The sequence below is a fragment of the Choloepus didactylus genome, chromosome 14, assembly GCF_015220235.1.
Source record: "Choloepus didactylus isolate mChoDid1 chromosome 14, mChoDid1.pri, whole genome shotgun sequence".
Classification (NCBI taxonomy): Eukaryota; Metazoa; Chordata; class Mammalia; order Pilosa; family Megalonychidae; genus Choloepus; species Choloepus didactylus.
Window position 1 is genome coordinate 29,295,815 of NC_051320.1, and position 144,179 is coordinate 29,439,993.

Genomic DNA, 144,179 nt, shown 5'->3' on the forward strand with positions numbered 1-144,179 from the left:
TAAGATTGTACAGTGATAGAGTTTTAAAATAACTTCTGCTCCCATCTGACCTATCCTATTAGGCCAGGACTTATCTTTTCTTCAGTGAAATACCGGTAAGAGAGAGGATTGCGTAAACCATGTATAGGTGAAGCAGCCCCCAAACTGAAATTTCATTGAAGATTACAATTTAATCCTAATAAAAAATATACATTTTCCATTCTACTTCATTATACATCATTGTTTTAAATATTAAAAAAAAAAAAAAAGTTTGACTTCACTAAATCTTTTAGTAAATTGATGCCACTGGAAAATGTGCTATGTTTACTTTGCAGCTTTGAATAAACTGGTTGATACACCTAAGAACAACCTGACCCACTGACCAAAGGAGCAGAGGGGACAGAAGAGGCAGAAGAAACATGCCTCCTTTAGAAGCCTGAAACTTTGAAAGTTTCAATTGGTGCTTTAGTCCTTAGTCTCATAGCCCCTATCCCTATTGCCCTGTATTGTTTGCAAACAGGATTTACTCCCCAGTGACTATCAGAGCCTGAAGGAAAGATCCCTTTTGACTGATCACCCCCTTTACCAGCAGCACAACTGTTCTAACCAAGCACTTAACTATGCACCTGGCCTCCTTCTAAGCTCTTTACACTTATCATGCACTTTTACCTTCTCAACATGCCTATGAGGAAACCATTATTACTATCCCCAATATACAGAAGAGAAAACTGAGGTGCAATTTAGCCAAGATCACACAGCTAGTGGGTATCTGGCAGGGGACATGCCAGCCTAGGCAATCTCAGTGACTATATACTATGGTGTCTCAACTATTCAATGACAAAGCTGCACTGCCTTAAAGACATTATGAAATTAAAATACATAATGATTTTGATAATGTTGGATGTTATAAGAAAGGTTTTTTTTTTTTTTTTATTAAATTCAGTTTTATTGAAATACATTCACACACCATACAATCATCCATGATATACAATCCACTGTCCACAGTATGGTAACATGGTTATGCGTTCATCACCACAATCTATCTCTGAACATTTTCCTTACATCAGAAAGAACCAGAACAAGAATAAAAAATAAAAGTGAAAAAAGAACACCCAAATCATCCCCACATTCCACCCCATTTGTCCTTTAGTTTTTATCCCCATTCCTCCACTCATCCATACACTAGATAAAGGGGGTGTGATCCACAAGGTCTTCACAATCACACTGTCACCCCTTGAAATCTACATTATTATATAATTGTCTTCAGGAGTCCAGACTGCTGGGTTGGAGTTTGGTAGTTTCAGGTATTTACTTCTAGCTATATAAGAAAGGTTTTAAAGTGAACTTTCTATTGAAGTATGATATATGTACTATTCAATTAATCTTCATAAAGTGAACACAATGATGTAACTACCACCCACACGGAGAAACAACATAACCAGCGCTCCCCTCTCCCCCCATCCCCTCTTGTGTTCCAAGGTAAGTTTCAAAATTCAAAAACATTCACTTATTATTTTTGTACAAGCAGCATTCTGTAATCTATCTCAGATCTAATCGAAATACATTTCCACAGTAATATGTTTTTTCTAGACCAGCGGTTCTCCAAGTGTGGTCCCCAGATAAGCAGCTTCAGCATCACCTGGGAATTTGCTAAACAAGCAAATTCAAAGGCACCAATCCTAGTTCTACACAACAGAATATCTGGGAGTGGAGACCAGTAATCTGCTTTAACAAGATCCCGAGCTGATTCTGATGCTCGTTAAGGTTTGAGCAGCACAGGATGGCAGCCCTTTGGAACAATTTTGGCCTCTTGATCGTTTAGTAACTGTGTTAAGACGAATACAAAGGTTTCAAATGTTACACTTAAATAGTGGTGGTAAGTTCTAATTACCTTTTTTTTCAAGTACCCTATGGGTAAAATGCGTTACTTCTTTTAACTTACCGTGTTGCTTTTACAATGTTTCATTTTAACATGAGGGTAAAAAGCAGCCCATCACCGCCTATCCTCCCCGCCCAGACAGCCGTCAGTCAGTTTACAAACAATGACCCTGCACCAGGCTGGCGGGAAAACTCCACGTCCAGAGGCGGGAGCAGATCTTGGCCAATCAGAAGTCAGGTTCGAGCCCCTCGCCGGTCCTGGGGGTCTGATTGGCGGTTTAGTGCCAGCGGAAGCCGCCCACCGTGACGCCCCGCTCCCTCCCCGCGAGCCAATCACCACCCGGCGTTCGAAGGTGTAGAACCCGCGCGAGCCATTCAACATGGCGGAGGAGGCAGCCTTAGCAGCTCCGAGCCCGCGGGGCCGTGCGGATGGGGAGGATGCGTACCCACCCGAGGAGCCGATGGTGGAAATGGGAAGAGATGACCAGGAGAAGTTCGAATGTCAGGAACTGCTCGAGTGCCAAGTGCAGGTGGGACCATCCGAGGGGGAAGAAGACGCGGGCCTAGTGGCCGAGGCCGAGGCCGTGGCTGCCGGCTGGATGCTCGACTTCCTCTGCCTCTCTCTTTGCCGGGCCTTCCGCGACGGCCGCTCCGAGGACTTCCATCGGACGCGCGACAGCGCCGAAGGTGAGTGCGGGGCGCGCCCGGGCTGAGGCAGCGTCGCGGTGCGGCAGCAGAGCCCTGGTTTCCAGCGCGGCCCCCAGCAGGGTCGGGGGAGGGGGCGCTGCTGCCGCAGAGTAGCAGCAGGAGCGGGGCTAAGGGTTGAGTGTTGGTTCAAATCCCGAGTGGGCCGATTGTCAGCTGAGAGACCCTGAGGTTTTTTCTTCTGTGAAATGAGGATAACCATACTCCGTTTGAGGTTGATACAGGGATTAATTAAGTTAAAGTATATGAAACATGCCCTAAACCCAGCGTCCAGTTCCTTTTTTCTCCTTTGGCGACTGTTATTTGTTCCTTCTACTCAGGTTAGTGGCTTGTATTCAGTAGTCACTGTGGCCTCCAGTGATCTCCAGGCGTAAATGATTTCTGATAATTTGTGACCTGTTTAAACCTCTGTCTCGGCCCAAGAGGGCTTTTGTAGCCAAAGGACTAAAGAAAGCACCTGACGAGTTCTGAGACCTGAGCTTTTATTATAGGGCTTACCTACAGGGTGGGGAAGTCGAGTCACGTTGCCCTGAAATCAGGAGCTTCTCTGAATGTATTCAGGAGCTGCTCTGAATGGTGGCATGCTCAGAGTACAATGTGGAAATAGCTCTTTGAGGGGCTGAATAAGCTGGTTATAAGGGCAGGACATTCCAATGAGTATGAGAGCATAAGGCAGGGAGTGGGGGTCGTGCAGTGTAGGGAGGGGTTGATTATAATCAACAGGGAGGAGGGGAGGATTTAGAGATAACAGTATCTCAGGGAGTCTCAAGGAGGAAGTAGTTTCGGGTATAGATTACAGTTAGCATCTGCTATTACAAGGAGAATAAGTCAAACCTCAGCTGTCCTAGGTCAGAAAAACTGCTGTGTGCAGTTTTCAAGACACTTGGGGGCCAGGCGCTCCCACAACCTCATTGGACCTACTTTGGCTTAATATAGTACTCCGAATAAAAGTAACTGTCAATACTCCTGGGGATGAATGTGGACCCGGCATCATGGGACTGAGAGTATCTTCTTGACCAAAAGGGGGATGCAGAATGAGACGAAATAGTTTCAGTGGCTGAGAGATTTCAAATGAAGTCGAGAGGTCACTCTGGTGGACATTCTTATGCACTATATAGATAACACCTCTTAGGCTTTAATGTATTGGAATAGCTAGAAGTAATAGCCTGAAACTACCAAACTCCAACCCAGCAGTCTGGACTCCTGAAGACAATTATATAATAATGTAGATTACAAGGGGTGACAGTGTGATTGTGAAGACCTTGTGGATCACACCCCCTTTATCTAGTGTATGGATGAGTAGAAAAATGGGGATAAAAGCTAAAGGACAAATGGGGTGGAATGTGGGGATGATTTGGGTGTTCTTTTTTCACTTTTATTTTTTATTCTTGTTCTGGTTCTTTCTGATGTAAGGAAAATGTTCAGAGATAGATTGTGGTGATGAACACATAACTTTGTTATCATACTATGGACAGTGGATTGTATACCATGGATGATTGTATGGTATATGAATGTATTTCAATAAAACTGAATTTAATAAAAAAAAAAAGCTAAAAAAAAAAATAACTGTCAATGAAATCTGTTGTCTGGACACCCTGTAAAATGATGGATGAAAACATAGACCCATAGGGAAGTTTAGCATATCTTTTTGACGTGTAGTAGAAAGATGCTCTGGTAGTTATTTCAGAGTTGGCAGTAAAAGTTATGACAGCTGAATGCAGCCCCAAGATGGAATTTAATAGAAAATTCTCAGAAAGCCAGATTAACATATTTCACTTCAACTCTGTGAATGAGGCAAATAATATTCCAAGTTTATGGTTTTTAGCCTCTGAGAAGCTAAAATGATCTATGTGGTAATGGATTAGAGTTAGAGATATCAGCATGAATTCGTTTAAATTACTATAGGAAAGATTGTTACATATAGAAATAATTTGTGTATCTATATAGACCTGAGTCAGTGTAGTTTCTTGCCCTGTCATGTGAAAGGGCATAGAAGGAAGAACACCACAGTAGCAGGGAACACATTTAGCACCCAGATCTTATGGTTTCTAATGCCACTCTTCAATAAAGGAACCAGGTCTCCTTAGAGAAATGGTTGATTTTAGGACTGCGGCAGAAAATATGCAAGATGACCCTGGATCATCTTGTAGTGCCAGAAAGTAAGGAAGTGCTCAAAACCAAAAAACAACTTACAGTGGTAGGGGGTAGGTCAAAGGGATGCTGGAGCCAACTGAAAGAGCTCCCAGTGGCCAAAGCTGGAACAATTTGGGCAAGAAAATAAAGAAGTGTTAGATTATAACCCAGAGTATAAAATAAATATCCATGAATCCATACTGTTAAATATAAACAATCAGATAAGTAAATAAATGGGAGAAAAGACAGTCTCCTTTGCAGAATTCCAAATAATTTACGTAGATACTCCACCTTCAAGGGGTAGAGCATAACTCCCTACTCCATTTGTCTGGGCCGCATGTAGTGACTTCCTTCCAAAGGGTACAGTGTGGAAAGGAGGGAAAAAAAGTTAACTTTACAGTGGAGAGACTTCACAAACACTAACTTTTGTCCAGGTGCTCAAAGTCAATATCAACAGTGATGTCATGTTGGTAGTATGTCCCCTAGATATGTGATGAAAATGGCACTTTATCTCTATGGTCTTGCTTCCAAAAACCCATAACTACAGAGAAAAGCATCATACAAATCCCAATTGAGGGACAGGCTACAAATACCTGACTAGTACTCCTGAAAACTGTCAGGGTCATCAAAAACAAGGAAAGTCTGAGTAACTGTAATAGCCAAGAGGAGCATAAGGAGACATGGCAACTGAATGTAATATATCCTGAATAGGATCCTGGAACATAGAAAGGACATAGGTAAAAACTAAGGAAATCTGAATAAAGTATGGACTTTAGTTAGTAATGCATCAGTATTGTTTTATTAATTGTAATGAGTGTGATATATTAATGCCAGATGCTAATAATAGGGAAAATAGGGTGTTCGATATGTGGGAATTCTACTGTCTTCATGATAATTCTGTAAATTTAAAACTTAAAAAATAAAGTTTATTTTAAAAAGAACTCTTTCAATGTTCTTAGCTCAAGAGGACCTGAGGAATAATCTAGGCCACCTCCATTATTTAAGTTTAGGGTACAGAAACCCAGAGAGAATTACTGTTTTCAAGTTACATTGCTATTAGTGGTGGAGATTCAAATTGTGAACATAGAATTATCTCTGTATCCCCATATTTAACTCTTGAGAAGTCTCTTCTTAAAATTTCTTTTTTAGAAAATTTCATTTAGTATACTTTTCAAAACTGTAAAAATAGACAACTCTTGATGCTATCTAGAAAATTCTTTACTCATTCAAACTCACTTGTTTTCGTACTTACAGTGTCTCTTCCAGACTTATTTCTAATTGTTTTTATGAGCACCCTGCGTTGATGCTCATGCCATTTTACTCTACAACCTTCTGTTTTCCTCACTGCCTTCCACTGAGCTCTTGAACAGTCCTTTATTCATTATAGGTTTTGATAGGTAACTCAGTCGATTTCTCTGTTGCAGCACCTTTCATCAGCCTAGGTGAATACAGCATCCCTGTAGGTAACCCAACTGATAATTTGGCTTCTCAGTTCATCACCTCTCATTTGTTTGTGCTGCATAGCATTACATCTGCCATCTAATTCCACAGTCATACAGTGAAACTTTGTTATTGCCAAAAACCCTCTCCAAAAATTGCAAAATCATGCAGTCAATTCTTATGTTCTTAATTTCCCATCTTTGTTGCATAACTGCTTGCACTCTGCCTGTTCTTAAAATTTATCCTGAGACCCCTGCCATGGGAAGCAGTGTGGAGTATTGGTTAAGAGCACAGACTCTGGGTTAATTGTCTGAGTTTGAGTCCTGGTTCTTCTACTTTATAGCTGTGAGACGTGAGCAAATTACTTACCCTTTTGGTGTCTCAATTTCCCCATTTGTAAAATGGTGATAATAATATCTACCTCCTAGGATTGTTGAGAGGAATACATTAAGTGGTATGTATAAAGCAAGGTTTCTCATCTTGATCACTTTTGACATTTTGGACCATGATTCTTTGTTGCATGGGGCTGCCATGTGCATTGTGAGATATTTAGCAGCATCTCTGGTCTCTTATCCACTAGACGTCAGTAGCCCCTCCCTCCCACTCGTGCTATCAAAAATGGCTCCAGACATGGCTAAATGTCCCCTGGGAAACAACATCACCTCCAGTTGAGAACCAGTAATGTAAAGTGCTTAGAGTAATGCCTGTCCTGTAGTGACAATTCAAATATAGTTGCTATTATTATTGCAAGCCTTTAGATCCTCACTAACGTGCCTTTCTGTCAGCATTCCTTGGTTACAGGTGTGGCAAAAGCAGAAAGTAAGGTTCAACGAGGGTAGAATTATGTTGTTGTTTCTGCTTTGTTTTTTTTTTTTTTTTTAATTCAGTTTTATTGAGATATATTCACATACCATACAGTCATCCATGATGTATAATCAGCTGTTCATAGTACCATCATATAGTTATGCATTCATCACCCCAATCTATTTTTGAACATTTTCCTTACATCAGAAAGAATCAGAATAAGAATAAAAAATAAAAGTAAAAAAGAACACCCAAATCATCCTCCCCATCCCACCCTATTTTTTATTTGTTTTTTGTCCCCATTTTTCTACTCATCCATCCGTACACTGGATAAAGGGAGTGCGATCCACAAGATTTCACAATCACACTGTCACCTCTTGTATCTGCTTTGTTTTTGCATGACAGTTGCAAAGAACAGATGGGCATTGGTATGCAAGCTAAGTACCCTATAGTTGACTAAATTGAAGATGGGGGAAAGTGAAGTTAGAAGGGGTCCTATTTCTTTCCTTAGAGTAGATGAGGCCTTCCTTTTGTTCCCATTCCATGCTATACTGTAATTAATCATTTTTATAATTTACAGTAGTATCTTAGAATTGAGGAAATGGGGGTGGTAAATCTCTGTCTGGTTATCTGCTTAGTGGCGGGCAGACCTGCTTTTTTGGTTTGCTAGTTAACTACACATTTTACATATACCAACCAATCATGGGTGAAATGTAATGCTAACAGTAGGCACCATCCTGTCGAAGCTGAAATAGTACTTTCTCAGAGAAGTCTTCCCTGATACTCCCTCCTCCCGAAAAAGAAACTTCAACAACTCGAGGTGCTTCCATGGCATTCTGTATTTGTATTTTTCCATTTTCACTGCCTTTTTACTTTAGTTCATACATTCTTGCTTTTGTTTCTGTGGTAATAAGCTCATTGAGGTACAGGGCCTAAGACTTGTTCACCATTGTGTATACTGCCAAGGAGAAGATACAGGTGTGGGCATTCAAATATTTGGGAGCTTAATATTAATAAATGTTTTGAAATTTAAGCTTGTAAACCAGATTTTCACTTACCTGAAATCTAACAGAAGTTAATGTAAAATATTTCCTATAGAATGTAGGATTTTAAGCTGTAAAATAAGCTTCCAACTAATGATTTGGTATATTTTGCAGTTCAGATCAAAATCTCCTTTTTCATTAGGATAGGGTGCTACCTGTGAAAGTAATTTTAAATACTTATTATTCTTCATGTGAAACATCATTTATTTTGCAAGAAAAGTGTTCATCACTGTTCTTCATTAGTCTGATTTTTAAAAATTTATCTCTAAGTAATTAAAACATACAGCTCTAAATTTATGGTAATTTTTGTTAAATGTTTATAACCTATTACTCAACAAACCACACAGTGGCACTGGTGGATTGAGTTTTTTTTATGTTAATAAAATTCATTGTTTTCTTTTTCAGCTATTATTCATGGACTGTCCAGTCTAACAACTTACCAGTTAAGAACGGTATATATTTGTCAGTTTTTGACAAGAATTGCAGCAGGAAAAACTCTTGGTAAATATGTATTTTTATCTTATATTGGAAATACTTCAATCTGTGTCTAAAGGTAAGACAATGAGAAAAAGAAACAGATGGAAGCTATCATTGTTTTTGAGTTTGCTTACATGGGTCTAGCATATATGTATCTATATGTAACTTGAATATAGAAAAAATAGAATTGAATAAAAATTAGAAAATCATGTCCTTTAGTGTGTGTGTGTGTGTGTGTGTGTGTGTATGTGTGTGTATTCAAGCATCTCTAAAGCAAGTATAAAAGAAACATAAGCCCTATCTTCTTGAAGCATAGTGTGTTAGTTTCCTAGGGCTGCCATAAGAAATTACCACAACCTGATTGGTTTAAAACATAAAGTTTTTCTTCTAAGTTCTAGAGGCTAGAAGTGTTAAATCAAGTTTGGCAGAGCCATATGTGGTAATTTGACGCTCTGTGTGTCACAGAAAAACATGTTCATAAACTTAATCCATTCCTGTGGGTGTGAACTCGTTTAAAGTAGGACCTTTTGCTAAAGTCACTTCAGTTAAGATGTGGCCCACCTCAGTCTGGATGGTTCTTTATCCTATTACTGGAGTCATTTATAAGCAGAATGAAATTAAGGCAGAGAGAGAGAAATACACAGGAAGCAAGAAGCAGAACATCAACAGAACCCAGAAGAAAAGGAGAGACCACGAGACGCAGCCATATGCCTTACCATGTGACAAGCTAAGTTCCAAGGATTGCCATAGTCAGCCCCAGAAGGCGAGTCTTTGGGAAGAAAGCATCACCTTGATGACACCTTGATTTGATCTTTCTTTTAGCCTCAAAACTGAGCAAATAAATTTCCATTGTTTAATCCAACCCATTTCATGATGTTTGCTTGAGCAATCAAGGAAACTAAAACACCATGCTTCCTCTAAAGGCTCCCAAAAGAACCTTTCCTTGCTTCAAACTTCTGGTGATTGCCAGTGGTCCTTGGCATTCATTGGCTTGCAGCTGCATCATTCCAACCTATTAGCAAGTTCTATTTGATCTCCATTCAAAATAAGTTCCAAAGCTGACCCTTACTTCCTCCAACACATCTCTAGTAGCATTGATCCCATTTGCCCATTGCTCTAGCAAGCTGGCCTTCTTTCTGCCCTATGAACATTTCAAACTTCTTATTCACTTACTATTCCATGTGGAATGTTTTTCCTCCAGATTTTTGTGTGACTGTTACTTCACATGCTGGACTCCACTCTGTCATTTCCTCAAGAGCCCTTCCCTAGCTACCTTTCTGAATGAGCCTTGCCCTCCCCCATCACTCTTGATCCCTTTTACCCTTTTTCTTTTTACTAGCACTTAGTGCTCAGATATTATATTATTTGTTAATTTGGTTATTGTCTCTCCCATTACATGTAAACGTACGAATAGGGACTTTATCTTATTCGCTGAGGGTATCTCAGTCTTTAGGTGCTTGCCTATACATACTGAGTGTTCAATACATATTTTTTATTTAATGAATGATTAATAGGTTACAGGTGCAAGACATATGAAACTTATATACTGAAGATGGATATCAGACTGAGATGTTTGGGTGTAATTTGGTAAGCAGTTGGGAACCACTGTGAGGTTGATCAGAATAATCTGATCAGAATTCTCTTTTTGGAAAGCATAGCAGTAATGCAAATATTGTCTCATTAAATATTCACATAAATCCTCTGAGATAGCAGTTGTCACCATTTTATAAGTGAGAAAACTGAGACTTAGAAAGGTGAAGACTTATTCAAGGCCACTTAGCCTATAATAAGTGGTTGAGTCTGGAAGAAACTCTCTGGTATAATAAAAACTTTGACTGGTCTTGGTTCCTGGTTCCTGGGAGGTAACCACTAATTTCTTGGAATTTCCCATGGTGGGAGTGCCTTTTGTGATTCCTGGTAGTCACCTGAGCACCCCGGAATAGCTTATGCTAATGAGAAGACAGGGCAGATCAGCCATAAAAGAAAGACCCCTCTTGTGATTCAAGTTAGAGCTTTGAGCCATCTAATAGCTGAACCTTCAGGGAGGGGAATGAAGGGGACCTAGAGATTGAGTTCATCCACTTGGATATTGATTCCATCAATCATTCCTACATAATGAAACCTTAATAAAATAAAAGCTTTTGGACACTAAAGCTCAGAGAGCTTCCATAATTGATAATTCACAATGATGTGCCAGGAGGGTGATAATTCTGACTTCACTGGGAGAGGACTTGATGAAACCCTTATTTGAGATACTCCCAGAACTAACCCTTTGCCTCTCTTATTTTGGCTTTTTATTTGTATTCTTTTTGCTGTAATAAAGCTATATTCTGAAGTATAGCACTTTCAGTGAGTTCTGCAAGGTGTTCCAGCTAATTATTGAACCCTAGGGGATGGTATGAACCCCCAGATTTGTAGCCATTTGGTCAGAAGTATGGGTCCCTGAGCCTCCAAACTTATAGTTGGCGTCTGAAGGGCTTTCTTGTAGGTGATTGCTCTTAATTTGTGGAGTTTGGCTTAACCTTGGTTATTTAGTCAGAATTGAATTGTATTTGAGTTGCTTTCTGAAATTATTGCAGTCATTTGCACTTGGTGTCAGAAGTTCTTGGCTTATTACAGTTTACACAGATTCCAAGGCTAATATATTTTTTTAATTAAATTCAGTTTTATTGAAATACATTCACACACCATACAATCATCCATGATATACAATCCACTGTCCACAGTATGATAACATAGTTATGTGTTCATCACCACAGTCTATCTCTGAACATTTTCCTTACATCAGAAAGAACCAGAACAAGAATAAAAAATAAAAGGGAAAAACACACTCAAATCATCCCCCCATCCCACCCCATTTGTCCTTTAGTTTTTATCCCCATTCCTCCACTCATCCATACACTAGATAAAGGGGGTGTGATCCACAAGGTCTTCACAATCACACTGTCACCCCTTGTAATCTACATTTTTATATAATTGTCTTCAGGAGTCCAGACTGCTGGGTTGGAGTTTGGTAGTTTCAGGTATTTACTTCTAGCTATTCCAATACATTAAAGCCTAAAAGTTGTTATCTATATAGTGCATAAGAATGTCCACCAGAGTGACCTCTTGACTCCATTTGGAATCTCTCAGCCACTGAAACTATTTCGTCTCATTTTGCATCCCCCTTTTGGTCAAGAAGATACTCTCACTCCCACGATGCCGGGTCCACATTCATCCCCGGGAGTCATACTCTGCGTTGCCAGGGAGATTTACAACCCTGGGAGTTGGGTCCCACGTAGGGGGGGAGGGCAGCGAGTTCACCTGTTGAGATGGCTCAGTTAGAGAGAGAGAGGGCCACATCTGAGCAACAAAGAGGTACTCAGGGGGAGACTCTTAGGCACCATTACATACAACTTTAGACTTTCCTTTGTGGTAATGAGCTTCATAAGGGCAAGTCCCATGCTTGAGGGCTCAGCACATCAAACTGCCAGTCCCAATGTTTGTGACAACATACGCTAGGGGATCAGCATCTTAAAGTTTAGAGATAGGCCTTACACTTCAGGGATAGAGTTAACTGCTGTAAGAGCTTACAATCTAGGGACTATTACAATTATTGTGTCCACGTTAGGCTATGTTCTAAGATTCAATTCTGAGTTTACACATTGTAGTTAGTCCATATTAGTGAGGCATCATCCCTCTCACCATGTTTTCTCCAAGACTTTTACTCCTATATATATATTTTCCTACAATTTTATAGAGTTATATTCACATACCATACATTTATCCACAGTGTACAATCAGTTGTTCATGGTATCATCATAAAGTTGTACATTTATCACCACAATCAGCATTTGAACATACTGATTACTACAAGAAAATTTTTTTTTTTTTTTTAGCAATAAGAAAAAATGATAAAAAGAAAAATAACGTGTCATAAAATACAATATACTACTAAGGACAGCAAATAACACCACTACCAAGAATCCCATATTACTCCCCTATATCCCCTCTCATATACATTTACCAAGGCTAATATTTTTAAGCCATTATATAATGTATTTCAGTAGATTGAATACCATTAAGAGAAAGAGGAGAGTAAAACAGTGATTCCCTATATTTTGGTTGGAGAAATGTTGGTAGAGAAATAACTTATTAAAACATTCTATTTCAAATGCCCACAAGGTTTCAGATATGTGCTAAAATAAATTGAATACAAGCAAACTGGTTTTGTGTTCTCTCTTAAGGTTTATTATAATGCAATTAGACTTAGGAACTAGTTAATAATTCTGTCACTGTGACATCTTATGTAAAATAGTTTATTTTTGTCCTTAAAAACAGTAGTAAAAAAAATCAAATGTTTTGTAATGTCATTACCTTTTGTGTTTCTAAAATTGATTTTAATGAGGAAGTTAACTTAGAAAATCAAATCACTTCCCTAAGTGAATATACTACAACAATGTCTGGCACATAGAATAGACTTAGTAAATATGTAAAGAAATGAATTTTTTTGAAACTAAGATTCTGTTTACCTTTCTAAGTTCCTTATTTTTGTTTGTTTTTGAGATGCACAGTTTGAAAGTGATGAACGAATTACACCCTTGGAATCAGCACTGATGATTTGGGCTTCAATTGAAAAGGAACATGACCAACTTCATGAAGAAATACAGAATTTAATTAAAATTCAGGTAGGAATATTACTTTGTGATTATTTTGCTAGGAAGTAAAGACATACTTAATATCTAAAGAAATTAAGAGGAACCCAATGGAAAGATCACCAAGCAACCTTCAAAAACCAGTGGTTTGTACTTGCCCAATTCCAATGAAAGGTTATAAATAAAAAAGTAGAATATTTTTCATTGATAATAAATTAATAGATTTTTGTGGTCAAGAGAATGTAAACTTGTAATATATGGAGAGAATTTTAGGAGTAAACTGTTAGAGTGAGAGGCCAAGAAAATCAGAGATACAGGTAAATATTCAGGGGAAAAAATATGTTTTGCTAACAAGCAAAGCAAATACTAGGGTATTTCTTAGCTTAACTTTTTCCTCTTTCAATCTTTTTATTTTTTATTTATTTTTTAATGGTTGGGTAGGAAGGAATCCATGTGCTTCCCCACATTCCCAAGAATTAATTATTCATTACTGACAGTAAGACTATCAGGAAGAATTAGAAAGAAAATGGGCAGAAGTATGACTTTTTTTTTTTTTCCAGTGGTTTTATTTAAATGTTACATTTAACTCCTGTTTGGAGTTAAGTATGTAATTATAGATCCAGTAACAATTTCTACAAAAATACAATGCCAGAATTCCTTAAAAGTAGCTAATATTGTATTCTTGTTTTGCATAAAACATGCCTTAGTATCAAATGCCTCATCATGCTCCAAATCAGTGTCTGTAAGGACAGATGGTCCAATATAGTCAACAAGAAAACTAGGTATGAATAGGTAAGAGAGGTTTTCTGATTACTGTAAAGAAAAAATAGTCCCTTTCGTAAAACAAGCCCTTCAGCACTGGGTTGACCTGGGATTATGTGCTACACAAAAGTTTGGTCCTGACCTGTGAGAGAAAATAAAGAATTTTCTGCTGGCCAAATTAAACATTTGAGAAAGTGTAAATCTTTAGGTCACAGTGATACAAAAATAGTGCAGCCTTGTAGAAGGAGATCAAAAAATCCTCAGACTTAGAAAAAAGTTCCCAAGCTGCTGATTGTAAACAATCTCAAAAACACCCTGAACTTTTTAACTCTCTCTTTTCAAGGCCAGCTTGAGGTACCTGCTCACCTCTGGAAGCTGTAGGGCTTTTGACTCCACATGTATTCATGAGGATCTGTAATTAGGAAGTTTAATACAGGAAAAATGGATTGTACCTTTTCTTTGAGATCATTATTTTTTTACTTTTTTTTTTTTAAGAATTTCAACACAGGGCAAAGTTTGTCACGTTATCCCAATCTTCTAGAATTCTAGAGAAAGCCGACCTTTGTTAGTATATTATAATAAAATTGAGTGGGTAACAATAGTGTATAAAGCAAACACTTAATGTTGTGCTTACCATTTGTCAAGCACTATTGTAAGTATGTGCCTATGTGTAGTAACATCCTCACAACAAGCCCTATAAAATAAGGACTACAGGCATATCCACTTCACAGAAATCACATTTTTTTATTTAAATTTTTTTTTTTTTTTTTTTACTAATTGAAGGTTTTTGGCAACCTTGCATTGAGCACGTCTTTTGATGACGTGTTGCAACAGCATGTGCTCGCTTCATGTCTGTGTGTCACATTTTGGTAATTCTCAACAATATGTCAAACTTTTTCATTATTATTATATCTGTTATGGTAATCTATGATCTTTGATTTATTATTGTAATTGTTTTGGGGCACCACAAACTGCACCCGTGTAAGAGAACTTAGTTGATAAATGTTGTGTGTGTCCTGACTGCTCCACAGACCAGCCGTCCTCCATCTCTCCCTGTCCTCGGGCCTCCCTATTCCTTAAGACAACAATATTAAAACCAGGCCATTTAATAACCCTACAATGGCCTCTTGAGTGTTAAAGGGAAAGGAAGAGTCTTCGTAAGGATATAGCTGCCATAGATAGTGATTCCTCTGATGGAACTGAGCAAAGTAAATTGAAAAGCTTCTGGAAAGGAAACACCATTCTATATACCATTAAGAATATTTATGATTCATGGGAGAAGGTGAAAATATCAACATTATCAGGAATTTGGAAGAAGTTGATTCCAACCCTCGTGGATGACTTGGAGGGGTTCAAGACTTCAGTGGAGAAAATAATACAGATGTGTGTGGAAATAGCAAGAGAATTAGAATTAGCAGTAGAGGCTGAAGATATGACTGAATTGCCACAATCTCATAATAAAATTTTAATGAATGAGGATTTGCTTCTTTTGGATAAGCAAAGAAAGAATTCTGGTGAAGATTGGACATTCTTGAAATGAGAAAGGATTTAGAATATTATGTCAACAAGCAGTGGCAGTGTTTGAGAGGACTGACTCCAATTTTGAAAGAAGCTCTCCTGTGGATAAAATGCTATCAACAGCTTTGCATGCTACATAGAAATCTTTTGTGAACTAAAGAGTCTATCGATGTGGCAAACTTTATTGTTGCCTTATTTATTTTAAGAAATTTTCACAGCCATCCCAACATTCAGCAACCACCGCCCTGATCATTCAGCAGCCATCAATATCAAGGCAAGATCCTCCACCAGCATAAGTTTACAACTCGCTGAAGGTGGTTTACAACTCCAATGGTGGTTAGCATTTTTTTAACAATAAAGTAATTTTAATCTAAGGTATATACCTTATTTTTTAGACTTATGCTATTGCATGCCTAAAAGACTCCAGTATAGTGTAAACATGACTTTTATATATACTGGAAAACCAAAAAATTGTGACTCACTAATTTCGTGACATTCACTTGATCGTTGCGGTCTGGAACCAAACCCACGATATCTCCGAGGTACACCTGTACAGTTATCTCCACCATTTTACACAGAAGGAAACTGAAGCACTAAGAGGTTAAATAACTTGCCGAAGTTTACATAGCTATGCAAATGTTAATGATGGTTCTGTATCTTATCACATATGCTATTAAAATAGCCAGTATGTAAAATGATTGTTGTGAAGCATCTGGCTTCCTAAATTTCTATTAGAGATTTTCCAGGTATCCTAATTAATGAGTTTTATATATCCTAATGATGACAAACATTGTCTACCTCTTTTCTCATTTCCCTTTTGTTCAAAACTCATGTTCAGGTAGCTCTGAAATTTACAGAGCGTAGCTTCTAATTAATTTATGAATGCCTGCCTTTAATTTGGCCTAAAGAAAGAGAATACTGATCATTTATTAGTAAATGTGTGCAGGCCAATGAAAATTTTTCTGGTCTTTTCAAACTAGTTATTTAATCTTTGAAAAAGTGTTTTACCATTTGTCAAAAGAAAATTATTAAACTACATTAAATATTTAAATAAATTGTTTTACTCAGAACACCAGCTGGTTACAAATTCAAGAAACTCACATCCCAGGGAATGAATCCCAGAGTTAACATTTTAAAATATTAAAATGTACAGTATGCAACAAAAGATTGCAAGATAAACAAAGAAACAGGAAATGGTGGCCCTTACCAAGGAAGAGGAAAAAATCCAGAAAATAAAGACAACCAGATTATTTGTGGACATAATACCAGACAAAGACTTTTGAAAAATGATCTTTTAGTATGCTCAAAGAGATGAAGGAAAGTGCAGAGAACAAACTAAAGGATATTAGGAAAACAGTGAGTGAACAATATGAGAATCTCAGTAAAGAAATAGAAATTTTTTAAAGGAGCCAATCAGACCACCTACACCATGGAAGAAAATATTTGGAAACCACATATCTCATAAAAGTTGAATATCTAGAATACAGAAAGAAATCCTTCAACTCAACAACAAATGACAAATAACCCAGTTAAAAATGGGCAAAAGACTTGAATAGACATTTCTCCAAAGATAATCTACAAATAGCCAAACTGCACATGAAAAGATGCTCATAATCATTAGCCATTAGGGAAATGCAAATCAAAACTAATTAGATGATTTCATACCCCTAGAATGGCTACTGTTAAAAAAAAAAAAAAAGAATCATACTCGTTGGAAAGGTTGTGGAGAAATAAGTTCACTCATTTCATTGCTGGTGGGAATATAAAATGGTGCAGCCACTTTGGAAGACTGTTTGGCAGTTCCTTAAAAAGGTAAGTTTAGAATTAACATATGACCTAGCCCTCTCACTTCTAGGTATACACCCAAAAGAATTGCAAGTAGGGACTCGAACAGATATTTCCACACCGATATTCATAACAGCTTTACAGTTGCCAAAAGGTGCAAGAAACCCAAGTGTTCATCAACCAGTGAATGGATAAACAAAATGTGGTATATGTACACTCAATGGAATATTATTCAGCCTTAAAAAGAACGAAGTTCTGATACATGTTACAACATGGATGAGCCTTGAAGATGTGTTGAATGAAAAAAGCCAGAAGCCAGACACAAAATGACAAATGATAGGAGATAATTAGAATAAACAAACTCATGGAATCAGAATCTAGAATCTAGTTTACTATAGAATGGGGAGGAGGTAGGGAATAGCGAATTGTGCCAGTTTGAATATATTATGTCCCCCAAACGCCATTATTTTTGATGTAATCTTGTGTGGGCAGACGTTATCAGTGTTGATTAGATTGTAATTCTTTGAGTGTTTCTTTGGAATGCACGCCACCCAGCTGTGGGTGATGACTCTGATTGGATAGTTTCCATGGAGGTGTTGCTCCGCCCATTTGGGGTGGGTCTAAGTTGATCAGTGGAGCCATATAAATGAGCTGACATAACAGAAGGAACTCGATGCAGCTGTGAGTGACATTTTGAAGAGGAGCTACAGTCAAGAGGGACACTTTGAAGAAAGCACAGGAGCTGCAGATGAAAGACAGTTTGAGGACAGCCATTGAAAGCAGACTCTTGCTCCAGAGAAGCTGAGAGAGGACAAATATCCCAAGTGCAACTAAGAGTGACATTTTTGAGGAACTGTAGCCTAGAGAGGAACGTCCTGGGAGAAAGCCATTTTGAAACCAGAACTTTGGAGCAGATGCCAGCCACGTGCCTTCCCAGCTAACAGGTTTTCGGGACACCATTGGCCATCCTCCAGTGAAGGTACCCGATTGCTGATGTGTTACCTTGGACACTTTATGGCCTTAAGACTGTAACTGTGTAACCAAATAAACCCCCTTTTATAAAAGCCAATCCATCTCTGGTGTTTTGCATTCCAGCAGCATTAGCAAACTAGAACAGGAGTTCAGGCTTAAATTGTACAGAGTTTCTATTTGGGTTGATTATAAAGTTTTGGTAATTTATGGTGGCAATGGTAGTACAATATTGTGAACATATTTAACAGCACTGAATTGTATTTTTGAATATGGTTGTTCTAGTTTGCTAATGCTGCAGAAAGCAAAACACCGGAGATGGATGGGCTTTTATAAAAAGGGGGTTTATTTGGCTACACAGTTACAGTCTTAAGGCCATAAAGTGCCCAAGGTAACACATCAGTAATCGGGTACCTTCACTGGAGGATGGCCAATGGCATCCGGAAAACCTCTGTTAGCTGGGAAGGCATGTGGCTGGCGTCGGCTCCAAAGTTCTGGTTTCAAAATAGCTTTCTCCCAGGATGTTCCTCTCTAGCAAGCTTGCTCCTCTTCAAAACATCACTCACAGCTGCACTGAGTTCCTTCTCTTTGAGTCAGCTCATTTATATGGCTCCACTGATCAAGGCCCACCCTCAATGGGTGGGGCGCATCTCCATGCAAACAACCTAATCCAAACGTTCCCACTTAATCCCCACTATTATGTCTGCCCCACAAGATTGCATCAAAGAATATGGCTTTTTCTGGGGAACGTAATACATTCAAACCAGCACATTCCACCCCTGGACCCCAGAAAAACATATTCTTTCCAAATACAAAATGCATTCATCCCACAATACCACAGAAACTTAAATCATTTCAGTAACAATAGTTAAGTACAAGATCCCATCAAAATCAAATACAGGCGTGGTGGGTCCTAAGGCATAATTCCCCTTTAGCTTTGGATCTGTGGACTTAGAACAAGTTATATGCTTCCAATATACAAAGGAGGGACATTCATAGGATAAACATTCCCATTGCCATAAGGAGAAAGAGTAAGGGAAACAGGGTTAACAGGACCAAAACAGTTCCTAAAACTTGCAGGACAAACTCCATTAGATTTCAAAGTCTGAGAGTCATTAACAGAATAACATTGCATCCTTGGGGCTTGAGAGAGCGAGAGTCTAACCCTTCCTAAGGGCCTTTTCGGCAGCCCTTTCCTCTCCAAATACTTAGGTGAGTGCTCCAACATATCCACACATTGGCTCCACCCTCCTCAAACATCGAAGCAGCTCCCAGATTCCCTTCCATCTCCGGGGCACATGCTCAACCCCTTCAGAACAGTGTGGTGGCAGCCAGGCTCTCCCCAATTCCCTGGGATGTGCTCCACCCTCTTTGGGACCTCAGATGGCAAAACTCTTCCAGAGCATTGAGGTGGAATGTCCAGCCTCGACCTCCGGGGCAAACTCACCCTTTCCATGCTTGTTGGCCACTCCGCTCTCCCAGCCCAAGGCCTCTTGACTCCAGACCTCAACCTCCCTGGCTCTGTCTTTGAAGAAATTTTTCCTTCAATTTGTTCCTTGTCTTTCTTCTCCAGTCCAGACTGGCAATGGCTCTGTCTATAAAGATCTCGCAAAAAGTCTGTTGGCTTCGCATGAAGCACACGGGTCAAAGCCATCAGACAATAGGACTTTCCACAAATCTTTTCTGGATAATTCCATTTCCAATCTTGGCTTGTACTGAAATGGCGGCTGGGTTCCATGTTTGGTTACATCCTCACGTTGGGCTGTAGCTTCTGGGATTCCACCCCCTGGAAGCTCATAATTTTCCAAGCCATCAGCTTCTGGTCTCTTTGAACCCAAGAGTTCAGTTCTAAGTTTATCTCTCTCCACTCGCATTTTACTATAAGCTGCAAGGAGAAGCCAGGGTACATCCTCCACACGTAGTCTGGAGATCTCCTCAGCTAAGTATTCCAGGTTGTCACTTTCAAATTCTTCCTTCCATCTGACACCAGGACTCAATTTTGCCAAATTCTCTGCCACTTTAAAACAAGGATCGCCTTTCTTCCAATTTGCAACAACACATTCATCATTTCTGTTCAAGGCCTTGTCAGAAGTATCTTTAGAGTCCAAATTTCCACAAACCGTCTCTTCAAAGCAGTTTAGGCCTTTTCTATCAAGCTCCTCACAGTTCTTCCAGAAACTCCCCATTATCCATTTAAAAAGCCATTCCAACATGTTTGGTATTTGCAAACTCAGCAGCAAAAGCACCCCACTTCTCTGGTACCAAAATCTGTTCTAGTTTGCTAATGCTGTGGAATGCAAAACACCAGAGATGGACTGGTTTTTATAAAAAGGGGGTTTATTTGGCTACACAGTTACAGTCTTAAGGCCACAAAGTGTCCAAGGCAACACATGAGTAATCGGGTACCTTCACTGGAGGATGGCCAATGGCGTCCGGAAAACCTCTGTTAGCTGGGAAGGCACGTGGCTGGCGTCAGCTCCAAAGTTCTGGTTTCAAAATGGCTTTCTCCCAGGATGTTCCTCTCTAGCAAGCTTGTTCCTCTTCAAAACATCACTCACAGCTGCACTGAGTTCCTTCTCTTTGAGTCAGCTCATTTATATGGCGCCACTGATCAAGGCCCACCCTGAATGGGTGAGGCCACACCTCCATGGAAATATCCCATCAGTTATCATCTACAGTTGGGTGGGGCGCATCACCATGCAAACAACCTAATCCAAACGTTCCAACTTAATCCCCACTATTGTGTCTGCCCCAGAAGATTGCATTAAAGAATATGGCTTTTTCTGGCAGACATAATACATTCAAACCGGCACAGTGGTTAAAAGAGGAAATGTTAGGCTGTATATATGTTACTAGAATAAATAGTTTTTAAAAAAATGTAAGGTATTGCACAGCACAGTGAACCCTTAGTTGATAGGCCTATATATAGTTAATAGTACAATTATAAAAATGTGCTTTCATCATTTGTAACAAATGTACCATACCAATGCAAGGTGTTAATAATAGGATGGTATATGGGAGCCCTGTATTTTATGCATTGCTTTTCTGTAAACCTACAACTTCTCTAATGTTAAAAAAAAAAAAAGGCGATCTAAGGTATGTATTTGTCATACTGTCTTTTAGGCTATAGCTGTTTGTATGGAAAACGGCAATTTTAAGGAAGCAGAAGAAGTCTTTGAAAGGATATTTGGTGACCCAAATTCTTATACGGTAATTGCTTAAATTATAAACTTTTAGAACTGTTTATATGGAATGAAGAAAATTGAAAGAATGGGGAAAAAAGAATGGTTTATCTTTCAAACAATATAGAATATTGCTGTCCAGTAGAAATAAAATGGAAGGTATAAATGTAGCTTTAAATTTTCTAGTAGCCACACTTAATAATATATTTTATTTAACCCAATATATCCATAAAGGTCATCATTTTTAGTATTTAATCAGTTTAAGATTATTGATGAGATATTTTATTCTTTTTTGTCCTACTAACTCTTTGAAATCCAGTGTATTGTTTTATACTTACAGTACAGCTAAATTCAGAATAGCTACATTTCAGGGACTTAATAGCCACTTGTGGCTCATGGCTACCTTGTTGGACAGCAGAGGTATAAAAGAAGGTATGATAATTTGATTATTTTTCTAGGGAGTTTCTTAAGTGTTCAGTAGTAATTTCTAGTGTGTTGAATGTTAATGAACATTAGTAGAACTCACTTTTAAAAATATTTGACCCAATATATAAGTGTTCATTCCAGTAATTCCACTTCTATAGAAACACCCTAGAATAGCTGTTTTCAGTTTAATGGAATCTTTAAAGCCATGAAGCTTTAAAAAAAAAGATACTGAGTTCCAGGCCCTACTGAGTATTTAGTTCATCTGGGAAGGAGCCTGAGAAATAGTTTTTTCCAAGCTATAGATTTTATTGTGCACCTAGCACTGAAAGAACCACTGTCCAAGAAAACATACTGTGCACAAGAAGATACGTAATAAAATGTTTTTAATAGCATTGCAGTAATGGCAATAGCGTAAGTGCCCTCAACAGGGTGGAAGAATAGATGAATAAATTATGTTTTTGTTTAACAATATACTGTACAGAACTGAAAATACAGTTACAGTCATGCTAACCAATACTATACATTGTTTGCAGGTGCATACATATGTAGTACAAGTATAAAGGAATGCATAGGAATGATAATTTCTAAGTTCAGGAAATCTTAAGGAGAAAGGAAAGGGATGTTATCAGAATATGATAGTAAGCAAGGGCTTCAGCTGCACTGATAGTGTTGTATTTCTTAAGCTGTGTTCATAATATCCTTTCTATCTTTTTGTGTGTGAAATATACAATATTCAAGAAAAAATTTTAGGGCCAAAGGAAATCATTAATAAAAAATACATGAGTGGGCTGTTTAAAACAGAGGAGAATTTTTTTGAAGCTCTTCGTTGTGTCTCTTTGAAGTTTATTTTATAAAGTTAATTTTTTCAAGTAAATATTGCATGACTAAATTTCTTATTTATTATTTTGTGTGTTTTGTGTTAATAAATTTCTTCTGTTTTCTTTAGCCTTTAAAAAGGAAGTTGCTTACGATAATCTCTCAGAAAGATACATTCCATTCTGTTTTTCAACACTTCAGCTATAACCACATGATGGAGAAAATTAAGACTTATGTGAATTTTGTACTAAGTGAAAAGTCATCAGCTTTTCTAATGAAGGTATAAATGAGATTTCAGAGCAATTCTAACAGTAGACTTGGGAGAAATTGTTACAGTTAAGGAAGATACTTGATATAGAAATCTTTAAAAACTAACTTACTATGTTGTGGTTTTGTAGAAGAATGTGGCAAAATGTTTTAAGTCCTCTAATTAAAGGGTATATGGGTGTCTAACATTTTTGCAACTTTTCAAAATAAAAATTGGGGAAATTTCTCAAAATAAAAAGTTGGGGAAACTTAGAATGAAATAAAGAATAAGTGAAAACAAATGTTTCATTTTAAATAAAATTTAAAGAAATTTTTAAACGTTTTGGTGGGGGGGAGGAAAATTGGATTGAAGTGTATTGAAAAAAATTGTAACATTTTTCTATATCTTGGCTTCAAAGGTTTTAAGTTAATGTGAAATTATAGTAGAGCATCTGGATCAATTTTGATTTAGTTTTGTTTGAAAAATATCTGGAATTTGTATTGATGATTTAATGTAGCCTTTTACCTTAAATTTTGCCTGCAAGCATTGTCTATCCAAATATATTTATAATGCTTGTGAATCCATAATGCTTGTGAATCAAGCAGGTAGCTAAAGTAGTTGCTGGCAGTATCATAGTGACTGGGTCAAATAACAAAGAAGTACCCTTTATTGGTCTCTGAACAGATATTTTAGCTAAGGCTATCTTAAAGAATTAGCAGATTTAATTTGCAGTATTTATTTTAAATGGCTTAATGCATTCCTACCTGCCCCATCCCCCCTTTTAAGGCAGCAGCAAAAGTAGTGGAAAGTAAAAGATCAAGAACAGTAACTGCTCAAGATAAACCTAATGGTAATAATAACGAAACGGAAACGGAAGCTAATTTGTATATAAGAAAAAGGTTAGTAAATTTGTTAATGTATGTTTTGTGTTATGAGTGTGTTATCTCTCTGTAAAAGCTACACTATTGAGCCATTATTAAAAATAATTATTGAGCAGTAGGTATATTATCTTAACAGTGATTAACATTTTGATATTTGGAGTATTGTGGAATTACTTCATGACTTACACAAGTTCTATATATGCTCTTTAAAAATAAAGAGGAAGTGAGAAAATATTACAGTTTAAATGTGGGTAATTTCATTTGCCATTTTCAGTAACTACATGTTCTGGGATGAGGTTGAGTTTGGAAACCTGAATTATCTGTGTGTGTCCCTTGATTGTTCTTAGATCCCACATGTCCTCACTGTGTGACTATTTTACCATACTGAGGCTTATTCTAGTATTTAGATATTTTTCATACACTTTCAGTAAGGGCAAACTAACCACTTAATCTAGTGCTCAACTGAAGATAAAGTAATTTGTTCCAATGCTGGAGGAAAACGTGTCAGTCCTACCTATTGAGAGATAGTAGTTCAGTCTCTGAAATTATTTGTTTAGAGATTTTCACGAGTGATTTTTGCAGAATTGGTTTTTACCTTTTGCCCTAGCTTTAGCAGCTAACTTTACTGAGAAAGATACAGCTCTACCATTAAAGACCTTTTTTGTTGAACCCATGGTCTATTCCCTCAATTCTTTCTACCCTTATCCCAAGTCAGATAGTGGAATCCCTGTGGTCTCTGGATAGTTGTTTCTGGTCATGGATATAATATTGTTGTTTCCTCTTAGGACCATGACTTGATAGCTAGCTGCAGGGTCACCTTCTTAGCTACTTATTTGGGGTAGAGATTGGGGTCCTAGTTGGATTTATATTGCCTTGGTCATACCTGAAGAGTGAGGGGGTTAGTCTTCTTACAGTGGTTCTGTCTATCCTAATGTTCCGGTCTACTAAGGGAACAGGAGCCTGCTCCTCACCGCCTCATCTCCCCAGTGACTGTTTTGAAGTTTTATTCTTCACTGGTTATTTTCTTCTAATTCAGTCTGAGTAGTGATTTCATTTTTTTATTGGCTCAGTTACTTCCTTTTGTTTAGTATATCAAAGTTTAATGATACCCACAACATTCTTGTGGCCAAGCCTTCCTGACCGGTATACTATTTATTACCGCCTTAAATAAAATAAAGTAAAATATAAACTTATTGTGGTTCTTGCAGATAATTAACAAATTCCATATGTATTCTTTTTTATGTAGTACCACCCACTTATTTCAAATGCTCACTTAGACACAAGTATGTCAGGTTTAATCAGTGTACTTAAAATGTAGCTCCTAATGTTCTCATCTGCCTTTCTGTATCCTGACTCTCTTTACATACCACATCCAGTTTTATCCCCAAGTCTTATGAATCCCATCTCAGAAATGCCCCTCTAATCCATTCTTATAAGTTTTTGTCTAGATTGTTACATAGCTTTTACCATATCAATCCATCTTTGACGTGGCTTACAGAGTTAGCTTCCCAAAGTGTAAATCTGTTTAAATCATTTCCCAGCTTACAGACCACTTGCTTCCTTTTTCCTACTGGATGAATCACAGTTAGCATGACTTACAAAGCCTTACATAGCCTCTTTTTAGTTTTTTTGTTGTTGTTAACAAGCTCATCCCTATGTACTACTCTCTCTGTGCACACATGCATGCTACATTCCAGCAACATAGAACTCCTCCCTGGTTTTCAGATATTTCAAGCTCTTTGGTGTCTCTTTGCTTTTGCTTGGTTCCTTCTGTTTTGAATTCCCTTCCTTCTCTTCTTTCCAAGGCAAGCTCTCACTTGTTCAAGGTGTAATTCACAGATCACCTCTGTGAAGTCTTGCTCAGCTCTCCAACTAGAGTTGATACGTCTGTGTTCCCATAGCTCCCAGTCACACTGCTATAAAATAAGAACTTTTATAGTGACTTCTCTGTTTATCTGGCTTTATCTCTCACTAGATTAAGTGTCTTAATTAGTATTGTATCCTTGTTGCTTTATATATTACCTGACATACATTAGAACTGTAGTGTGATAGCCATAGGTAGTAAAATCAAAACTAGAGACAGATCAAGAATCTAGCAAATATCAAAACCATCCTATAAGCGAATAGAAACAGGGCAAATAAAGTATTAGATTCACCCTTTCAGGACAGGAATTAACAGGATGCAAGTCAAGCAAGCATAGAATCAGAATTGTGATTGCTGAGGTCAGACAAGTGCTAGAATATATGAAACCCTCCTATGTAATCAAGACCAGATGAAATAAAGAATAAATATTTTGCTCTGATAAAGCTTATAATCTCTCAGAGGCAACAAGAATTATGGAGGTGAAACAAGTAGTAAACGTTACATAATTCATTGTTGAAGTCTATACAGATGAACGTAAATTTTGAAGGAGTTGAGGGACAGCTTCATAGAAGTGTTGGTATTTAGCAGGGCCTTGAATGGTTAAGATTTTTACACATGGGTGGAAGACACATGTCATTTCAGGAGAGAGGAATAGTACCGATGAATGCATGGAAATGTAAATGGTCATGCTGTGTTTTGGAAGCTAACTACTTCAGCAAAAGGGAGGGATTTCTTTAAAAACAAAAAAACAAAACGAAACTCAGTTGGAAAATATTGGGAAGGCTAAGAAATTAACTTGAATTCATGGGAATAAAGAACCTTGGAAGATTTCTTTTGAAAGAGTAACGTTATGAATGCTAAATTACAGCAGTAACTATGCCTAACTCACATTTGGGTGTGCTTGATATAATAACTCTTGTAAGCACATCTGGGTGAAAATTAGCCATGTTGTAATGGGTTATGTATGTCCTAATGCTACCTGGATTTCTTTCCAAGGGTGTGGTATGTTTTATAAATTGAAATATGACTTGACTATGTAGAAAGTACTATCCTTATGAAGTTTCTTTTGTTTACATTCTTACAAATTTTTTCTTCTTTTAAAGTGTTAATGACACACAGTCTGCGGTAACTGAATCCTCAGAGGGTACAGTATCCTTATTGAGGTGAAGTAAATTGATGTTTTTCTTCTCTCTTCTAAAGTCTTTGATTGAAACAGTTCATGAAGACCTAAATATGTTACAATAACTGCCATGTGAATGGTGTGATTTAAAGAATGTCTCAGGGTCCTACCTATCTCAGCATATATTTCTAGTGGCATGACACTCTGACATGTCTTGGAATTCCAAACTAGACAGACCCACCTCTGGGATCCTGGATTGTTTTCCGTGGTTTCTAGGAGGCCGTTAGTGGAATACACATATTGGTAGTCCTTAAATTTAAAACAGATGATTAGTAAACTCTTATTCTGTCATAGAAACAAGGATTTGTTGTTAAGGCAGGGAGTAGGACATGGAGGGCTCACATTTCTGACAGTGTCCCAAAATTTTGACTATTAAATTTATCTTTCTAGTAACAATGTGACAGACAATATAACATGTTCAGATGGCAGAAAGTCTGTATGAATGATTTCAGAGGTAGAGCAGTTTGGGATGCTGAATGGAATTGTGGGACAGGGTCATTAGAGATGAGAAACTGAGAGACCAGAATGTTATAGGGGTTGTCCATGAAAATGCTGAAATAATTTGTGAAGAAAGCAGCACTTGGGAGTAGAGAAAGATCTTCTGTGAATGATGAGAAGTGCTTGCAAGGATAGTGAATGACTGTGAAGAATGGCTGAAATTGTATTCTGATTGGCATAAAGCCTCAAGGGCTGAGGTTTCTGTGGAAGCAGGATCCTGAAAGTGGCATTCATTAGGAAATGGAAACTATTTAGAAAACTCTGGAGGGTAGAAGATTGTCAGCCTCTACTTGAGAGGGCTTATATATGTACTTTCATCCCCATAAATGCTCTGTGCAACCTGGGTGGTGATGTGATAGCTGCCTAAACTTAGGCAAAATACTTTGTGAGCTGTAGTTTACTTTGTTACAAAACCTAAGTAATTCAACTTTGCCAGGCTGCCAAACAGATATGCCACATCATGTATTTCCAAACAGCCTTACCTTTCAAAAAACCCCTTTTTGGGAAGCTATAAAGATGATCAAATTATAGTTGCGATCATATAAAGGAATTTTGGAATTTCTCTTTTGGTAAGTAAATTTATCAGCTATCGGAGAGAATGAAACTCAATACTTCATAGTCTTGGTCTGTCTAATTGGAAAGGCCACAAAAAATCTTGATTTCTGAATGGGTGAGATGGAGGAAATTAGTGTAAGTAATGGGGGAGAAAGAAGTCCAGCAACAGAAATCATAAGAGGCCAAAGGTCAAGATGGGCACTAAGCAAGGAAAACACCAAAGGAAGCTGGCCAAAGTAGGAGACAGTCTCGTCCTAGAACGGAGATAAAAACAAATCACCTACCTTTTGTTTCCATAGCTTTGCTAGTCTCCTGTTTTGAACCAATTACAAGCTTTCATGTTTTATTTAGGTCTCACAAGAATCTCTTCTTATCTAAGTTTAAACATGGAACCCAACAACAAGATCTTGATAAGAAAGAGGAAAGAGCAGGAACTCTTCAAAGTGAGTACTGTTGATTAAATTTTAGAAGTGTAAAATTGAATGTGTCTTTGAAAGTTGTCGAACCATTGACTTTACCACCTCCATGCACAAACACAACACTTCAGAAACTGAAGCACAAACAGGTTAAATGCTTTGACTTCATAGGGTTAATTAGAGGTGGTACTTAACTTAGAAACATTCTACCTTAGCTATATTCAGCAACTTCAAATAGTGACTTTTCTGAAACAATAGAATGTTTTGTCTGTCCTCCTTATTGCAGTTTGAATTTATTATACTTGTAAATGAAAAGTTTTTTGAATGTGTAACAATAACCAAAAAAAGGTTCTCTTTTTAAAGCAGTTCATAATTTAAATTCATAAGTTGTAATTTGATTGTAAGTTCCTTCTGTGTATGTATTCATTCACTAAATAGTTACTGAACCCACACTATGTTCCTAGGTGCTATATTAATGTAGGGAGTTTTACTCCTTATAGATTCAAGCCTAAGTGTTTATTGATCAATATAAAAATAATAGATAAAATGACTGTTTATTTCTCCATGCGTATTAGTTACCATGGAGGTAACTCCATGCACATAATAGGCCTGCACATAATAGGCCTGCAGTAAATATCAATTGAATGAATTTATTTATAGCTGATGGCTACTGAGAGGACCACTATTATTATAAAAGCTAATGTTTATAAATTAAAGTTCTAAAACCTTTACATTCATAGATATTGTCATTCTCATTTTAAAGGTAAGAAAACTAAAACTCAGTATTATTTACCTAGTATTACTGGAGTTCCAAAATGGTGTTCTTTTCCTACATCTATTGCTTCAACATGGCCAGAAATCATAATTCTAAACTAGAATAATGTAGGGATTTTCCTGGACTTTTAATTTCATGATAGAAAATTCAAAGAAAAAGAAACAGATTTTTTTATACTCTCCATAGTACGTCGATAAACTCTGATGAAGACCATAACCTCATTGCACAGTGGCTTGATAGTGAATATGGGTATTGAGCATCAAAGGTCTTGTGATAATTAGCACAATTTTTGTCATTTTGTTTGATGTCAATAATAAATACATTAAAAAAAAAAATCCAGTTTGTTTACCTACGTAGGTACCAAGGTATCCTCTATTTACAATTAGAGGATAAGCTAAACATTTTTTCAAATGTAAAGATTTCTTTTTTGGTTTTATAAAAATAACATGCGCTTTTAAAAAGCAGTTCAATACTTCAGAAAAGTTGGAAGGAAAAAATCATCCAAATCCTTCCTTCTATCCAGAAGAAACACTCCAACATTAAGTAAAATGATTAATATGTTTTATTGAAAAAAAATTTTTTTTTTTGATATAAACTCAGTTAATCCTCACAACTACCTTATAAAATCAGTGCAGCTTTTATTATGACAATCTTACAGATGAGGAAGCTGAGACAAAAAGAGGTAAGTAAAATGCCCCTGGTCGTACGAATAAAAGGTGAACAGAACTAGAGCCAGAATTTGAAATCAGACCTTCTGACTCCACAGCCCATATCTTTAATTACTGAGATAGGCTGCCTCAATAGAAGAATGGATTGATTCAGAGCAAATACAAACAGAAAAACACAATGGGTTTGCTTAAACAATGGGAAGTTATTGGCTCACAGTTTTGAGGCTAGGATAAGTCCAAAATTCCTGAAGACCCTGGCATTCTAGGGCTGGCTGCCAGTGATCCTTGGTTTTTGGGTTTTCTGTCACATGACAATGCACATAGCAGCCTTGCCTGGCTGCTCTCTCCCTCTTTTCACTCTGCCTGTAAAGAACTCCAGTAATTCGGATTAAAGGCCATCCTGATTCAGTGGTGCCACACCTTAACTGAAGAGACATCTTGAAGAGATCTTACTTGCAATGTATCCACACCCACCAGAATGCTGACCAAACCAAGAATATGTCCAAACTGTTGTATACACTTCAACCCACCACAGGTTATATGTGTTACTTTAAAATATATTTATGTTTATTTTTTTAAGGTAAAACTGAATGATTTAATGAACTTCAGACAAATGTTGTTTCAAAAGAAATATCCATAACCTATAAGATCCCTCCAAACTAGTGAATAAGGAAAATGAAATACTTTGAGAGTTTGTGTCAAGTTGTGCCTAAAACTATAAATTCAAACTATACTGTTGATTGATTTTAGCTATGGAAGGTGAGATTAGCAAAAACTCTCCCATCTCCTTTCCCACAAATCCACAATTTCTTTTTTTAGTTACAGTTTACATAATCAGCGTTTATAACATTAACATTCTGTTTTCGAGCCATAATTTCCATAGCAAATCTTCTGTGTTGGAATCAATTCATTGCTCATCACATGCCCTTTAACCTAGATTTCCCCATTCCTTTGCTCTTCATTTTGATTTCTTACTTGGCTGGATTTTTTTTCAAGAAGGGCCTATGGGTGTTATAATTTCTAAGTTCTTGCATGTCTACTCTTTGCTTAAAAGAAAATCTGGCTAAATTATAATATTCTTTGAAAGTACTTGTCCTTGTAGCTTTTCAGACATTGCTCCATAGTTTCCTGGTTCTGAGTGCTGCTGTGGAGAAGTCCGGTATCATCTTGACTTTTTTTTCCCCCTTTGGGTATGAGTTGCTTTTTCTTCTTAGATGTTCAGATTTTTCTTTTTAATATGTGCATTTAATGCCAAGTACTGCTTTAGCTGCAACCCACAAATTTTTATTTGAATATATGTTCAATTTTTTAAATTGAATTGAAATGTATATTTTTTATTTCCCTTGAAACTATATTTGACCTATTGGTTATTTAGAAGTTTGTTAATTTCCAAATATTTGAGCTTTATCCAGGTATCTTTCTGTTACTGATTTCCAGTTTGTCTGTTCCAGCCTGAGAATACACTTTGTATCATTTCTCCTCTCCCTTTTCCCCTTCCTTCTTCCTCCCCCTCATTCTTCCTACCAATTACTGAGAGAAGTCTTGAAATTCCCAATATAATTATGAATTTGTCTATTTCTTCTTTCAGATCAGTTTTTGCCTCATATATTTTGAAGGTCTCTTGTTACATGCATACAAATTATGAATGTTTATTTCTTCTTGGAGAATTGACCCCTTTATCATTATGTAATGTCCCTCTTTATCTTCCTCCTTGTTCTGAAGTTGACTTTGGTTGAAATTAACATAGCTGTAGCTTCCTTTGGGTTAGTGTTTGCATGATAAAACTTTCTTTTGAAAAATTATGTGTATCACTATTTAAAGTATATTTCTTGTGATAGCATATAGTTACATAGTTTTTTTGTTTGTTTTTAATCTGATCTGCAATCTCTGTCATTTAATGGTGTGTTTGGTCCAGGAAGTAAGCAAACTATGGCCCATGGCCAAATATGGTGGGCTGCCAGTTTTTGTTAATGAAGTTTTTTGAAACGCCATTGCATCCATTCATTTATGTATTTTCTATGGCTGCTTTCCCACTACAGTGGCAGATTTGAGTAGTTGTCACAGAGACTGAATGACTTAACAAAGCCCAAACCATTTGCTCTCTGACCCTTTATGGAAAAAGTTTACTAACCCCTGGTTGAAAACATTCACATTTAAAGTGATTATTGATAAAGTTAGATTAAAATCTGCCATTTGACTGTTTTCTATTGCAGTTATCCCCCCCACCCCTTTTCAGCCTTCTCTGGATTTAATTAAGCATCTTTTTTGTGATTTCATTTTGTTTTCTTTATTGACTCACTTATACTTTTCTATTTTTAAACTTCTTAATGGTTGCCCTAGGTTTACATGTTTCTAAATAATGCAAAGACTTCTTCAAACAGTACTATACTACCTCATGTGTAGTGTAAGGAAGGATCTTACAGATTATATTCCCAGTTCCTTATTCCCATCCTTGTGCCATTATCATACATTTCACTTTTACATATGTTATAAACACACAATGCATTATTGTCATTACTGCTTTAAACAGTTATCTTTTGGAGCAATTAAAAATAAGAAAATAGCATAGTTTACCCTAACTTGTTCCATTTCTAGCATCCTTTGTTTCTTTTTGGCAATCCAAATTTCTAAACTCTCTCATACTATTTCTTCCTAAAAAACCTCCTTTAACATTTGTTAAGTAGGTATGTTGGCAGTGAATCCCTTCAGTTTTTGTTTATCTGAGAAAGGTTTTGTTTTTTGTTCTTTGAAGTATAGTTTTGCTAGGTATGAAATTCTTGTTTGGCATTTGTTTTTGTTTTTGTTTTGTTTTTCCTCCTTCAGTCCTTTAAAGATGTCACTGTGCTAACTTGCATGCATGGTTTTCTGACAAGAAGACCACTATAAATTCTTATCCTTCCTTTGTGGGTAATATGTTTTTTCCCTCGGCTGCCTTCAAGATTTTGTCTTTGCCTTTAGTTTTCAGCAGTTTGAATATTGATATGCCTGATATGATGTCGTAATATATTTTTTTTGTTTGGGGGTTTGTTTCTTTGTTGTTATTTATCCTGTTAGTGTTCTCTGAGCTTCTTGGATCTGTGGTTTGTTCTCGAAAAGTCGCTGATTTTGGAAAATTATCAGGCAATATTTCTTCAGATATTTCCTCTCTTTTTCCTTCTCGTTCTGAGAGATGCTTGCTAGACTGTTTAATATTGTTTCACAGTTCTTGGTTGTTCAGTGTTATTTTGTTCTATAACTCTTCAGTGATCTGTTCTCCCACTCTTTTTTTCTTTGCATTTTAGTTTAGGTTATTTTCATTAACATTTTCAAGTTCATTGATTCTTTGCTTGGCTGTATTGAGTCTACCGAGGAATGTGATGAAGGCATTTTCCAGTTCTGTTACTGTATTTTCGATTAGTAGCATTTTAATTTGACTCTTTCTTATAGTTTCCTTCTCTTTGCTGAAATTCCCTGTTTGACCTAACATGTTTCTACTTTTTCCATTAGAGCCTTTAATGTATCTATCAGAGTTGTTTTTAAATTCTAAGATAGTTTTTAATGCAATTTTATTGATATATTCACCCTCTCTATAGTCATCCAAAGTATACAATTAATTGTTCACAGTATCATCATATAATTGTGCATTCATCAACACAATCAATTTTTTTCATATTTTCATTGCTTCAAAAAATAGAACTAAAAATAAGAATAAAAATAAAAAATACAATGTTTGTCTTTTCAATTCTTGTTTATTTCACTCAACATATGGTCCTCAAGGTCCATTCACCTAGTTGCATACCTTAAAATTTCATTTCTTCTTGTTGCCTCTCAGTATTCCATTGTATGTGTACACCACAGTTCACCATTTCATTTATCATTCGATGTACCCTTAGGCCTCCTCCATCCATTGTGAATCATGATAACTGCTGCCATAAATACCAGTGTGCAATGTCCACTGATGTCCCTGCTCTCAGTTCTTCCAAGTATATATCCAATAATGGGGTTGCAGGACTTAATGGCAACCCCAGTGTTAGCTTCCTGTGGAACCACCACAGTGCCCTCCAGCTGGGCTGCCTCATTCTACTTCCCCACCATCAGTGAATGTGTACATCCCTCTTTCCACATTTTCTCCAGCACTTGTACCCTTCTGTTTATTTTTTAAACAGTTTTATTCACACATCATACAATCCATCTGAAGTAAACAATCAATGATTCCCAGTATAATCACGTAATTATGCATTCACCACCACGATCTTTATGAGGACATTTCCATTTCTTCCCCAAAGAAAAAGGAAAAGGAGAAAAAAAAAAAAAAATGAAGAATGAAAATAAAAAAGAAGAAAAATAAAAATAAATTATAATGAAAAGGTCAGACAACACCCACCACCAAGAATCCCATATCACTCCCTTATATCCCCTTATAGTTGCTTAGCTTTAGTATATTGTCTTTGTTACAATTAGTGGAAGTATCGTACAATGTTACCGTTACCTATACACTCTAGTTTGCATTGATTGTATTTTTTCCCCATACCATCCAATTTTCAACACCTTATCATGTTGACATACATTTGTTCTCCCTCTTTTAAAAACATGCTTATATTTGTACATTTAATCACCATAATTGACCACTTTAGGTTTTGCTAAGTTTTACGATCTCAGTCTTTATCTTGTAGCTTTCCTTCTGGTGTCATACATGCCCTTATCCTTCCTCTTCAAACATATTCAGACTCATCTTTGTTCAGAGTACTTATAATATTGTGCTACCATCACACACTATTATGCTATCTATTCCATTTCTGGATCTATACAATCAATCCAGTTGAACCTTCTGTACTCCTTCAGCATCAAATGCCTGATCTCTAACGTTTTTCTATCTCCTGATAACCTGTGTTCTCAACTTTCAAATTTCACTTATCAATGTTAATCCCTACTAGTGTGACCATACAGTATCCTTCCTTTTGTTTCTGGCTAATTTCACTCAGCGTAATGTCTACTGTCTACCATATTGTCTTTTGGATTTTATATGTCCTATCTTATTTGATTTTTATATTTTTTCCTCTCTTTTTACCCTTACTGGTAGTCTCCAAACCTCTCTCTCCTGTCCTTTCCTACATGCCTGTAGTGCTCCCTTTAGTATTTCTTGTACAGCAGGTATCTTTTTCACAATTTCTCTCAGTGTCTGTTTGTCTGAAAATATTTTAAACTTGCCCTCATTTTTGAAGGACAGTTTTGCCGGATACAGAATTCTTGGTTGGCGGTTTTTCTCTTTCAGTATCTTAAATATGTCATACCACTGCCTTCTCGCCTCCATGGTTTCTACCGAGAAATCTGCACAGTCTTATCAAGCTTCCTTTGTATGTGATGGATCACTTTTCTCTTGCTGCTTTCAGAATTCTCTTTGTCTTTGACATTTGATAACCTTATTATTAAGAGTCAGTCTACTCGGATCTATTCTGTTTGGGGTATGCTGTGCTTCTTGGATCTGTAATTTTATGTCTTTCATAAGAGATGAGAAATTTTTGGTGATTATTTCCTTCATTATTCTTTTTGCCCTTCTCTTCTCCTGGGACACCCATGACACCTATATTCTTGCGCTTCATGTTGTTATTCAGTCCCCTGAGACCCTGCTTATGTTTTGCATTCTTTTTTCTATCCTTTTGTGTGTAGGATTGCAGAATTTCTCTCCTCTAGTTTCTGAATCCTTCTGTCTCTTCACTTCTCTGTTGTATGTCTCCATTGTGTTTTTCATCTCTTCTATTGTGCCTTTCATTCCCATAACTTCTGCCAATTGTTTTTTCAAACTTTTGAGTTCTTCCTTATGATTGCCCAGTGTCTTCTTTATATCCTTCATCCCTTTTGCCATATCCTCCCTCAACTTGTTGATTTGATTTTTGAATTGATTTAGCATATTTGTTTGAAGATCTTTAGTTGTTTCAATTCCTGTATCTCATTTGAAGTGTAAGTTTGTACTTTTGACTGGGCCATATCTTTGTTTTTCCTAGTGTGATTTGTAATTTTTTGTTGTCTAGGCATCTGGTTTCCTTGATTACCTCAATCATATTTTCCCAGACCAACAGGCCCAGTTCCAAGAGGAGGCTGTATTCAGTATTAGATTTCCCTGAAGGTGAGACCCAGCAATTGTCAGACTTTCTGTGAGGCCTCTAGACTCTGTGTTTATCCTGTCCAGCCCAGCAGGTGGTGCTTGTCAGCCTGCAACTCCCCACTGGCATAATTCTCAGTGGACCCTGTCTGGGCCAGGGACTGAGGTTGTCGGAAGCCAAACTTAAGCCCTTTCTTTTCTTTCTTTTTTCTTTTTTCTTTTTTCTTTTTTCTTTTCTTTTCTTTTTTTTTTTTATGCCCCCCTCTCTCCCGGGCCTTGAGGTATGAGTTCTGTGACGGAGGGCCGCCTCTTGAGCTGGGCCCTGGCACCTCCTCTCCTTAGGGAAGGTAAGCCCTTTAGGGAATTATCTCCTACACTTGAGTTTTCCCTTTGACTCTATCTCAACTCCTCCCTTTTCTGGGTCAGTGCTGAAAACTGAAAATGCCTGAGGCTTTCTCTAATGAACTATTTAGAATGAGTGGGAAAAAAAAAGGAAAAAAGAAAGAAATCCCCTTTTCAGAGCCAGTCGCCAGCCCTCCAGTTCACCAGACAAGAACTGGAGTTGGTACCCTGTTCTGTGTGTCCCTTGTCTTGGGACACATCCCTTTTCCAGTATTCTGAGTTCAGCAGGCTCCAAAAGCCTCTGTTTTTATTTATTTATTTTTTTTTTTCCATCAGCCCTGCCTCTTCTCTGCCAGGATAAACCTCCGGGTTCCTTTCCTGCTTGGTCCAGATTTATCTGTGCTCATAGCATGTATTCAGTAGTCCACATTTGCTAATTAAAACTGCAATTAGAGCTTGGTTGAGCTACATTCCCTTGCTCCCAGCAGGAACTACTGCTTTTTCCCAGGGGGACATTTTCCAATTCAGTCTGCTGTGCCAGTGGTGGAGGGGCACCAGCACTGCAGTTTGGGGAGCTTTACTTATAGATCTGTGCTGTGATCTCAGCCTTTCCACCCATTCCAAACTGGTGTACAATGTTGTCCAGTCACAGAAGTGCCTCTAACATTTGTTCCAGATTATTTACTGGTTGTTCCTGGCTATTTGCTTGTTGTTCTTGGACTAACTTAATTCCACACCTCCCTTCTCTGGGGTTTTAATATCTGTGTCCCAGTTGAGTCTGGGTCTAATGATTGCTTTGTCTCTTAGACGTTTTTCCCATGCTTTTTTTTTTTTTTTTTTTTAATCTTCATTTTATTGAGATATATTCGTATACCACGCAGTCATACAAAACAAATCGTACTTTCGATTGTTCACAGTACCATTACATAGTTGTACATTTATCACCCAAATCAATCCCTGACACCTTCATTAGCACACACACAAGAATAACAAGAATAATAATTAGAGTGAAAAAGAGCAATTGAAGTAAAAAAGAACACTGGGTACCTTTGTCTGTTTGTTTCCTTCCCCTATTTTTCTACTCATCCATCCATAAACTAGACAAAGTGGAGTGTGGTCCTTATGGCTTTCCCAATCCCATTGTCACCCCTCATAAGCTACATTTTTATACAACTGTCTTCGAGATTCATGGGTTCTGGGTTGTAGTTTGATAGTTTCAGGTATCCACCACCAGCTACCCCAATTCTTTAGAACCTAAAAAGGGTTGTCTAAAGTGTGCGTAAGAGTGCCCACCAGAGTGACCTCTCGGCTCCTTTTGGATTCTCTCTGCCACTGAAGCTTATTTCATTTCCTTTCACATCCCCCTTTTGGTCAAGAAGATGTTCTCCGTCCCACGATGCCGGGTCTACATTCCTCCCCGGGAGTCATATTCCACGTTGCCAGGGAGATTCACTCCCCTGGGTGTCTGATCCCACGTAGGGGGGAGGGCAGTGATTTCACCTTTCAAGTTGGCTTAGCTAGAGAGACAGGGCCACATCTGAGCAACAAAGAGGCATTCGGGAGGAGGCTCTTAGGCACAACCATAGGGAGGCCTAGCCTCTCCTTTGCAGCAACCGTCTTCCCAATCCCATGCTTCTTTTATGTGTCTCATAATTTTTTGTTGGAAGCTGGATGTGTTTTAAAGGACAGTAGTTTCGTTTTTTGTTTTGTTTTTTGTTTTGTTTTGTATTTTACAACCCTAACGCAGAATTTATGTTACAATACTATGTAATAAAAATTGGTTAAATGAACATTGTCAACTTCCAAATTTTTCTTTCTTATTCCCATAAAATAAAGATTATTCATGTTAACTTTAAGAAATTAGAACATGAGTATTGGGGCAGCTTTCATATTTCCTTGAATATTGGCACTTTGCTTCTCTCTCTACTTTTTTACATATAACAAAGATTAGTTATCTTGCCCAACCATGAAGGTAATCATTAATATGTAGCATTACACACAGTGTCATCCAGTTTGCAAATGAAGATGCACCACCCAAATATCCAGCCTTGTGTTCTTGTCCATAATATTAATAGCTGATGGAGGCTATTTTTTGTTAAGTGTCTGAGACTCACAGAAATGAAAAACAGATTTAAACCATCAAAATGAAAGTTTTAAAATAAACATCAACAAACACAAAAAATGTATTGTACATTTTTGCTCCATCAAACATTGACAATTTCCCCCAGTCGTTCAAGCAGCAACTTAAGTGGTAAAATTCAAAGGTCCTATCCTTTTAATAAAATTATATGGTGTTTAAATTTCTCACATATTCCTAAATTGACTAGTGTAAGACTCTTCAGATAAGAGCCTCTTTAATTATGTTAAAATCTGTGAAATCATCATAAAACGAAGTGTGGCTGATTTACAAATGTTTTATTGAACTGCATGAAGCTGCTTGGGTTCTCATTAGGTATTAAATGGCAAAGTGGACAAAAAACATGTGTCTTTTCCAGTCTGTGATGAGTAATACAATGATCCAGCAAGCTGTCTTCATCCAATTCCCTCTGATTAAAAAATGGGCGCACACACCTTGTTGCTGTCCTGTCACCCCAGGTTCTTGAAGTGGTCCATACTTACCTATTTCTGATGCAAAAAAGGACAGTAGATTTCAAATGAATAATTGTTCATGCTTGGTGATAGTGCAAACATTTCCTTCTGCTAGGCCTTTAGTGTAGGGGGTTGTGATTATCTAGGCAAAAGTTTATTGTGTTGTGGTTACCCTCAAATTCCAAAGTTGGCACTATTGACATTCAGACAGGATCATTTTTTGTTGTTATGGGGGCTGTCCTGTGCATTGTAAGGTGTTGAGCAGCATCCTTGGCTTCTATCCACCAGATGCCAATAAGAGTCCCCCAGTAGTGGCAATCAAATATCTCCAGACATTGCAACATGCCCCACCGCAGTTCAAAATTGTTGCTGTTTGAGAATAGCTCTAGTGATAACTTTTTGTCTCCCAGCTTGTCTTTGTATCTGTTTTCCACTGTTATTTTTACTTGAAGCCTGTTAGTGTGATAGGGGTAGGGGTTGTATTTTGATGTTCTGATTACACCTTAGTCTTAGGCAGGCACTGTGAACCCAGGTCTGAAAGGTGTGCCCTTCACAAATATGACTTGCGTCTCCTCCAGATGTAAGTAAGACAACCTAGCACGTTTTCTTGCCTCTTCCCCAGTTTCTCCTGACTTCCCAGTCCCCTTCCCTCAGCTGCAGTGGGTTTCTGCCAGTGCTAGTTTATTTGAAACTATGGGAAAATAATATATGGCATCTTCCATTTCTGTAGTAGGTAATCTTTAGATAATTCCTTTTATGTGGTCTTAAACTTGTGCTGGTTTGAATGTATTATGTACCCCAGAAAAAGCCATATTCTTTGATGCAGTCTTGTGGGGCAGACGTGTTAGTGCTGATTAGATTGAAAGTCTTTGAGTTTCCATGGAGATGCACCCCACCCAACTGTAGGTGATAACTCTTATGAGATAATTTCCATGGAGGCGTGGGCCTTGATTAGTTTACTGGCGCACTATATAAGCTCAGACAGAAGGAGTGAGCTTGCTGCAGCCAAGAGGGACACTTTGAAGAAAGCACAGGAGCTGAGAGAGAAGCTGCAGCTTACAGAGACATTTTGGAGATGGCCTTTGAAAGCAGACTCTTGCTCCGGAGAACTTAATAGAGGACAAACACCCAAGAACAACTGAGAGTGACATTTTGAAGAGGAGCTGTGACCTAGAGAGGAATGTCTTGGGAGAAAGCCATTTTGAAACCAGAACTTGGAGCAGACACCAGCCACGTGCCTCCCCAGCTAACACAGGTTTTCTGGACACCATGGCCATCCTCCGGTGAAGGTACCTGATTGTTGATGCCTTATCTTGGACACTTTTTTGGCCATAAGACTGTAACTGTGTAACCAAATAAGCCCCCTTTATAAAAGCCAGTCCATTCTGGTGTTTTGCATTCTGGCGGCGTTAGCAAACTTGAACACCTGTCTTTTATTTGAAGTCTATCATACATGTGTTATGTGTTCTTTTGTATGTATGAGATATTAAGATAAATAAAATGCCATATACCACACATTTAAGAAATAGAACATTACCAATGCCATTGGAAGCTCCACCTGTGTGCCCTTTCCCATTTGTATTCCTTTCTCTCTTTGCCAAAGGTAACTACTATTCTGCATTTCATGTTCCCGTTCCTTTGCCTTTTTTATAATTTTAGTATGTTTTGGGATTTATAGAAATGGGTATGCTGCATTATTCTGCAACTTGAAGTTTTCATTATACATTCTCCTTTAGAGATTCATCCATTCATTTTCACTGCTTTATAATATCATGTGAGAATACTGTATCCATTTTCAAAAATTCATTCTGTTGATGACATTTGGATTGTTTGAAATTTTTGCTATTATAGGCTATGATCATTCTTGTATATGACTCCTGATATACATGTTTAAGGTATACACTTGGGAATAGAATTTTTAGATACCTGCATTTTCAGCTCTACAAATAAAAGCAATTTTTTTTCCAATTTGGTTGTACCAATTAAATTTCCACCAGCCACACTTAAGTCTGACTTTTAAATTCTTATCACTATGCTGGCTGTAGTTTCCATTTGCGTTCCTCTGATTACTAGTGAAATTAAGCATCTGTTTATTGACATTTGGTTTTTCTTGTCTATGAAATACCTAATACTGTCTCTATCTTTTGTGCCTTTTTCTATTGAATTGTTTGTCTTTTTATATCAATTTATTAGAAATTCTTTATACTAACCTTTTATTGGCTATATGTTCTACAATTTCTCCCAACTTGTTTCTTGTCTTTTTACTTTCAGTGTATGATGAACAGAAAATCCAAATTTTTTGTAGCCAGTATCTTCAGTTTTTCCCCCGGATGGATAGTAGTTCTCAGCACAATTTATTGAATAGTTCATCCTTTCTCCATGGTTCTGTATTTTTAACTTTGTCTTGTATTGTACTATTTATTAGGCTATTGTCTCTCAGCTCTCAACCATGCTTTTATATTCTGCTCCCTGATTCCAGGGTTAGAACTCTGCAAACTAACTACTAACATTTCTTCTTTGCCAGCTGGCTTCCTATTGTGTTCTGCCAAAAAGAGCATAAGAGGGAAACTGGGGGACTTCATCCTATTCTATGATGGATCTTCACATAGGCAGCAGCACTTTATCAGTTTCCAGCTTCCTCCACACTCCAGAACCAGCCTTGTGGTTTTTGCTCGAAGGCACCAGCGGCAAGCTGTTGCACCCTGCACATAAGTTTGGATCCCAGCTCTGCAGGCATCCCATCAGCTTTAGGTTGATAACTCCAGCCTCTTCTCTCTCTCCACCAGTCTTAGAGATAGTAGCTGCTTCTAGTAATTATTATCACCGTGAATTTAGCATTTCCTTTTTGGTTTTTTAGTCTTCTAGCACCTGTTGAACCAATTCCCTATATTAAAGTCTCTTTGTTCCTAATTAGTGTGCTTCCTGTGACCTACTTATTATTGCCTGTGCAGTGCAGCTAGCTGTAGGAGCTACTCAGTATCAAGAGATGTAGTTGATCAGCCATTAGCCATATACATTCAGCAAGGACTGCAAGGCTGCTCAGGGCCCATGGTGGACTGCCTCTCCCAACACACATAATTCTATAATCTTGTTAAATTCTACAAAGAAACCTGTATGAATTTCAATTTGAAATTGCATTGAAACGGAAGATCATTTTGGAGAGAACTGATGCAACTATAATATCTTCTCCATGAATAAGGAATATTTCTCTTATTATTTAGATTTTCTTATATATTTTTTCTTATCACATATATGTAAAGTAATGCTTTATAATTTACTACATTCAAATTTTGCATGACTTTTGCTAGATTTATACCAAGAACGTTATATATTTTTGTTGCTATTCTAAATATCTTCCTATTGTTTTAAATGTTTTCACTATTTTGTTGCTAATGCATAGAAATCCTATTGATTTCTGTATGTTGATCTTATATTCAGCCATCTTGCTAAACCCTTTTTAATTCTATTTGTGGATTCTATTGGGCTTTCTATATAACCAGTTATCATCTTTGAATAATTACAGTTTTGTTTCGTTTTCTTTATTTCTTGTCTTACTAAACTGATCTGACATGAAAAAGGTAAGAGGGAGTGAGGAAAGGGCCTTTACTCCTTATATTGTGTCAAGTACTCCTTAAACATTATCTTAAAAAGAAATTTTCAACAATCCTATAAGGTAAACATTATTCCTTTTTTTTAACATGATGAAAAGGCAGGCTCATATAGTAAGATAACTTATTTAAAGACATAGAAGAGATTCAAACACACCACTTCTTACTTTCTAAGACATTGATCTTCATACCACACAATGCTCCTTTCAGATTTGAAGAAAATAAAAGTTAAACAAGTAGAGTTCTTTTTCTTTAGAACAGTTAAAAAATGAATAGGAATTTCATGGTAACCTTTAAAATGTAATCCCCCCCTTTTGTTGTTTTTCCTTTAATGTGAAATAATATTTGATCACAATATTTCTACCTTTAGTTAGAAGAAAGAAAGAAGAAAACTGTAGAAGAGTTCCTGGAAGCAAGAGACTTCATGCCTTAAACAATCAACCAGTATCTCATGAAAAACATCGATCTAGAAAAAAACAGGTATTTACTTTTCATTATATTTGAATCATACTTATGGACATTAAAATTTGTAACTTGAGCAACTATAATTATTTCACATTATTTCTTTTCAGCCCTAAAAATTCCTGAATGTAAAATGTTTGCTTTTCCCATCTTTGATTAATTGACTAATCTGTTTACTCAGAGTCATGAGAAAATACTTAACTCACATTTTTAAAATAGTCATAAGTCAGGTGTTGATACTGACTTGGCTTTGAATTATTGTGATACTATAATAAAAGTTCATTGGATGTAAGGTAGGACTTAAGTCCACATTATACGGTTTTATAGTCTCCTCTTCCTAACTTGGATCCAATTGAAATAAAGTTCTTCTGTACTTTAAAAACAATCAAACAAAAACAATCAGTATTATTTGATATGGAATTTTTATTCAGAAATTGATGTTACTAAAGTTACTTTTGGTAATGTAAAATTATATTTTCTACCATGACATAACTTTTTATTAACAGGTGTACATAGCATTTTATTTTTAATGTTTGGAAAGCATCTCCTGTTGTAACATTTTATTGTTTCATTGGTGACTATTTTTTATTAATTGCTTTACATATGTTTTAATAATCCATTGTTACCCAGTGAAAATTTGACAAGGCTATACTATAACATTGGAAGTTACCATACTTGTAAAGTGAGAGAGGGCTGTTTCTAATTTATTATAAACTTACAAATTATTATAATTTTAGTTTTAAATGTAATTATTTTAATTAAAATTTAGAAATAGTCTTTTTTCTAAAGTTTTTAATAAAAAGGAAACTAAAATAAATGTAAAACTTGGAGAAATTTTAGGCAATAGTCAACTTATAATAAATTATCATCTAAAAATTCATTTCTAGTAAGTATTTTGGAATTTTACAAAGGCTCTTTTTTAATGAGAATGTTATGAATGTTGGAGAGGGTCACCAAAGCTTATTTTAATTCATTATGCATCTGAAGGATAATATAGTAAAAGTTTGCTAATATGCATTCTAATCCAGGCATTGCCACCAATCTGTTGTGTGACCTTGGGCTAGTTTATTAGATCTGTGTTGTGGTTTCTCAAACTATTTCTCTTGGTATGACTTCTCAGCTAAGATTCTAATTGCCAGTTCCATTTGAATATCTAGATTGTTCCAAGGTTATCCTTACACACACCTAAAATTGAATTTATGAAAAGATACAATACAAGTGGTTTCTAAGGTCCTTTTAGAAATAATGCACTATTTCTGGATTCTAAGCATGGTATTGGCAACCTAACCGGGCATTTTAAATGGTGGAGTGAAATGAGATAAGTGTTAAATGTTCTGCCTAGGATGGAAGACCTTTTTGTCTCTAAATAACCTGTTATGGGCTCACTGGACAAAGTCAGGCTCCTACCAGAGCAAAGTCTTACTCCAGATTCAGGTTCCCACCAAGAAGGAAATCACAGACAGGACAGGACAGTGACAAGGTTTCATTTGAGATGTTAGGGAGGGCACTGTCAGGCTGGAGCCTGTGAGCAAAGAGACCTCTCTCGGCAGGCTACAGCTCAGGCAGTGTTACAGCTCAGGGTAGTATACGCAGAAGAATGCCATTGTGAGCAAACTCGAGAGAATTGGCACCCAGTGAGTTTGGTCTTGGCCTTTTATTGGTTAGAGTAGGAGGGCTTAGACACTTGATGTTCTAGGATTACCTGATTACTATGCAAATAGACTGCACTGTGTAGCTTGGGGTACCAGATAACGGTGACTTGTGATTGGTTCAATTGAAGGCTATTTTGATTGGTGTTTGCATTCCAGGCTATTGTGATTGGTCCATCAAGGGTGGTTCAGGATCGGCTCATTTGCACTCCTAATCCCATGCCCTCCTGTCTGCTGGCCCAAGGTTCCCTATTCTAGCCTGCCTCATTCCTAAAGCCCTGATAATACGCCTTCCTCTTACAGTGAACCTTGGCAGTAGGTACAGGAATTCCCATTACCTCTGACTCATTAGTTGTGGCTCCTGTGTCTTGGGTAGGGGCTTTAGCAAAATATTTGCCAAGAGGGGAATTTTCGGACAGGGCTCTTCTATGGTCAGGGTATGATGATACCATGACGTACCAATATCTTATATTGGAAGAAATCTGCTGAAAGCTTCTCAACCCAAGTGTTCCTCATTTTGCTCCATTCTTTTATTCTAAAGGCTGCAGGAATTGGCTTTCTTACTGTTCTTTCTATTCTCTCTCCATTGTTTCCAAACAGAGTCTCTTTGCTACGTTGCGGAGTTGAGTTTTGCTTTTTTTTAACTTTTTTAAAATTTGGTTTTATTGAGGTATATTCACATGCCATACAGTCATCCATGGTATACAATCAGCTGTTCCCAGTACCATCATATAGTTGTGCCTTCATCACCCCAATCCATTTGTGAACATTTTCTTTACACCATAAAGAACAAAAATAAGACTAAAAAACAAAAGTATAAAAGAACACCCTAATTATCCCTTCCACACCACCCCAATCTTCATTTAGTCCCTGTCCCCATTTTTCTACTCATCCCCATCCATATACTGGGTAAAGGGAGTACGATCTGCAAGGTTTTCACCATCACACTGTCACCCCTTGTAAGCTACGTTGCTATACAGTCATTTTCAAGAGTCAAGGCCACTGGGTTGGAGTTTGATAGTTTCAGGTATTTCCTTTTAGTTATTCCAATTCACTAAAACCTAGAAAGGGTTATCTATGTAGTGTGTAAGAATGTCCACCAGAGTGACCTCTCGACTCCTTTTGAAATCTCTCAGTCATTGAAACTTTATTTTGTTTCATTCCACTTCCCCCTTTTGGTCAAGAAGATGTTCTCAATCCCATAATGCTAGGTCCAGATTCATCCCTGGGAGTCATATCCTGTGTTGCCAAGGAGGTCTGTACCCCTGGGAGTCAGGTCCCACGTAGAGGGGAGGGCAGTGAGTTTACCTGCCGTGTTGGCTTAGATAGAGAGACAGGGTCACATCTGATCAACAACTAGGCACTCAGGGAGACTCTTAGGCACGACCACAAGCAGGTTTAGCCTCTCCTTTACAGCAGTGAGCCTCATGAGGGCAAGCCCCAAGATAGAGGACTCGGCATACCAAGCCATCAGTCTTCAATGTTTGTGAGAGCATCAGCAACAACCCAAGTCCAGCACTTCCCCATTTTCCCTCAGCGAGGAGTTGGGGATTTTTAAATATTTGTTTCAGAGAAATATCCAAGGATATTCACTCTAACTAGAAAAATGCCAAAAATTATTATTTAGATGGGTTGTTCAGTGAAGTCCTCTCTGAGGATATGACGTTTAAGACCTAAAAATTGAGAACAGCAAAGAATATGCCATTTTTTGAAGCAAGAAAGAAGTTGTGTTTTTGAAACTGAAGACAGCCAGGATGAACACAGAATAATTAGTGACAGGGGAACATGGCATAATTTAGCAGTTGTGTATGTAAAGGGCAAGGTGGTGGAACTGGTGAGAGATGAGACTAGAGAGGGTGTAAGATGAGGAGAGGCTCAACTGCCATTCTTAGGGACTTGAACTTTTACCTTCTGTAGGTAATGGGCATCATTGAATGGTTTTAAGCTAAGGACTGGGGTACACTGGATTTAAGATCACTGGTTTTAAGAGGATTAAAACTGAAGGTGATGTAACAAGTTTTAAGAGGCTATTGCCTTAGTCTCGGTAAGAGATGATGATGTCTAGAATTAGGACATTGATTGTAGGAATTGAGAAGAAAGGTCAGTTTTCAAAAATGTTTAGGAGGTAAGAATGAATATGATTAATTCTATATCCCAATATAGAATCAGTAAGAATACCTCAGAGTTTTTGCTTAGGAGATGGGAAGAAAGAACACCTGAGTTCCACTGGAAAAGTTTTGAAGCTCAGGGAAAGATAAGTACTAGAAAGAGAAATTTGGAGCTGTGTTTTCGAGGATGTTTGTATAGCAAACAGCTGTGGAGGAGATAGCGTCTTCCTGTGGAGCAAAGGGCAGATTGACTGTCCAGTATAATGAAGATAGTGTCCCCCATTGTAGTGAAAGTGAAGCATGCTGCTTACTGCTCAATATAAAGGATTTGAGTTCCCTTAGCTTGGGGTTCTTCTATAATGCCTCCCTCTGCTGGTCCTCTTTGCATTGCTTGATAGGAATTGGGAACCAGCATAAATGGTGATACTTTGGCTACTGTTATTGCAGCGAGTAATAAGCCATCTTGTGTGACCCAAGAGGAGTCCTGTCTCTTCTGCCAGCATCCATGAAACTGTGCAGAATAGCCTACAAATAGGGCAAAATGTCTGACCTGTCACTGTTTTTCAGGCAGCTGAACTGGATTTAAAAAACAAAAAAAGAAGTCTGCCAGGGGGAGTATTCACACTTGAGACATAGTAAATAATCACTCAAATGGTCATATTACTCCTTTAGCTCAACAGCGGAAGGAATTATTAGTTGGTCACCTGTGGCAAATGCCAAGTATCAGTAATTTTTTCTGTATATTGTATTTAATTTGATATTTTAAAAAATGATCTCCAGTCATTTTCTCCCAGAATATAATTGTGTTTTTAATGAGTTAATTGTGATCTTAAAACCTATTTCAGAGATGATTTAACTTTGGAAGTGGGAGCAGTAAGTTGTATATTTCACTGACATAGATGGAACAGAATTTTCACTGAGTTTTTTAATAAAAGATTAAACATTCATAAATTCTGTTTAGACATATGTATTCATTGCTGCCAAAATTTGAAGTTTACCATATTAACAGTTACATTTTATTTCTTCTAGAACTTTAACCTAATGGATTTCACCTTTGGTATCATCCATTTCTCTGAGACTTGTTTAATTCACTTGATTAGAATATTATGCTATAGACAACATAGGTTCAGGTCCTTTGTGGACTGTTAGTTTTGATAAAACACTGAACCTAAGAGCAGTTAGCCATCTTGCTAATATGTGCAATTCTGTACAAGAAATTAAGGAAGTATGGAATAATAACTACCATTCTATTACCAGTTGTAGAAGAGCGTCTTTAGAGACGGTGTCAAATTGACTGGGTTGGCATTTAGTTCGGTCACTTTCTAGCTGTCTGATCTTGGGCAGCTGAACGAACCATAGTGTGCTTATATATAAAATGAACTATAATAGTGAAGATCCTTAAAAATCTTACCGTGATAAATACAAAATCTTAAAAAAATCTAAGAATCTCTTCCATTCTTAAATCTAAGTATCATAAAAATTCTCTGAAACAGTTGTATATAGAAAGTATGTTCTTTTTGAAGAATTCTTTCTGTGAATAACTTCTACCTTTTACCAAAAGGCATGGCTTTGGGAAGAAGACAAGAATCTGCGATCTGGCGTGAAGAAATATGGGGAGGGAAACTGGTCTAAAATATTATTACATTATAAATTCAACAATCGAACAAGTGTCATGCTAAAAGATAGATGGAGGACTATGAAGAAACTAAAACTGATTTGTTCAGACAGTGATGACTGAATCTATTTGCAAATGCTTGACAAGAAACTATTTTGATCTCTACGTTTGTTTTAAACTTGCTAGTCGTTGATGTATCTTAATATTTTGTTTGAAAGCATTATAGTCGTTTTCTATAAAACAAAGTCTTTGATTCATTTGAGTGTTTGTACTATAAGAGTAGCATTATGTGCCATCATTGTATTCTTAAGAACTTTTTATCTTGATAAAATTGTTCAGCCCCACCACATTCAGTACTCCCACCCACAAATCTTGGTCTGATTAAAAAAAAGGATGAAAACATGGAAAAAAAAAATATTTCTATTAATCTAGTCTGTTACTGTAGGCTGACCTCATCCCTGTAACACACACATATAAATGATCTTCCATCAGTGAAAGTACCTTTGACATAAGAGGTGATTACTTGATTTATGGCTTTAATATGTTACTTAATTACCAAGACATCTGTTTATAGAATAAATGTATATACAAGGTAATCTATCAGTTATACTGTACTTAAATTTTCATCTAAAGAGAAAAACTTTAAAATTAATACCCATAGGACAGAACTTGTACTATAAGCATGAATAGCTTCATGTCTCATTTAAGTACATTTTGAGTTCTATTCTGGTGTTAAAATTTTGACAAATATGATTTTGGATAACGTTTCTTTATAATCTGGAGCCATAAACATTAGATTCTCTGATACTTTCATTTAATAAACTAATATTGAGCCTAAATGGTATTCTGGAAATGTTTAAATTGGTATTAACCACAATGATTTTACCATCTATAATAAATATTATATAGATGAGACCATACATAATCTTAGGAAATTTTGAGTTTTCACCAACATTTTATTCATTAGAGGATTTAGTCAAAACAATAACAGAATTTAGCATCTGTAGTTAAATGCACCTTATTTAGAAAGTGAGTGAATATATTATCTGTAATTTACAGTATTTAAGTATTTGTGTAAAAAAAAGAATGCTAATATTTTATACTCTATATTCCATTTCCTATTAAAAGTTTTGTATATTACTTACCATTGACCTTGAATTTATATTGTCCTACACATACAGTAAACAGAAATATGGATAATTACCATAGGCTTCCCAAGTCACTATCCTGTTACTCCACTAATTACTGTATGCTTCCTGACTCACTCTGTGCTGTTAAGCCCCTAGTGTTTATCGCAGGCATTTGACAATATTGCCAAAGCTGGCATGAGTCAAGATGAACTTGTAGGCTAACCTCCTTTCCTTCCAAACACATAAATCATCAAGTCTATGTTTTCATTAATGGTAAAATACATCATCATTTTATGTAGCAGTAAAAAAGAATTTAATCAATCACTATCAATTGTGTAGCGTGGTGCTTTCTTATTCAGAATTTCATTTTTCATATAAAAAGTTATTTTAGATTTATTTAAATAAATTTTTAATCATATAACTTGTGTGGATACATAAAAAGGAAATTATAAGCAAAATAAATCTCTGTTCCTAAAACGTTCTCATCTTCAGGGTCTGATTGTTCTGAATCACTTCTTTTTAATTGAAATTTTTATTGACCTAATGCAGATTCATATGCAGTTTTAAGAAGTAATACAGACAGATCCCTTGTACTTTTTGCCCAGTTTCCACCAATGGTTATATTTTGTATCATTGCCATTAGGATATTGGCATTGATAGAATCCACCAATCTTATTTAGAGTTCCTCCACTTAGCTGTACTGTGTTTGTGTGTGTATTTAACTTCTAAACAGTTTTCTCCTGTGTAGATTTATATGTCCACAACAGTCAAGATAGCTAAGTTCCAATACCACAGGATCCTTCTATGTCCCCCTTTTAAAACCACCCTCATCTCCCTCTCATCCAGCCTCTGACACCACTCTCTGCTTCCATTTCTAAACTTTTGTCATTGTGATAGGAGAGTAAAGACTTAAGAATCTGTCCCTCTGCTGAAGCTACCATTAAGCTGGCAAAAACAGAATCAACTTTTTTGGAACTCTGGAATCTAATAAAAAAAAGCTTAACCAGAGGAGTGCTTAATGAAGAGTTTGCTAAATTTCATTGGTCTTGAGACCACTCTGGCCTTTTTTGCTTATCTGACTACCCATTCGCCAGCTCAGCATCAGCCTTGAGGATGGCAGCCTGTGTGCCTGGTGTGGCTTTGCTGGTGTGTTAGAATGGGCAATAGGAACCTTGTTTTCAAAGAACTCCTGTATTAGGAATTGTCTGACCGTTCCCTGAGGTCAGCTCAGAACCTTGCCTTTGTTTTGCCCCCTTCTGAACTCTCAGTACTGAAGTGACCTCATTGGTGGTAGTTATCAAAAGCATTTAAAGACATTCTACCCACAGCCACTGGGACAAGGGATGGTGGACAGAGTAAACAGGCCTAGGACAGAGGAGGATGGGAAGGAAGATAAATAGGAGAATAATCCCTTTGAAGGACTCTTGCATACTAAAGAATCTGGAGGACCACACACATGCCCAGGGCTAGATGAATGCTCTTCTAAGACCTGAGAGGACCCTAAGTTTGCATTTCCTTAGCTGATCTTTGGGCTCCACATAAGCAAGAGGTGACGGCTAAGGTAGAAATTAAGTGCCCTGGCTAAATGTTGAAGGAGTGCCCAGGTCAGAGCCAATCTGCAAAACCCAGGAAGGAGAGTATCTTTTGGTTGTTTTATTTTGTTTTGCCCTAGATATTAAAAGAAATATCTGTCCAGTCACTGGCTGGGTAATAGTAATGGAACAGGGACTTCAGTGACCACACGTGACAGGGAATATAGGTTTTGTTAAAATAGTTTGAAGAAGTCACTGAACAAATGGATGACTGCAGTCCACAACAAACAATAGCAAACTGGGGGTGGGCGAGAATCTGATTCCAGAATTGCCACATTATAATATTAAAAATGTCCAGTTTTCAGCAAAAAATTGAGGCATGCAAAGTATGACTTATTCACAGGAAAGAAACTGACAAACCCTCCGTGAGGCAGCCCAGATACTGGACTTGCTAGACAAACACTTATCAACGGTCTTAAAAATGCTCAAATTGCTGAAAGAAACCACGGACAAAGAACTAAAGGAAACAATAATGTGTCAATGAAAAGACAATAGAGATAGGAATTACAAAAGGGAACCAAACTGAAATTCGTGAGCTGAAAAGCACAAAAGCTGAAGTGAAAAATGCTCTAGAAGATTCAACAGCAGATTTGAGCAGGCAGAACAAATGATCAGCAAACATGACGATAGCTCAATTGAAATTATCCAGTCTGAAGAGCAAAAAGAGAAAAGAATGAAGAAAAGTGAACAGTCTAAGGGACCTGTGGGACACCATCAAGCATACCAACCTACTCATTACAGCATTCCCAACAGGAGAGGAGAGAGAGGTGCTCCACTCTGCAGAGTAAGGAAATTAGGACTCCTGCATTTCTCTCCACTTCCCTTCTCCCCAGCCTTCCATTCCCTCTTCTTGTCAGAGATCACTTTTTACATTGTCAACATTGTCTTCAAAGGTCTATTGTTATTGTTGTGTTGGTTTGTTTTTAGCATTTATAGTCTGTCCAGTAATTATGGTTATATATATTGTACTTTATGTATGGGTTGCTTCTAAAAATTCAGAAATCAATAAATGGCATTTACTTACGATTTTTTTATTCATATTTATTGAGGTATATTCACATACCATGCAGTCATACAAAATAAACCATACATTCAGTTGTTTACAGTACTGTTATATAGTTGTACATTCATCACCAAAATTAATTTTTGGCATTTTCATTACCACATACACAAAAATAATAATAAAAATTAAAGTGAAAAAGAACAATAGAAGTAAAAAAAGAACACTGGGTGCCTTTTTCTGCATTTTTTGTTGTTGTTGTTGTTGTTGTGGTTTTCCCCCTTCCCCATTTTTTCTACTCATCCATCCATAAATGAGACAAATGGGAATGTGGTCCATATGGCTTTTCCAATCACGTTGTCATCTCTCATAAGTTACGTTTTTATACAATCGTTTTCAAGATTCATGGGTTCTGGGTTGTAGTTTGATAGTTTCAGGTATTTACTGCTAGCTATTCCAATTCCTTAGAACCTAAAAAGGGTTGTCTATATTGTGCGTAAGAGTGCCCACCAGAGGACCTCTCGGCTTCTTTTGGAATCTCTCTGCCACTGAAACTTATTTCATTTCCTTTTACATCCCCCTTTTGGTCAAGAAGATGTTCTCCATCCCACAATGCCAGGTCTAGATTTCTCCCCGGGAGTCGTATTCCACATTGCCAGGGAGATTCACTCCCCTGGGTGTCAGATCCCACGTAGCAGGGGAGGGCAGTGATTTCACCTACCAAGTTGGCTTAGCTAGAGAGAGAGGGCCACATCTGAGCAACAAAGAGGCATTCGGGAGGAGGCTCTTAGGCACAATTGTAGGGAGGCCTAGCCTCTCCTTTGCAGCAACAATCTTCCCAAGGGCAAGTCCTGTGGTAGAGAACTCAGCCCATCAAACCACCAGTCCCCTATGTCTGTGAGCACATCAGCAGCCATCAAGGTGGGGGAGCCCAACACCCCTGCATTCTCTATCCGCTCCGCAAGGAGGCTCTGCATATTTTTTCATTTTTTTAATTAACTTTTTTTAATCAACTATATCAAAAAAAATTTTTAAAATACAATAAAAAAAATTTCAAACCATAACAAGGGAGTCCAACATGTTCCTACTCTACCCCAAGAAAAGAAGCCAATATAGCAAAATTTCTGTGAACTTGTTCCCACCACATCCACCAGAAATTAACAAACCATAGTCATTCTGGGCATTCCCAGAATGTTAAACTCACCCACAATAGTTTATCTGTTCTTACTGGGTTATTGTTCACCCTTCACCAATTGCTCTTTATCGATTGCTCCCCTACATTCTACATTATAAACCATTTATTTTAGGAGTGTGTTGTTTAACTTGCAAGTGTTGTGAATTTCTAAGTCTCTGATGACTATTGACTTCTAATTGTATTCCATTGTGGTCAGAGAATGTGCTTTGAATAATTTCAGTTTTTTTAAATTTATTGAGGCTTGTTTTATGTCCCAGCATATGGTCTATTCTGGAGAAAGGTCTGTGATCACTAGGGAGGAATGTGTATCCTGATGATTTGGGATGTAATGTTCTATATATGTCTGTTAAATCAAATTCATTTATCCAATTGTTTAGGTTTTCAGTTTCCTTATTGGTCTTCTGTCTGGTTGATCTATCTATAGGAGAGAATGATGTGTTGAAGTCTCCCAAAATTATTGTGGAAACATCCATTGCTTCCTTCAGTTTTGCCATTGTTTGTCTCACGTATTTTGTGGCACCGTGATTGTTATTTCTTGTTGTTGAATTGCCCCTTTTATTTACTGCTAGCTATTCCAATTCCTTAGAACCTAAAAAGGGTCTCTATATTGTGTATAAGAGTGCTCACCAGAGTGACCTCTCGGCTCCTTTTGGAATCTCTCTGCCACTGAAGCTTATTTCACTTCCTTTCATGTCCCCCTTTTGGTCAAGAAGATGTTCTCCATCCCACGATGCTGGGTCTAGATTACTCCCCAGGAGTCATATTCCACATTGCCAGGGGGATTCACTCCCCTGGGTGTCTTTGTCTCTCATAACATCCTTGCATTTAAAGTCTATTTTATATGAGATTAATATCGCTACTCCTGCTTTCTTTTGGCTGTAGCTTGCATGAAATATTTTTTCCCATCCTTTGACTTTCAGTTGCTTTGTGTCCCTGTGTCTGAGTCTCTTGTATGCAACATATTGGTGGTTCATATTTTTTGATCCATTCTGCCAATTTATATCTTTTAATTGGGGAGTTTAATCCATTTACATTCAGCATTGTTACTGTGAAGGCATTTCTTGAATCAGCCATCCTATCCTTTGGTTTATGTTTGTCAGATATATTTTTTCCCTCTCTCTTATTGTCCTTTAATGAACCAATATTGAATCTCTTTAGTACTGAACCTTTCCCCATATCTCTCTCCTTTCTTTGTTTCTCTGTTGGTAGGGCTCCCTTTAGTATCTGAAGTAGGGCAGGTCTTTTATTAGCAAAATCTCTCAGGATTTGTTTGTTGTGAAAAATTTAAGCTCTCCCTCAAATTTGAAGGAGAGTTTTGCTGGATAAAGTATTCTTGGTTGGAAATTTTTCTCTCTCAGAGTTTTAAATGTGTCATGCCACTGCCTTCTTACCTCATGGTGGCCGCTGAGTAGTCACTACTTAGTCTTATGTTGTTTCCTTTGTGGTGAATTGCTTTTCTCTTGCTGCTTTCAGAACTTTCTCCTTCTCCTCAGTATTTGACAGTCTGATCAGAATATGTCTTGGAGTGGGTTTATGTGGATGTATTCTATTTGGAGTTCGCTGGATATTTATGCTTTGCCTATTTATATTGTGTAGAAGATTTGGGAAGTTTTCCCCAACAATTTCTTTGAATACTCTTTCTAGACCTTTACCCTTCTCTTCCCCTTCTGGGACACCAATGAGTCTTATATTTGGATGTTTTATTTAACTATCATATCCCTGAGGTCCTCTTCAATTTTTTCGATTTTTTTCCCCATTCTTTCTTTTGTTCTTTCATTTTTTGTTCTTTGACCTTCGAGGTTGCTGATTTGTTGTTCAGCTTCCTCTAGTCTTGTACTATGAGTATCCAGAATCTTTTCAATTTGGTCAACAGTTTCATTTATTTCCATAAGATCATCTTTTTTTTTAATTTACTCTTGCAATTTCTTCTTTATGCTCTTGTAGGGTCTTCTTCATGCCCTTTATATCCTGTGCCGTGCTCTTCTTCATGTCCTTTATATCCTGTGCCATGCTCTCATTTGTCTTTAGTTCTTTGATTAATTGCTCTAAGTACTGTGTCTCCTCTGATCTTTTGATTTGGGTGTTTGGGTTTGGGTTATCCATATCGTCTGGTTTTTTCATATGCTTTAAAATTTACTGTTGTTTTTGGCCTCTTGGCATTTGCTTTACTTGATAGGGTTCTTTTAGGATATGTAGGATTATTCAAAGCCTAATCTCTAATTTGTCAATTCTACAGTTTGGTGGAATACACTTTCTCTTACTAACCAGCAGATGGAGTCCATGAGTCACCTATTCCCCTCAAGTCAGTTCTCCCCAACTTTGTCTTTGTGGTGTGTGGGGGTCTGATTCTTGTGGGGTCCAGTTAGTGCACCAAGTTTGGGTGTGGTGTTGGTACTGTCTGCCCTGAATGTGAGGCATATGTCTGAGTGGTTAGGGAGGGAGGGCAGCTTTAATAATCAAACTTCCCAGGTGTTCCTGGAGATTTAAGGCTGTTGCAAGAGTCTAAACCTTTATTTCAGTCTCACCACAGATTGTCTCTGCCACTGACCCACAAGTCCTTGGTATTGGCATATGGTCCCTGGGATTTCTGAGTGGGTGCCTCTTCCAAGCCATGCCCTTCTAGGGCCTCTGTTGAGGAAAGGTTGTGCTACGTCACAAGTGTGTGCCATCCCTCAAGGGAAGTTCTGGGCCTCCGGACCATGTAGGTGCATTCCCAGCCTGCTGTAAGGATGGCTGTATGGGGTATGTTAATTTCCCCCTTTACACATAGTGCCGCCTTCCCAGCTCCGGGACAATTAGCTGTGATACGCAAAAGGCTGTTGTCCATGCCCAATATTGTGGCATGTGCGCTTGTTGCTGGAAATACTTCCCGTCACACTGAGTTTTTTGGCGCAGCTCTAGGCTGTGTTTTCGGCACTGGGCAGGAGCTTTCCCAGCCTGCTGATAGGATGGCTGCAAGGGGCGTGGTTATTTTCCCCTTTTGGCTTACCTCTGCCTGCCTTCCTCCGAGACAATCAGCAGCAGGTGCATGAAGGCTATCTTCCATGCCAGATATTGAGGCATTCGCATAGCCCGTTCCTGCCACGCTTCACTGTGCAGTTCTCACTGCTGTATCTGCAACCACTTTCGGGTTTTTTTTAAAAAAGAACTAGTCTGCCTCCAAACACCAGCCCATGGTTTCCCCACACCATAGCATAGCTGCTGGACATTCAGCAGGCTTACTCACTCGTTTCAGAACGCAGACTCCCCGTTTCACCAAGTCCATGGTCCCTGTTGTTTTAGCAGACCTTGTCCAGCTGGTGCATCGCTGGAACTGGTGTTCTGGGTCACTTTCTGGCTTTTATCTAGTATTTTTCACTGAGGTGTTTTTTGCCCTGTCTCTCCTAGCCATCATCTTATATTCTCTACTTATGATTATTATTCATATTATATCCTAGAAGTATGACTGACTCATAAAGAAACATGCTGTTTTTGTGCAAGTCAACAAAGTGTCAAAGTAAACTATTGTCTCCCATCCTCTCCCCTCTTCTATTTTGATCATATTTTCATTTTCACTTTCCTCCTAAAATTTTTCTGATTTTTATGAAAATAATGCATGTTCATAATCTTAAAATTAAGTTACTTTTAGTACCTTGTTTAGTAATTGTTAGCTTAGAGTGGAAAACATCTTTCCCTTCCACCACATTTCATTGCTTCCCAAAGGGAATCATTCTCAACTCTTAATTCTTTTCTCAGATGTTGATTTTAATATTTATTAACTCATTCATCCACTGTTTATTTTTTACTTTGAGGATTTATATTATTGGCCTCCCACTGTGTAGGATAAGGTTATTTGTATGCTCCCCTCACCCCCGGCCCACACACATACACACCACCCCTACGTTACTTCCCCTCCTACGTTCTTCCTATGTAGCTGCATCATAGATTTTTGTTAAATCAGTATTTAATGTTTATAGCATTATAATTCTGATGCTGTCATTTACATCTGAGTTGTATAGTATGCTATGATTACATTTCCTACTTGTATAGCTTTGTTTTTCCTGGGTTTGCCCTCCCCCCCCTAATTTCTATGTGCTAACTGATCTCCAGATTCTCTGACAGAACTGAAAATCTCAGAACACCTTCAAATATATCAGACATTCTATTGATATTTCATTATTTTCTTGGTGACATGCCTTCTCCTGCTCCCGTGTAGTCGGGTTGCTCTGGCAGGATCTAAGACTCTAATGCTTCTTATACCAACTATCCACTAATCCACTGAAAGAAGTATATGGAGCCCTTAGCTCTTGAACCTTTCCAAGATAGTGGATATGACTTAGCTTGCTCAAATTAAGGTATTCAACTTTCTCTTCTCTTCTATGACTGTTACCACCCAGCCATCTGCTTTTATCCACCTGAAATTCTGTGGCCATCTCTTTTTTGCTGCCTTCTTGTCTCTTGATCTCCTTGTCATTATATATTTTTGCTTTCTAAAATCACTAACTGTCATTTTATTGAGAATGGGAGGCAAAGGAGTTAAACGTGTGTTAAATCTGCCATGCTTAGCGGAAAGAAATGTCCTATTTAGAACCCTCTAATAAGGCTTCTGAATCCTTGCAGCTTTGAAAGTGTATCTTGCCTTCACAGTTAGTAGTTTGGCTGATACAAAATGCTAGTTTCAAAATTATTTTCTCTCAGAACTTGGAGACAAAAGAACATTAGACTTCAAGCATCCATTTACGCTAATATGACTGCTCTTCTCATGGAATTCTTATTCCTTTGTAGAAACCTGTAACCTATTTTTCTCTCTGAAAGCTGCTATGATCTCTTCTTTATCCTTGATTTGAAATTTCATACATTTGTCTCCAGGGGTGGGGATTTTTTTATTCACCTTGTTTGGTGTTCATTGGGGCCTCTTCACCTCAGGAAAAATTAATCATTCTTGATTCCACCTTTTTTTTTTTTTTTTTTTAAACATATTTTTATTGTAGCATATAACATACACACATGGAAGTGATAACTTGCCAAATGCACTTTAACAAGTAGTTAGAGAGCAAATATCAAAGATTATTATGGGTTAGAGTTCCACAGTTTCAGTTATTTTCTTATTGTGAAATATAACATATATACGTTCCACCTTTTGAAATTGTTTCTGTTGAACTATCTTCAAGCTCATTGGTTCTATCATTGGACTACTCATGAGTGCATCAAAGACATTCTTTATTTCTGTTACAGTTTATCATTTCCGTTTGATTCTTTCTTAGATTTTCCATCTCCTTCTGCTTACATTATCCATATGTTCTTACATGTTTTTCACTTTTTCTGTTAGAGCACATTGCATTTTGATCATTGTTATTTTAAATACCTGGTTTGACAATTCCAAAATCTCTTACGTAGCTGAGTCTGATGCAGATGCACTTTGTCTCTTGAGAGACAAAGTATGTCTTCTATCATACCTTATAATTTTTGTTGAAAGCAGACATTATATTTCCAGATATTAGCAACTGAGATAAATAGGCCTTTAGTGTGAGCTTTAAGTTAATCTAAGAGGAGTTGGGTTGTATTTAGTTTTTGATGTAGCTGTATTTGACAGTGACTTGAAATTCCTCTAGTATTCTTGTTTCCATCTCTCCTGTTGATGTTGGTCTTCCCTAAGTGCCCCTTCTCCTCAGGAGAGTCTATATCTTTCAGCTATTCAGCTATAATCCACTCTTTTTTTTTTTTTTTTTTTAAATCATCATTTTATTGAGATATATTCACATACCACACAGTCATACAAAACAAATTGTACTTTCGATTGTTTACAGTACCATTACATAGTTGTACATTCATCACCTAAATCAATCCCTGACACCTTCATTAGCACACACACAAAAATAACAAGAATAATAATTAGAGTGAAAAAGAGCAATTGAAGTAAAAAAGAACACTGGGTACCTTTGTCTGTTTGTTTGCTTCCCCTACTTTTCTACACATCCATCCATAAACTAGACAAAGTGGAGTTTGGTCCTTATGGCTTGATTCCACCTTTTCCTCTGCATGTTTTAAAGGGCATGACATCATCCACTCTGATGTATCCATCAATAGAAAAATTATTCAAAATCTCTGGACTTATGTCCCCCCTTCTCAGCTATGTTGTGAATTTACTTCCTTTTGTGGATCCTGTAATCTCCATGGGATTTTGGGAAGGATAGAGGGTAAACGTGTATCCATCTACCACCTTGACCTAGAAGTTTCACTTCTCTTTTACTATGCTTCCCTTGTCTGGAATGCCTTACCTCTTGCCTGGCTCATCAAGAAACATCCCTTTTAGTAGCATATCCCGAACTCAGATCCTGTAGATGTCTATCTGTCATTGATCATCTTAGAGGAGACAAGATGAGATCATTGGTGGTAACTCAAGAATGCAACTCTGGTGGTTTCTTCCTTGGACACCTGACTGCTTATACCTCTTAATGTCCAGGACTTTGTTTTCTAAATCAATGTGCAGAGTTATTTGTATGAATCTACTTTGGGAGATTTTTATAGGGCAGAAACCCATTTTGTACCATTTTTGTGCGCACCCAGAAAAGATGGCTAATTAAATTTTTTTTTTGCCAAAATAGTACTCGACAACTTAAATTATTGCTGTTTATGCTTATCTATAGCATTCTCAAATAAAAACGTCCCAAGTAAGACCCTGTTAAGAGAGTAATGTCATTATAGTTGTCCTTGTTCCTTCTCTCTTTTTTCATCCCCTTAACTTCTTTTTCTTCTTACTCTTCTAAGTGGTCATTGTGCCTAATACCTTTCCCTTCTTTCCTGGGTGGGTAGGTTTATTTTTGTTCAAATTAATTTCCACATGCACTTTTGAAAACCAGTCTATTAAGACTATTAAGTAGTTCTAGAGTTCATAAATCATCGCTAGAGGGCCTGAGGAAAGGACCTGGACTCTAAAGCGCTAATTAAAAAAGAATGTTGAAGAAGTTTTAAAGACTTTGATCTTTAACTTTGAAAATAAAAACTTCTGGTTCTTCATTAATCACCTAGGACTACATGTTTCAGTTCTGAACTGTTTCCTTGGACTTTGCTAGAATTAATAATGAGCATTACAGAAACATTATTGAATAGCCAAGTCTTCTAGCCTACAAAATTCTTCTCAAGAATTGAAATAACAAAAATATAACTTCAATATGAAAGTAATTAGTGGCTTTGCACCAGAAATTAAAGGCATAAGGTGAAAAATGGATTTTATACAACTTAAATATGTTAAATGTTATAGCACATATTGGAACCATAAATACACCATAGCTTAGTTGCGGTACCTATTCGTTTCACTTCTGAAGGATTTTGTTTTGTTTTGTTTTGTTTGGTGTAAGATTTTTGCACATTCTCTGGCAGGTCCAGAATATCTGGGTTATTTTCTAGCCAAACGAGTAAACAGTTTTTAAAAATGTAAACAAAATTTTACTTACTGGTATACAAATTTTAAGTAACATTGAAAATCACTCAGGTATGTCTTCAAAAATCTTGGCTTTACAAATATTACAAATAGCCTTAAATTGTTAATACCGAACTTAAAGTTCCTAGTCTTGAGGAGACCGAAGTTTATTATTATTCATTAATTTCTGAGGAATTTAATATACCACAAAAACAATTTTGACAATTAAATGGATATACAGTCAGAAATACTGCTACTCTTAGCATTAAATACTAGGGGCTTTTCCATCCCTATTAAGCTTACTGTTGGCATTGTCTTTACATGATAAATAACAAGAAATCTGAAAAAAAAGAAAAGAAATATGTACTGTAGTAAATATTTGTTAGTGAATAATATTTTATACAATTAAGACCAAAGAGATTTCACATTGTTTAAATCTTGAGATTCAATTTTCCAAAGAAGATATTCAGGATTTAAAATTTGTTTCAAAAATTAAAAGGCCTTAGCTTTCATAGCACAGTCTTTGATATAATCTGTTTTTTTGTCAAGGCTGAGTCCTGGATGAGGAGTCAAGATTTGGCTCTGCAGGTTGACTTGTCATCCTAGATCTTTACACAAGCCACTTTGCCTCGGGCTCATTGGTTTTCCAATCAGAAAATAAGGAGACCAATACTTCTCTCTCTGTGTGTGGGATCACAGTATTTGTCATAAAATCCATGTCCTCTGCCTTCAACCCCCGACCCACGAAAATCTATGCTGTAGAACAAAAGTTGTAAGTTTACTTCAACTAAACTTAAAATTGGACTCTGAAAGATGTTTAGTCAGCTTCAGTCTTTATAGCCTCATAAATAATCTTAGATGCTAATGATGGTGGAATTTTCATAATTAAAGCAGTCATTGCATTTACTGGCTCCAAAATTTCTCTTCAGGGAAATTATAACATTTAAAGGAACTCCTGTGGCCTTAAGAGTGAGCATTTAATTGATCTTTTCAATTAACAACAACAACAAAAAAAAAACCTTCTTTATAAAAAAAATATTTTAAGCACAACTGTTAGTTTATCATTACAAAATGCTTAACTGAAATCTTAAACAACTTGTCCTGTGGAAAATTATTTGTGACCATGTGTTTGTTACCTCAGAATCTGTGGGAAAATATAAGGGAAGTATACGTGTAAGAGTGTACAGAAATCTATGTACTTTTAGGCAAGAAACTTCTAGGAGATTACAGAATAGAAAGAAAGACTGCAAGATTCAAAGCCTGGGTACCCTTAAATGACAACTTACCAATAAATGGGTCATATTGTAGTAATTTTAGTGCAAACAGCCATGAATTCTGTGTCTTGCATGCTACCTGTTGAATGAAGAGACTCCAGATGGAAAGTCAAGTACATAAAATCATTTCTTGAGTACTGGCCCCTAAATTTTCTCTCCTTCGGAGTGTGGCAGTGACACGTGTTCAGAGACTCTGAATAGTTTTTGAAGGGTTATGAAGCATTGAATTCAACTTGCTAATATTTAACATGTTCACAAACACATTATGAAATATTTACTTCACAATCTATATAAAAATAAAACTGTGCACAGCTGGACAGGAACACTGATCTACTCGTCGAACTCTTTTCCAAGTTCCTTGACATCGAGGATTGCCAATTGCTTGCCAATGGAGAGTCTGATTTCTGAAATGATATTTTGAAGATGTTAGTTACACTAAAAGCAAACTTAAGAAAATTCTAATGAAAGTGCATTATAAATTGAAGTTTTTAAAACATTATAATCAAACACTGAGTTTCCACTTGTTTGGTTACAAGGAGGAGAAGACCATTTAGGTTCTGTGTAAAAGCAAGTTATCTGCTAAATCCTATTTCAGGACACCATCATATCAAGAGAATAGTTTGGGGTTACTGTATTTGTTTCTTCAACTTGATCTGAATATATAAAATATTCCATAAAGGAAAAGGGCCAACTGTTTCAAGTATGTGTAAATTAGAGCAGTCTGAACCAAATGATCTCGTGTAACCCTTTCTAACTCTTTGATTCCATAATGAAAAACAAAAATGGGAGAAGTGAAAAGAGCTAAGCCAGATTATTAAAATTATTATTTTAAAAGTCACTGGTACCTCAGCCAGAGGTTAAGGTACTTTATGGGTACAAATTAAATTATAAATTCATTTAAAATGAAAATATGGATGAGGTATTCAGAAAAATATTAAATCTAAATATTAAGTTTCTGTTTGATATGAATTCCTTACCCATTTTACTGTTCATACAGTGTACTCAATACAGAGGCCTTTAGGCACAAGTGACTAATAAATGTAAATTCAAGTGATTAAATATTAAAACATGTGAAGGGAATAATGATTAACTGGAAAGGTCTATACTTTACTATTGAATCTGCATTTTTATCAGTTCCACCTGACATACCTAAAACCGTAATCCATGTATGATCTAAATTGGTCTTTGTCCAATAGCTGTCCAGCACCAGGACTTAGCTATGAATAGTATTATCAGATTGAGCCAATAAGTACAAGACTGGGATAGATTTGCAGAGTGGTGGTATGTTTTCAGGGTCAGTTCTTTTGGAAAAGGTACAGATTTCTATAGATTTATGACCCTGCAGAGAAAAGCCCACCACTATCTCAGACATGAGTTTATGACCACCCTGTTGAGCAGTGGTTCTCAAAGTTTGCTGTGTGTATGAATCACCTGGGCAGGGGTCAGCAAACTAAGGCCTATGGGCCAAATCCAGCCCCCAATGTGCCTTTGTAGGTTTGTGAGCTAAGAATAAGTGTTGACATTTATAAATGATTGGGGAGAATGACCCAAAAGAAGAAGAATATTTTGTGACACATTAAAATGATAAAAAGTTCAAACTTTAGTGTCCATAAATAAAGCTGTATTGGAACAAAATCAGGCTTTACTTGTTTACATGGCAGTTTATGACTGCTTTTGTGCTATGGTGAGAGAACTGAGTAGTTGTGACAGAGGCCATCAAGCCTGCAAAACCAAAAATACCCACTATCGGGCCCTTTACAGAAAAAAGTTTGCTGACTTTTTTGATCCACCTTCAAAAGTTCCTATCCAGTTGGTCTAAAGGGGGGCTCAGGAACCTGCGTATTTTAAACCACCACCCCAAAGATTCTGATTCAAGTGGTCTTCAGAACACTGCTTGGGAGCAAACAGGGTTTTGGTGGCCATTTGGCAGCAGGTCTGTATCCCAATATCAAAATAGACCCATCCGTCTCTGGTGTATACAGCATCTGAGTCCCACAGTGTGAACTGGAGCCCTGGAGTCTGGAACTGATAAATTGAAGAGCCTCCTCACTGACTCCCCCAAATCATGCCTTGATGTGTTACACACAGGCCAGCTGTTCAAGACCTGAGAGGACTGATGGCTAAGAATGACTATCAAGAAAAGTTGTTCAACCAGCTTCCCCCCCTTACCCATCAGAGTCCAGGCCATCTCCAGAACAACGAAGGCTCACAGAATTCATAGCTGGAGGTTGACAATCTACACACACTGTGTATCCCTCTCGGAGATACTGCATCCATCGAGTCAATGGTCGATTTTCCAAAGAACAGTGATGAGTCAATGACTCAGTCTTGAACTCCATACAGTATCTGGAGAAAAAAGTCAGTAGCAGTTTTACTTGCTGTAATTTGAGTGGCTAATACTGCACAAAGTCTTAGGGAACCTGTAATCCTCAAAGTCATCTGACAGACTGGAGAAGGTCATGCAGTACACCTTCACAGTTTTCACAGCAACCAGAGAATGCCTTGTAAAGTCTCATTCAAACTGATCAACAGCTACAACAATCCTTTTCTCTCTTTTCTCAATCCATTAAAGTTATCTGGTCAACATGAATTTGCAGGAATTTGGATATCTCATATTCTGTTCACACCACTAAGAGTATATAAAAGCATATTTTAGGGGGAAAATAGACCTTGATAACTTCGCTGATATTCTAAGTAATTACATAAATTGAATAAACAATTGCTTGAGCCTGAATTCTTAAATGTGAGCCCCAGGAGGGTCAGTTTTTTATGTCCAGGCCAGCAGCAGTGCTGTTTTGCCCCACAAATATTCCCAGGGGCCTTCCCTACACTCTCCACCCAGTTCACATGCATGATCTGGTATAAGGATGATGAGCTCTGACTTGCAGTCAACATCAAAGTCGTGTGGGCATCACAGATAAAAGTAGGAATGGCAAGCTGAGACACGTTTTTGTGTGTGATGGAGGTTAGTGTCAACTTCTATACTGAGCTGTGGGAAACTCTTAACCCTCTGTATGTGACTAGATGCTGAAGGCCCAGGGGAGCATCCTGATATTGGTGAATATTTTAGAATCGAATACTTAAAAGCGTATTACAATTCTGCAGGGAAACAAAACAAAAAAAACATTTGTTGTAGAAGAGATTTGTTGAACTTTCAGTTCTAAGCTACAATGGGTTGGCTTCTTGTCCATAAGAATTATGAGCTGTAATAGGCTAAATGGAAAGTGTTTGGAGAGTGAGCTTCAAGGAAGATATTTAACAATGGAAGGTACCATTTATTGGGTAACTTTAGGTATTGGAGTAGAAAAGTCTATGATGCAGCTTCTAGCTTTAATCAGCTAGCTAAACACGAAATCTCTTTAATGATAATGTCTCATTAAATTCTCACACCATGTGGTAGATACTAATATCATTTTTTTAAAGAAGATAAAACTGAGGTGGAGCAGTTTATCCAAGGACTAATCATTAGTGAGGGGCAGTGTGGGGATCTGAACATGCATCTGTCTGGTTTTGCTTATCGGGCGGCAAAAGAGTGGACTTCAGGTGAGCATGGAAGCTACTCCAGCCTGTGTCATTAGGTTTTGATAAGAAATCCTCAGAGAGGTGTGTCACTTTAAAATTCACCAAAAAGAGGTGATAGCTGGAATCTGTGGTCCCACAAAGACTATAAGGACATGCTTAATAAAACTGTGAAAATAATATCTCATTTTTATGTAGCACTTTCCTTGAAGATCAGACCTCAGAGATAAATATCTTTGTAGCCCCACAAAAATAAGATCCAGACAAGTGCTTTCCCAACTCTGGGGTGAAGAGTCATGTTTTACTCAAAGTCAATGAACAGGTAACAGAGGAAAACCAAGTTGCCTCTTTTGGACTGACTTGACCACACAACTGGAAAAAACATAAGTCAAAAAACCAAATTACCCAGCATCCTCTACGTCTGTAGACCACTGTGGAGATGCGGCTTGTCTTGTTCTCTCCTTGTTGAATGCAGAGGTAGTTATAAAGGCAGGGACTAGAAAAGGGAGAATTACATTGAACACATGTAGCCTAAACTACTCAGAGCAATGTTTCCCAAGCTCAGTTACATGCCTTTCTAAAGCACTCCATTGCTAAGTTCAAAGGTCTGCAGCACAGTCAACAAGTGGAACATGGCTCAGTTATGGTGTTCAAAGAACCAAATTTGACAAAGGTGTGTGTGTGTGTGCGCGCGTGTGTGCGCACGCGCGCATATGGGTTGAGAAGGGAACTGCAGCCTTTTCAGGCCTGTTTGTCTGCAGTAATAAAACTTGTGTGATAAGGAAAGAGAGAACTGGAAGAAAACCAACAGAAAATAAGAGAAAATAAATGGGAAAAGTGAGATAATAGAGATTTTGGAGATAAATGAAGAAGGATATAAGAAATGGAAGATATAGAGAAGAAAAAGGGAAGATAAAAATAAAGTAAAAGAAGAGAGACAGAAGGAATTCCAAGAGGAAGAAGAAAAAGAGATAAAAGAAGATGGAAAGAGAGAAATAGACAACCAGATATAGAAGAAATGAAAGAAGAAAAACAGAAGAAGCTTAGGAGAGAAGTGCAATGTGCTCTCCAAGGCTTCCAGTAATCACTGCCTGGAAGCGTCTCCCACTGTACAGTGGCGGGGGTGAGATCGCCCAGCTGGGCACAGCGTTCCCACGCTGCTCTTGGAGAAAGGAAGGCATAAGGGTCCTTGCCTCCCCCCACCCTATGCCAACTCTGATACTCTAGGTGGGATAAAAGCAAAGGACCTAGGGAGCCTCTCCTTCCACCTCTGCTCTCTTCCTTAATTTTATTTCATTTGCCTGTCTCCTCCCAGTTTCATCACTGAGTCTAAGGAGACATCTGTTTCTATAGCTCCTGGAAGATAACCTCTTGATTCACTCTGTTGTCAACACGAGAAAAACAGGGTTTTACTTTGTTCATCACTGTACTCCTCACACATTTGCACACTAAAATTTGTGTATGATGGATGAATGGGCCAATGAATGAATGAAGTTACAGGACTGCCACCAAGGTGCACAGGTTCTACTTCCCTGTGGTCTTCTAGTCCTGCACTGAGCCCTGCAGCTGACATGGCTCAACAATCCCACCTACCTTTTGTTTCAGAAACTGGATGATCCCAGGAAGGGTTGACACAAGCTGGCATTGGCTTCTGAGATGACAAAGTCATCCCATCAGTCGTGTGAGGGTACCAATTGCAAAATGCATACTTCAAGCCTACATTTTCATGTTACCTGGCTACTTACTGCCACAAGATGGCAGGAGTCATTTTTATATTACTAGGGAATATAAGACAAGAGTGGCCTAATACCAGCCAGCCACTTGCTCCTGAGAGTTGCAGGTGTTGTTTCTGTCTCTTGTGGCTTGGTGCCTGAAAATTATCCACATCTAGAATTGCACCTAGGGTTCCAGTTTGTGTGGCTCTTCCTTGCTTCACTACCATGTTTAATTGCTTTCCAAAAAGAGCGTTTCATGTTTTGTTTTCTAAATGTGACTGTGCCTTTTGAATTTCTAAAATCCGTGGACATAATAAAAAAGAACTGAGTGCATGTATATTAGCCTCCTTCTCTATTTTTCTTAGACCTAAAAATCAGAAACAGTTAACAGCTAAAGGATTTTCATTTTCCAATATGTTTTCATTTCTGTTCTTCTGACTCATTTATGTGTTTATTCACCAAGTGAGAAAATAAATAGTAAATGACTAAGCAAGGGCTCCAACACAGAAGACCTACTAACCATGGTCAGTTTCAAGCCTCTGGGGTTATGGCATATCACAAAAGCAAGCCAGTAACCCCAAACCTTTTCTCCTCCGTGGTGGGTGGATTGGGTGGGTGACAGATCCTATTGAGAGGGCACCCTTCCTTCTCTCATGAATCTTCAGAAAATCAGAACTGGAGGCAGATCACCTGCAGCTCTCCAAACCAGCACCACTTTTTAATACTCCCCACAAATTTAATTTTCATTACTTAAGAGTAGGAAATAATTTAGAAGTTATTTTTGCCTTCAGTTCCACTCCTGCTTATGTGTGGAAGCATGTAGCCGGGAGCCCCAGGACAAAGGCTCTCAATAAATGTTCATTTCCCTTCCTTTCCCCTTCCTGGCAACTATATTCAAATGTAATATATTCTTTGTTATCAGGCTATTTGCCAACTTTTCTGGTGCTCTGTCAGCCTACCATTGTTTGGTTTTACAACTTCCACTTCTAAAAACATAGCACTACACATACTTACTTTGAAGATTAAAATAAAAGTAAATTAGATTTGCTTTAAGAATTTCCTGATGTCCTCTGATACAATGGGGTGTCAGAAAAACAGGCTTACAAGCACTGGTCTGCAGATATATTGTAGAAAAGAATAACATGAAAATTTGACAAATAACGCCTCCCTGAAAGCATGAATTTGATCATGCACATCAATCTCCTTTTAGGAAGAATATAAAACAATTGTCAGTAATGTGCACCAATTTCATTCATATGACTTTTTTTTTTTTTACCTGTTTTTATGATGAAAATATAATCATGATATGCATTAAATGAAATGGAAAATGCAACAGCTATTCAATTATTAATTAAAAAAAAAAAAAGCTTAAGTGATCATGTTTCATCCACTGACCTCATGGGGTCTTTATGTTTCTATTCAGTTACAAGAATCTGTCATCATAATTTTAGCTCTATTGATGATGGTTAATAGCAAAACAGTATTGAGGTGGTGATGGGGAACCCACTGGATTTAGAACCAAAAGATCTAGGTTTGAGTTCCAGTAGCCCATCACAAGTGCTGCCACCTCCCTGAACTTCCAGTGTCCTCATCAGTAAACCAAGGATAATCATTGTTTACCTCCCTGTAGTAGGCAGAATAATGGCCCCATGAAAATGCCCACATCCTAATCCCTGGATCCTGTGAATATGTTACATTACACAACAAAGGGGAATTAAGATTGCTGTTCAGCTGACCTTAAGATAGGAAAGTGATCCTAGATTATTCAGGTGTGCCCAATGTAATCACAAGGGTCTTGCTGATGGTTAAGTTCATGTGTTGACTTGGCTAAGTTATGGTGTCCCATTGTTTGGTCAAGCAGGGACTAGCCTGGTTGTTACTGTGAGGATATTTCATGGATTTAAGTCATTAGTTGATTGCTTCTATGGCTGATTACAACTACAATCAACAAAGGAGATTGCCTTCAGCAATGAGAGAAGTCTCATCCAATCAGCTGAAGGCCTTAAAGGGAGAACCGATGATTTCAGAAGTCAGAAAAAGGTATTTCTATCTCTGTCTCAGCCAGCCAACTTCTAAGGAATTCATCAAAACTTTCCTCGGAGTTCGCTGCTTGCGGCCTGCTCTATGGAATTCGGACTTGACAATCCCCACAGTTGCATCAACCAATTCCTACAATAAATCTCATAACATACACACACACACACACACACACACACACACCTGTGGTTTGTTTCCCTGGAGAACACTGACTAATACAGATTTTGGTACTGGGAGTGGTTCTTAAGAAACAGAATGTTAAGGATGGGATGTCTGAGTTGGTTCTGTGGTTTTTGGAATTGCTTCTCTGATCTGATTAAAGCCGCTAATGACTGTTTCCAGTGATCAAAATGGCACTGATATTCCCTGGTATGAAATGGCAATAGAGATACACAAAACAGGAACACTGGATACTGCTACTCAAATGCTTATAGGAGCCAAGGCTCTGGTTGACAGTATATTTGATCCTTAACAGAGTTTTCTGGTGTTAAAAAGTATAATATTGAGTGGTTGTTCTTATTTAAGCTGGATACAGTTGTTAAAGAAAGGGATGAGCTCAAGGCTTCAAATTCCCAGCTCAAGTGCTGCATGAAGGACATGAAAGTTTCTATTTGTGCCTTAAAAGAAAGTCTTATTTCTTGTAACTACAGACTTGAGCTTCTGAAAACCAGACCCAGAGTCTCATTGTGTGAGTGGCTGGATTACAATGTAAATTGAATTCCCAAGCTTGCAGGGTGTCTGCTTTTAAAGTGGGCATTGATTGGGAAGCAGTGGGATCCTGGAAATTGGAATATGGACATATGGGCTGATAATGATGACAGTGGGGACACTGAAATCTGAGATTGTGCTGAGTCGTCTTTGTCAGATAAACCTATAATGGTTTCCCCAAGTGGAGATTTTCCCTCTATTTCCAAACTGGGAGATTTTATTTTATGCTGTTAAGAAAGAAGGACTTGAAATACAGATGTCTCCTGCTGGTGTTAAACCAGGACACTAACACTGTCTGGGGAGTCTGATAAGAAGATTGCTTGCTTCTAGAATCCTCTTAGTGGAGACTGGTGAGAGGAGTGGCTGGGGGGTTGGGGGGAGGGTAATTTTGAACATGAGGACATTTGGAGGAGGGCAGAGGAGTGGACATCTCCAGGCAGAAGTGGGATGTGGGGGCCACAACCATCCCTTGTCCGATGACAATCATGCTCCCTGGCACCCTCATCCATGTTCTATGGCATCCCCTTCACGACCCTTCCCGCCACCTTTCCCGCAGCTGACACTGTCCTGTTGTCATGAAGAGTCTAATGTGTTGCAGAAATCCTTTCTAGCAGGCAAACCCAGCACATGAGGAGAGCAGTTGTTTTTACTGATAGATCAACTATAGGTTTCGAGAGCAATCAAAAAAAATCAATAATGTCATAAAGCAGCTTCTACCCTGAACCTTTTCTGTAGCACTTCTGCAGGGTGCATGAATTGAATGGGATTTTGTTCTATGCCAGTTTTTGTGAGCCAACAACTTTCAAAGGAATAAATTATTTCCTCGGGCACTTAATATGAGTGGCGTTATCAATAAGAAGCCTCCACCCTAGTCCCTCCATTTGCCACTTATGAAATCACAAATCAGAACACAACAGCTCCTGCAGAAAACACTAATGGCTTTAAGATCAAGACCTGATTCTGAAACAGGCTCTAGGAGGCCCTGCACCACTCAGACCAGGAGGTTCCCAACACCCCAGCTTCCCCTCTCTGCTACACAGACATATACATATATGCCCACACCTGATCAGTTTGGCCGTACTGATCTTCCTGGGCAGTCCTACACTTCTTCCATCTTTAGATCTCATCCTAAGTGGCACATCTGAAGGGAAGTCTTGTCTCCCTCACTCTCCCAACCCAAGACCAGGGGAAGTCACCTTATTATCCCACTCATAGCTCCATGCACTTTTCACTCGTGGGGTAAGAGATGTACCAAGTACTACAGCTGCCTTTTCCTGGGATTAATTTCCTGGGGTTATCTGATTAACGTCCGCTCCCCTACTAGACTATGACACTTGATGGTGGGTTCCACGTCAGATTTCTCACCACCAGAGCCCTGGCTCCCAACCCAGCGCCTGGCATCAGTAGACCTCAGTAAAGATTTGAGGGTGTAATGAAAGAATGAATGCAGTGGCTTGATGAGGGTCTTGTTGACTTGAATTTTTATGGGTTCCTATGAAAACCATATGATCTTTGCCATCCTGAGAAAACTGTTTTGTCCTACCTGACTAGATCCAGATCAACACATCGGCATTGGCCTTTCTGCTTATTTCTTTGTGAGTTTAGGATGGCTCCTGGCTCATAATGAGCTGGCTCTGGACCCCTCCGTTTACCACCCCACACCAGAGTGATGTCTTCAAATCACAAATCGGGATCATATCAGCCCCAATCCAGTCTGCATCAGAGGAGAGGCAGGTGTTTTTGGAGAATCATTTTATCATTGTTGAGGAATTGATCACTTTTCTACTATTTTCATACGTGTACATGTGTGATTAAACAGGAATTACAGTGGAAGACTAAAGTGAAATAGTTATCTTTCCCATACACTGACTATCCTGTGTGAAACAGCATCCTACCTAAAATCTGTTATCGCCAGATTGAGTTCACTAAAAACCACAATGCCCATGTCCTTTATTACCTCCTCCCTGCCCATCAGAACGGGTCATCGGGTTATAAAACACAGAGGGAAGCTACAAAAGGGAGGCATCTGTGCAGCTGGCCATGAATTCATTCACTGAGCATTTCCTGAGCTTCCTATCTACGTTGGGCACACTCGCCCCTTCCACTCCCTGCAGCGCATGGAACTTTCCTTCCACAGCACATGGCCTTTCATGGGGTGAAGCGGCCAATTTCATGAAAGATAACAAACGTAGCAGCCATGGAAAGGTCAGTACCAAAGGAGTGGCCGCAGTCCTGGCCCCGGGGCGTGGCGTAGTCCAGGCAGCCGGCTCTCTCCTCCAGGGGCGGGCACGCCGCGCCCCCGTTCTGCGGCTCCTGCAGCACCGAGCGCCTGCGCATGCGGGCTGTGGGCTTGCACTGGTCCGCACAGCCACTCCAGGGGCCCCATTCTCCCACGAGGCACGGGCGAGCTGAAAAACAGCACAGAGGACCCCCACGTGAGCAAACCCGGCCAGCGGGCCAGGGTGCCTCCCTCAAAATCCCGCCAACAAAAACATTCAAGTCCAGTCCCGTTTAAACAACACTTTGATGGAGGGCCCTGAATCCGCAGGAACACACAAAGCCTTGGCGGATCCCAGTTGACCTTGGCTCCACCCGGTCTGATGGTTAACTGAATCGGGTAAGGCTTAGGGGCAGGACGCTTTCTCCCGATCCTGACGGCTGGTGTAAGCCTGAGATACACCCAAGTAAATAACACAGGCCTTCAGGGTCCTTCCTCACACTTCCAGATCTGATCTGTGTTCTTGTTTTAACTTGATATTAACTGTATCCTTCCCTGCATAATGTTTTATTGTAACAGTAATACACTTCATTGTAGAAAACATTAAGAGGAAACAAAGAAGAATAAAAAAGAAAATGTACTTCATCCACCAATAATCCCTCCACCTAACCTCGTCGATTCTTTCAGCAAGTGTGTCTCCCTGGGAGAGCTGGCTTAGGGCCAGGTCAAGGGACCCTGTGACTTCGGACTTCTCGTGGATGCTCTATTCGCATCCTCCATGGTTCATAAACTCATAAAATATCAGAGTTGGGGAACAACTAGTCTGCTTTTAGAGATGGACAGTGAAGGCTCAGTACTTGCAGTCAGGCATCAAGAGGCCAAGTCCGGCAAGCATGTGGCCCTAGCATCTTGTTCTGTCTATAATCTTACACTCCTCTACACATTAGGGTAGGCCTCAGGTCCGCAGCTTCCAGGAGCGTGGCAGGATATCTTATGATTCACCTGATGGACAAGACAAGCCTGAAGTTGTGCTCCTTTCGTTGATAGCGATGTCTGCTTACCAAATCTGAAGATGGAATTTTAAAAACTCAATTTTCTGGCCATGACTAAAAATCTATGTGCTTTCACATTTAGCTTTCCAATTTAAAGTCCTAATGAATCTTTTTAAAGGACTGTAATGCATTTTTTAATTGACTTATTTCAAGACTTGAAATTGAATATAAGAAAGGATGAAGGGAAGGAGAAGGCAGAAGACATGCTGCCTCTCAACCAGATGCCAAAACTCTTCTGTGTTCCCACAAAGTGTGATCCATTTTCCCATCACGCTCACAGTTTCAAGTTTATGGTGTTTTCAATGAGAAAACACTCTCACTTCTTTGAAACTTTGATTTGGACTTTTGTCAGTTTGTACTTGAAAACTCATTTTGCTTCTCTGCACACTCTAGTCCAGGGTCCATGGCTTTGGAAGATGTACTTGGCAGCATATGGCTACCCCTGATGTGAAAAGGGTCACAAACAATAGGAACATCTGTCAGTAATTCAAAAATTTCAATACTGTTTTAATACATGTTTGCTTTAATCATCTAAAAACCCCTCGGTATCACAGGTTAACTACCTAAGGAAACAAGAATGAGCCACATTAGAGTTCACTCCCTATATCTGCCATGTATACATCCTTTGGAAAATCAGTAACAGGTTACTTCCTGCTCTTGTCACCTCTTGCTGATCCTCCTTTTTATATTAATGGTCCCATATTTTAATTGGTCCACAGAACCAGAAGACTTTAAAAAGATTCCCAGCCTGGAAACTGGTTGAGAAAGGCTCCTGTCCTTAATTCTGTGAATGCCTCTCTTCCTTCTCCATATATTTGTTTCAAAGATTAACATTCAGCTATTGTTATAAATTAAGTTTTGCCATGGCTTTGATTCATAATTTAGTAACATGGACTTGGGTCAGACTCTATCCATATAGTGAAAGATGACATTGGGGATAGTTTTCTGACTGAATTTAGCCCCCCAGGATTTTTTAAACATCTGTGTTTCATATCCAATGTTTGTTTATTTTATTTGGTTTGGTCCCACAGTTAAAGTCCTCAAATCACAGGTTCATTGAATCAATTGTTTTTGTTGTTACTATTAGTTAAGGTTAGTCCTTGGCAAAATGCTGTTTCCTGTTTTTCCTAATCCATGACTTTAAAAGCCCCATAAAGAGAATCAGAAAGTTCTAGGGCCCTGAACAACAATATCTTGATGACTTAATTGTAAGACAAATGAAAACAGTTCACATAGAATTACATGAACAAAAAGGTGTTCCACAAAATATTTGGAGTTGGAAGATTTTTGAGATGTCTATTCCTATCCTGCACAAAAGATTCTATTATTGACCAATTTGTGAGCTTTTGATTATTTGTGTTACAATTCATCATAGATCATAAGAGACCTTTGGTCATAGAGGTTACGGAAAGTACAGAGATCCTCTACAGATTTATTACACAAGTCATCTATTACAATCACATGACACACATTTCCTCTTGAAATATTCCATTAATATTCGTGTCCCCTTTCCCACTAAAGCTTATCCTGTTCAATCTAATTCAAGTCCATATACAACATATCAAAATATTCTTTCTTTCAATCTGACTTTCTCAATCTTCACTTTTTTGGTTTCACTAACTATTAATGGAGCCCAATAGACTGTGCTCCTTTGATTCTGACCCATCACAAACTCCCAATTTCTTAATAACCTGTTAGGATTTGATGACATCACCCCACCTCTTTTAGGGGAAAGAAGACTAGATTTAATGTGTGCCAGGAAGCTAAGTAAGCTCTTTCTATTCTTTTCTTCTGCATTATTTAAACTCAACCTAACATTCAGGTTTGGCTTCCCCAGAAGCAGACCCTAAGATGTGGCTTTGAATGCAAGTAATTTATCTGGCAGATGATCCCAAGCACTAGAAGGGAGGAGGAAACAGAGGAAGGGAAGGGGAAGACGCCAACAAAAGGTGTGGTGATGAACAGTGACCACTGGGCAATGAGACTTGAACCCGTTGGGGCCCTCTGGGAGGTGTGTAGAACCCAACTTAGAGTTGTCCTACCCTAGGACAAGAAAACTGGAGTATTTTTCTGCCAGCTCCAGTCTGTCAGGTGCTGCTGCTATGGTCTTCACTCCAGCCTTCCAGTTTGCCCAGCCAAGGCCAGAGAAGAGCCTCAGACAGAGTCATGGGTGTTTGAAGCAGAAAGCATCGGCATGTAAGGGAGTAGTGGGAGCAGTGGGTGTGAACAAGCAACCCACAGCCCTGCTGCTTGGTGCTCAACAAACAGTAGCCATAGACATTATGAAGGCTCAGCTTCTTCCCCTGGCACTGGGTCCACCATCTGGCCATTAGTGGTGGAAACCACTTCCCCAAGTGCCTTTCCATGGACAGCAGAATGTTGTCTCTTTCGTTCAGGATCCCTCCCTGCTAGTTGATATCTGAGTCCCTATTTCCTCTGGCTGTCAGCTCACTGAGGAGTGAGATGATGGATAGATTCAGAGTTCAAGGAATAATCGAGTCCTTTTGTTTTTGATTTACCAACTGGTCCGCCTTCCTCAAGAGCTTTCTGGTTATCAGATGTCCCTACCACAGCCATGAGAAGAATGGCCTCTAATTGAAAAGTAAGTTATATATTTCGGTAACAAATCTGCACACAAAAGAAGGTACATTTTCACATGTCCTGACAGGGATATCCAGTCATAACCAAGTACAATAACCTTAAAGGATGAACCACCAAGCGTTACAAAATAAATAAATAAATAAATGATTTTAAACTCCCCCCCAGTGGCCTCCACTTGAATTTGAAATAAAATCCAAACTCTTTGCCATGGTCTATAAGGTCCTGTGTGACCTGGCCTCTGCCTGCCCCTCCATTCCCATCTGGAGTCCCATCCAACCCACCTTCTGCACCAAGCTCCGGTCATATTGGCTTCTTTACTTCCTTCTCAAACACATCAAGCTCTTTCCTACCCTGGGACCTCTGTAGACATTCCTTCTATCAAGAATGTTCTTCACACACTAGGCATGATTGGGTCCTGCTCAGCGTTTAGTTCCCAGGCGAACTACTTCCTCTTCAGGGAGTCCTTCTCTGACCAGCTTATCTAAGTAGTCTCCAAGCAACAGTGCTCCCTCCTGCCCCCCATTAGTTCCTCTCATAGCTCAGTGTTTCTTGCCTTCTAGCACCTCTATGATTTGTAGTTATATATTTATTGATTTTGCTTATTGTTGTTGCCCTAGGGACCATACTATTTTTCATCCTTTTAGCCCTAGTTCTTGGCCCATTGTTTTAGTTTCTTGGCTGCTAAATCAAATACCATGCAATGGGTTGACATAAAGAATGGGAATTTATTGGCTCACAGTTTTGAGGATAGGAAAAGTCCAAAGTCAAGGCGTCCTCAAGGCGATGCTTTTTCCCAGAAGACTGGTGTTCTGGGATGGGCTGTTGGTGATCCTTGGTCCTTGGCTTTTCTGTCACATGGCAATACACACCGCCACTCTCCTGGCTTCTCCCTTCTTTTCCAGGTCCCCTTTACGTTCAGCTTCTGGCGGCTCCCTGTGGCTTTCTCTCTGTGTGTTACCTTCCCTATAAAGCCTTTAGTAATAGGATTAAGACCCACCCTGATTCAGCTGGACCACACCTTAACTGACATAACCTCATCAAAAGGTCCTATTTACAAGAGTTCACACCCACAGGAATGGAGTAAGTTTAAGAACATGTTTCTCTGGGGTACACAGCTCCACACACATGGTTGGTGCTCGATAAACCTTTGCTGAATGAATGAATGAAACAGCATTAAGCAAGTTCCTCCTCCTCCCCAAAAAATGTACATTGAAACAGACTCTGTTCTGCTCACATCATTAATTAGAAGGAGGCTCCAGAGAGGGAAAGGAAACCAGGTTGAAGGACAAAAGCAAAAATCTGAAAGGGTCATGGTCAGAATCCCAGGAATTCCAAACCTGGGCCAGGGCTGTCCCTGCTTTCCTGGCAACAGTGGCCCCCAGGGGCGTCCACTGGAAGGAGCAAGGCTTTCTGTGCCCGAAGGTTAGATAGAGCCCAGCTTCTCCCGGCAGCCACAAGGTCTTCCAGTCCTCTTTAATCCATTCATATTTCCTGCAGCACCACATCTTGAAAGTAACAAGCTTACTTAATTTCATTATCTGTGGTGTGAAGTGGTATTTCCTTGTATTTGATCCAAATTTCCCTTACTCAAATTTTCCTCATCCAAGAATTCCAGAATCAGTGAAAAAAAAAATCTGTTTTAAACCTTACCTGTACTGCCTGTGGTTGTAGTGTTTCAGTAGGACACCTTCCCTTTGGCATGGACTGCCCCAGGTTGATGACTCCAGTTTTGAACCCTTCTTTCTACAGACACTTTCCATCTTGCCATCTACCGTCATTGGAGCTACCATAGACCTCCTCCAGGTACATTCACACTAGCAGTGAGTTGTGGCAATCAGAACTAGACACTGTAGTTTCAGTCTTTGGGTATCAAAGGGTAATTTTTTAAAAAGTTTTCTAACAATTTTCTTTAATTTTATCAATGATGCTGAACACACACGCACCCATTTCCAACAATTTACACACCAAGAAATTACACACACACACACACCAATAAATTGAGCTGATAGAGTATTTCATTTTATGTATATAGTTTGGATTATTTCTTCTTAAATGTATCACCTTGTTCTTATTAACATGTAGCAGTGTCTCCTTGGCTAATCATACAGACTCAAGCATTCTGCTTTGTAATCTAGCCCAGCCTGCTTGGCTTTTTGCCATCTAAAAGTTTAAGGCCACCCACAATTAAGTGCTTTCTGCCTCAGGTTGTTAAGTTCAAATAGTCCTAATCATTCCTGAGGAAATATTCTTTTTACATTTTACCCACAGGTGTTTTTTGACATTCTGTGGAAGAAAAATAAAACAGTCCCTTTATCCTCCAACACACACACACAACCCACACACATCTCATAGTGAGAGAATTTTAAATGTATGTCATATGTCTTTTTCTCTCTCCATATGTATATTCTTTCTGTGGAACCTTGTCAGAAGCTTCTGTGAAAGCTGAATGAGAATATTTTGCCCAAATACCTACTCACTCCCTCAAGTCTCCAATAAAATGGTCAAGTTTTTTTTTGTTTTTTTCTTGCAGAAACCATGTTATCTGGCCCCAATGGGTGTTTTTTTGTTTTTGTTTGTTCGAGTTGGACAACTTCATGCAATGCTAGCAGGATAATAAAATAGGCTTCCTCATTAGAAAAATAGAATGTCAAATGCCATGTGAACCCAGGGAAAGAAGGAAGATATAAATCAAAAGGTTGATAATGCTTTTTCTGGGTAGTAGGTTTCTAGGTGATTTGTTTACTTCTTTGGGTATTTCTATATTTTCCAAATGTTCTGCAACAAACATATATTTTGTAGCCAAAGCAGGAAAATGTTATCTTAAAAGGAAATGTGGTTATGCTCCAAATAGCAGTGCCCTCTGAAGCCACAGAAACTGTGGCCTAGGCTGAATGCCTGGTCGTATTTATTTTGACAACCAACATAAGGTGGCACCAGGATAGCTCCTAGGGGATTATAAAGAGGAACAGGATCACACAATCAATGAAGAGAAGGGGGCTCTTCACTCCACCTGTATTTACTTGGGGCCAACCCTATAAAGTAGCTAGCTGCTCAGCTAGTGTTTCAAGTGTGGGCTCTGGGTCCATATTTCCTAGGTTCAAACCTAGCTTCATTACTTGTTAGTTGTGCCACCTTGGACAAGTTACTTAATCTCTGTGCCTTGGTTCCCCTATCTGTAAAATGAGACTAAAAGGAGGAATAACCTCAGCTGGCTGTCAGATTTATGTTAATAGCTGTAAAGTGCCTGAGAGAGTGCAGAGTAAAAGCTGCGTAAGTGTTAACAACTTCATCCTCCTTTACAGCACATCCAAGGGCTGCAGCCAAATCCTGCTAAGTAAAGTCACTGTGAACACGGGCTCCAGGGCCCATTTATTCTTCTGCACAGAAAAAGGCAGGGGGAGCCACATGCCATCTCTCTGACTCTTCTGGCTCCTGTAAAGTCTCAATGGCCAAGTCATCATAGACAGTGGCATTCTTCTTTTGGGTGAGTTTTGGAGCCCATGTTTTCAAGCATGATGCCCCATCTCTTTCCAGGTATGATATCATCAGACTTTGGCCACTTTATTTCCTAATCTCCCCATAAATCTAGGAGAAGATACTGGCACATATAGGCTACTCATTTTTCATCCTTGAGTTAGTTATTATTCCACTTGGATTAATTATTATTCTTTCCTTAAGTGGCTCATCAATGAGCTAATGCAACCTACTATTTCTATGCTCTGAGAATGCAAGACTCAAGGAGGCCTGGAGGTGAATTCAGAGACTGGGGTGTATAAGGGAACTCTGTATTTTATGCAAGGTTTTTCTGTAAACCTACAACTTCTCTTAGGGAAAAAGAGAGAGAGAGAGCGACAGAGAGAAAGACCGGGATGGTATGAGCCTGATGAGCAAGTCTTCCAAGAAGTTCTTCTGGGGCAGTTGGTAACATGGGTCTGATCCCCGACTCTACTTCTCCCCATCCCTGGACAGGCACAGCCAATGGAGAATTTTTATCCTTTTTGAGAAGGATATAGAGATACATTATTGGTGAGTATATGGGATATTTCAAAGCCCATGCCGTCATCATCATGAGATTTCTAAGATGATTAGTTTCAGAACAGATTTTCTTGGCAGTTTAGGAATTTGATAGCCCCATATGTATTTTTATTTGTATCTGAATTAAAAAAAAAACAAATTCCTACTTAGAAAAGAAATTCCAGTACTTTACCTCTTAGCCACACCAAAAAATAATGCCTTTATGATAACAAGATGAAAAAATCACAAAGGAATAGAAGTAGGGTATACTGAGTTATACTGACACAGTTACATTTCACATTAAGGGTTACTGTCATTTCAGTCAAAAGGCTTTGGGCAGTATCAGTAGGGAATATACATTGTGTTAGAAGAGGAAGCAGAATGGTTGTCTATTTATATAGTGGGACACTGAGATGCAAAACCTTGATTCCTCAAGGAAAAAATAAAACCTATGGATTGGCACAGATAGATATGGCTAATGGCAGCTTTGAAATCAGACGGCCATGGGTTCACCTCTCAGCTCTGCTGCTCCATCAAGTAAACTCCAGTAACAAAGAACCCTCTGAAACTCTTAGTTCCTAGACCTGTAAAATGCTAATACAGGTCAATACCACCTTTTCTCAAACCCTTGGGGCAGATGAGTTTTAGAATTCAGAATTTAGAAAAGAAATACAGTGTTAATACCTTATACTTCTTTATTCCCAGAAGAGTCTGGAATAGCATATTGTAAAACACGTTAATATTTTTTGAAGCAAAATATATTGATACCAAATGGGGTAAACAAAAATTAGGCCTAGCTTCCCATCAGTTCAAGTCAAGTGAGATTTTTGCCACCAAATGAGTTATGCAAACTCTTTCAGTTTTGAGCACTTTGGGGATTTCGGGATTGTGGACCTGCATCTACCTTTCATACAGAATTGTCCTGAGGGTTAAATGAGATAGTGTGTAAGTACCTGGCATGCAGTAGGAGTTCAATAAAAGGTATCAATGATTTCATGTTAACTAGTACAAATTACCTGCAATATGTTGCCATAAAATCATCATGCAAATATTCCATCAAAATAATATAAAATGTTCCCCAGTGTTGCCCAGTGATGGTAGCCGAGTGACAGTGCACTTTCTACCTAAGGGCCTGCCCGGGCCAGGTACCCTGGCCTTCCCAGGCATTATCTCATCTCCCCACTGCATGGCCGCCCCATGGTGGTGTCATTCCCCTTTTATAAATAGGCTCCACTTGGGGACTAAGATAAGTTCTCCAAAGTCACAAAGCCAGTAGGTGGCTTTGTGGGTCAGGATTGAACCCAGGATCCTCTGACTCGAGGGGCAAAATCGAGGCTTGTGAGTTATCCCTAGAAAAGAGTATGCAAATAAATAGATAATTGGGTGGGGGCAGGCTTTGTGTGATGAGGGAAGTTGCCCCCCAACCAGCATCCACTGCCTGGTCAGGTTGAGGGGGGGAAGCAGCCTGCAGCAGGCAGGCCCCGGGCATCAGAGGCCCGAGCCCAGAATCAGCACAGCAGGGATGACTGTCAGGCTGAGACTGCGCATGTCAGCCAAGCCGTGCCCTTCCCTCTCACCCTCGACCGGCAGCAGCAGGCTCAGTCTTGCCAAGTGGGCCCACTTCCAATTGCCTCCATTTTCTTCCTCCCTTCACAAGAAACTGTAGGGCCCAGAGAATTCACCAATGAGGAGTCTTTCCAGTGCCGTGCCTGTTTTTGTCTAGGCCTGCAGGGTCCCCTGTTGACTCCCTGGGAAAGGGCATTTAAGGCTCCTGAATATGCTCATTTTAAAAATTCTATCAGACACCAATTTCCTTTTCTGGCATTGGTTACTTTTTCCAGCACTGGCAGCTCTTCTCCCAGGCTCACAATTGAGAATTTCTGAGTTCTTTCATGAGATGGTAAGCATCTCATTTCTTCTACTATTTACTAGATAAAATCCATGCCCAAAAATGACAGGCTCCTTGTTTGAATATTTCTGCCTTCTAAACTTAAAATAAGGGATTTACTTTTGGACATATATAGACCTTGAGGGTTTTGCAACTCCTATACTACTGCTCTGGCTGGCCCTCACTAGAAAGCAAAATGCAAGTTCTTCTTGGGGCACTTGACTGTCTCTCCCCATCCCTCTCAGGGGGCCTGGATCTCTCCACATAGAGCCGCCTTCCCAGTCACCATTTTGGCCTCAGGATCCAGCACAGTGCCTGACACAAACAGGCTAGCTTCCCCAGATAACTGCTGGACAAGGTGCAATGCTCTGCTCCTAGAAGGCTCCTGTCTCTTCTCCAGGAGACCTCTTGCTCCTTCTCCAGGACTAGGCTTGCCCATCACTTCCTCCAGGAAGTCTTCCTGGAATTCCTTGGATTCCTCAGCCTCCTTTCCTTGTGTCTCCCTCCAGTCTCAAGGATTGGCCATTTTGGCGCCACACATGTCACAAGTGGCACTGCATGTGTACTTCCCTGCTGGGCTGTGAACTCCTAGCGGGCAGAGACTGCATCTTAATCCTCTTTGAATCCCTCTCCTTACCCCGGAGCTGGCCACATTATCTGTCCTAAGTGAATAAAATGAGGGCAAAGCTCTCACAGGACAGCAAGTGAGAACGATATCCAGGTAATTAAAGCAAACTGGAGCTCAGGGCCGAGGACTGCTGGCTCAGGGGCTGCATTTCCTAAATAACTGGCTTTTCCACTGCACTTTAGCAGTAAAGTACCCTGGCCTTGGAGAAGAAAGGAAAAGAAGCTTATCAAAAAGAAAATCTTCATAGGTAAATCATTAGCTTTTTGACCAAGGTTAAAAAAAAATTATGTTTTTCAATTGAGTTTTCAGTTTCGGGCTGGGGTGACTCACCTAGTCACAGACTGGCAGCCGCTTCAAGCAGCAAAGGGCAGAAGGGGTGCTACTGTCTACTGGGTGTCAACTCCCTGGGGAAAGACACAACCCTATGCATTCCTCTCCGAGGAAGATGCTGGGCTCAGACAACATGAGGGTCCCTAACTCATGTGTGGCTTTGGGGGGTGATGTGAATAATGGGGAACAGGGCTACTTTTATTTCCAGAGGTGGCTTCTCTCATGCACACTTGGTTCTTTAGGATGATACTCACCGTTTCCTCCTTTAACTTTGAATTCAATCAAACCAACATTCAATGAACCCCTAACAGGGAGGGGCAAGGAACTATGAGATACTATGGAAAACTTTCAAAGTTGAACAAGACTGACACTAAAGGAAAACCAAGTTTAAAGCATAATGGGAAGTCATGCTATAGAGACAAAATCGAATTCAATAAACATATCAAACACCTACTTGCAGGAAGAGGCTGTGCTAAGTGCTGGGGCTCAGAGGTCAGACAACTGCAGTCCCGAACAACTCGCCCTCCGGGAGAAGGTACCACCCAGAGCACACCCTTGAGGCAACGTGGGATAGTTACACATTCCTTCCCTCCTCATTCCTCACGGTGCCCCAAAGATCCCTGAGGGTAAACATAAGGAAAATAATGGAGCCTGGCTCTGGGGCGTGACCCCCCGCCCTGCCCCCCCCCCCAAACCTGCAGTGCCATCTCTCCAGGCAGGAGGTGGCCCTACCAGCTGGTGTTCCTGAGTCACAGAGAATTCATCCGGTTGAGAGAGAGGACCCACACCCTTACAGGAGGAGGGCTCCCGACACCGCATCGGGTTCTAGTGGAGAGAGGGTTTGGGGGACGGCTGGCACACCCCTGGATGTAAGGGGCTGGGATCGATGGATGGAGGGGCTAGGGACGCCAGGATGGGAGGCGGGGCGCTGGAGTGTGCCTGGATGCTGAGGCCTGAGGACGCCAGGTTGGAAGTAGATGGGGAGCTTCTGGAGGGAGGAGATTGGGTGCGAATGGATAAAGACGAGAGGTACGTTTGGATGGGAAGGGCTGGGGGACGCCTGGCTCAGAGCTGCGGTTCATGGCCCAGAGCCCCGCGCCACGTGAGACTGCGGGAAAACGCCCCGCGCCGCGCCCTCGGCCCGCCACCCACCTGGGCACGCCCTGGCGTAGTCGAAGCAGCAGTCCCCGGTGAGGCTGCAGGCTTGGTCGCAGAAGCACGTCCCGTAGACCCTGTCCAGCCTCCAGCCGCGGGCGAAGCAGGCCGGGTCCCTGCCCGGGCAGCAGCGCCCCGCCTCGGCACAGCCCGCCAGGGCCCCGGGCCACAGCCGCGCCAGCGCGCACAGCGCCATCCACAGGGTCTTCATGGCGAGCGCTCCCGCGGCGCCTGCGACGCGAAGGGCCCCTGGGGCAGTGCTCTGCAACTCCCAGCGGCGGCGGCCCCCGAGCTGTCCGAGAGGCCGGCAAGGCACAGCCCGGCCCTGCCCCGCACCCAGGCCCCCGCCCTCCCCGCCCGGCCCCTCCCCAGTCCTGGCAGCGCGCCCGTCCGGGTGGCGTGTGGGTGGGTGGCTGGGTGCGGCTGCCCCCGTCCAGGTGGGTGGGGGCGCCCCTCCCCGGGGCGCCGCAGCCTTCCCAGGACGCTCTCGGCATCTGTCAGCCCTCCAGGCTTCCCTGCCTGTCCTCCGGCCCTGGGATGGAGTCCCAGACGCTCCCAACCCGCGGGAACCGCCCGGGAAAAGCAGGTGCACCGGGTCCCAGCGGCCGAGCGAGCGTCGGGGCCCTCCAGGAACCCGCCCAAGGAGGCCACATTTCCGGGCTCCAAGCTCTGCTTCCAAGTTACCGACTGGATAGTTTCACTATTAAGCCTTGAGATGAAGAGCGTGTGATACATAGCAAGCGGGGATCACCAGTACAATGCGTGCGGGTCACTGAATAAGCCCAGGAAGGCCCATATTTTAACCCTGAGTCCCCGGGAGCCACGGAGGCTCCAGGGAGGGGCGGAAATAAGACCAAAAAGGCATCCCTTCTCCTTGGAAGGATAATGGGATTTTCCTGCCCCAGGGAAATGCCAAACTTGGTTTCACTAAGATGCAATTAATGAATGTGAAGAAAAGAGATAAATAAATATAAATGGTGCTCTTTGCTTTCTGTTAAAGCCGATTTTCCAAAAGAAGTCCTGTTTAATATTTTAGAAATAACTTCCACTTTAATAAAGTGCAATAGTGCTTAAGTTTTCATATACATTTTCTTCTCCCTTTCCAAATACATTACGTTTTCTGCACTCATTCCTTTTGTCAACCAAAAATTATCCTGTAAATTCTGCATACTTAAATCATTTAAATTGTTACGGTTTGTGTGAGAAGCTAGGAGTATATAGTTTTCTGCATCTGGGAATCTAAGAAAATAAGCTAATTTCAGAGACTAATTTTCTTCCTTTCACATACAAGAACTGACTTCTCAGAGGAATTTCCTTTATTCTTCAGAAAGAAGAATAACAATGGAGTACAAAAAACAAATATAAAAGAATAAAAAATTGTCATGAAAAAGATTTAATGCCTAATAAGGATTGTATCTTGTAAAGTTTAGCCAATGTAGAATGTAAACTTATTTCATTGGAATATTTCATGGAAGAGTCACTTAAATTCAAAAAGAAATTCTTTCTTTGCAAGTCTATACAAATAAATTATCGGGAGTAAATATTTTTAAACATTTTCCTCTTTCTTTTACTTTTACAGCTGAAATAAATATGAACTGTCTTTTGTTTGTTTGTTTTACTTATTGGTAGTTGATACTAAATGGCTTTGCCAGCAAATTACACCCCCTACCCTTTAGCCATGTAACAGGCTTTATTAGCTATTTTGTACTACCTCATCCATGTCGTTTATTCTCCACACCTTCTCTAAAGTTGTCTGCCTTATGAAATCTTTGGGTAGTTATTATTTTAACTCCATAAGAATCTGGAATCATTCCAGAATGATGTGAAGAAAAATTATTCACCGACAAGTTTATTTTCAGTACTAAAACACAAAATGAATACAGAAAAATAGAAGATGAGCTCCAGGTTTAAGAGACTTAAAAATATAATGCATATTGTTTTTCTGACTCCAAATGCCTGCTCAAGTTATTTTCGCTCCTCTTTTCCTATTCCTGAACAAAACCAAAACCCAAAATCAAAAACAGAAAGTTGGGGGATCTGTGCCCAGGAGATATCAGCTTTGCAGTTAGATCTTGGTTCCAATTCTGACTCCGTGATCTCTAACAAATCACTTCCTTGTTCAATCCAAGCCTCGGTGTCCTCATCTGAAAACACACGAAGACAAAATCTTTTAAGATTGCTTTGAGATGCCTACAGAAATGAAGTGGTGTCTGTACATTGAGCACTAAGTGGTGCTAAATACATATTCGTGTTCTAATGCCCACCCCACTCCCTTTTCATAATTTAAGCCTAAAATCAAATGAAAGGGGAAGAAAATCACTGCTTTAATAGTGGACAAAATAGGAAAAAGTACAGAGTGACAGAAAGGAAGAAAGGAAGAAAGAAAGAGAGAGAAAGAGAGAGGGAAAGAGAGGGGGAAGAAAGGAAGGAAGGAAGGAAGGAAGGAAGGAATGAGAGAAAGGGAAAGAAAAAGAAAAGAAAGAGAAAGAGAGAGGGAGAGGGGGGAGAAAGGAAGGAAGGAAGGAAGGAAGGAAAGAGAGAAAGGGAAAGAAAAAGAAAAGAAAGAAAGAGGGAGAGAGGGGGGAGAAAGGAAAAGAAAGAAAAAGAAAGAAAGAGAGAAAAAAAAGAAAAAGAAAAAAAAGAAAGAAAACCACATTAAATGATTACTACTTTAACTGTGAACATCAAAGGAAAATTGTCTCTGGGAAGTAATGTTGAAAGAAACTCACAATCTCAGGTTAAAGCTTGTACTGTCTTGAAAACATCAAGATAAGCCTCTCCTAACAGGCCTTAGCAAAGGAAGCAGTTCCAGCGGGACTGGGCAAAGTCAGGAGGGCAACTGACATTTTCACGCAATAGAGTTCACGTCCTTCATGGAAACTGGGTGCAGTCAAATGCAACAATTCATCTCTTTGTTTTCCATGCTTTGTAGATGTTTGGAGAATAGAAATCATTCCAGTGACCATGTGGGTGAAAATAGGAAGTATCAAATGCCCCTAAAAAGACACCCTTTCTTCTAAAGTGTTGTCTTTGGAAGACTGGTGAAGTTATGGAGGGGGGTGGAGGCCCACCGGTTCATCAGATTCCAGAATGCAGTATTTGAAGGATATCCATATACATGATTCCATTCAACTTTGAGTAACTGTGAAGAAAATATCAGCACACACATTTTACAGATGACAGCGAGATTAGATATCTAACTAATTAGTGCCAAAACGGGGCCAAACTAAAATTATTCTTTCCAAAACACTACAAAGTTCTTCCCATCACCTAAACCTGGGCAGGGATTGGTGAGGGTGGGATGGTAATGGGAAGTAAAAACAAGTAAGATTAACTATTATACTAACTACTATATCTAGTATATGCAGAAATGAAAATAAAAATAATTTCCAAAAAGGTTTGGATACACTTAAAATGAAAGATGGATTGAGAGTTACTAAAGGCATCTGGGTTGCTGGGGGGATGCAGAGGGGATCTCTTGAGGTTGGCAGTCAGGTTAGTTTATCCTTATGCAGGTTGGTGGGTATTTGTCAGAGTCAGAATACTGTATGGGCACCAATAACATCCTATTTTGTTAAAAGCCAGACATTTTATATTGTAAGATGTACCATTATTTTATATACTACTAAGACAGAAAAAACACATTGCCAATAAAATTAGGAAGCCTACTTATCACATAGATTTTTGGATGCATCTCAGTTTCAGAGATTTTAAAATATGGGAAAATGTACATCTTAAAATTGATAAAATACTGAAAGAGATACTTTCATCTGTGAAAACAGAGAGGAAAATATTAGCATTCCCATTTTACAGATGACAGAGAGAAGACATGGATCTAATTAGTGACAAAACAAGTCTAGAAGTAAAATTGTTCTTTCCAAAAACCACAGAATGCTGCAAAGTGCTTCTCATTACTTAAAGCAGTGGGGCAGGGGTAGAGGAGGTGGGGTGTGTGGTAATGGAAAGTAAAGGCAAGTAAGATTGGGTACTATTTAGAAAAAGTATTTAATAGGCATTGCTTTTTTTTATATTCATTTTATTGAGATATATTCACATACCATGCAGCAGTCATACAAAACAAATCGTACATTCGATTGTTCACAGTACCATTACATAGTTGTACATTCATCACCAAAATCAATCCCTGACACCTTCATTAATTACCACACACACAAAAATAACAAGAATAATAATTAAAGTGAAAAAGAGCAATTAAAGTAAAAAAGAACACTGGGTGCCTTTATCTGTTTGTTTTTTTGCTTGTTTCCTTCCCCCATTTTTCTACTCATCCATCCATAAACTAGACAAAGGGAAGTGTGGTCCTTATGGCTTTCCCAATCCCATTGTCACCCCTCATAAGCTACATTTTTATACAATTGTCTTCAAGATTCATGGGTTCTGGGTTGTAGTTTGATAGTTTCAGGTATCTACCACCAGCTACCCCAATTCATTAGAACCTAAAAAGGGTTGTCTATATTGTGCATAAGAGTGCCCACCAGAGTGACCTCTCGGGTCCTTTTGGAATCTCTCTGCCACTGAAGCTTATTTAATTTCCTTTCACATCCCCCTTTTGGTCAAGAAGATGTTCTCCATCCCATGATGCTGGGTCTACATTCCTCCCCGGGAGTCATATTCCACGTTGCCAGGAAGACTCACTCCCCTGGGTGTCTGATCCCACGTAGGGGGAAGGGCAGTGATTTCACCTTTCAAGTTGGTTTAGCTAGAGAGAGAGGGCCACATCTGAGCAACAAAGAGGCATTTGGGAGGAGGCTCTTAGGCACAATTATAACATACATACATAACATAATATACTTTTTAGATAGTCCTATGAGATGGATATTGTTAATTGTCCAATTTGGGTAAAGGAGAGGTTCAGAGGGTCAAAATGACCTGTTTAGGGTCCCATGGGCCCAAGCCCAGGCCCTTTATTCAGAGCTTTCACCACTCACTTGCATTCTTTCTCTTCTTGTAGGAGAGATGTCCCTCCAGCCTGAGCATCAAAGATGGGTAAAAATTATCCTCCCTAATGAGACTGGGTTCTAATGGATAAGCTGCCATGGCAACGGCCATCTCCGGATGTTGTGGTCAGTGCTATCATAAAAGGGGGTGCGGGCTGTCGGAGATGCTGACACTGGAGCTGGGCAGACAAGGGGGGATTGAATTTGAGCTCTGAAGATCAGGATTGGGTTGCTATTCATCCCTTTACTTGGAGCAATTCTTCCCCTACCACCTTATAGTAAGCAATCGAGGACATCGGTGCCAAGGTTTCTGCTGCCACTTTTATATATACGACCCTATCAATTAAATAAACGGGTAAAGGACGTGGACGTGGTGATGTAAATTCATCAATTGCCTACATCCATTATTCCCTCTTTCTTTTCCTGACAGTCCCCAGATATTCCTCTGGGGAGCTGTAAGGAAAAGCTGTTCATTTTGGGTGGACTGATGCCACCCCAGCTCCAGAATGAGCCCTCAGGGTTCATCCATCCCCAGTCTATAGACCAGCCCAGAGGCTGTCCAATCGGAGCCCAAGAATGGGAACTATTTTTCACCTTCTGACCACACTGGCTGTACATGAGGATGCCTGTGGCTCAGGAGAAGCCTGAGATCTTAGCCATCAAAATTGGGAAGACAGAGCCAGGAAATCACAGAGTTTTGGTTGAATGATACTTGAAGTCACTGTGCCCACTTCTCAATCCCTTGCCCCAATAAACCATCCTTACAATTTTCACCGGTTTTGGTTAAGATTTCTGTGACTTGCAACAAAAGCAGCCAACAGAGGCGACAGTGAAAGCGAAAAGAGCTCTGGTTTTAAAGAGAAAAGTGGATTTTAACTATGGCTCAATCACACACTAGCCATGTAACAATTAATAAATTATTGTGAACTCTTCATGCCTCAGCTTCCTGGTCTGTAAAATGCAAATAATAGGTAAGGATTAAATTGTATAATTTATACATGCCCAGCATAGTTTCTCCTACTGAAGAATGGATTAGTAATTCATGGTAATTATTATATTCATGCCCTGGACTGTAATACAAAGGCACACTTACTTATAAATAATAAAATTCTTTTTCATATGCTAGTGTGTCAGGCTATAAGGTGTAACTGAAAGAGCTCTGACTGGCAGGCCAAAGGCCTGGCTTCTAGTCTTGATCTTGCCACTGAGTGATCTTAGGCAATCCATTTAGGCTGTGTTCCAGTTTGCTAATGCTGCCAGAATGCAAAACACCAGAAATGGATTGGCTTTTATAAAAGGGGGTTTATTTGGTTACACAGTTACAGTCTTGAGGCCATAAAGTGTCCAAGATAAGGCATCAATAATCGGGTACCTCCACTGGAGGATGGCCAATGGTGTCCGGAAAACCTGTTAGCTGGGAAGGCACGTGGCTGGCATCTGCTCCGGAGTTTTGTTTTCAAAATTGCTTTCACCCAGGACGTTCCTCTCTAGCTACAGCAGTGAACTCCTTCTGTCTGAGCTTCTACAGTGCTCCAGTAAACTACTCAAGGCTCACGCTGAATGGGTGGGGCCGCACTTCCATGGAAATGATCTAATCAGAGTTATCACCTACAGTTGGGTGTGTCACATCTCCATGGAAACAACCTAATCCAAAGGTTCCAACTTAATCAACACTAATACATCTGCCTCCACAAGATTGCATCAAAGATAATGGTGTTTTGGGGGCCATAATAGATCCAAACTGGCACAGGCTGTCTGGGCCTCAGTTTCCCCATATAATTTGGTGGTATGAGCCAAGAAAATCTCCTAGGACACTCTTTCCCTCTAAAATTCTAATATTCAATTTAAGGAGTAGTATAAACCATGAAAGACAAGTCACACATGGTTTTCTTTTGATCTTAACAGAAGGCTGCAAGTAAGGCTTCTGAGGGTGACAATTTGCACAGAGACGGGGTCTTCCCAAGTGGAGGTCAGAAGAGCTCATCTGGAGACAGACTGACAAGTGTGCCCACAGAGAAAATACGTGTTCATCACGGATACTTGCATAGACTTGAATAAGTCATGGAGATCCCTGAAGCAATGATGTCGTAGTCAAAAAAGTCTGATTTAGGAATCAAGAGATGGGTATTTAAGTTTTGTCTTCATAACCCACTAGCTGGATGTCCTTGGGGAACTTGTTTCATTTCTCTGAGCTCCAGAATCACAGGTATTAAGTGAAAGACTTGAGGAGCTATTTTGTAAGATTCATTTTTATGACTGTGAGCTAAGAATATTTTTTACATTTTTTAAAAGTGGTGGTGAAGAAAATCAAAAGAAGAATATTATTTCATGCTATATGAAAGTTAAATGAAATTCAAATTTCAGTGTCCATAAATGAAGCTTTATTGGAACACAGCCATACCTATTTGTCATGTATTGTCTATGGCTGTTTTCCTACCACAATGGCCAGCTGAGTAATTGCAACACAAACAGAGACCATACAGTCTGCAAAACCTAAAATATTTACTACCTGGACCGGTACAGAAAAAAGTTTGCCAACTCTTAGTCAATGAGTCCAGCTCAAAAATTCTGTGAACTAACATAGGCGAAACACTTTGTAAACTATATAGTATTCCTCCATATGTGAGAGATTAGTATAAAATGGAAGTCTGAAATTAAAATGGCACAGCCAGAAAACTCCTGCCCTGCAAACATTATTTAAATGGGCAAAGCTGTGCCAACACGAATCCTGCAGTGCTGGGAGATGCTGTGGAGTTATAAGCAAAGCCTAAGAAATGAAAAAGAGAAAATCATCTGGATGACATTAAAAAGGCCACATAATTTTGCTCCTTATAGGGTAAAATAGCCTTCTCTGATCAACAGCAGGGATCTTTATAGCAGATGGGTATGCCTTCTTAAACACAACACTGGCCATGCCAGGGAGAAGCCCCCAAGGAAAACAAGGGCACAAAGCCTTAAGAAGTGCCTGCCACAAGACAAGCCAGAGACAAATGTGTTCCTTCAAGAAAGAGAAATGTTCTTACTCCATCTAGCTCCAGGAAGTCAAGGGGCCGTGGTGCCAGGCAGCCCCGTGTGGGTGTGAAAGCAGGCTGCAGCCACAGAGCATGACCCTGGCCTTGCTCCTAGGCATTTACTGGAGAGCAAATGCATTCTTTGCATGCTAAGCCTCCAAATGCTCTCTTATTTATAGGGAATGTTAGAGCTACCACTTATTAAGGCCTATTTTGATACTATATTAAATGCTTAACATATCTCCTCGAAGCTTATGAGGCAACTATCACTATTTATTTTTTAACAACCAAGGAAATTGAAATTTGATGATTTTAAGCAACTTGCCCAAACTAGAAAGACTCAAACCAATTCTGGGCAATTTCAAGAGTCCACCTCTATTCTACTCTGTGATCAACAATTGGGTTTCTATTAAAACAGCATAGGTTCTTTATGATAAATATCTTTTAAAATATGCCGTAGGCCATTAAAAAACCAGACTTTAAACCATGTGGCATTATTTTCTATTTGCAGTTTCTTAAACTCTTAAATGTTTAATTAATGATGGAGAATATTGAATCAGGGTTAGAAGAACTGGGTTCTAGTTTTGTTTTTGTTACTTGCTACCTGTGTGAATTGGAGCATTTTGCTTAAACTCTGTGAGTCTCAATCCTCCTCATCTGTAAAGTAGGCATAGTAAGATCCACCCTGATAACATCACAGGGTTTTTGTGAGGATTGAGTGAAATAGTATATGTGAAAGTGCTTTGAAAAACACATTATTTCCTGGTTACTCTTGGATCCTTTTTTTTTTTTTTTAATGAAATTGTTCCTTAAACATTAAAATGTGAGTTAGCAATATTCTAAAAACTGAACAACATATATTTCTTAGCATGCCTCAAAGATTTAGGTAAGTATAAAAGCAGACTATGTATATATTATTGGCTTGAAAATGTAATTTTTAATTTGAAAAGTATGTCCCTTTTTAGTAAGCTTAAAAGAATAAAATTATCAGCACAAAGAAAAAGCATTTTCTAAATTTGTATAAGATGCCGTGCGAAGAGTTTGCATTTCAGTCAGATGCAGCAAAAGTTTAAATTCCATGCCCATGGACCACACCACACACACACACACCCAGCTGAATTACAACCACCAGAAATACTTCCTGCAAGCCCCTGCTTTCACAGGCTTCCAGGAATCACAGAGGATGCTGGACCATAGCTCAGCAGTAGTCTGCATGTCCAGCAATTCCCACATCATGGCTACGCCACATGCAAATATGCGACAAATTGGAAAGACCATGCAGACCCGCCATGGACTGACATTCCTTCTCCCACCCCAGAGAGCAACCAGCTGTTGCAAGAAACAACCCCATCTGCTGGCTCGCTCTGGGAACTGATAATCATCTCTCCTCTCTCCCCCTTGCTCCTCAAATCTGCCTTGCACCAGCTGTCCTCCCCGTATCTCTACACTCCATGGCTCACAATTCAGTTAATTCCATCACGGGACATTTTTCTTTTGCAAGTATACACACATTCTCTTTCCCTCCCATTCTCCTTCCTTCTTCCAACTTACTGAGCTATCTCAAGGGAGGCTTTTATTCTCCTTCTCTCTTCTCCTCTTGCCTACCTTGTCAGTCTGTAAATTATTCTCTATATGATGGAAACACATATGAGCAGTGTTAAGAATGGACATGTCTGGGAAAAAAGAAGGCCACGTGCTTTGAAATGTAATGAGACCTGGATGGGAGTTGGGAGCAACCCCCAAAATCACTCAGGGGTCTCTTCAGAAGGTCTTACTTCCTTATTCTCCTCTTTGTAAACCAGCTTTGTTTTGTTTTGTTTTTTTTGCTTCAAAACCATCACTGAAGATAAATATTTCCTACACAGCATTTTCCTGTTTCAATCACTAATATTCAATAGGACTGTGTTCTGCTATATTTTTATCGTCAATGTATGGAATCTTAACTATTATAAAATAAATTAAAATTTGGAATAAAATTCTTCATGAGTTGGTAACTATCTCCCCTTCCCCACGACCGTGACTACAATGCTTGTTCCAAGTATTTATTAAGCACCAACAAAGTGCTCACTGTGGTAGATGTGGGAGATACAAAGATAAGTGAGTCATGACACATGTAATCTAGAAGGGCAGACAGACCCTCTTAAAGCTGTAAGTCTTATAATAGCATATTTATAAGATGATAGGGCTGCACAGAGGATGGAGTGATTAATAAAGCATTAGGAATCAGAAGTCATCAACCCTTCTCCATCCACTAAAGGATGGCTTTTTGGTGAAGGTAGGATTTCTCAGCAGGATGTATAAGAAAGTCTGGTCTGCAGAAAAGAAGGACATTCTAGCAAAGTGGGGATGAACTGAAAGGTAGATGGCAGATTGAAATGAGTTATCAGATGAAAGGGGCTTTGAGCAGTCTTCCATCCAACAGCTGACCTTGCTCTACTGCTGTGGATTAGTTTGAATTTGTTGATGGCCCGGTATGTTAAAGTGATGGATGCCATCTTTGACCTCAGGGACATGCACATTGCTCAAAAATTTGCAATTCAAGCCTCCCCATCAACTTACGAGAGTCATTATAATCATCCAACCAATGAATTGTTGACACACTATTTCATCTGCCCTACAGATGGCTATTATAAGCTTCAATGTAGTCAATCATCCATACAAACTTTCGGTTTTCTCATGATAGTTAGTTTCACATGATTTCCCCTTGCATCAATTCTCAGCTTGTTTTTGATGAATTATTTCAGCACTTACCATAAACTCACCAATCACCATAAACCCACTCACAAGCAGGCTTTAAAATTATTCTTCTGAAAGAAGCAGACTCACTATCCCTATTTTCACTTGAACCATTTGACTGTGCCATCAAAAGCCAGAAGGAACACATCTCTGTGTTTATTGTCCATAAGATTTAGTCAGGCTCTTGAACATAGTGTCCTCTATTACAACTGGCTTCTCACTTTTACTTACCAATTATTATGAGTTGAACGTATTCATGATCTATTTTGCTCCAACTAAATTCTACTTCCTACCCTGGAATGGCTTTCTGTCCCCAAAATTGTGGTACAGAACCAAGAAATCTTGGTTCTAAAGCTGAGAGCATTAGAGATCATTTTACCCAACCACATCCTTTTAAAGGGAGGAAACAGCCCAGAGGCAGAGAAGGGGGAGGGGCATCTCTTCCTGAATTCCTGACTGCCCAAGATCTGCTATACTTCATTTCCTGTCTCCATATAACTTCTAAGAATATTGAATCTTCCTTCCCCTGTGTGTATGCACATGTGCACAATGTGCACACATGTGTGGAGTTGAGTAGGTTTATGGTCCTTGCAAACAGAAGATCTTTGTGAGAATATCCATCATGTTGGAGAAGGTGCCTGGTCTCAGAATCATTCCGTATTTTTTCCCTTCCCCTAAGTCTCCATTCTTCATCATTCCCCCATCTGATCCCTTTCCTTTGCCAAGGTCTTGATCTTTTCTCAGGAACTGATGATTTAAGATAAGTTAGGGTGTTATTAAATGCCTAATAAGGATTTGGTGTGATATCTGTAGGCAGGCACATTCCCATTTGAGAATCTTGCACAAATCCTCTAGAAAAAAGAATAATGGGTTGTTAGAAAGTGTAGGGATGTGAGAGAGCTGGGGAGAGAGGATATTTATGATGGACATGTTGGGGGGGGGTGGACTTGCTCCTCCACTTTTCAATCGTACCAACGGGGCAGATACCAGACAAGCCTGCTCTGAGTTCAGCATCTACTCAGACCTTAAATTTTAGCTCCAAATTACCCTCAGGAACAGAAACTTTAACACTGCCCTTCTTGGATAACCATGTGTTCTGATTTTCTAAAGCTGCCAGAATGCAAAATACCAGAAATGGATTGGCTTTTACAATTTTACAGTTCTAAGGCCATGAAAATGTCCCAATTAATGCATCAATAGGACAGTAATGTCTCTGAAGAAAGGCTGATAGCATCTGGGGCTCCTCTGTCACATAGGAAGGCACATGGCCAGAGACTGCTGGGCCTCTCCTAGGGTTAGCTGCTGGTTTCCATTGCTTTATCCAAAATGTCTCTGGGCTTCTGTCTTAGCTTCTCTCTCCCAGCCCCTGTACATCCTTGCTTGTTTCTCCCAGGACATTTCTCTCTAAGTGTCTGGGAGTCCTCTCTTAGCTTCTCCGGGGCAAACTCTGGATTTCATCTCTCAGCTTCTCTCCTGGTTCTGGTTTCAACGGCTGTCTCCAAAATGTCTCTGGGTGTTCTCTCTAAGCATCTCTGAGCTCTCTTTGAAATGTCTCTGCCTTTTATCCTCTCATAGAGGTCACCAGTAAAGATAATTAAGACCCACCTTGAATGGGTGGGGTCACATCTCCATGGAAACAATCTAATCAAAAGATCCCACCCACAGTAAATATCCACCCACAAGGTTGGATTAAAAGAACATGGCTTTTATGGGGTACATCATAGATTCAAACCAGCACACCATGACCTGCAATCATGTTGTATTACATGATCCAAGAGTTAATTCCTTGTAGATAAAACTAAATTATCTCTCCTGAGGAAGACAAATAGAATATTCTATTTAGAGTTATGTCAAATCAACGGGAATAGAAGTCCTCATCCTCCACAAACTTTTTGTAGTGGAGTTATCCTTAACATGCAAACACACGTGCACACACACATGCACACACAAACACTCACAAAATGAGAGAGAGACAGGTAGGTGGGTGGTCTGGAAGAATTTCCACCAGAATAGTAACTGAGATAATTTCTGGATGAAGTAATTCTTGTTTTTGTTTTGATTTATTTTCTTTTTGCTTATCTGTATTTCCTGAATGTTTTGTAATAAACATTACATTTGTAATTTTATTGCATTAGTATTATAAGAAAATAAGACAATTAAAAAAAATCAGTTTTCTAAGAAAGAAAGCAAAGAAGCAAGGAAGGAAAGAATGAAAAAGAAAAAAAGAAAGAGAGAAAGAAGGTTAGGAAGTAAGGGAGGGAGGGAGGGAGGGAAGGAAAGGCAAGAAAAAGAGAAGAGAATGAACATTTCTAGAAATGGAAATAGAAATTTCTATCATTGTTTATCCCCCACTGTCAGTCTTGGTGTGTGTTTTGTTGACTCACGCCCACAGTGATGATTTTCCAGACTCTGAGTGTGACATGTGGCGGCTAAATGCACCCCCAAGAAGAGAAGAACACAGAGCAACCATCTGCACAGGGAGAATCTGCTCCTCTAACAGGATTTACTCAAAGTAAAAATACTTTGTTCCTGTTTCAAGTTTAAATTATAGCCACAGCAATACTGAAAACTCAATGGAAAGATCGTTTGGGTCAACTTCAAAGTGGGGCTGAGATGTATGGCCTGTCGCTGCGAGCATTCCACACCTCCACCTCCACGCTGAGACCCACCCAGGGCGGGGGCTACACAAACACACCGAGTTCACTGTTTGTTCTCCAGGGGCTCAGACTGATAGAATCAAGATGAGGAGACTTCAAACATGCTGCATTTTTATATTTTCCTTTCCCCCTCTTCCCTCACTTGTATCTATTTATTCTTTAGAGATTTTTCTCTCTCTTTCTTTTCAAGAGCCTAGAATGAAAAATCCTTAAGACCAAAAGCTGGGGTTGCGTGTACACAAGGGGTGTGATTCTTCGGTTACAAATCCATTCCTTGATGACTATTTGGTAGTTTGCCTTCCCTGGGCTAACATATCACTGAAATTATCATTGAATAATTTAGATTTGTGAGAATGCTTTTAAAGAACACTTAAAGGATCCCTAAGGGCCCTTATGTTTTACTTTTGAAAAATAAATATATTTTAATTTCTTAGATGTTGATAAGGTTGAAGTGATACCAGACAGGTTAGATTAAGCTAGAATTAAAATTAGAAAACTGTGATTTAAATTCCAGGCCTCTGAGGCCAACATTTCAAAAGGGGCATTTCTATCCTTCACTAATAACAGTAATTAACATTTGTACTTTGTTTTAAATGCATACAAAGCACTTTTGTATTATCTTAGGGGATCTTCTCTAAAACTCTGCGAAGGAACCAAGGAAAGTATTTTATTATCTCTGGTTTACAATTATGGGAAACTGAAACCAAAACAAGTTTGGCAACCTGCAGAAGAAAGTAGCCCAGCTGGGAAAGGACTGAGATGCAAATCTTTTGGCCCAAGTCTGGGTGCATTTTCCACACAGACCAACACTCAGCTCCATTCCCGAAGGAGGAGAACCTCTTTTCCCGGACTGCTCCCTGCTGCTCCCTGGTATCACGGTTAGGACAGTGAGCACAGGACAAGATGGCGGCTCCCAGAACTTCACTCTTTCTCCTCACAGGTTCTGCAGACTTAGGAGCATCACTTCCTGTGAGCAGGCACACTGGCTCCGTGGGCTACCTTAACTTACAGAAAACCCACTTCGTTCTTAGACTATTCACAACGCTCAGCTGAATAAACTAAAGGAAAAGGCCTGTTTACTCGGTAAAAAGATGTTGTGTGTAAGTGGTTGATTGAACAGTCAGAACTTGGTTGTTTACAGACACAAAACAGTTCAATTTTTTAAATCCAATTGTTGCCTTTTAAAATGCTCTGTCAAATCCCCACCCCACGGCTCTCAAAAGAGACTTTTCAAAAGTCTAGTCTAAAATGAAGCCTCATATCCTATTTAGCAGCCCTTGCCTCCCCTCCCCAGCACGGCTTGGCCTCCACCGGAGGAATGGGGATGTGGAGGGGAGTGTGGGGTCTGTGCTTTGTCCCTCAAGCTCCCCTCCGTTCCTCCAGGGCTGCATCCGAAGCAAGAGGGATTAGAGGGAAGGGGTAAAGCTTTTTTAAGGAATGGGTGCTCCTGACAAATGTGGGCTCTCTGGCCAGGTGCCAGTGTGAATTCTTCAGGAATCCTCCTGGAGCCCTGACCACTACACAGATCCCGGATGAGGGAGATCTGCTGTAGCTTGACCTGTCTTGGCCATGTCCCTCAGGACTCCCCACAGAAGACCCCGGAGCCTCCTCCTATTGGGGTCCTTTCCCCCAGCAGGCAGACCTTCGGGGTGGGTGATGACTAATGCCTGGCTCATGCCTGGCTACCTCTCATGGTACCCACTGGATGCACTAGAGCACTGGTTCTCAACCTCGGCTACCCACTGGAACTTCCTGGGGCGCTCTCAAAGCTGCTCATGCCTGGTCCACACTCCCAGAAATTCTGATTTCACTGGTCTGGGGTGTGCTTGGGCATTGGGAACATTTTAAAACTTCCTAGGTGGGGCAAATGAGCAGCCAAAATTGAGACCGCTGATCTAGAACTCACGTGTCATTGTGTAGCTGAGCAATGGGAATCTCAGCTGCCCTCTCTACTATAATAATTATGGTAACAAGTATCAGTTCCTGAATACTTACAGTGTGATAAGAATCTCACACGCATTAACTGAAACATCCCTCATAATAAAGACATTCTGCAGTCAATATTATCTCCATTTTACAGATGAGGAAGCTAGAAATGTGGGGGATTAGATAACCTACCTGGATTTAAACATGAGTACCTAATAGAGCCTGAATTAAAACCCAGACTTCCAATGCCCATGCCCATGTGTTATCATGCCTCCCAGGAGCAAATACATGAAAAATGACCATTTAGGGTCCATGTCAATACCAAGGACAGTTAGAGGTGATGCCCCAAGAGTTGCTACCCTTTTATGCCCCTTGCCTTTCTGTAGCCTTCACATCTGTGCATTCTTGATCCTACTCTTTTTTACTCTTCCTACTTTCCTTTTGCATACTTCTACCCAGGGTTAAAAAAGCCTGGCCCACTCTGGTCTGGTGGGAAGGATATTCAGGATTTGGACCAGTTTCTAATGTCACATTCCATTCTTGGACCACTTATTTCCACTGAAGCCCACACAGAGTAATTCATGTCAAATAGTAAGACAAGTTCTTCAATAATTAGCATCTGGAAAGAAGCCAGCCAACTGGCATCAAAGCCAGATTCACTGCAATTTGGTTTCACTGAGCCACACAAATAAGGAAGAAACAGAACACTGTTTAGTCACCACCAGAGCATTTGGGGCTGTAGTGGAGTAATAAAAGCTAGGCAACAAACAAACACAAATTTTTACATCCCAAAACCACTGCAGATAAGAAACTGGAAGCCATGTGGAATAACAACATGGACAAGAGCAGCTCATTTGAAGTGACATGAGTTGGGGAGTTGGGGATGTGACACAGTGGAAAATGTTAGGTGGCCCAGGGCAGTGGAAGGCTTTATAGGATCAAACTGCAGATCTCCCAGAGCTCTATACTGGCAGTGAAGGGGGCATTTGGAATTGTTCTGAAATCAGTTCTTTTCCTAATAGGGCTGGCTGTGTCCATATTCGGTATGAAATGAGGGGAAACGCCCTCCCTCACAAATATCTTCTTTGTCCACTGCTCAGTGATGGTGCTTCAAATCCCCTGCATTAGTTACTCTTCTGGGTTAAGGCGCTGGAGGTGTGTATTACCGTGTGTGCCTTCAGAGCAGGTTGGAAGAGAGAGCCAACCATTTTCCTCTGACCGAAGGAAGGCAGCAGTCTGCCTAGGGTTTCCTCTTCCCCAGTGCGAGCTACTTCGTGCCCAGAGCCAAGGCTGTTGGGGCTCTGGCTGCTCTTACAGTGTGGGGGACCCACGGGCTCACCGTTTTGCTCTTGCACGCCATGGAGAAAGCAGTTTTACTTTGCAAAGCAGTTTTAAGTTCAGAGTCTGTTACCAGTCTTGTTTGGGTATTTTTGTTTTTCAAAGAAAACATTTCCTCAAGTTTTTCGTAGAGTTTACTGCAGTATAGTGGAATAGAGGATAAATGTCCCATTTCAGTGACGTATTAAATGCCCTGAAAAGTCATTCTCACTGGCAAGGGAGTAACTCACTTTAAAAAGTGATGTTTGTGGCTTCACGAGATCATTCATAATTGGTATATTCTAACTTTCAGGGTAATGGGGGTCAGCATCCTGACTTGTTCTTGTTATATCTCTCACCCTGACTCTAATCCAAGACAAATGTCAAGAGCTTTCAACAGAAAAGCTCTGATCGCACTCCCAGATAATAAAAGAACAGACGTTTGTTGGGGCCTTACTATGTGGTAGGCATTGTTTTAAGTACTTTTCCATATTAACTTGTGTAATCCTCATGACAATCCTATGAAATATATTTCAGAGAGGAAAACAACTGAGATACAAAAGCGTAAGGGAACTTGCCCCGAATCACACAGCTAGAAGGTGGGGGAACAGGAATTTAAAACGAGTTTGGAGAGGCATCAGTAGAGGTAAAATAAGATATGGATTAGTTAGTCCTCAACTCTCGTTATTATCCTGAAAATACTTGAGCGTTCCATACCGCTAACTAGTAGGGCAGGAAGATGAACCGCAATGTGCAAAACCAAATTGTTCTCATGAAAGTAACAAGCATGCTGAGAGTCCTAAAAAAATTGTCTCCCTGAACAGAAAAGGTATTGAAAATATAAGCACCCCTGAGGGTGAAATGGGCAAATTTCAGTGAAAAATGGTATGAAGGGCCACTAACGAAGGGGATCAGTGATGGAAGAGATGTGAGGAATCGAAGTAAAACCCTCATGAGTGCTAAACCCAAGGAGCAGTAAAGGGGAGCCCATGCCCTGTGCACCCCCTTTTCATCAAGAAAATGGGTGAGCACATGGGATGGCTCATGGAAGCATCACCAGAGGGAAACTTAATGAAAACCAGGACATCAATGTTTGCCCACAAGGGTATTTTTTTTTTTTAATGAAACTCAGTGGTCTATTCTATCTTTTAACAGAGGAGAAAAAGCCATTTTAATTATACTGAGCAAATTTTCTGTGTGACTGGATTCTTGAAGCACAGGATGTGCTCACATTTCTTCCCAAAAGTGCGCTAAGTAGTCTATGGAGATGTTGTTGACACAATGAAGTGCAGTAATAAACCTAAAGGCCTTGATGTATTCTAACTTAAGGGTGTCATTGAATATGAGATACAGCCTATTTCCCCCAAACTTTCATTTTTTCACCCCTCTTCCATCTCTTTTACTTTTTATCTTTTTGTTTTAAGTCTTTTTCTCTCATTGAAAATCACTTATGCCTTTATAACAAGCCTTGAAGTCTATAAGAACCTGTTATAAATTGGAGAGCCAAATGCCATTAAAAAAAAAAAAAAAAAGCAGGGATGTGGAAACAAAATGGATTTGGAGCAAAGCAGAGAATAGAATTTGCAGAGAACAGGGTGCGAACTGCCTTAGGGCACAGGTTTGATTCTGTGGCTCACACCTGATATTCAATGGATGCCGTTCTACTTTATTGACATTAATTTTTAAAATATCAGTAAACTTAGAACAAAAGGATGTTTAAACAAGGTGACTGTCATAGACAGCTATGAAATTCGTCGTAAATGCTGTGCAAACTTAGCTCAGAAAAGGCAGCGGAGAGCAAGGCAGGGTTTCCTTGCATTTAATGAAACTGCTTGTCACCCCACTAAGATGCTAGCAAATGATTCTCTTTCCAGAATCTGTTCCGTGGAGGGTGAATAAATATGGTCATGGGAATGTTGCTGGAGGGAAGAGGGATAACTAGACAGAGAGTTAGGAAAGATGTCCCTGTGGAGTAGGATTTGGAAAAGGTTCTGTGAGGAAGAGACCCAGTGGGAGGGTAGTGGTGATAAGGCAGGAAGAATGTGGAAAGCTCTTTCAGCTGGGATGGCAGTTGCAGAGACATCCTGAGGAACGAGAGACATCAAGAGTGGGTCTGCTTGGAGTAAATAGAGATGGAGGAGCCCAATAAAGGCGAACAGGCTGAGAGCCCCCAGCGTCATTGCGCACAAATGCAGGGGAAGAGAAATGACTTATGAGGGGGAAGGGGAGGAGGGGCAGGGGCAGGGAGCCCGGAGAGTGAGATTGTTCTGGAAGCAGCATTTTGACTTTGGAAAATGAGAGAGTTGTGTTGTTAGGAGTGTGAACCAAAGGCGAGCAGTGCTAAGGTCTGTCCTGAGAAGCAAGCTTTCATTTTGATTTGTTGGGTTTGGCAGGTGGAGTGTGAGACAGGAGGGCCATCCATACAGAATGTGGGGACCCTTTAGCTCCCAGAGCAACACGCATCCTCATGGGGCAATATGTCATCATTCCCATCTCCACCATTGGTCTGTTTGATCACAAGAGGAGGAAAATGCCAGTGTGTAGAACCAAGGTGAGATGTGTCGAACAGCTCACCCAGGGGTGATGTTGGCCCCTTAGGGGAATTCAACACTCTCTGGAGACAGTTTTGGTTGTCACAGGAGGGGAGTAGCTACTGGCATCTGGTGGGTAGAAGCCAGGGATGCTGCTCAACATCCACGATGCACAGGACACACCCAGGGCAAAGAATTCTCCAGCCCCAAGGGCCAAGAGTGCCGAGGTGGAGAAACCCCAGTGTAGCCTGCGGTCCATGCCCAGGACACACACACATACACACTCACTCACACATATTCACACACTTTCACGTACTCACACTCACGCTTTCACACCTACTCATTCACACACTCACTCTCCCACACTCCCACACCTTCACACTCACACACACACACAGCAAATTCAGGACTCCATGTCTGGGTCCCAGGTTCCAGTGTGTCAGACTATCACCTGAAGGCTAAGGAGTGACTGAAATAATGACAATAGCCCCCGATTTTGAGTGTCCAGTGCGAGGCACTGCACTTTATTAAACTCTCATTTAATCCTTACAGTAGTCCTGCAAGGAGGCAGTCTCAGTTTGATTTCACGGATGAGGAAACTTATCCACTGTCACACAGCCAGGCCTTGGTGGACTTAGCTGGGATTTAAAATCCAGTTCCCTAAAGCCTTTTTTTTTTTTTTTTTTTTTTAGTTTTCAGAATTGCTTATTAGACCTGAGTACAGAAATTGAGTATTATACAAAACGCAAATGGTTTCAGGTGTTTTCTTCCATTTATAAGCAGTATCCTGTCAAAGATCCTTTATTAACAGGGGCTCTGTCAAATCCCTTGAAGTGAAGTAACCATTGCAATCGGCAGGTTAGTGGAGTGGGGCAGGGTGGGGGGGAAGGTGTACAAAAGTTCAGTTTAATGGTGTGAAAGGAAAATGGAAAATAAAGAGGTGGACCCAGAGATTATAGAAAATGCTCCCAATGACTTAATTTATAAAAGAGCAAAGAAAAGATATATAGCTGGAGGTGGATATGAGATCCAAAGGGGACTGTGGGTTCATATGTTACCTGTCTGTTTGGGGCTGGCTGTGGGTCTGTCCCACACCATCTTCACTCCAAGACCCAGGCTCACGAGGCAGCCCTGATCTGGATGTTGCTGGTCCCCACACAACTCTAAAGCCATTTAACATTTTTTATTGAGAAGTATAGCTGTTCTAGTTTGCTAATGCTGCTGTTTTGCAAAATACCAGAAATGGACTGGATTTTATAAAGGGGGTTACAAAGTTACAGTCTTAAGGCCGTAAAGTCTCCAAGGTAAGACCTCAACACTAGGACACCTTCACTGGAGAAAGGCCATTGGCATTCGGAAAACCTCTGTTAGCTGGGAAGGCACGTGGCTGGCGTCTGCTTGATCCCAGGTTGTGTTTCAAAATGGCTTTCTCCAAAATGTCTCTGTGTCAGCTTTCAACAGCCATCTTCAAAATGTCTCTCCAAGCTGCAGCAACCCTGAGCTTCTGTCTGAGCTGTTATAGGGCTCCAGGAAACTAATCAAGACCAACGCTGAATGGGTGGGGCCACACCTCCATGGAAATAATCTAATCAAAGTTATTACCCACAGTTGGGTGGGTCACATCTCCATGGAAACAATCTAATCCAAACATTCCAACCTAATCAACACTAATATGTCTGTCCCCACAAGATTGCATTGAAGAACATGGCATTTTGGAGGACATAATACATCCAAACTGACACAACAACATATAGAGAAAAGTGATAAATTTCAAAATACAGTTTAACAGGTAGTTCTAGAGCAAATTTCCAAGTATAGTATGGGTTACAGTTCCACAATTTCAGATATTTCCTTCTGGCTGTTCTAATACACTAGAAACTAAAAAGAAATATCTATGTAATGATTCAGTAGTCATCATCATTTGTTAAATTCTAGTTTCTCTGCTATAACTCCTCCCTCTCATTTGATCTTTTTCTTAGTCTTCAGGGATATTTGGGCAATGACCATTCTAACTTCTTCATGTTGAAAAGGGGTGTTGACATTATGGGGTAGGGGAATGCAACTGGTGGATATTCTGGGAGAGACTGTTACCTCTAGGTTTCAGGGCTTAGCTGGCATAGGAACAATCTGGAGGTTTTAAGTTTCTGCAAAATAAACTTACCGAGTGAAACTTTTATAGAGTCTTAGACAGAGCCCTGGGTTTTCTTCAGGGTTTTCAGGGTTGCTGTTGGTTGGGGCTTGACATAGCACGGCAATTTGTAGTATCTGGCTGAAGCTTACATAAAGGTAACTCCAGAATGACCTCTAGACTGTTTGAAATCTCTTAGCCACTGAAACGTTATTTTAGTTTCATTTCTTTTCCTCATTTTGGTAAAGAAGGCATTGTCAGTCCCACAATGCCAAGTCCAGGCTCATCCCTGGGAGTCATGTCCCCTGTTGCCAGGGCAACTTACAACCCTGAAAGTCCTATCCCATGTGGGGTGTGTGTAATGAGTTTATTTACAGAGTTTGGCTTAGAGAGAGAGTCCACATCTGATAAAGCAATTTTTGATGAGACAGTTTTAACATCCACTGTGATGCCAGAGTCATTTTGATTAGGAACATTTTGCTGTGCAGAAGAAAAAGAGCATTAAATGATCGACTTTTTTGTTTAACCAACTTCCTGACCCTCACCTCTTTGCCTGAGTGAGGGTGCAACTGAGTGAGGCTGAGGGAGGGCTGGGACAGAGTGAGGATCAGAAGGATCTGTTGCTTTAGGTTTTATTAGGTAATGAAAATAAAGTGGCATTAAATCAGCCTTACTTTGGCCCTTTCTCCCGTGCCATGCTACCATGTTTCTTCCATCATGTAAGATGCTTTTTTTGTGTGGGATGATATAATTTCATATATAACCAAGCGTTCTATCTTTCTGACCACCCCATCCCTTCTTCATGCTCTCTTTGCACCTTTACATCATTAGTACAATACCATGCCCTCGGCAAGCATTTCATAGTGTTAGCTGCTATTACTCTTATTTCTTCATTTCAGTGTATGTTGCACTGTGGGCAACACTACTCATTTATCTGTGTCCCCATCCGGACTGCGACCTCCTGTAATGCAGGGACCGTGTCTTTCTCATCTTTGATTTCCGGCTCCCAGTGCATGGCTGACACTCAATAAGTGTCACGACTACTCTTTTGAAAGGCAGGCCTCGAACACAAGGTTTTGACGATTCAGGGGGCCTGGTTGGTGTCTTCCCTGAGCACTTCTAATTCTTGAGGGTGTTTGGGCAGTTCTTCAAAGCTGTAACTCTATAGAAACATTAGGTTATGGTTATTTCAAACATGGCACTTGGCCATCAGCTCCAACAGAGAGGAAGAGAGCTGTGGTATTTGTCAGAAAAGAACTTGATGGTGATTCAAAATTTTCTCTGAACTCTGATATACTTCAACAGTTTGTTTAATTTTTGAAGTTCAAAATAATAACCTAAACGTTAAACACTTTAAATTTTTTATTACGCATGCTTAGGAACAAAAGTTAATTGAAAGTAAATAAGGAAGAGGAGAGGTAGAAAAGAAAGAAGAGAGGTGTTCAGATTGTATTATTACCTCATTGTTTCTTAAAAAAAATGTTTGGTTAGAAAATTGATCTTGGAGTTGAAGAACAAAATATGTTCTTGGTCAGCAAACTGGACTTTTTCACATTGATTTGTATGGTGCAAATTAAAGAAAATTGTTTTTGTAGTTCTTGGCTTGATAATCACCCTGGAAAATGATTTTGGAATGTTAGTGTTTGCAAGAGATTGCTTATTCCATTACTTTCACCCTGACCAAGCCCACGTCTTTCTCTAAAGTATGTCTTATTTTTAGAGTTTATAAATCAAATGTATTGTAGAGCTGGAATGTGGCATGAAGTGCACTCACAAACAAAAATTCAGCTTTATTCAGCAGAGCTTGGGCAGCACATACAAGAGTGTAGCCACTAAAAATGTTGTCTACATAAAGGCTTATCATTTTGGACAGTTTTGGAGAAATTTAACATGTTTCTTGCAAAAAAATTAGAAACTTATCTTAAAAGAAATTTTGGCTATTCACAATAATATGTAGCAGAAAAGACAAAAGCCAAAACTTAATTCTTATTCATTCCAATATTTAAGAGCATATGTTTTCAATATTTAGAGCCCACTGGAGATGTATGAATATTTAAAATGAGTGTGAAAAAGGGGAGTAAGATAGAAGAAAGCAATTCATTAGCATCTGATCACCTCCTCACCTTAAAAAGAATGTGTGTGCCACTGGTGAATCACCTAGCTGTTCTGCACCCCATTTCCCACCTCAGAGAGGAATAAGTTGAACCAAAGCCTTTCAGGTTCCTTCCGGGTCTCCCATGCCTTGATTCTCCATTTCTCACTCTCACAGCTATTAGCCACTTCATAAGTCGTTCGCATTTTAGATAACGCTGACCCCACACCCTTTGAAGAGGTTGTGCTTTCGACGTGAGTCCAGTGGGAATCCTGATGTCTGCTTGCTGATGCAACAAGCTTTCAGGGGGAATCAACCTGCTCAGATTTCCCGTCAATGAATTGTCTCCAGCTCCAAGGTGCAAACGCTTTCCCCAGACTTTGCTGGTGGCCCCTGGTGCTGAAGGATCCTCTGCTCCTCGTCTCCCTACCAGGAAGCCCGGCCACCGGGGACCTTCACTGGCATGACCATCCCGCCCGCTTTCTCATTTTGAGTCTCAGTCTCACCACTGCAGAAGCTTTTCTTGCACTGGTTATGGCTCATTAAGGAACATTCCTTAAAACACATAGTGCAGCTGTCCTGTGGATCCTGGTGACTTTAAAATACCACTCGGGAAGTTTTTATGCCAGTTAGCTCACTGATTGTTTGGAAATGGTGGTGTCCTACAAGAATTTCAGAACTCTTGGTTTCTAAACATCACCTTACAATTTAAAAAAAAACAAAACAAAACACACACACACACACAATGTGTTGTACTGTGCCTTAGTTTACTCATCTGGAAGAATGGGAAATATGAACAGCTTTCTTCTTTCAGATACTATGAGGATAAAATGAGATATATATGTAAAAGAGTTCCAAAAAGTTTTTTGTAAGTAGAGCAGTGTAAATGATCCACAATGAAATTAATGTTAGACCAATGTCCAAGGAATGTTTCCTAAATGTGTGTGATGTCCCTTTATGTTGGATGCCTGATAAATCATAGCTTTCGGATCCAAGTTCATAGCGCGGTGGGAAAGAAGTCTTCCTCTCCCCACACCTCCCACCCCATTTTTCCTCCTTGCTGAAACATCTGGTGGCTCTTTGTAGTTCTGGATGATTTGATTTGGAATTCATTAGTAGTAATTGATGTGCCTTCTGGGATTTGTTTAAACAGTTAATCCCGTGGTGGGTAGTGAAGCCACGAAGGATGGAGTCTGCCAAAATGGTACAACTGAGATGGCAGTATGGTGTGTTGGTGCCCGAGGCTTTAGAACACACCCCACACCCCTGCTCCTCCCAGGATTTGGGTGTGAGGGAGCTTGTCTGTCATTGCAGAAGCTGGCTTTCTTTGTAGTATTTGTTTTCAGAGCTCCCTTTTTGGCAGAGTGATCAAGAGAGCAGGCAACCAAAAATATCTGTACGTGAATGACTATAGGTGAGGGGGCACACCAATGTGGAGAGCTATGAATCAACACTGGAGAGGTTTAAAATCTGGACAAAACGTTCACACAGGCAACTCTAAGCAGAGTGGGGGAGGAATACCGTAAGGCAACTCTGGGTTTAGGTCACGGACCTCTGTAAGAATCGGATGAAAGCAATTGAAATGTGTGTGCAAGGGTGTGTACGCGTTTGTGGGTGTGCATTTGCGTGCAATTCCATTTGGCATACAATTAAAGTGATTCACAGACCCCCCTGAAGCACATGCAAGGACCCACGTGAAGAAACCCTTGAGGCAGTGATGATAAAACAGGAAATATTGTCAGTGAGAAACCTTTTTAAGCAACGGAAAGCTAATTTTTTTTTAGAAGCTCCATTTTTAAATTGTTAGATTCAATGGGCATAAAATTGCTCTCTCAAATTACTGTCGAAGTTTCTAAAAGTGTACTTTCTACTTGTCTTGTGGTGCAACACCACGGGCTGTATTGTACTGCAGTGATCTCAGCTCTCCCAGCTGATAAGGAAAAATAGATGTGTACACTAATCCATAAATATACACATATCTATAAATGTTTCTATATGTACCCATCTGTAACTATATTAAGCTACACATGAGCTCATACTGATGTCCCCAACTCTAATCCAATACCTCATGGATCATTCTAGCCTCCTCCCCTTGCTACCTGTAAATTCCCACTCCAACCGTGGGAAACCTGGCTCCCACCGTGTGTCGTATATTTACCTAATTGTTCACCTCTAGTATACAGGTGTAGCAGTATCGGAATTGTTGACCCATACCCCTGTGAGAAACAGCTTTACGAATCAGAGTATGGTGCTTACAATTTCTTCTGCCTTTAGGCTTACAGGTGACATTCATTTCCAAACTGACCGAGACAGCACCGTTTCCCTCCACCCCCTCAGTGAGGTTGTTTCCTATATTTATAACACAGATTGTTTTATTAATTTTGCATTCCATCCTGGGATCCTCAAACCTCTTAAACAATTTTTTAAAATTTGCATACATTTAGGTTCACTGTTTGATCTGTAAAATTCTATGGGTTTTGACACATGCATCATGTCACATATCCACAATTAGGATATCACACTAGTAGTTTCAATGCCCTGTGCTTCACCCACTCAACCCAACACCCCTCCTCCTGAACCTCTCATGAACACTGACCTTTTTACCATTACTGTAGTTTTGCCTTCTCCAGGATGCCGTAAGATAATTGGAATCATACAGCATGTAGCCTTTACAAACTGACTTCTTTCATTTAGCAATATGCATTTAAGATTCATTCATGTCTTTTTGTGGCTTGATAGCACATTTCTTTTTATTGCTGAATAATATTCCATTGTATGGATTACCACGTTTTGTTTATCCATTCACCTAGGGAAGGACATCTTGTTTGCTTCCAGTTTTTGGCTCTTATGAATACAGCTGCTGTAAGCATTTGTGTGTAGCTTTCTGTATAGACATCAGTTTTCAGATCAGTTGAGTGAATACCTAAGAGCACAATTGCTGGATTATATCAGTTTTATTATATGTTTCACAAAACATTTAATATATTACATATAATATATATTAGATGTCTACACAAAAATCTGTTAAGTATTTGAAAGTATATTTTGCCCATAAATAGTTAGCCTTATTTTCTAAAAATTAAGATCCATTTTTTACATAACCACAATGCTAATATCACATCTAATAAAATTTAACAATAATTCCTTAATATCATCTAATATTCTAATTTCCCCAATCGTCCCCCAAATGCTTATTTACAGTTGGTTTGTTTTAATCAGGATCCAAACAAGACATCCACATGGCGTTTGTTTGTTCCATATCTTAAGTCTCATAAGCTTCAACAGTCTTTCTCTTGCCAGTGCATACATAGACCATCTTTTCCCACTGCATTGATTTGCTGAAAAGATGGATCAGGTGGAGAAGATCCCACTTTCTGCATTTCGCTGCTGGATTCCTCATGGCCTTGTTTAACTTGTTTCTCTATCCCTTGTATTTCCTATACAAGGACTATTAGATCTAAAGGCTTGATTAAATTTGAGTTAAAACTTTTTGGTGAGGATACTTGATAATGAGGCAATGTAGTTGTACTATATGGCATTGGAGTCATTAACGTTTTATCCTCTCACTTTAAGTGACAAAAAAATTACTAGCGGGTTCGGATGTTGCCATGATCCTTTTGTAAAGATACACTTCTCACTTACAATGATTAAATCATCAGTGGGTTGATACAAAGTGCTAACAAATTTTTAACAAGAAGGCTACCTTTGGAAAGACTGGTTAAAGCTTGAGCCCACATAACTTCTTATGTTAGATATTTCTTTTAACTTCCTTTACCTAACACTGAAGTAATGTTCCTGAACATGTTCAAACCTCTAGCCCCCCAGAAACTGTACTAGACACAGAAGTTCCTGGGTGAGCCTGTTTATTTAGTTACTGCCTTAGTGTGAATTAAATTTCTGCAGTGTGCAGGTCTCTATTTCTCTTCCTCAGGGACACAGAATGTGGCAAACTTGCAAGGGTCAGTGACACTGGATTTTTGGATTTCTTTTTCCCCGTCAAGCAATGATAGCTATTAGAAGTCAAAGGCTTTTCAAGTTTTCTTTTTATTTCATGGTTTGTTCTTTTTCATCTCTTTCTCTTTTCCTTGCCTTTAGAACTTCAGTTTGGTTTCTTTCTTCCATTTGTTTACAACCAAACATTATCACCATAGGAAACCATGTATTAAACTTATTAAGCTATATTCCTTCACAGTTTACAGATTGATGGATGGTATTGTGGAAAAAGCTGAAAGACCCAAATTTTAATCCTTTCTACTACTTACTTTGGGCAGAGGCAATTTATATTGCTAGTATTCCCTCCAGTATTAACTTTCCTTTGGAACTCTAAAAACAGACCCATTCAGTTTTGTGATGTGATAAATGACAATGTTAAGAGTCATCAGAGATTGTGGTTTCCAAGTGTGTCACCAACATAGAATTAAAGTAAAAATAAAATATTGAAAATATGGAACTATGTTAAAGACAGGCAATGGTGCTATTTAAAAGTGTCTGACAAACAAATGTATTATAAATCTTTAATAAACTTCGTTTCAAATACAGATACCAGCATTTCTGAAGTTTTCTAAATACAAATGAATTAGAGAATTTCAGGGTTTTGAGGCATCTTAAAGTCAAGGGTCTAACCATCCTTCTTATCCTTGACTCCCAGACTCCTGACAAGTGAGTGACCAAGAGACCTCTGCTTGAGCCCTTCCAGTGAGGGGATCTTCTCTGTCTCATGCATTCTCTGATTCATTTATCCAGCACCTGCAAAGTGCCGGGCCTGTGCTAGGGTTCAGGCTACCTCAAGAGACACCTTTGTGGGCACAGAGACTAGGACGGGTCCAGATGAAGAATAAAGGATCCATGAACAGTGTGAGAAGGCTCCGGATGCTTAGAGTCAAAATCAAACATAGCACCTTTCATGGCACTCAACAGGCATTCCCACTTTGCCACCTACAGCCCCCCACCCCATCCCACCAAAAAACCCTGTTACATCATACCTACTGTGATGGTTGGGTTCATGTGTCAACTTGGCTAGGTGGCCTAGCTGTCTGGTCAAGCGGGCACTGGCCTGATGATTCCTGTGAGGCTATTTGAGGCTGGTTGGTTTGTCGGATCATCAGTCAATTGACTGCAGCTGACTGATGACTCAAGGGGTGTGCTTCCACAGTGAGAGAATGCAATTGGCTGGATTTGGTCCGGGTGATCAGTTGGAAGCTTATAAGCCGGACGGTTAGAGAACCTGCACTTCTTCTTCAGCTGCTCAGTAAAGCTTTTCCTGGGGAGCTCGTCGAAGTTGCCAGTTCGTTTCCTGAGGAGTTTGTCAAAGTTGTCGGTTCGTTTCCCGAGGAGTTCGTCGGACGTCTTCCTTGGAGTTGACAGCTTGTTGACGGCTCTGCAGAATTTGGACTCGTGCGCTCCGGCAGTTGCGTGAGTCACTTTTACAATTTGATAATAAGAGACATCTCTCATTGATTCTGTTTCCAAGGAGAACCCTAACTAATACACCTACATAATTGGTTTTATATTTCCATTTTATGTTCTTAAAAATACCGTTTTGCCATTTTGCGAATTTGTTACCTTGATCCACATTCTCTGTCTAAATGTTTCGTGATCTAAATCCTATAATGGTCAAGACAACACCGACAAAGCATGGGAAGGCTGTCTTCCCAGTTTCTGTTCTCTCGTGTCCCCAGCCGGTCTTCTCGGGAAGAACTCAGGGTACTTTATGTTGTCCACGGTGTGGGACTCCTGAGAGCCACGTGGCGTCTGTGTGTCTGCATCACTTCCCAGCCGCCCTCTCCAGCACGGCGCCCCGAGCATGGCCTGTGGACTGCTCAAGGCAAACTGCAGACCCTACCCTGTTACCTCAGAGCCCATCGGTGAGGGAGTGAGAAGGGGAAAGAAGCTGAGCCAAACAGCTCTCATCCAAGTGGGGAGCAGGGGTGGAGTGGGGAAAGGAGGTGACCCCGTTTATCTGTGACGCTGCTCACCCCGTGCCACCCAACCACTCCGCTCAGGGCACGATGATGTGTTCATCCCAGAGGAGCTAGACTGTGACTCCCCTTCTCTGACATGGAAGGTTACCAAACCCAGTGGTGCCTTAGGGACTTAAGGGTCTACGTCCTTCCTTTCTTTCTCTTTTCTTATTTCTTTTTCCTTCTTTGTGCTTTGTTCCTTCCCCTCCTTCACTCCTTTTGTTCTCTCTCTCTGTTCCTTCTTCTCCTGCATTCTGGGCATTGCTCTAGAGACCAAGATAAAAGTGCTGCAGCAGCATGAGGAGGATGGAATGTAGGGCAAAGTTTCAGGAAACCTGGATTCTCTTCCTGGCTCTGTCACTAGTATCCATGACAGGCAGAAGAAGATGAAAGACATGAATGTGCTTTGAAAAAGAAAAATGAATGCAATTGTCTATTCTTCCAAAGCCCCGGCTCTCAAAGCAAGGTTGGAGATGCCCAACTACAATAAGAAATCTCTTCAGGCACCCTGACAGTGTGTCTGGCATTGGGTCAGAGATTCCATTCAGCATATAGAATTCTCTTTTTTTTAAGTGTTAAAAGGTCCATTTAGAGCAAGAGAACCTGGAGAATTTGTGCAATACCAGACATGCGGTGAAAGCTGAGACCTCAGTAATTCCTGAGCTCAGTTTAAAAACAAGATCAATGTTGTCATTCTGAAGTCACTGTTCCATTTTGCACCATGCCAAGGATGACTGCCATGCTGAGTGATGGGGAACACTGTATTCCGGCTCCAGACCATGAAAAGCACAACATGTCTCAGTCACTATCTCTAATTACATTCCCGAATGGGCACTACTGATCTCTCCGATATGGACCCATCTTCATACATTCATTTCAGGGTATAGAAAGTGATGTCACAAACTGCTGCATGCATGCACAGGGTGATAACTGCTTCATCGGACCCACACATTCAAGTCCTCTTCTCACTTCTGGATGTCTGCAGTCAAAGGATTCAAGGAAGTGTCAAATAAATAAAATGAGATACTTTAGAAGCTGCTAGTGGAAGAATAACCCCGAGCAGTTTAGGGTTAAGCAGTAATTATGACAGACGTTCTCAAATTGTGGTCCCAGGCCAGCAGTATCAATATTTTCTGGGAACTTGTAAGAAATGTATGTTCTCAGGCCTAACCCCAGGCCCCCAGAGTCAGAAATGTTGCAGGGTGGGACCCAACAATTTGTATTCCAATAAGCCTTCCAGGTGTTTCTGAGGCAGACTTAATGCATCATTGCTGTAACAAATTATAACAAACCTAGTGACCTAAAACAGCTCAACCGTACTATCTTACCATTCTGTAGGTAGAAGGCTGACAGGGTTCTCACTGGGCTAAAAATCAAGGTGCATTCCTTTCTGGATATTCTAGGGGAGAATCTGTTCCCTTGACTTTTGTTTTTTTGTTTGTTTTAAACTGTTTATTTTGAAATACTTTCCAACTTTTACAAGACAGTTACAAAAATAATATAAACCCCATACAAAGAACTCCAACATACCCCTACTGCCCCCTGCCCAAATACCCAGATCCACCAATTTGAACACTTCGCCACATTTGTTGTATCATTGTACCCATCCGTCTATCCATGCATCTATCTGTCTGTGTCTGACTGTCTAATTACCAATCCATTTTTTGAACACTAGAGTGTAGGTTGTATACATCATGCTCTTTGAACACTTAATACTGCCATGAACATTTCCTAAGAACAAGGATATTTATTTATATTATTATCTCAAGTACATTCTCAAGTTCAAGAAATTGAACATTGGTACAGAGCATACAGTCTAAATTCCAATTTTTTCATATGTCCCAATAATGTCCTTTTGAGCCTTTCTCCTCCCTTGCTAGATCCCATCCAGGATCACGTATTGCATTTAATTTTCACTGTCTCTTTAGCTATTCACTCTGTTTTTAAATTGTGGAAACAGCTATACAAAATAAGCATTCCCATCTCAACCACTCCCAAACATCCAATTCTGTGAGATTACTCATATATACAGTATTGTGGTATTCTCACCACCTTCAATTACTAAAACTTTCCCATCTCCCCAAACAAAAACCCTACACACATTATGCATTAACTCTATTCCCTTCTGCCTCCTGCCCCTGGAACCTGCACTCTAATTTCTGTCTCTAAGAGCTTGCATATTCTCTGATAATTTCTTTGTAACTACCAGGAAGCTTAAATTTAACATCCTAAAATCTATAACACTCTTGTTTGCTTAGACACCAACTTCAATGGCATGCACAAACTATGTTCTTTTACCTTCCCGTGCCCCCACCTTTATGCGGTTCTCGTCACAAATTGCATGTTTATACATCATGAGTACAAAACCACTGATTTATCCTTACATTTCATGCTTTTGCCTTTTAGATCCTGTAGGAAGTAAAAAGCTGCAAACCAAAAATACAGTAGTACTAGCATTTATATTTTCCTATGTCATTATCCTTAACAGAAATCCTTATTTCTTCATGCAGCTTCAATTTATTGTCCAGTGTCCTTTCATTTCAACCTGCCGACTCTCTTTAATATCTCTTGTAGGGCCATTCTAGTGACAAACTCCCTCAGCATTAGTTCATTTGGGAATGTCTTCATCTCTCCCTCATTTTTGAAAGGCATTTTTCCAGCTATAGAATTCTGGGTTGGCAATATTTTGTTTCAGCACTTTAAATATATCAACCGACTGCCGTCTTGACTCCATGGTTTCTGATGAGAAATCTTAATTATTGAATCTCCTTTGTATGTGACATGTTGTGTCTCTTTTGCAGCTTCCAGAATTCTCTCTATATCTTTGGCATTTGACGATTTGATAATAGCATGCCATGGCATTGGTCTACGTGGGTTTATCCTGTTTGGAGTTTGTTGAGTGTCTTGTAAATACATATTCATGTCTTTTATTAAGTTTGGAAAGTTGTTAGCCAGTATTTCTTTGCATATTCTCTCTGCTCCTTTCTCTTTTTTTTCTCTTTCTGAGATTCCCATGAGTATATTGGTATACTTGGTGGTGTCCCGCAGATTCCTCAAAGGCTCTATTATCTTATCTTCAAGTTCACTGATTCTTTCTTCTGCCAGCTCCAATCTACTGTTAAAACCCTCTAGAGAATTTTTAATTTCTGTTACTGTGGTGGTCAGCTCTGTTTGGTTCTGTTTTATAATTTCCATCTCTCTACTGATACCATCTTTGTGTTCTTATATCCTTTTCCTGATTTCTTTTAGTTCTTTGCCCACATTTTCTTTTAGCTCTTTGAGCATATTTAGGACCTTTTTTAAAAAGTCTGTGTTTGGTATGTGCCGGTCTGGTCTTCCTCCTTGATGGTTTCTAATGCTGCAATTTTTTCCTTTGCCTGAGCCATTACTTCCTTTTTCTTTGTATGTTTTGTAATCTTTTGTTGAAACTGGGATATTTTTATATTTTAATGTGTTATTGCTGAAATTTAGACTCTGGGGCATCTGTTCCTTAAGCTTGTATTCAGCTAATATTATGACAGAGCTTTCCTTTAATGCTAGGAGTGAACAAAAACAAACAAAGGAAACAAGAAAGCTCTACCTTTTCCAGTTTTCCAGATTGATCTCTGGAAGTGCTCTCTGAAAGTCCTTCTCACACTGCTCTTTCTCTGGTTCTCCGACCCTTCTTCCACTTTTAAAGATTTGTGATTAGATTGAGCCTACTCAGATAATCCAGAATAATCTCCCTATGTCAAAGTCAGCTGTATAGGAATCAATTGCATCTGCAACTTTAATCCTCCCTTGCCACATTACAAAACATAGTCATAGGGTCCATAGATTAGGATGAGACACCTTGGTTGGGTGGGGGGTGGGGGAATAGTCTGTCTATCACAATTTGCCTTCTGACCCCCAAAGATTCACATTCATCCCACATGCAAAATATGTTAACCTCCTCCCAGGTTTCCCAAAGTTTCAACCCATTATAGTATCAACTCAAAGTCCAAAATTCCATCTAAATCTCCTCAGCAAAAATGACCCAAATCTCATCACCTAAATCATCTAAATCAGATATGGGTGAGGCTCTGGGTATAATCCATCCTGGAACACAATTCCTCTCCATCTGTGGACCTGTGAAATTAAAGAAATAAGTTATCTGCTCCCTAAAAACATTGGTGGGTCAGGCATAGAGTAACAGAGACATTTCTGTTCAAAAAGTAATAAAATGGAAGGGAAAGGGGAGTTACTTCTCCCAACCCATCAATCACAACTTCCCAAGGTCAGCTTCTGTGGACGGGCTGGGTGGTGGGTAGCCCTGAGTGCATCTCAGAATCCTTCCAACACTGAGTATGAAGGCACAACCCAAAGTGAGAGCCTATGTTAAATGCCACAATGGCCTGCAAACCTGCAGAGTGACTTTCACAATTTGTGGTTGGCCGTGGGCAACACCAGCTCCTGCAACAAGTTTTCCAGTTGTTTTTTATGTTTGTTTGCTTTTAAGCAAATGTTAATGCCAGAATCAGTAAAGATGTGTTTCAAGAAGGAGGAGGAGGAGGAGGAGGAGAGGAAGGAAAAGAAGAAGGAGGGAAACTAGTAGGAGGATACTTAAGCGATAAGCAGTTCAAGTGCTCTCAGAAATGTGCTATTACTTTCTCGAAGAGTTGAAAGTTGGATCTTGTGCTGATTTACATTAAGGAACCTATAAAAGAATTTAATGGACCTGGACTCACAGAGCCAAATTTCATCACAAATGTTTTTTTCTTCCTAGATTAACATTCAATTAAATATAATAATGATGAAGATATTCTCCCAAATTTTATTGGTTCCTTCCCCCTTTTCATTTTCTCCTCCCAGCTTCCTCTCCCCATTCCCTCCCTGCTTTCCTTCCCCATTCCCTTCTCTTCCAAACCTAACAATTGGAAGATTCAAGTACATTAGAAAACCCTCCTCAGTAACATATTTGCTTTACGTATGCAAAAATCCCTTTCTACTAGTTTTACGCTTATCTTCAGTTTAAGCACAGGGGGTTGGGAAACATCCTAGAGGTGTTGAATTGCAGTGCAGAGGGGACATGGACTCAAAGTGGACACCGAGGAGTGGGAACAGTGGTGCCTCCATGAGGCCATGGCTCTCTCTGTGTGGTCATGAGAAGATCTGTCAAAGAGCAAAAAATGTCATTGTTCCTTTAGGACCATTGCATTAATGTCATATAAGATCAGCCTTAGCATGAGCCAGGTGCTGTTCCAAGTATTCTATGTATTTTGACTCATTCATTCCTAACAGCAGCCCTAAGGGATAGGCACATCAATTGCCCCAGATGGCAAAACCAAGACATGTGTCCCAAAAACCGAACGCAGTAGAACTAGCCCAGGAAATTGACCCCAGAGACTATCTTTTTAGGTACTCATCAATACCGCCTTGAATCAATATGTGGTATATCATAAAAGAAAATGGTTTTAAGGGCAACAAGCCAGTTCTATGTCTTCATGATTTTCCCATGCTATTTAATCCTATTAAATTCTTTTTCCAAATCTTCCGTAACTACTTCATACGTCAGACCAATTCTTAATTTAAGTTCATTGCTTTATTTGCACAGGGACGATGTCAAGTCCTCAACATGTACCCAAGGATTATCCACCTTGTGAATCATCTAATTTTCAAAAACCACATTCTTGGCTCACCTGGCATTAGCAAACTGTTAGAATTCGGGAGGTTTGTGTTGGAGAACCCAAAAAATAATTGAATTAAGAAAGGTAATCCAAACTGAGAAATTTTGGTGTTTAAGCAATAGGGAACAATGGATGGATTTGAGCAGAAGACTAATACAGAATTAAACTTTCAAGATGGGGGGGGGGCACTTCTGCATCTTCCAGACCAGAGCTGGCAAATACAGGGCCCAGGAGCCATCCCTGCCTCCCTCCACACACAAGGCAGACATTGCTCTCTCCAGCTAAGCTCATTTGGAGCCTCAGAATCCTTCACAACTCAATGCTCCGGGCAGCTGCTACTGATTGAATTGGCATAAGAAATAAAACTGACTTTCCATCCCAACAGATAGGCCATCCACTTCATTTTATAGATGTCGAAACTGAATCCTTGATAGGGTATGTGAACTGCACACAAGCACACAATTCATGAAAAACTGGAAAAGCTAGGGCTGGCAGCTGAGACTTCTGGTTTCTACTCCAGTCCTCTTTCCAGTGCAGCACATGATGCTAGTGGTTTTCTGGGGAGATTATTGGAGTGGGGAAATGCAGGACTGTTTGGAGAAGAAAGAGAGTGGGGGCTGTGGAAACAGGTAAGAGACTGTCATCGCAGTTTAATAATAAAATAAATGTTTAATTAATCAAAGAAAATAACCCTATAATCTGGCTCAATATATCCAAGAACGGGCAAACGAATGTACTCTTCTCACTTATGTAGATATGATTATTACAACAAGCCTATGGGTTAACAGGGCAGAGGGCAGAATAGAGAAGCAGATAAGGGCACAGTATCTGCCTGCTCAAGTTCAAATCCAGCTTTGCCACTTTGGGCAAGGTACATAACCTCTCCATGCCTAACGAGTCACAAGCTTGTCAGTAGTAAATCCAGGTGTGTGACTTACGTCTCTATGCTTCTCATTCCATTCTCTTCCCACCGTATCACATGTAGAGTTAGATAAACTCAGATATTTCGGAGTATGTGGTGGTGTCTCTGGAAGAAACAGGAGAACTAGTCTCCTTGAATCTTGAAATGCCAAGAAAGTGACAAAACAAACTCAATTTAAGTGCATGTGTGGCTGTATCACTTGTTTTGAAGAAAGACAAACTGTATTGCTGATCCACAAGGCCGAGGCTAAATATTTTAAAGGCCACAAGTCAGAATTCCTTAGGTTGGATGACAGTTTCTATATGTCCATTCATCCCTCGCCTCTCAAGAACCCTTCTGTTCTCTTTACTTGAAAAAGCTTCAGATATGAAAATGGTGAGCTGCTGCGAGGCAGGAGAGCCACTGCACCTGGTTGAGATCCAGTGTAGGAAGAATCAAACGGAGAGAGAGCTGAGGAAATCGGGAATGGTGAGCCCCTGCTCGTCCAGGTGAAAAGGGGAAGTATTTAGCGATTTAAAATAAGACCATGCCGATAAGATCACAACATTCAGCAGCCTGCATAAATTTACCATCAGGATTCTTCTAAGAGTGCTAAAGTAAATGGGATCAACATTTTCACAAGTCACCCAGATACCAAATGTCACTCGCCTAAAATAATAGTCAACTAAACACTGATTTCCAAGGTGTAATTGCTCCGAAGCTGGGATCAGCTGCCGAGGATGTAAACACATCCTATGAAATAGTCTGGGTGGAAAACAGTGTTTTCATTAAAGTTCTAACCCACTGACAGAATACATGTCAATGTGGAAATGCTCTTCTTGGAAAAAGTGGTATTTTTGCTCCTATAATGATAGGAACATGGGTTTTCATCCAGCACTTGGTAAAATGTTCAGTATAAAAGGTTGAGAACCACTGCCCGAACTCCCACCCAGAGAATATTGTGATTGATCCAAACTATCAGGTCTTAGGAGTTTCTCCATCCATGAAATAGGGCATAATGCTGCAGCTAGTGGGTGCTTCATGCAGAGCAAATTGTAAAGTGACAACCCCCTTTAAAAATGTGAGTCCAGAATGGAAATGCCTATTATAAGACTTGAGTCTACAAGGGATTTTAGTGATCAATAAGAAGTATGTGTGGTGGGGGGAGAAGGACATTGTCAAAGGAAGTACAAGACTCCTCTCCTTAATGTGGATTTTTGTTGTTCATTATGTTTTGATTTTGGATTCAAATGGTATTCTTTACTGGAGAGCAGATGTGCAGTAAGAACTGGGAATAGTAAGTTCAACCAAGGGTGTCACTTGCTTTGTGTTCAACACACACAGTCAAAAAGAGGCCTCCAGAGAGACTTCCCTTTGTGACTGCTCTCTGCAGGTGACATGAAACAGACACAGCCTCCCACACCAGCTGAGACTGTGCCTCCCCGAAGGAGGCTTCAGAGCGCTGGGGAAGGCGTGGGCCAGAAGTGCTCAGGCTCTGACACACTGGAATAATCCCAGAGGGGAGGTGCTGGGACATCATATTTCATCCAGAGGTTCTGCTTTCACAAAACAGGAGGTCTGCTTTTTATGAAGACTTTTATTAATAGACAAACTTCAAATGCAAATCCATCATTAAAATTCAAACTTCTTTTTTAAAGAAATCCTATAACAAGTCTGTTTACCTAGTTTTTCATAAAGTCCATGGTCTAACTTCCTGGTTTCTATGTGTTTCTTCCATTGGGCTGTTTCTTTATCAATATTTGAGTATTGATACAGACCTCCTTCAGAGGACCGGTGTGACTAATCTATGAACAAGAACTCTATTATAGCACACATGGAGAGCTCCAAAAGAAAGTTCAGAGCGGACAGAAGATTTCTGAGAAACATTAAGTGCCTAAAAAGCACTTTCTTAGTTGGAAGTCCAGGTGAGAGCCTTGGTACTGCCTCACCTCAGGCAAATAATCTCAGCTCTCCAACCCTAAGTCTCCTTATTATGAAACGGGTTTTAAAAGAAAACTGGATTAGGTCACTGTTAAGTCAGATATTGTGCAGAGTCTGAGATTTTACCCTTCTTGCAGTCTAATAAGTTAGCCTGCCACCATTTTATATGCATACTCTGAAAGAAAACATGAAACCTCTGGGTCAGAGACAAAGACTAGTTATTACTCACAGCAAAAGCAACAGCCAGAGTATTACCTTACTTAGGTTTACTGATATATAATGAGGGTCAGATAGTACTGCATGATGCAGTGGGGTGCATCATAGGAGAGGAATCCTGAAGTTAGGAAAAATCCGATCTTACATAGAGCTGCTGGTGACCTGCCCATTCTCCCTCCAGAAAGAGAGAGAGATAACTCATTACCTTGGAATGTCTAGCAAATCTCCTCCAGGGAAGCCAAGGAGATGTCTTTATCTTTATTACTCCAGGATGTTTCCAAAAAGAGAGTATCTCTAAGCTTTACCATCCTGGAATGTCTCCTTATACAAAATTGGCTATACACGCATTTGTTCAGAATATCTGAACAATGCAGAAACATGAGGAATCCATGGATAAATGTTGTCCAACAGCCACTTGCCAGCTGAAAGCCCTCAGTGGTTTCCCACTCCAATTAAAATAATATCCAACCTTGCGTTGTCAGAGACTACAAGACCCTACCTGATATGACCCCTACCTACATTTCCAGCCACATTTTGTTCTTTCTCCACTAAGCCCCAGTCACATTGGCCTAAATTGTGACTCTTGGGTGTATCAAGTTTAGTTTCATCTCAGGGTCTTTGTACTTGCTGCTCCTTCTATCTGGAACACTATTTCCTGGAATCTTCCCTTAAATTACTTCCAATCCTCCTCTAGGATACAGCTCAAGTGTGTCCTTCCCAGAGAAGCCTTTTCTCTCTGCAATTCTAGTCCATCTCTATCACATCACCATTTCATTGTCTTCATATCCTTAACATCATCATCTGTTTAGTTCTCTGTTTACTACCTATCTGCCCCCTCTGTCCCATGAGAATAGACAACTTGTTGGTTTGTAGTTAATTTTTTAACCCTAGTGGCTAGAATGGTACCTGAGTTATTTCATTAATTATTTGTTTAATAAACGTCAAATTTGTAAAATGGAGATAGTAATAGCTACTTCATAGAATCCTAGATCGTGTAATGAATGTGACCATGCTTTGTGAACTGGGGAGGGGCCTTTTGTCTGTGCTCCCAAATGTGTCTCAATCACTGAAATTGCATCATTTTAAGATTTTCTGTCTGCATATTTGCTCTTCCCACTGGACACTACTGCTGTGAAAGACTGTGTCTGAATTATCTTTTAATGTCCAACATTGAATCTGTTATATGACAGCTGAGGTTCTCAAATAGTATTTGTTGAAGGAAAGAGTGAAGGAAGGAAGAAAGGAAAGAAGGAAGAAATAAAAGGAAGAAGGATTAATTTTTAGGGGAAAAATACAACCATCAAATCCAACAGTCTAAGTAAGGTGATAAGAAAATAGAAAATAAAACACTTTAATTCTGTCTCTCTTCAAATGAAAAGAAATTATAGGTCAGAATCAATTTGATATCTTGGGGGCAAAATCTTATTATGGTAAGTACTAGCTATTAACATAGTGAAGGGCTAAAAAACATTTTCATTCCAGTAATCACTGTAGCACTAAGAACAAAACAAATCAGACAAGAGAGAAAATGTCTTATTTTATTTGAATTATATGGGCAGTGATCGTTGTTACGCTTCCTGAGAAGAAACAAGAAACTTCCTGAGTTATTCACAAGTTCCTCACACGTTTTTCTTTCTGGGATGGTCCTAAAAGTTAAATACAAAGTTTCTGGAATGAAAACTTTAATCCCAAAGTAGGTAAAAGAGTGAATTGTTTATTTAATATATAGAAAATGTTTGTTTTAGGGATTGGAATTTGCCCACTTAAATTGTAAATTAACTGTTAATCTGATTCAGCATTATATAAATTATTACAATCATTTGTTCATTAAAGAAAATTATTCAAGCTTCTGGGTCCAGTTTTTCTCTAAGCCAATTGTGCAATTCCTAATAAAACAGTAAGGTCCTCTAGCAAACTCAAACCCAAAAATGCTGGGAAGTCTAGGTCCACTGAAAGCATATTATCCCTTTCCAACCACACACTATTACCATGGATCCAAGTTTCCAAAAATCCCTTTTGAAAGTCCAGTCTTTAATGGTCTCTGGAAATAAATTTCTTTGAAAATCTTACAGACTTAATTTTTTAAAATGTTTTAAATGTAAAAAATAATACAAATATCCTCTGCTTTACCACAATCTGGATTTCCCGAACATGAGAGCCAGCTGAAGTTGTTCTTCCATTATATTTTCCATTTCAGTAAATATTTTCCCCTCTCTGCTTAAGAAGAGATCAGGGTTATTTTCCATCTCACAACTCAGCCGCTGCTAACAAGTATTTAAGAACAGAAACCAGAGAAAGGTTACTGGGCTGATGGGTAGGAAACCCCCAAGAATAGGTTCATGTTCGCTGTCTAATTACATCATCATGTATCCCACTGAAATCACCTCTCTCCAAGAAATATGGCCAGGTCACAGCCCAGTTTTTAGGGAAACAGGTAAAGGGGACTCCCAAGTGCTCACCTCGGAAATCTGTGCAAAGCAGAACCCTAGGATCTGTCGTCAGGCGTGTGGCACAGCAGGTCCATGCTGCAATGACTGCCCAAGAGCCCTGCAGGCCTGTGACAGGCTTGCGGCCATGTATCTCTATTCATTAAATGAACAATCACAGTTACACAAATGATAGGTCATCACTTGGAAATGACCTTAGGAAAAAGAAACAAAATACAACTGCATTTCTGAGTATCTCAGCTCTTTAGGAGGAAGGAAGGCTTAGCCTCATCATTCTCTCCTAGAATTAGTAGATTTTTTTGTGATATAATCACATTTATTTTATTGTATTCAAAGAAAATTGTCAACTCAACGCACCCATAAGTTGTTTGTTAGAACAGGGCACTGACACTTAAAAGGCACTACAGAAGTGTAATAACTTTAAGTAAATCAGAAATATTCCTTGGGATAACAAGGGATCTATAAAATATGTAGCATTTTATTAGATAACATCTATACAGTGTAGATACAATAATGAATAGATAACTGAATTTTTTAGCCTGACACTTCATTTTCTTTATAAGTTATGGAACAGAAATAAAACCAAAAATCTCAAATGATTTAGATATCTAATGCATATTTAACAGTTGACAAATTTATATAAGCTCTGAAATATGAATTTCCAGTTAGAGGTTACTTTCATAAAGGAAAACTGAGATGATATCTTAATGAAAGTTTTTGCCTTGAGTATATTTTAACAAAACAAAGTTCTGGATTCAATATACTACCTTGAATGCATTCATTCTGAAAATTCATATATCATTCTACTTTATAACATTTTTTTCTGATGATCTTTTAATTTTTCTCCCTTAAGGATGGGATGTGAGGTGCTGAATAGCATGCATGTATGTCTATATACAAAATATAGTTGTAAAGGAACAGGAGTTTTGCAAATAAAGCACATTACACACAAAATATAAATAACTTCCCTTTTAAAAGTTACTGAGAATGAAGAATACAGAACATGGTTATAGGCACTTACATTTCTATCAAATGCAGGAGTTCACTTCAATAAGAAGTGTTTTCTTCAGAAGGTTCATGGCATTGGTGTTCCAACTTTGGATAGGATGCTTTCCATGAGATAAAAATAATAATTATCACCCTCTGCCCCTGCAAAAAAGATGGTGAAGGGAGGAAAATAAAGTCCAAATTTATGGACAGAATTAGTAGATTTTTAAGGTGTCTCAGATGTATTTCCTGGATATAGGAGTAAGAACAATGATGTTAGCTACAATATACTGGGCATCTGCTATATGCTACACATTTTATCGTTTAATCCCCTCAGCAACCCAGAAAGTGTTGCTCTTCCTGTTTTTACCAGGAGGTAAGTTTACACAGCTAATAAATGGGAAAGCCAGGGTTGAATCCTTGTCTGTCTGATTCCAAAGCCCTAGCCCTAACCACGACCTGTGGCAGTTGCAAGATTTTAAGCCAATCAGAACCCAGGCATGTCTGCTGGAGGAGAGAGCTCATCCAGGCCAACTTTAGTAATAAGCAGAGTCACCAGTAACATTGCATGTGAAAGGCTCTCCCAAAGGCCAGTCTCCATACCTGCAATTCCACTATTTGGCATTAATTCATTTCATTTTCATGGTACTTGCTCTAGACAATCTCTTTAAAAGGAAGCTGCCCATGAGAAGGTGGCATCTTGCACCAGTCTGTATCCTCTGAGAAGCAGATGGCTGGAAGGGATTGAAAGCGCAACAGACTTATTGTGGTGACTCCTGTAAAAAATAAGCAGGAAGAAGAAAGGGAAGGCAGAAAAAGACTTCAAATGAATTCAAGGATGACTCCTCTCTCCACCTACCAGAAAAGGAGAGCAAGAAGGAAGGAGAATTGATTAAAGCACATCTCAGACTGTAGCACGATTCTGAAAATGTTTCAGCCAGGCCAACGGGGAGGCCCTGAGTCAAAGTCACCCAGCAGAAGTTGCACATGAATTTCTCTCTGCTCCAATGTGTAAAATCAGGCTGACTCCTTCTGCTGAGCAGGGACATTTTCCCTTCCCAAGATGGTGACTTCTCTTTTCATCTGCTGGTCCCTGGACACAAGGAGTCCAACAAGCCACAGAGGCTGTGTGTCTTGCAGTTGGAAGGGACCCTTTCTTGGTTCCCTGGCAAGAGTGCACTTCTTTAGAGACGAGAACCTCCACTGTAGACCCTAGAATTGAGGACATGAAAGTACAAATTACCCCAGTGGATAACTGGATGTGACAGTAAATGGAGCCACTCCTGCTTCTACCCCTTGTTCCCAGACTCATGCATTCCTCCCACAGGGGACACCATGCCACAGAGAAGTCCCTGATGGCACACCATCCTTTAGAGAATTGCCTGTGAGCTGAAGCTTTAGCTATGCAGCCAGTAGGGTGGTCTGGTGCTCCATGAGGTGGTTGCTTCTGGATGGTGGCCGGGGACCCACCGCACATCTGCTCACCTGTGAAGCAGGTGCTCTGTTCAGATGCTATGGTGTGTGGGATAGCAGTGCTGGCTAAGACTCTGCACACAGAGGACAAATATCATTAGAATACATTTATTCATTTGATAACATTTTGGGGGCATATATTTGGTGTCATACTCCATTCTAGGTTTGGAAACACAAAGATAAACAGCCAGCTTCTATCCCTGAAGAGCTTGCTGACCACAGGAGAATAGACAAAGGTAAGCAAACATTGATTGGCAAGTGCATTGATTGGGTGGATATGGCAGCAGCAGCACCTAAAGAGGTCTGAGAAGGCTGGGTGCTTGAGTTGACTCTTCAAGGGTGAGGACAACTGAGCCAGGGAGAAAAAGGTGGGAGACATATTTGCAGTTAAAGGAGGCAAGTGTGGCTAAGTGTCAGTGTATGCGGGGACGTAGGAGGAGCTGAGGTTCTCAGGGAAGTGGGCAAGGAACAGGTCATGAAGAGCCTTTTCTTCTATGCCAGCAGTTAGGACACTACCCTGTCTCAGTGAGAAGCCCCCAAAATAATTTATACAGGGGAGAAATATGAACAGATTTACGTTTCAGAAGATCCGCCTAGCCACACTGTGGAAGATGATTGAAGGTGAGCCACAGTGGCAGCAGTAAGGAGGCAGAATTGGTGGGATATGGTGCCTGTGAGTGTGGGAGAAATGGAGGAGCCCAGGATGCCTCCCAGATTTATGATTTGAAATAGTGGGTGGATGGTGTCCCACTCACTGGAATAGAGAACAGAGAAAGAGAAGGTTCATGATAACGAGTTCAGATTTGGACATGGGTTTGAGGTATTTGTGGACCACACAGGTGAGTGGATAGATTAATAAATCTGGAGCTAAGGAGAGAGACCTAAATTGGAAAATAGAAATGTGGATGTCTACAACTTATAGTGATACGTCAAGTCAGAAATATGGATGAGATTGTTGTTGGAGAGCCCATGGAGTAAAAGCAGAAGAACCTTTGGTCAGGACACTTGAAGAACACCAAAGTGCAGCAGATGGATGGAGGGAATGGAGCTGTGAAAATAGCTTGAGAGGGAATGACCAGAGAGAGGAAAACCAGGGAGCATTATTCTAGAAAGCAAAGCAGGAGGAAGTGTCAAAAGAACTTGCCCATCAATGTAAAATACTGCAGATGTGGTCAGTAGATGCTGTTCTGTGCATCCCAACATACCTGCCCAAGCCTATGCATGTTGTGTGCTGTTTACCTGTATCTCTTCCCCAGGGGTCAGCAAGAGCTTCACGGTCAGGGGCTGGGCGTTTATCTCTGTATCCCTAGGATCTGAAACATATCCACTGGCGAGGGTGATTAGAGGCCCAAAGGGAGCTTGATGAGAGCAGTTTCAGTGAAGTGCTGGGGGTGGAATTCTGATTGGAGTAGGCTGAAGAAGGGATGGACAATGCAGAATTCAAAATGTGGCTAAATCTCCATTACCCAAGTTGAACCCAGAACATAAATGTGGGTGAAACAAACAGATGTTGGCTTTGAACATCAACTCCAGAGAAAAACAGACACTTCCTCCTCCAGTCCCACCTCTCTTGACATGGGCCTAATGTCTGCAGTAGAAACTCTCCCAGGAAGAGGAAAGAAAGAGAAGACACCACAAAGAGGAAGAGCCCCTGCTCTGTGATTAAATGGAGTTGACTCATATGTAGAGGGCCAAAAAAATGAAGCTACACCTAAGTAAAACTCTGCTACTGTAGATCACAGGTAATCATAAGGTGTATCATCCCTATTTTCGTGATAAACAGAAGGCCTGGACGTTTGCAAGCCAATAAAACATTTTACAGCCTTGAAGATTAGTGTACTGTAAGGTTTTGGATGAATGCCATCCAGAAAGTGTTTCCTTTATGAAGGAGTCATTGTAATAATGAATGTTTTGCATTTGGGGAAGTGGTGTAATATTTGGAATGTTCAGCCAAAGGAAAAAAGATTAGTAGCTATTTCTAATGACTTCTGGATAACATGAGAATTTTAGTTTCTTGAACCTTCTTTTTTCTATTTTTTTTTTAACCCCAAAGTCAAAGCAAGGGTAGAGTAAGGAAAAACTGAAAACAGAAACTGGTGACCTGGCTTATATTAATAATTTCAATTATTTAATATATTTATTTAGTATAATTATTTAATATATACTGGATCGTATATATAATTTTGTTTTTTTTAAGTGTCTTGACATGCAGTACCAATTGGACCAATATTTATATACAGACAAACCGTAATGAAGCCCACTTAGCTGTGGCAATTCCCATTAAAGAACTGAGAAAACTGAGGATCTGGGACGGCTTCATCCTTGGTAGCACCATCTTTGAAAAACTACTCAAACTAGTATCCTCTTCCTGATCTATGATGATTCTTCCTCCCTCCAGAAAAATATTAAGCGCTCTGCTGTGTACAGTACAAAGCACCAAATCTAATAAATATCACATATAACCCATGCTCCCATGTTATTCTAGCTTCAGTTCCTTCATGGACTTCTGTAGGCAGGAAGATGAGACAAAGGGTCATGGTGGTTCAGGACATGGGCCCTGGGTCCACTTACAAGCTCTTTGACCTTGGAACAGGTAATTAAACTTTGTGTGCCTCAGTTTCCTCACTTGCAAAGCAATACCTCCTTCTGAGGGATATTGTGAGTATTATGTGAGTTACTATGTGTAAGGCCCTTACCTGGCACTCAGTAAACACTGCACAAGTCTGCATTTGATACATCCATGAGCTGGGTCGGCTGAAGATACTTTCTGAGAGAAAGATTACTCTTTACTTCTTATTGCTCAGCAACTTGTTCACACAATTATAACTAATCTCCAAATATATTGGCACAAGTCACTCATTTTATTGCTTCTCTTCTTTCCATCATCTAGAAGAAATTCCATAGATGAAAGGGCTTATGAGAACCAAATATGTATCAGCAGATATCTCTTATAAAGGCTCAGATCCAATGCCTACTTAAGCAAGAAAAAAGCTGCCTCCTTTTTGGGGAGCATCCATTATTAAAATCTCTGGGGCATTCCATATCTGAAATGTGGGGGCTGTTGATTCCCAGAGGCCACTTTCTGAGATCGTTGAGCTCATCTCATCAGTTTACGCCATTTGTGGGTGGGTGGGAAGACTTTACAGTCTGCTATCAATTCTTTCCAAATGCTGGGGAAGAGGAATATTTGCTCAGAGCTGCTTATTCTAAGGTCATGAGGTCATAGCACGATTTTTTTCTTTTGTCCTTACAAGGAAATCTTCAAAACTCTTCACTCAGGGAACCAAAAATAGTGGCAAGGAGAAAGGGTTGCCAAAGATGTCCGCGCCACCCCCCCCACCTCCCTTTATTTCATTTATAGTAAAATCTTAAATCTAGGAGAGCAGTCTGGCTCGTTCCTCTTACTGGACACTGTTTATTCCAAGTGGTAATTCATGCGGCATTTACTCCCTGGTTCTTAGGGTATCTTATTTTAAATTTCGACAGCAATTGCTGGTCTACTCCTTTCTGTTCATTTTTACTTACCAATAATTTTCCTGAAAGTTGCGCTCACCTTTTTCTGTCTCTAGCAAATTTCACAAGATGTCCATGGTCTCAAAGAGAAGGCAGCATGGAGTAAAAAAAATGCCACCGGCTCTGGAGGTAGAGGACCTGGCTTCAATTCTGAATCCACCTGAAACTTGGCCGTGAATCTTGGGGAAGGCAGCTGTCCTCTCCATTTCCTCGCTTATGAAAAGCAGGTGACCATACTGGTGCCTCTCCTTATTCCTCACAAGGTGTTGAGGGGATCGATTGAAATAATGGCTGTGGAAGCACTCAAAAGCTCTCTTTCAAAGTAAGTCACATTTATGTTTTCTGCATTGCCCTATAGGAATGCTGTATTTCACAATAAATGTGGTTAAAATAATTGGATCTCAAAAATAAGCATGACAAATAATTGTTATATTTGCAAAACAAAAGGTGTCTTACTCAAATGTCAACTGGCCTCCTAACAATTTAAATAAATAAGTTAAAAAAAACACAAACATCCCATACTTTATATACATTTATAAACACATATGTTTTGGCTAGAGTACCAGACACATCAGTTTTCTAACTAGGGTTGCAAACTTCTGAGTTAGCATTTTGGAAATTTTAGAACCTAGGATTCAGAAAACAGGTTGTATTTTTTTCCCCCAAGGGTGGCATTTGTGCATATTTCTTCCACTCGTGTGGATTATTGCTTTGCTTTCTGAAGGGAGTCCAAGATAACAACAGGTGCAATCAAGTTTGAGGCAGGGAATCTAGCTACCCTTAAACATCCATCTCCTTGTTTTTCCAATTAACTGAGCCCCGGTTTTTAGCTGGGCACACTCATATCTAGCTACACGAGTACATTTCCTGTTTTCCTGTCTGCTAGGTGTGACCATGTGACTAAGTTTTGGCCAAAGAGATATAAGTGGGAGTGTTGTGTGGAGTTTCTAGAAAATTCTGTAAAAGGGAGAAGTTGTGCTCCTCAGCCTTCCCTTCCTCCATCCTGCTGTTTGGAAAGTGACCAAGATGCTGGAATGGCAGTAGCCATCTGGGACCTGAAGACGCTGGTGTGATGAAGGTAGGATGGGCAGGGCTCTGTGACACTGGGGACAATGGAGCCAGCAGACAGGCCATGGACTGCCTAGCTCCAACCTTCTTATATGTGCAGAAGAATGAAACTGCTAACCTGCTGAAAGATGGATACTCTTTTATTCACCGTTAAACCTAATTCTAACTGGAAAACATCAATCTATAATCTATCAATATCAAAGGCAAGTTTGAATCTCTGCACCGAAAGTGAGATCCTGAGAGGCAAAATATGCTGTCCAACCTGATTATTTGGTAATTTACTGATTATTTTGTGATAAACCCCCACAACTGCTGGTTCCTGGTCTGTGGCAAGCAATACAACTTCTACAGAAATAAAAGGCTTGGCATTGCCAACTGGAACATAATGGACAGAGTGGCTTAAACAAAATCTGCCAGAGGGAGTGAAGAATCCAGCAGGAGGATGGCTAAGTTTCATGTCCACTTGCTGCAGAAGCTGTTGGGACAGAGCAATGCCCGGCCCCTCGACATGGCCTGCTGAAAACCCAGGGAGGGCTCGTGTCGGGGGGCGGGGGGGTGAGTGGGCCCGTAATTCTATGTACAGCCCTGAGGAAATTTAGCAAACAACCTTGGCACCTGTGTTTGGAAACTGATGAGGTGGTTAGACACTCCATTGCTATTTACTGGGCGATGTGTTATTTTTGTACTGGCTCGATGGGTAACTCCTTGGGGAAGGTGGGAATTAGCTTTCATGTGCTCAGAATGTGTGGGGCTGAACTGTTGGCCTCATCCACTCACTCAGTGTGGCTGGAGTCCCTACTGTGCACCCGAAAGCATAGTAAGCCCTTGCTCATGCACATCCTCTTTCTGGGATACCTTCTTTTTATTCCTTCCCTGAATGAGGCCAGCATTTCTCAGAGGCCCGGGTCAGATCCAGATCAGCCCTCACTGAAGACCGTGCTCTGCTTTAGCTCCTACAGTGCTTTGCCTCTGAGCACTTAGCAAATGCGAGCTTGTATCCTTTTATATTCTGCTGTACTGTGAGGGCCTTGAGGTCAGAGACACACAGATGGTGCTTAATAAATGCTTGTAGACCTAGATCATGTCATGTAGCACTTTATAATTTCTTTTAGTCAGCATTAATTAGGCACCTCCTGTATGCCTAATGCTAGACTAAACACCAGCAGGGAGAAAAGATGATCAAGATTTGACAGACTCAGGCTAGATGGAGGAATGGAAGGACAAACAAAAAATTATAACCACATTAGCGATGCTAGAAAAGGGCTTGGAGAAAGCGTTAGAGAAGAGGCTGTGGGTTTGCCCTTGGAAAGTTAAAAAAGAATTATTCCACCCAGTGCTTGAAGAAGGACGAAAACTCAGGTGGGGAAGAGGAAACTTTCACACACAGTGATCAACTGCTCTTCATGACCATTTGCAAAGTAGGCGGGGAAGTTGCTGTATCTCCACTACACATATGAGGATGCTGGGATCAAAACATGTTAGAGCTTTGCCGAGGGACTGAAGGCTAGAAAGAAAAACAAAGTGGCCCAGATCCCAAGCTTCTGGCTTCTGATCCAGCTCTTTCTACCATACCTCATTGCCTCTTTAAATCATGTTGATGCCCACAGAGTCCGCCCTCGAGGAGATCAGGTGTTTCTTATTTCTTTAGTTAAAATGAGTTAAGCAACCCAATTCGTTAAATTTATTGCATTTTCCCCTTCCATTTTTCATGCTTCTATCATTTATGAGGCCAAATTCTCAGTAATTTCCCTTCCAGGAATCTTCCCTAAGGAAATAATCAGAGAGGCAGACATCGATTTATGTACAAAAACTTACACTGCAGAGCTATTTATAATAACAGAAAATAGGAAAAACCTAAATTACCAACAAAAACAGACTATTGGGCAGCCCCTAGCATCTTTCCATATAATTTTAATGACTTTAAAAAATGCTTACCAATAATGTTATTGGAGGTAAAAAGACAGGATAAGAGCTTGTGATCCCAGATTTTTTGTGTGTACATGCCTTTGTATGTACTGAAAGGAGAGAGGGATACTCGGCGAGATGTTTGCAGTGGCCATATTTGTATTACTTAGTTTTAATTTTCTACCTTTTCCACAGTGAGCATTTTATCATCAGAAAAAAAATAAAATTATTTGATAAAATGCAAACATCATCAAGAGGGCAATATAATAGAGACTGGAATCCATAACCACACCTTGCTTAAAATTTCTTCCCCAAAGACATGCTCTGCGCCTTCTTCTCTGTGTCTCCCTACCGCTTAGCACAGGGTCTGGCTTGTGGCAGATGCTCAGGTGTTGGAACAGAAGGGTGGATGAGCAAGAGAGCAATGAATTGCTAAGACGATGGGCAGTGATATTACAAAATTATCAACTCAGAGGGTCACAAATCTACCATCAGTTCCTACATCCCACCAGGAGGCCAGGTCCCAGCCATCACGATTATCCCAAATGCCACCCCTCTATTTAGAACCACTGAAGGCTTGCTCTGAGCCCAGGATGACCAAGGACACCCAGTCCATCCCAACAGTTGCCCTGACCTTAGCAATGGTCGGTAGGAGTCAAGATTCCTTTACGACCAGAGATGGGGGCCCTCTGGGGCCAATGCAAGCACAAGGGCCCTACTGGATGGTCTCCACTGCCCTAGTCCAGGCAGGTGGCTGTGGGAGCAGCTCTTCATTGGGGGACCGTAGCCTGTTAGCGGTTTCCCACCACTACAGCCCCTGATGACTGTTCATAGCTTCTCCAGCCACCATGGAGCTCCTCTTATGTTTGGATGCGGGCTCTTCTCCTCTTTGGGCATCTTGTTTTCCTGATTGGCTTGACCCTTTCCTTGGGCTTGAATTTTCATGCTGATGTCCTCCCATGCTGGACCTTGGGGCCTTTCCTGAAGTCACAGAGCCCCAAGTCCTCGGACCATCTGTTGTGCTCCCCCCTCTCCAGAGCCACTGAAGGACAGGACTCCCAGGTGCCCAGGCAGTTCAGAAGAGCCTGGATTGGTAAAGCCATTTAAATAGTTTTCACCAAAGCACAAAGGCCAGGAAATTCTAGAGGCCTTAAAGTCATTTGAAAGAAGAAACAAGGAGCAAGTTTGGCCTCCTCATATTGTAAATGAATAAAATTCTTCCATTCAATATGCTGATCTTGTTCCAGCCATCTAAGAAGTATTTTTAGAGAAAATCTACAAAGACTAAGTTCTAAGATCTCACTGAATAGGAAAATTCAGGGGCAAGACTCCTTATTGAGTTAAGGAGACTACGTTTCCATTTAGGGATGGAGAGAGAAGCCATGGTGGGTCGACATCTGGCTGTGTCAGGCACTGTCAGAGGACAAGGTGTCAACACACTGGGGGGACAGCCTGTTAGCTGAGTTTGTCCCTTTCTAAACACAAGTGTTTGCAGGCAATCTGGAAGGTAGGGGTTAGTCTGTGTATAGCTGGTCAGAAATGCACCTGGTTGTCAGGAGCTCCAGAAAATCAACAGACTGAAGAGTATGGGTCATCCGTGTTGTCTGACATGATCATAATAACGTGCATTTACTGAGTACTCACCATGGCCAGGCACTGCTCCAAGTGTTTTACATACGTAGGTTAATTCTCGCCATGCTCCCATGAAGTAACTGCTAACATCCTCCTCATTTTACAGCTAAGGAATCTGAGGCATAGAGAGAGGACTTGATTTACCCCAAGTGCCCACCTAGGAAGTGGTGGGGCTGGGCCTCAATCCCAGAGCCATTGCTCTAAACCTGTAGGCTAAAGACACAAACGTGTATTTCTTGGGACGTCAAAATCAGGTGCCTTTTCTTTTCTCTTATCGAAGTCAGGTGCCTTTTCTTTTCTCCTATTACATGAAAATACCACCCAAACTCACTTTCTTACCTTCCCTATCCTAGCCTGAGGCAACTGTACCCCCCTGCTCTAGTTCTACCTTACCCCAGAACATTCTAGTTGCAAATCCCAACAGTGGTGTTCTGGTCTTGGACTTCTCCCTCTTTATGTGAAAGCTCAGGCATGGACGTTTACACTTAGTGGGATAACCAGGCTCTCTAAGTCCATACTTGGTTGCCTCTGGATGCCTGGTTTTCTGTTTTGTTTTGTTTTGTCTTGCCTTGGTGGTTGTGCAGCAATTTGGAGAAGCAAATGAGCCTGAGATCAGGACTTGGGAGGCCCCAATTCTATTTCCAACCAACCACAGGGTTCTCATTTCTAAAGTGAAGAATTGGTCTCAGTAATATCTAGAACATTGAAAATTGTGTCTCAACGGTCTCTTTCCAGGAGCAGGAGACTGGCCATCCTTCCTTTTGCAACTACCATGCTTTCCCAGGGAGCTTGATGGTCAGTCTTCAGGCATGAATGAGACACAAGGAGATTTACTTTAGGAAACTGGCCATTTGCATGCACAAGGGTCTGTGGTGTCCTCTGGGCACTAAAAATTGAAAGGCCTGAACACTGACGGTGAATGCATCTTTGCCAAGTCTCTCAGATGAGGTTTCTGATTTTCAGGTTTGAATTCATCCTTCAATTCAAAACAACTTGTTCTTCCTTTCTTTCCAGGGTACTGCAGTAGAGAACTCTAGAACTGCTCACAGCCAGTCAGCAAACATGAAAACAGCATGACACTAAACGACTAACCCTTTTAAATCACTGAGTCTTTCCTGGTACCTAGCTTTGAGAAAGGTAAATATTTGCAGTTTATCCATTCTGTGCATTAAACAATATTATGAAAGCACCAAAGAGCAAAAACGGCTTCTGGGAGGAGGCAGGCAGGGAGGTGCCTAGGGGCTTTGGAAAGCTGAGTTGGAGCCCAGGGAACATGTTTAGTTAGGGAAACCGCCTCTCACAGAGGTAGGCAACAGCTGTGGCTTCACTTTGACGCACCACTCTTGCTTTTGGAAATTCCTGGTCCTTCCTTAGATTGGCAGGATTAATGTAGTGAATCTAATCCTCTTTCAGATTCCACTGGGCTGACCCAAACCAAGGGAGGAAAGAAACATGGTGGTTTGGCAGCCAGGGAGGTGAGTGGGGTGCGGACACTCTGTGACTCCTGATTAGCCGGTTTCTCGCTGTAGGAAGCCAACCTTCCAAAACCAGCACCCCCAAAGCATCCCCTGCATGTGACCAAGGTTCCATTGATCAGACACACCCCCTGAGGGTTTGATTCAGAGCGAGCCCGTGTGAAGAAATGGGTGGCAAGGTGCCTCTATTCTGTGGGCCTGGCTGCTGACAGAGGCAGGATGTTTCTGGGGTAGACAGTGGTGGCAGCTTCTGCAAATGCAGCTAGAATCGTGGGGTGGAAGCAGCAACTCCTAGAGTGGGCCAATTGGACAGAATGATTATTCCTGGAAAAGCACCCCAAAAGCTATTTCTGTAGCCCTGCTGGGGTCCTATGAGCCATCTACTATCCCTTAATAGATCTTTCTGCTTAAAGTGGGTAGAGTGGGGTTTTGTTTGCAACTGAGAACCCTGATAATATGGTATGATTTTCTCCATTTTATAGGTACAGGGAGAACTTACCCATTGGCCATTATACTAGGAAATGGTAGAGCAAGGATTCAGACTCAAAGCCCAGGCTCCTAACTGCTATGTTGTACTCATTCTTCATACGGCATCAGGGAGCCCAACAAGCCATCCTCTGCTGCAATGTAATTCTGTACTGGAGACTTGTTGATTTTTTCCTTGGCTAATGTCTTTTGTTTTGGGGAACTGCCCCTTATTCACCTGGTGGAATTGTCAATCACATGCCTGGGCTCCCCAGTGAGGGGCAGTGTGATGGTGTGAAGCTGTTATGTGCCCCAGAAAAGATCATGTTCTTTTAATCCATTCCTGTGGGTGCAGATCTATTGTGGGTGGGATATTTTGGTTAGGTTATTTCAGTTGAGATGTGACTCAGCCCATTCAAGGTGGGTCTTACTCCTCTTACTGGAATCTTTTATAAGAGGGTGTGCCAGTTTGAATGCATTATGTCCCCCAGAAAAAGCCATATTCTTTGATGCAATCTTGTGGGGCAGACAGAATAGTGGGGATTAAGTTGGAACATTTGAATTAGATTGTTTGGATGGAGATGCACCCCGCCCAACTGTAGATGATAACTGATGGGATATTTCCATGGAGGCATGGCCCCACCCATTCAGGGTGGGCCTTGATCAGTGGAGCCATATGAATGTGCTGGCTCAAGGAGATGGAACTCAGTGCAGCTGTGAGTGACGTTTTGAAGAGGAGCAAGCTTGCTAGAGAGGAATGTCCTGGGAGAAAGCCATTTTGAAACCAGAACTTTGGAGCAGACGCCAGCCACGTGCCTTCCCAGCTAACAGAGGTTTTCCGGACGCCATTTGCCCTCCTCCAGTGAAGGTACCTGATTACTGATGTGTTACCTTGGACACTTTATGGCCTTAAGACTGTAACTGTGTAGCCAAATAAACCCCCTTTTTATAAAAGCCAATCAATCTCTGGTGTTTTGCATTCCGCAGCATTAGCAAACTAGAACAGAGGGTAAAAGACAGAGAGAAGAAACAGAAAATAGGCCCACAGAAGCTAAAAGAGACAGAAACTAAAAGAGGGAAACACACAGAAGCCCAGAGAGGAAGTCAATGAAGCTAGAAGCTGGAAGCAACAAAACCCCGGAGAGAAGGACCAGCAGCTGTTGCCAACTGCCTTGCTGTCTGACAAGAGGAGCCCAGTCTCACAGGCAGCTGGTCTTTGGGGAGAAGGTATTGTCCTGTTGATGCCTTAATTTGGACATTTTCATAGCCTTAGAACTGTAAACTTGTAAGCTAATAAATCCCCACTATTAAAAGCCAGTCCGTTTCTGATAAAGCTATTTTGTCAGCTTTAGCAAGCTAAAACAGGTAGGCATGTGAGTCAGGCTGGTCAAGCAGAGTGTCTTGTGAACACAGTGATCAGTCCACAGGTGGACTTTGGAGCCAAGCAAGGTCATTTGGGGTCCCCTTGGGGGAACTAACATGCATGCTGAGAAAGAGGTCTCCCTCCGAGATTGTAATCAGCCTGCAAGCTAATGGGGGCCTTTTTTCATTCATCTAGTAAAAGGCAAGTCAACATAGGAAAAAGCAGAGCTGAGACACAGTCCTGATGATGTCATTTGAGCCCCAGGATCTAACCATTCCCGGAAGCTGGCAAGTTAGGCAGTGATTCTTCTTTTTACCTATACTAGTTTGAGTCAGTTTTCTGACTCTAAACATAGAAATAATAACAAAGATACTTCCTATAGCAGAAGGGGAGGTAGACTTGAGCCACACTACTTGGCCCCAGCTGCTGCCTGCCTCTGTAACTACTTGTGGAACCTTCTACTCTGACCCAAATAACTCCTCACCAGGGACCACCCCTCTCCCATCATCTATTTTCCTTTCCTGTTCACAATGGAGGCCACATGGAGAAGGAATTACTGCTATAACAGCTACTCCACATATAACTCATGCATCCAGGCACACTTGGCTCTCAAATGAAAAAGCATGATCAACCCTTGCTGTACACAGAAGTATGAAGAAAGGGCTTCTCTTGAATTTCTAAGCTGTCTGTACAATATTTGGCAGCACCAGAAATAATATAAAATACTGAAGATGATGTGACATTATAAATAATGTGATTTAGTTAATATTGGTGCATGGATTTTTTTTAGAAGCATAAATCACCTCTTTAAGACACCATAGAGGTTATCTCCTTCAATGTCAGTAAGTATGGGGTGGCTCTTGTTGCTAAAAGATAGGATCATGGACACAGAATTAAATAGCATGGAGTCAACAGCATGTGCTTACCTGAATCTAATCAAGAGGAAATATTAGAGAACCAGGAATTGAGGGTTGGTCTATAAAGTAACTGAGTGGCATTCTTCAAAAATGTCGATGTCATGAAAGACAAAGAAACACTGAGGAACTTTTCCTCATTAAAGACTAACAAGATATGACCACTAAATGCAGTACATGATCTGAACTGGCTCCTGTATCAGGGGAAAAAAATAGTATAAACAATATTACTGGGTAACGGACAAAATTGGGTTATAGACTGTAGTGAGATAAATAGTACTGCATCAATGTTGAGTTTCCTAAACACAATGATTAAACTGTGGTTATAAAAGAGAACATCCTTGTTTTTGGAAAATACACACTGAGGTATTAAGGGATGTGTTTGCAACCTTCTTGAAGGTTCAAAATAATAATAATTATTATTATTATAAGTAAATATGTAGAAAAAGAGAGAATAATCAAGCAAACGTGGCCAGTGTTCAAAGCTGGTAAATCAGGATAAAGGGTTCTACTGGAGTTCTTTTATACTAGCCTTATAACTTTTCTGTAGGTTTGAAATTATTTCAGAAAATAAAGTTTTCTTCAGAAAGAGTAAGCCAGTCTTTCAAGTTTCTTCCAACTCTCATGATTATGTCAAAGAGAAAGTATCAGTTTGGGACTCTTATATCTTTGGCATGTTTCTAGCACTTGCAAATCTCCCTTTTTAATAAAGAGAGCACAAGCCTCAGGCTCAGAGTCATTGGAAAGCAGCAGTTACTAGCTAGAACTTAACAGAGTTTTAGTTTCATTGCATTTACTTTCTATTTAAGGCAAGTGTATGGTAAGATATAAACTTACCTTTTACATAAATTTATATGATTAAAAGTGAGTTCATTTAAAGAAAATATTAATTAAAATATGGGTAGTATTTGGATGATAAAAATGTGGCCTTTGATCACAATTGCCCCATGATGGGGACTGGGCTGAGGGCACAGGAAGGAACTGGACATGCCCATTCCTGTCACACCACAAGGCACAGCTATGAAACCCACGACTTCAGAGTCCTGAGAGCCAACCCCACAAGCAGAAAAACAGCTCAGAGGGACATAGCCTATTATTTTCACACATGTACAGGCAAATCAGTTACCTGTTTCGTAAGTCGGGCAACCCACAGTAAAATCAAATCTCCCTGTTGACCTCGGCCTTTTAGCACCGGAAACAGTTCTGTTTCTTATTTTCAAACTTACAGAACAGCCAGTGGAACAAAGTGAGTTGTTCCTACATATTTTATGGACAAAAAATCTAAAACTCTTCTTTTGATCCTAGAATCCTGGAAGCTTGAACAGATATCAAGTTCCATCTTGTAAACAGTTTCAGAAATAGTTGAGGGAAACAAAGCTAGGCATTTAATGTGTCCTGAGGCACTGGCCCTGTATCCCAGTTCTCATGCTTATGATTCCTGGAGTTAAGAGATAAAACATTTCCCTTTTCTCTCACTCTCATGCTCTCATCCAACTCTGTTTTCCATAAATCTGTAGTTGGCTTTTATTTGGCCTTCAGAGAAGGGGCAAGTGCTAATATGTATGTCTGATCTAGACCATATACTACCGTCAGGGAATTCAACTTGTGAACCTCACAGCAAGATGAGACTTTCCTAGGCTTAAAAGGGTGCCAGAGAAGGGCCTTTTACAACTTCCTCAGACTCATTCTAGGGTTTAACCATCTTCCCAGCAGAACAGTCTTCCTTCTGCTAATTGAATCCACCCGAGCAAGAAGAGTGAGCTGCTACATCTCCCCGTTCCAGCCTCCGAGGAGAGCACGTGACCTCTGGTCTTTGTAAAATTATCTTTATGTGTCTGAAGAAAATTATGAATCCTCCCTTCGACTATCCCCCCCTAAAGTGAAATTGCTCCCATTTCTTCCATCTGGATGCAAAAATAACGTTTTTCAATCTATTCACCATCTTCATAGCTTACCTCTGCGTTTTCATGTTGTTTTTTCCTATTGCTCTTAAGTTATTAAATCCAGAACAGAGCGCAGTATTTGGAAGGTGTGTGCAGTCAGTGCAAAAACGCCCAACATTCCTGCTTCATCCAGGAGGGTCCCACCTCCTAGTGTACCCTGGGGACCCCCAAACTCTCCAGGCCCTAGCAAATCTGTTCTGGGGCCCTCAGGCCCTAAACATTTCTTTGGTTGTTCAAGTTCCACCCACACAACATTTTTGGTTAGAGATGGTATGTAAGAAGGAACTCAGAGAAAACGCTAACTCCTTAAGTGTAAGTTTCAGTTTAAACCTAGCCGAACTTGGAGGTCTAGAGGACTAATAAAAGGTCCACCAGGTCCTAAAGTTCCCCCTAGAGGTTCAATTTACCTAACAGGGGAAATCAGAATCAGATCATTCTGGGACTTGTCAATCTCAGACTAAATTAACCCAATTTCCTGAAGCTGCTATGCGGAACGATTTTAGGGACCCCAAGAAATCACAGGGAGGTGTCCCTCTCCCCAGTACTATGGGAGAAATTCTACACTGTGCCCTAAAATTTCAATTCACTGAACACGTTTCAGCCTCATTTAGCTCTTCTGTGTACGCATCTTGCCCTGCCTCCCTTGCAGAAATATGAGAATGAGGTAACATGTGACACTCGGTGAAAACTAAAAAACAGAGAGGACAGAGGGAGGTGGCAGTAAGGGGTCCTTTGAAGCGGTCTCAGAACCGTCCCCGTCCCTGATGGTCGCCAGTTCAGGACCTGCATGACCCACCTTGGCAGGTTGAAGGGGTCAGCCTCAAGTTCCCAGACCCCTTGGAGATTGCAAGGGAGGCTGTCAAATGGCTCCACAATTGGACAATCCACCCAAACAGTGCTAAAGTGATTCTCTACAGATAAATCATTATAATTTAACGTGCTTGTGCTAAAATGGAGGCATGCGTATGATGCACTTCTTTAAGGAGTCAGGAGGAGCTTCGTGGAGGAGGTGATCCTTGAACTGAATCTTGGATAGAGGACCTTCCAGGCAGAAGGATCAGCGCCTGTAAAAATGCACCGTAGGTGGGTCTTCTTTTTTTAATGTAGGTGTTTATAAATTTCTCTATGGGCAGTGTTTTCATTGCATCCTATAAAGATCAATAAGTTGTATATTCATTTGTCTGTCTCAATTCTAAATTCCCTTGGGATTTATTCTGTAACCAATGGGTTAAGTATTAATTTCCATGTATTTGTGAATTTTTCAATTGCCCTTCTGCCACTGATTTCTAGTAGCTACTTATGATTTGTGTTTTTAGTCAAAGAAGATACTTACGATTTCAGTGTTTTTATGTATGCTGTGGGGTCACATATAGTCTAAGCCGGGGAATGTTCTGTGTGTACTTGAGAAGAATGCATTTTCTGCTGGGTCTAGTTGGTTTACAGTGTTGTTCAAGACCTCTATTTCCTTACTGATGTTTAAAAAAAAAAAATCTAAAAAAAAAAAAATCTTAAAAAAAAAGTGGTTCTCTAAACAAGGTTTTATGTTGCTCCTGGGAGACCACTGAGTCCAGACATCTCACTCTACAATGGAGACACTGAGGCACAGGGAAGGTAAGTGGTCCAAAGTCACACAACCACAAAGTAGTGGCAGAGCCAGGGCTAAGTCTGATGTCTCATTCCTTGGCCAATTTGCCCTCCTTTGAAAGGACAAGAACATCAAACTACTAAAGAGAATGGGGGAAGTCCTTCATCCCTCACTAGACGTTTGTGACAGATGGGAATGTCAACGGCCATTTTCTGGTTCAGCTCAGATGGTGAAGGTGGAACGGGCGAGTGGGAGGCAGGGCTGAACGGTGTGTGTACATTTCAACTTCTTCCTTTGCATTCTGGTTACATTTAACAATGTGTTACCTCCTCACAGAGTAGTTTATATCATTGCAGGATGCCAAGAATGACATCAACATCTATTAAAACCTAATGTTTCACATTCTCAGCTGTAAACACTGATATTGTTTAGTTTCCAGATATAAACTCAAAGTCATTCTCAAGTTGGATGGTTTCTTTCCAAGAAAGTTGGTGTTACTGTAATGAAACTTACCTAATTAATCTCCTTAAGGAGGAAGAAATCCAATGATGACTGTTAATAAAGACCTTAATGTTCTTCTTGTAATCAGAGCAAGGCAATCTCTGGATTCATTTCGGTAGAGACCATGACTTTCCAAATAAATCTTAGTAAAACTTTGCAGACAGGGCGCTTGAGCTGTTTCCCCACTTGCCCGGCTTCCTTTCAGCCTCAGCTAGGCCTGTGTAAAATTCTCTAGAACCTGTGGGAATATTTATATTCTCCTGTGACCTTGGGGCCTGATGCTCAGAGTCACTGTTCTTGATGTCAAAATTTGTATAAAAGGTAAACGTGAACAAGTCATTGATGGAAACTCTTGATCTGCCGTAGTTCAAAGCCACCCTCTCGCTGGCCACCCTCTGCACGCTGCACCCATTCGCTCAGCATTTTGGTTGCACCAAGCAGTGAGTACAGAGGAGTAGCAACCCCATCTCCACCCCACCAGGGCCTCCCCTGAACAGCACTGAAGCCGTCCATGTGTTCATAACCAAGAATTTCTCCTTTCAGGGCAGCACAGGGTGTCAGGATAAGGAAACCACACTGGGAGGTAAAGAAAACATTCCCTCCACCTCCTGGTGCTGAGCTGGACAGGAGCTCAAGAGCATCAGAGATGTGGCACGACAGTGAAGAGCCTTCCAAGAGACAGCACCTTCCGCCAAGGTGTCAAGGGGGTGGTGGAGTTTATCCACCCTGGAACGGGGGATCTAACAGGTATGAAGGGAATGGCTGGGATGGAGCTCTGGGAGGTTGGGTCAGAGCCTTGTGGGGATGATGATATGGAAGAGTTTGGGAGGGGACAGAAAAAGCTTCAGAATACAGCAAGAATCCAGTTTTCAAAGTGGGAGAAGCTGGTCATGGAGAGCAGAGAGCCAAGGGTAGCTTGATCCTTAGTCCCCGTTGCAGACCTGGTCTGTTAAGTCCTTACTGATTGAGGACACGACCAGGCCGGGAAGCGGAGTGGGGAGGGTTTGCAAGTGGCAGATAGGATAAAGGATGTCAAGACAGGTAACAGACTAGGCCTGACACTGTCTCAGCAAAGAAGGCCATAAATAGTCCCAGGAGGCCAGTGGCCTGAGTAGAATTTTCAAGAACCACATCTTCGACACACAACCTTACCCCATCCATGGAAAATGGTTCTTCAGGACTTGAGATGATGATGACCTCCCTAGAAGTTCCTGGAGGTTGATCTATGCCCTTGAAAGGGTCTGAAATCTGAGACTGGGTTCAGCCTTCTTCATTATAATTTATGAATATATATATAATATAATTATGATTTAGTCATTTGTGTCCCACACCGGATTGTAAACTGCA

At 40.0% G+C, this 144,179-nt stretch overlaps 2 protein-coding genes across 5 annotated transcripts; one reads left to right on the forward strand and one right to left on the reverse strand.

Annotated features, from left to right (window-relative positions):
- The first annotated feature begins 2,231 nt into the window (after positions 1-2,231).
- TERF1 (telomeric repeat binding factor 1) lies at positions 2,232-80,993 on the forward strand. 4 transcript variants are annotated; one of them, XR_005211599.1, is made up of 11 exons: positions 2,232-2,544; positions 8,388-8,483; positions 13,005-13,126; positions 21,251-21,337; positions 22,682-22,831; positions 23,585-23,697; positions 26,647-26,706; positions 28,128-28,219; positions 42,624-42,733; positions 78,830-79,011; positions 79,357-80,988. XR_005211599.1 is itself a non-coding variant. In XM_037802689.1 (10 exons), exons 1-10 carry the CDS (start codon positions 2,238-2,240, stop codon positions 78,863-78,865), a joined length of 1,173 nt encoding a protein of 390 aa, XP_037658617.1. In that variant the 5' UTR covers positions 2,232-2,237; the 3' UTR covers positions 78,866-80,993. The 4 variants fall into 4 exon arrangements, 3 of the variants coding, with proteins under 3 accessions (XP_037658617.1, XP_037658615.1, XP_037658616.1); XM_037802689.1 differs by having other exon boundaries at positions 78,830-80,993; XM_037802687.1 differs by lacking the exons at positions 78,830-79,011; positions 79,357-80,988 and adding an exon at positions 48,034-49,674.
- SBSPON (somatomedin B and thrombospondin type 1 domain containing) lies at positions 58,882-83,855 on the reverse strand. The gene is made up of 5 exons (XM_037802690.1): positions 83,540-83,855; positions 71,870-72,064; positions 65,602-65,692; positions 63,847-64,023; positions 58,882-62,081 (listed from the first exon to the last, which is right to left on the reverse strand). The coding sequence occupies exons 1-5, from the start codon at positions 83,751-83,753 to the stop codon at positions 61,964-61,966; spliced, it is 795 nt and encodes a 264-aa protein (XP_037658618.1). The 5' UTR covers positions 83,754-83,855; the 3' UTR covers positions 58,882-61,963.
- Between the last annotated feature and the right edge of the window lie 60,324 nt (positions 83,856-144,179).

Bases quoted from the DNA above. Each gene is read 5' to 3' on its own strand.
- TERF1 (XM_037802687.1), top strand. From the start codon at position 2,238: ATGGCGGAGGAGGCAGCCTTAGCAGCTCCGAGCCCGCGGGGCCGTGCG. The intron at 23,698-26,646 runs GTTAGTAAATTT...CTTCTTTTAAAG, and splicing joins AATTTGTATATAAGAAAAAG to TGTTAATGACACACAGTCTG. The intron at 26,707-28,127 runs GTGAAGTAAATT...TGTTTTATTTAG, and splicing joins GGTACAGTATCCTTATTGAG to GTCTCACAAGAATCTCTTCT.
- SBSPON (XM_037802690.1), bottom strand. From the start codon at position 83,753: ATGAAGACCCTGTGGATGGCGCTGTGCGCGCTGGCGCGGCTGTGGCCC. The intron at 65,693-71,869 runs GTACTGACCTTT...TCCCTTTTCTAG, and splicing joins GGACTGCGGCCACTCCTTTG to TCCCTGCCTTTATAACTACC. The intron at 64,024-65,601 runs GTAATTTGGTTT...TTTTTTCTCCAG, and splicing joins ACAGACGTAGAGGATGCTGG to ATACTGTATGGAGTTCAAGA.